Source organism: Neovison vison, chromosome 3 (assembly GCF_020171115.1).
Source record: "Neovison vison isolate M4711 chromosome 3, ASM_NN_V1, whole genome shotgun sequence".
Classification (NCBI taxonomy): Eukaryota; Metazoa; Chordata; class Mammalia; order Carnivora; family Mustelidae; genus Neogale; species Neogale vison.
The window spans coordinates 219,131,184-219,256,027 of NC_058093.1; the positions used below are offsets into that span (position 1 = coordinate 219,131,184).

The 124,844-nt window shown below is 47.1% G+C and overlaps 3 protein-coding genes across 5 annotated transcripts; 2 read left to right on the forward strand and 1 right to left on the reverse strand.

Annotated features, from left to right (window-relative positions):
* The first annotated feature begins 14,918 nt into the window (after positions 1-14,918).
* Positions 14,919-29,839, forward strand: NIPSNAP1 (nipsnap homolog 1). The gene is made up of 10 exons (XM_044243963.1): positions 14,919-15,034; positions 22,059-22,186; positions 22,373-22,418; positions 22,680-22,774; positions 24,878-24,948; positions 25,096-25,236; positions 25,533-25,564; positions 25,933-26,027; positions 27,372-27,455; positions 28,691-29,839. Exons 1-10 carry the CDS (start codon positions 14,943-14,945, stop codon positions 28,753-28,755), a joined length of 849 nt encoding a protein of 282 aa, XP_044099898.1. The 5' UTR covers positions 14,919-14,942; the 3' UTR covers positions 28,756-29,839.
* Positions 29,840-30,632: 793 nt separating this feature from the next.
* THOC5 (THO complex 5) lies at positions 30,633-65,934 on the forward strand. 2 transcript variants are annotated; one of them, XM_044243964.1, is made up of 21 exons: positions 30,633-30,840; positions 33,163-33,294; positions 35,938-36,081; positions 36,962-37,075; positions 37,216-37,313; positions 39,658-39,804; positions 41,171-41,285; positions 45,021-45,153; positions 45,871-45,903; positions 47,164-47,241; positions 47,901-47,941; positions 48,180-48,279; positions 49,655-49,763; positions 54,236-54,337; positions 55,056-55,152; positions 55,730-55,844; positions 57,115-57,218; positions 57,345-57,432; positions 61,678-61,793; positions 62,449-62,639; positions 65,732-65,934. In XM_044243964.1, the coding sequence occupies exons 2-21, from the start codon at positions 33,199-33,201 to the stop codon at positions 65,793-65,795; spliced, it is 2,085 nt and encodes a 694-aa protein (XP_044099899.1). In that variant the 5' UTR covers positions 30,633-30,840; positions 33,163-33,198; the 3' UTR covers positions 65,796-65,934. The 2 variants fall into 2 exon arrangements, with proteins under 2 accessions (XP_044099899.1, XP_044099900.1); XM_044243965.1 differs by lacking the exon at positions 45,871-45,903.
* A 15,429-nt stretch (positions 65,935-81,363) lies between these two features.
* NEFH (neurofilament heavy chain) lies at positions 81,364-89,930 on the reverse strand. 2 transcript variants are annotated; one of them, XM_044243967.1, is made up of 5 exons: positions 89,048-89,930; positions 87,001-87,200; positions 85,672-85,796; positions 83,439-84,054; positions 81,364-83,396 (listed from the first exon to the last, which is right to left on the reverse strand). In XM_044243967.1, exons 1-5 carry the CDS (start codon positions 89,928-89,930, stop codon positions 81,966-81,968), a joined length of 3,255 nt encoding a protein of 1,084 aa, XP_044099902.1. In that variant the 3' UTR covers positions 81,364-81,965. The 2 variants fall into 2 exon arrangements, with proteins under 2 accessions (XP_044099902.1, XP_044099901.1); XM_044243966.1 differs by having other exon boundaries at positions 81,364-84,054.
* Between the last annotated feature and the right edge of the window lie 34,914 nt (positions 89,931-124,844).

Consider the following 124,844-nt stretch of genomic DNA (forward strand, 5'->3'; position numbering starts at 1 on the left):
CTGAAGGCAGAGGCTTTAACCCACTGAGCCACCCAGGCGCCCCTTTTTATTTATTTATTTGACAGAGATCACAGGTGGGCGGAGAGGCAGGAAGAGAGAGAGGGGGGAAGCAGGTTCCCCGATGAGCAGCGTGCCCGATGTAGGGCTCAATCCCAGGACCCTGAGACCATGACCTGAGGTGAAGGCAGAGGCTCAACCCACTGAGCCACCCAGGTGCCCCTCCAGGACAGTTTTTATCTAGATTTCACCTTAGTTACATTTGGTTCCTCCATTCTTTTTTTTTTTTTTTAAAGATTTTATTTATTTATTTGAGAGAGAGACAGTGAGAGAGAGCATGAGCGAGGAGAAGGTCAGAGGGAGAAGCAGACTCCCCATGGAGCTGGGAGCCCGATGCGGGACTCGATTCCGGGACTCCGGGATCATGACCTGAGCCGAAGGCAGTTGTCCAACCAACTGAGCCACCCAGGTGTCCCTGGTTCCTCCATTCTTCCGGAAGATCAGTGGCTCTCAAAGTAAGGTCCATTCTCTCCAGGAGACATTTGGCAACATCTAAAAGTTTTTTTTTTTTTTCTTTTTGATTGTCACAAGTAGGGGATGTTCCTGCACTCCATGGTAAAGGCTGAGAATGCTATTAAACATTGAACAATGCACAAGACAACCTCCCACAACGAAGAATTAGGCAACCCAAAGTATCAATAGGGTCCAGCTAAACAAATCCTTCTCTAGAGCAATTACTCTTTTTTAATTTAAGATTTATTTATTTATTTGAGAAAGAGAGAGAGAGAGAGCACAAATGGAAATGGCAGAGGAAGAAGGAGAGAGAATCTCAAGCGGACTCCGTGCAGTGCAGAGCTGGACACTATCACGACCTGAGTTGGTGCTTAACTTAACATGCCACCCAAGCACCCCTAGGGCAATGGTTCTTTAACTGTTTTTGTGGGCTTTTTTTTTTTTTAATTCAAAAATCTATCAAAAATCTGATAAAACCATTGGACTTTCTCCACAAAGTACTACACATACACACACACACACACACACACACACATATATATGCACAAAACTTTAGAATGTTCATGAAAAGACTCCTCTAAAGCATATATTAAGCCCCATTGTAAATCAGCTCATCACCAAGATCGAATCAACTCTTACCAGATTCTGCATGTGAATGCAAGATTATAAGCTGTCTGCCAAAAATTGAACTTTGTTGCTTCTGGAATTACTTTTACTGTAACTTGGCATGATGCCATTGTCCCATGCCGTTGTTCCCATGAGGAACAGCCCTGTGGAGCTCTGTCTTCAGTAGATATTTAACTGACAGAGGTACACGCAGCATCTTTTCTAGGAAGACTTGCAAGAGAAATGTCTCTTAAACTCTGGCACTTATATTTCTCATGGGAGACTGGTTTTCTTTCTATTTTTTTAATAACATTCATGGTGTTTTCCTTATCTCGAAAGTAATCCATATGTGTTACAGAAAAGAAATAGAAAGTGCAGATAAGCAGTGTGGTAGACATAATTCTAAGATGTTCCCCACTGAGGCACCTGGCATGGTTCAGTTGGATAAGCGTCTGCCATCAGCTCAGGTCATGACCCTGGGATCCTGGGGTCCATCGAGCCTGGACTCCTTGCTTAGTGAGCATTCTGCCTCTTCCTCTCCCTCTGCCCCTCCTCTTGTTTGTGCTCTATCTCTCTCACTCAAATAAATTTTTAAAAATCTTGAAAAAAATAACTAAAAATTTTTTAAAAAGCAAAAAACAAAATGTCCCCCATTGATCTATAGACTTGCACAATCCTCCCCATTGGCCATGGGCAAGATCCAATAGATATGATGGAATATTATTCCTGTGATTATGTTGCTTTACACAGCAAAGGGAATTTTTGCAGATAAAATGCCCTAATCAGTTGTGTTTATCAAAAGGGAGATTATCCCAGGAGGATACCGAACTCATCAGGTGAACTCTTTTTTGCTTTTTAATTCCAGTATAGTTAGCATACAATGTTATGTTAGTTTTAGGGGTACAATATAGTATCAGGTGAATTCTTTTTTTTTTTTTTTTTTTTTTTTTAAGATTTTATGTATTTATTCAAGAGAGAGAAAACAGAGCCAGGGGCAGGGGCGGTGGGTGGTGAAGAGGGAGAGGGACAAACAGACTGTGCCCTGAGCACAGAGGCCTGAGCAGTGCTTGACGCAGGGCTCGATTCCATGACCCAGAAATCATGACCTGAGCTGAAATCAAGAGTTGGACACTTAACCAACTGAGTCACTCAGGCGCCCCTCCAGGTGGACTCTTAAAAGGAGATTTAAGGATCAAAGATAAAGGAAGTCCAAGAGGGGCGCCTGGGTGGCTCAGCGGGTTAAAGCCTCTGCCTTCAGCTCAGGTCATGATCCCAGGGTCCTGGGATCCAGCCATCCATTGGGCTCTTTGCTCAGCAGGGAGCCTGCTTCCTCCTCTCTCTCTGCCTGCCTCTCTGCCTACTTGTGATCTCTGTCAAATAAATAAATAAGTAAATAAATAAATACAGAAATAAAAATAATTAAAAAAAAAAAAAAAAAAAGGAAGTCTAAGAGATGAGCTCCTCTTGACCTGGAAGAAAACAGACAATATCTATGCTGTGACGCTGCTTATAGGGCCTCATAGCAAGGAACTCTGGGTGACTTCTGGGAGTGGAGAGTGCCAGCTGTTGGATTTGACAGCTAGCAAGAAAACAGGGAATTGAATCCCATAGCTGTAAGGAGCTTACTCCTGAGTGAGCTAGGGAGGAGGATCCTGAGCTTCAGGGCAGAACCACAGAATGGCTGACAGTTTGATTTTAGCTTTGTGAAACCCTGCATAGAAGATCATACAAAGCCATGCCTGCATTCAAGACCCATGATCACTGTCAGATAATAAATGTAATTACCACTAAGTGTGTGGTAATTTGTAAACACAGCCGTAGAAAATTGACACCAGCAGAGAGAAATAAACAAACAAAAACAACTAATGAAATGTTTTATTTTGAAGTAACCAGACCTCTCCCATCATGTCCTCTACCCAGTTTTCTTTTTTTTTTTTTTTAAAGATTTTATTTATTTATTTGACAGAGAGAGATGACAAGCAGGCAGAGAGGCAGGCAGAGAGAGAGGAGGAAGCAGGCTTCCTGCTGAGCAGAGAGCCCCATGCGGGGCTTGATCCCAGGACTCTGAGATCATAACCTGAGCCGAAGGCAGCAGCTTAACCCACTGAGCCACCCAGGCACCCCCCCCCTTTTTTTTTTTAAAGATTATTTATTTATTTGACAGAGAGAGGAACACAAGCAGGTGGAGTGGGAGAGGGAGAAGCAGGCTTCCCACCGAGCAGGAAGCTCCATGTGGGGCTCAATCCCAGGAACTCCAGATCAGGACCCAAGCCAAAGGCAGACACTTAATGACTGAGCCACCCAGGCGTCCTTCTACCTAGTTTCCTTGATGGCAAAACCACCAAGGAAGCTAGAACTAGAGCCAAGGCCACAACTGGGATCAACAGGCCTTTTCAATGATCAGAAACCCATAGCAACACCCAGCAGATTTAAGTTACAGCTAATGATATAAAATGTGCTGATACAAACCATTAAATCCTTTAAAGACTAATTTCCCCCCGAACTCCCTCTCACCAAATTGTTTGGCTAAACTAACACATGAGTGATAGTTGCTCCTTTGTACTGCACAAATGGGATAATTTCCCCCATTCATTGTTTGCAGTTAATTTATTAAAATAATTTCAGGGGCACCTGGGTGGCTTGGTTGGTTAAGCACCTACTCTTGATTTTGGCTCGGGCCCTGATCTCAGGGTTGTGATCTTGGATCAAGCTCCACACTGGGCATGAAGTCTGCTTAAAATTCTCTGGGGGCACCTGGGTGGCTCAGTGGGTTAAGCCTTTGCCTTTTGCTCAGCAGGGAGCCTGCTTCCTCCTCTCTCTCTCTGCCTGCCTCTCTGCCTGCTTGTGATCTGTCCGTCAAATAAATAAATAAAATCTTAAAAAGAAAAAAAAAAAAACACATCCCAGATCTCAACATAGCCATATGTGTGTGGTTGGCACAATGCCCTCCGGGGTCCTGGGCTGATGCTGAGAGGGGGCAGATGCAGAAAGAAACAAATTCTAACTTGCATCGTCCCCTGGCTAACCTTTCTTATAGTCCATATTGTTTTGTGATTTGCTAATTGTTACTCATCAATATGTTGTGAATATTTTCCATATCATTACATATTCTATAATAAAGTCTTCTAAGGGCTGCATAGGATCCTATGTATGGATATAATTTAGTTTTTCTCTCTTAATACATGTCATATATCGTGTAACCAATCCCGTTTCCTTTTTGGAGTTTGCTGTTAGGAAGCTCAGAGTCAGATTTACAGTCAGCCTCTGGCAATTGCACAGGCCTTGCCTTATCTGTGGCTTTCCTGCCATTATTCCTTACTTTGCAGTAACTTTTTCCCTACCCACTCACTGTTTATTTGTTGCACTATTTGTTGTATTTTTACTCAGTTATGGATCTCTTAACTAAAGCTTTTTTCGATTATTTTTCTTAAGTTAGTATATATATTATATAAAATTAATGTATTATATAAAAATTATAAATAGTTATAAACAAAGTATTGTTTATATGTATCTAATTTTTTAAAGTAAGCTTCATGCCTAACATGGGGTTCGAACTCACTACCCTGAGATCAAGAGTCATGTGACCAAGACAACCAGGCACCCCAGCATCTAATTTTTTAACTTTTATAATTAAAAAAAATTTTTTTAAAGATTTTGTTTATTTATCGGAGAAAGATATGCACAAAGATACACACACAAGCAGGGGGAGCAGCAGGCAAAGGCAGAGGGAGAAGCGAGCTCCCGGCTGAACAAGGAGCCCCACAAGGGACCTGATGCCAAGACCCCGAGACCATGACCCAAGCCGAAGGCAGATGCCCAACAAGCTGAGCCACTCAGGAGTCCCTACAAATTGTTTTATTTATTTATTTATTATTATTTTTTTTAAAGATTTTATTTATTTATTTGACAGAGAGAGATCACAAGCAGACAGAGAGGCAGGCAGAGAGGGAGATAGAGGGAAGCAGGCTCCCTGCTCAGCAGAGAGCCCGATGCGGGACTCGATCCCAGGACCCCGAGATCATGACCCGAGCTGAAGGCAGCGGCTTAACCCACTGAGCCACCCAGGCGCCCCCTTACAAATTGTTTTAAAAATTTATTTTACTTTTTAAAGATTTTATTTACTTATTTATTTTTTTATTTGACAGAGAGATACAGCGAGAGAGGGAACACAAAGCAGGGGTAGTGAGAGAGGGAGATGCAGGCTTCCTGTTGAGCAGGGACCGGAATGAGGGGCTCTATCCCAGGAGTCTGGGATCATGTCCTGAGCCTGTAAGGGCCTGTTTAGCCAGAGTGGCTCCATCTCGGTTGAACAGCCATTTTGTTCTTTATGCAGTAAAACTTAAACTGACCCTGCTCCCCCTACGCCCCCAGGGGACTTACTTAAAAGAAAGTCTGGGAAACTAGTAAAATATGGTCAACCAGTCCCAGGTAACAGAGCCCAAATACAAGGGCGGGTCAGGCCAGGTGGAGACATCCAATCAGTGGGGCGTGCATACTGTCATCCTAGCTACCAAGGAGTGTGGGCCCTGCCTTTTGGGCGCTTTTTGGGAGCCTTTTGGGCACCAATTCTGACCAAGGTGATAGGCTAGTTCAAATAGCTAGTATGGGGTGAATTGTAATTCAATTGGCCACCCATGTGTGACCTAGCATGACTATGCAGCTTTCTATGTGTGTTGCAATCTCATTGGCCACCTGTGTGTGGCCAGGCTCAACCACATGGCCCTTGCTCTATAAAAATTAGTCTGTGAAGCTGGGAGGGGTCACCCTCTCTGTAAGAGGTGGCCCCGACCCGTTGGTTTGATTCTCGATGCTTGGCGTGAAATAAAGCTTTGCTTGACCTTCGCTTTGTATCAGTCTCGCTCCTTTGATCATGGACCCGTCAAGCCTAAGGCAGACGCTTAATGACTGAGCCACCAAGGCACCCCTAAGATTTTATTTTTAAGTTACCTCTACAGTCAACCTGTGTGTCAAACTTGCAACCTCGAGACCAAGAGTCTCACACTCTACCAAATGAGCCAGCCAAACGTCCCTTAACCTTTTGAAAACTAATATCAGACTTAAGGTTTGCAAAAATAGTCGTTTCTCCATATCCCTCACTCAGCTTTCCCTAATGTTAATATGTTACTTAATCATAGTACAATGATCAGAATCAAGAAATTAACACTGATGTACCACTATTAACTACAGACCATGTTCTAGTTTCACCATTTGCCCACTAATGCCCTCTTCTGTTCCAAGATCCCAGCCAGGATTCCGGGTAACATTTGGTTATATCTCTTATTCTCCTGCAGCCTAGAACAGTTCCTCAGCCTTTCCTTGTTTTTCATGACCTCGACCCTTTTAAAGAGTATTGGGCAAGGATCTATCAAATGTCTCTCAAGTTAGGTTTGTCTTAAGTTTTCTCATTGTTGGACTGATGTTCCAGATGTATTTTTGTAAGCTGCACCACATTCTTTTTGGAGTGGGGTGGAAGTCAAAATCCAAACAAACTGGGGGGCCTCGGTGGCTCAGTTGGTTAAACATCTGACTCCTGGTTTCAGCTCAGGTCATGATCTCAGGGTAGTGAGATCAAGCCTCGCTCAGTGGGGGGTCTATTTGAGATTCTCTATCTCTCTTCTCCCTCCCCCTTTAACCCTCTCTCTGCTCATGCATGCTCTCTCTCAAATAATAAAATAAAATACAAAGAAAGAAACAGAACAAATGAACGGGTTCTGGCCTGTCTGCAGCCTGAGACTCAGGGAGGTGATCTGATTCATGAAAATCACCCTGCCAGGTGATCTGAGACCTAAGACTTCTGAGGCCATGGCCAGGAACCAGTGTTCCAAGGTGCCATCCTGAGGCACTGAGCCTAAAGACAGGCAGACTGCAGGGAACAATCCTATCTGAAATAATAACAGGGAAAGGAACCTGGAACAGCTTAGGAAATCACTAGCACTCATCCTGTTCCCTTTGGGCCCAGAATTGAAGATCTTCGGATTTTCCCAGGATGTCCCTTGCAGTGTTAGAGAGGCAGGCAAACCTGAGTCAGAATTTCTGATCTGTGATCTTGGACAGCGTAGCTTCTCTGAGCTGCAGTTACCTCATCTGTAAAAATGGGCATTGATAATAGATGATGTATTTAAGAGCCCTTTTAAAAATAAGAATTGATGGGCACCTGAGTGGCTCAATGGGTCTTGATCTCAGGGTCCTGGGATCAAGCCCCACATTGGGGGCTTTGCTCAGCAGGGAGCCTGCTTCCCCCACCACCCCTGCCTGTCTCTCTGCCTACTTGTGATCTCTGTCTGTCAAATAAATAAATAAAAATCTTTAAAAAAATAATAAGGGGTGCCTGGGTGGCTCAGTGTGTTGGGCCTCTGCCTTGGGTTCAGGTCATGATTTCAGGGTCCTGGGATAGAGCCCCGTGTCCGGCTCTCTGCTCAGAGGGGAGCTTGCTTCCCCATCTCTGCCTGCTTCTCTGCCTACCTGTGATCACTCTCTCTGTGTGTCAAATAAATAAAATCTTTATTTTAAAAAAGTAAATAAATAAAAATTTAAAAATAAGAATTGATAATTATTGAGTGCCCTCTATGTCTAAAGTGCTGTGTCACCTTGCAAAGGTGTTTTATCATCTCTGGAGCTCCATTTTACCATCACTTAAAATGGGAGAATAGAAAATGGGGTTGCAAGTAGCAAAACCTCAAAGCACACATTTATTGCACTTTTACTGAGTGATCATTTCTGTACCCATGCATTCTCATTAAATTCTCATGGTTAAATAGGTTATTAAGCCCATGAGACAGTTGAGACACCTGAAGAGCCCAAAGCTGGCCAAACATAACAGAGAGACTGGATCCTAAACCCAGGTTTCTAGCTCCCAGCCCATGGTCTTCCAAGGATAGCATACTGCCGGTAGCAAGCATCCCTTTGTCCATAGCAGGTACTGAAAAATGGCCGTTGTCTGGCTTAAAATTTATAACTTGCCTAACTGGCATTTGATGCTGTTTCTGTGTTCCTTCCTGCGGTAGATACTTTTGAATCTCAGTATGTATTAACAGTATGTATTAGCTTCACAGAGCTGCTATAACAAAGTAACACAAACCAGGCAGCTTGGAACAATAGAAATGTATGGCAGCATCCCTCCAGCCTGTACATGGCCTTTCTTTGTGTCTGCATATCATCTTTCTTCTGTGGATGCCTGGCCCATGTTCAGATCTCCCTTCTTAATGTAGATACTGGTCATGTTGGATGAGGACCCTCCCTAAAAACCTCATTTTAACCTGATTACCTCTATAAAGACCTTATTTTTAAATAAGGTCACATTCTGAGGGCCTGGGAGTGGGACTTCAATATCTCTTATTTAGGGGGCATGAATGGGTAAACACTCTTATGTTTCTCCTTTACTGTCACTCTCCCTATGCTTCTGACACTAAATCTGGGGCTTTTCCACACCAGGACACCAGCTGGATGTCCCACAACTCAATTCAATTCAATTCAATTCAATTCTGACACTAACTAGAATTAACGCAGACCCTATTGGGTAAGGACACAGACCTATGAGACTACTCCTCCTTCAGACACCAATCCCAAGTCCTGGTTGTCATCTGTACTTCTAACTTATTGGCTATAATTTGGGGTTCTTGTGACCTCCTCCTTGGACTTGGTAATTTGCTAGAGGCTTGCAGAATTCAGGGGGGAATACTTGGGTTGTTTTCTTATATAATAAAGTATACAGATGAACAGCAAAATGAAGAAGTATATAGGGAAAAGTTAAGAAGGATCCAGGGAGCAAGAATTTCTGTTTCCATAGAGTTGGGGATATATGGATATGTTCACCAAGCTGGAGGCTCTCCTAACCCCTAATTTTGGAGTTTTTATGGCAGTTTCATCTTGTAGTCATGTTTGGTCATTAACTCAACCTCCAGCCCCTCTCCCCTTCCAGGAAGGAGGGGGCTGGGGCTCAAAGATTCAAGTTTCTAATGATAGCTTCATCTTTCTGACAACCCACCCCCATCCAGGATCCCATAAGGCATTGTCTCATTAGAACAAAAGATGTTGCTATCACCCAGAAAGTTCCAAGGGAACCAGGGTCAAAGACTAAATATTTGAACAAAAGGCGCTGGTAGCACTCACTCTTATAACTTAAGAAATAACAAGGGAGCTTTGTGCCAGGAACTGAGGATACAGATGAAACATATTTTCTATAATCTCACAGGACACAATTCAACCCTTAAGACTCCTCTTCCAAGAGCAGGCCCAAGGAACTGCATTTAGGCCAGTATAGCCGGGAGATCCAGGAAAGTCACATTTTCCAGGAAGGATGCCTTCTGTAAACTTCTCATGATTCAAAACTTCATATTCCAAGACCCGTTTTCCCACCCTGGGAATGAATGTAAAGTCGGTGATGGAATGTGCTCCCACAGTTCATTAATCTAGGACCGTCTTACTAAATATTTGTTTTTGATGCTGCTTTGTATCTTTGCAGCATTCTCTCTACCAGTGGGGACTCTTCTAAATCAACAGCAACACCTGTCGAGGAGGTGATTAAGTCTTCTTTTGTACTGTTTTTACATATCAAGTGTCTACTCCAAAGGTATTGATCTCGTTGTGTTTTTCAGCACTAGTATCTCTACTTTGTAAATGCTTGGATGATGTTGTTACAGCTTTTTCAAGTGGTTTGTAGGGGCACGTGGGTGGCTTAGACATGAAGTGTCTGCCTTTGGCTCAGGTCATGATCTCAGCGTCCTCGGATCGAGCTCCGCAACGGGCTCCCTGATCAATGGGAAGCCTGCTTCTCCCTCTCCCACACCCCTGCTTGTGTTCCCGACCCCAGGTCTCTCTCTGTCAGATGAATAAGTAAAAAACTTAAAAGAAAATAAAGTGGTTTGTAATGACCGTTATGGCAAAAATAACAGTTTAATGGGCACAAAAACAGTTGCTAGAGTCCAAGACTTGTTAACAACAGTGTGATTTGCTCCATAAGGGCGCAGAAGGTGGTTATTTGTTTCACCACCACACCCCCGCCCCCTGCCCCCGCTGAAGTGGCGCCTCCTTGTGGCAGCAGCATAAACAGTTTTTCATTCATTCTATCCCCCGTGGCTTTGATGTTGTTCAATATCTAAGGAGTAAAAATGTTTTCTTTTTCTGGCATTTGTGTGATTTCCAATTTACACATGGAGTGGCATTTTGTTAACATTTTTGTGGCACTGTGTCAGAGTCACATAATTCCTATCTGCATATGATGGCTAGAAATTGGCAGTGTGGCTCGTGCCCTCGATGAAACATAAAAGCTTTCTTATACCTGTCCTTCCTGTTTGGGGTCCCATAGGGATGCAGTTCTCAGAGAGCAGCTGGGCCTGAGCAAAGAAGCCCATCAATAAGGAAGAGGTGACACTGCCACAGCTGGGTAATTTGTCTCTTTGCTCTTCTGCAGCCCATTTGGTGATGATGTATTTGTCCCAGAGAATAGATGATGGCAGGTTTGTTCATATTTTACACTTATGAACCTGCCTGTTCCTCTCCGCCCGCCTCTGCCCATTTGTCTTTGTCCCTTGCTCCTCTCATTTTATTTCACAGATTGGGCAGCAGGCCTTGGCCATGAGTTATGAAGGTGGATTCTGTGAGGGCAGCTTTGGGAAAGGAGGGAGGAGAAGAGATGGGTCAGCTCTCTGCAGAGAGGGGAAGGATGGACAGGTCTGGGAGACAGAGATGTCACAGACTCGATGGTGGGCAAGAAGGGAGCTCAGAGAGGAAGAGGAGGGAGAGATCCTAGGACAGAAGACAATGATACTGGGGTGGCCTGCTCACAGAGGACGGTTTGGAATGCTAGGTCCAGTCTCAATAATTAAGTTGGGCCTAGTACAAAACCTAATCATGGTAGCCATCCTCCCAGGTCGCCCCCATGACTCTTGCATCTTGATATTTACACCCTTGTAAAACTCCCTCCCACACTGAGCAGGACTGACATGCATAACCAATATGACAGGCAGAAATGAAAAGTGTGATTTCCAAGGTCACAAGAGTCCTTGAAGGTTCCACTTAACTCTCTCTTGGACCACTTGGTTTAGGGGAAGCCTGCTGCTATGTAGTAAAGATACCCAAGCAGTGTCTAGAGAAGTCCATGGTCAACACAAGCACTCACTTGTCAGGTGTGTGAGCAGCCTACTTGGAAGCAGATCCCATAGCCCCAGTCAAGCCTTCAGATGACCACAGTGTAAGCTGACACACATACATATTTAACAAATACATATTGGTTTATTTATTTATTTAAATAACCCCTATACCCAAGGTGGGGCCCAAACTCACAAATCCAAGGCCAAGAGGCCATGCTCTTCCAGCTGAGCCAGCCAGCTGCACCAACAAGCTGACATCTTGTGGGCTGACACTGCACCTTTGTGGGAGATGCTAAGCCAGAACCACCAGCTCAGCTAACTACTCAATTCTGAATTATTTCTGACCCATTTGGAACCATGTGTGATAATAATTGTTTATTGTTTCAAACTGCTAGATTTTGGGGGTGATTTATTCCACAGTAATTAGAAATGGTCTAATTCCTTATTTGTAGAATTGTTGTCCAACATCTACCTGGTTTGCTGCCCAGAATGCCCAGTCTGTGGGTCAGGGACCCACTCCTATCAACTGCTCAGTTAACCAGCACTTCATGTCACTGAATGTCACAAAGAGAAACCCTGTGCACCACTCCTTCAAGCAAGGTAAATGGAGTTAGTTAAGCAAGGAAAAGATTCTGGGATGAAGTGGGCATGTGTTATGAAGAGAGGGATGGGTGCCTAGGTGGCTCAGTGGGTTAAGACCTCTGCCTTCGGCTCGGGTCATGATCTCAGGGTCCTGGGATTGAGCCCCACATTGGGCCCTCTGCTCAGCAGGGAGCCTGCTTCTGTCTCTCTCTCTCTCTCTGCCTGCCTCTCGGCCTACTTGTGATCTCTGTCTGTCAAATAAATAAAATCTTCAAAAAAAAAAAAAAGAGAGAGAGAGAGAGGGATAGGGCCACAATTGGGATGACCAAATCTCCTGGTTTTTCTGGGATAGAGGGGTTTCCTAAATGGAGGTCTTCCAGTGCAAAAACTGGGAAAGTCTAGGGTAAACTGGAATCAGTTGGTAATCCTAGCTGGGGTTGGGGTTGGGGTTGGGGTCTCGAAGATGTACTTCCAGTCAGCTCCCACACTGTGGTTCATAGGATGTGGGGAAGAAGATCTATCTCCCATCTCTCCTGGTCTGGGGTGGGAGATGCTCCTGGAACCACCTACTGTTATCTTCTTGCCTCACTTAAGTGGATGGAGATGGGGAAACCCTCTTGGAAATGTCAGACCAGTGTGAGGAGGCTACAGGTCAGCCCTCCTTCCTTCTTGCCAGCAGATGTGGCCAGAAACATCTGGAATTTGGTGAAGACTCACCCTAGACCAGGAGGGCCAGCCCCTTCCTGTCCACGGGTTCTGGCTTCCCATGGTTTCATTACCAAATGCCCTCTACCGCTTGGCCAATGTATTGCTCTGTAGTTTCCCTTGGCATAATTCAGTCACAGGTCACCAAGGCTGCCCCCTCCATCATTTGAGAGCTATTCTTTGTACTCGGTGATAAGCTGGCTCCACATAACCTCTACCCTTTGATTATATATGATTGTGCTAAACATTTCTAACCTGTTTCAGCCTGGCACCCTTTTCACATACTATGCTCACATTGCTCTCTCTGCCCAAGAGAGAGCCCTGCTCCCTTCTCCTGCAAACTCTCTCCACTTATCCTTTCAACCATAGGTTCAAAGTCAGGGAGGCCCTGACCCCTGGGAGGCCTGATGGGACTGGCATTTCTGCCTCTCCAGGTCTACCACACTCAGAGCCTAAGGGAAGGAAAAGTTCTACCACATGACGCAAGTGACATCCCATTTGCTTCACCTCCATCTACCCATCTGGGCTTTTCCTGAGTGACTGGGACTGGGGAGCTTCTGATCACACCAGCTTCCAGAAGGGGGAGTTTATTTCCTCTTGGTCCTTTGGATAAACCCAAAGAGCCAAGGGGCACAGCTATGTCCGAGTTCTTCTTTGTTTTTGTTTTCGTTTTGTTTTTTTAATTCTTTTTTATTTTTTTTAAAGATTTTATTTATTTGACAGAGAGAGAGAGAGAGAAAGCACGTGCACAAGCCAGGGGAGCAGCAGGCAGAGGCAGAGGGAGAAACAGGCTCTCTGCTGAGCAAGATGCCCGATGGGGACACCATCCCAGGATCCTGGGATCATGACCTGAGTCTATGGCAGACACTTAACCGACTGAGCCACGCAGGTGCCCCTTGTGCTCTTCTTTGGTAACACAGAGAGAAGGCCTCAGGCTCACAGCCTTCTGCCCTAGCTATAAGGCAGTGGTCGCAGTGCTGTGTCCACAACATAATTTCGATGGTTCTGCCTGTTTATGACAGGTTTTCCATTTATCATGAGATTACAGTTTCCTTTTTAAATAAATCACAGATATATGTTCTTTTAGAAAGCAGAGGGGAAAAAATCACAGTGCAAGCCTCACTTCCTTACAGAAGTCATTACTGACCCTCAAGTGTATATAGGATGATCTCCCTTTTCCTCTTCCCCACCCATTGTTAAGTCCTCACAGCCTCCCATATTTCTCCCTAGACTGCACTGTAACTGACAAAATACTTTTGTATATATTTTTCACTTATTTAGTAAATATTTAATGTATATCAGGCAGGAGAAGTGAGGGGAGAGCAGCCTAAGGCATCTGTCCTGAAGGGGCTCAAAGTCAGTGATTTTGTCTCCCTTACCAGATCTCGAGTCCCAAAAAGGCTGGGGGCTTGTTTGTCCTGTCCATCTTTAGTGTCTCAGAGCCTAACACAGAGCCAGGCTGACTCAGTATTTGCTGAAGGAGTAACAAAATTAATGCCTGCCCTCCACCCCCCTTGCCGAGTGTACGAGAAGGGGGCCACCGGTCAGCGGTCAGTGGGTGGATATTCTTTCAGGGGTATGTATGCAAGTATCCATGCATGCACCCAGGAACCTGGGCCCCTCGTGGGGTCTGCAAACTCCCTGCTCTTGCTGACATCTGTGACCTGGGGGATTGTGGACTGAGAAAGGATTAGTTTGGAAGGCAGGCAAAAGAGCCAGGACAAGGCCAGGAGAAGGCATGGGGCCCAAGATGCCCAGGTAGAGATGGTAAAACGGGATGAAGATAGAAAAGGAAATGAAGAAAGTACTAGTGGCCCAGAGCCTAGTCCAACTGTATTCAATTGTTAAGGGTTTGTTCCTTTTTTTTTTTTTTTTTTAGATTTTTTAATCTATTTATGAGAGACAGAGACAGAGGGAGAAGCAGGCTCCCTCCCGAGCAGGGAATCCAATGCAGGACTCGACCCCAGAACCCCGGTATGAGGACCTGGGCCAAAGGCAGGTGCTTAACCATCTGCGCCATCCAGGCGCCCAAGGGTTTGTTCCTTTGATAATGTGCTAAATACTGCCCGTGGATCCTTCCTCCCCAGAAAAACGCACAACTTCAGGGGACCTACTGACTGACCCTCTGCTACTAATCTTGAGTGCCCAATTAAGAACCTGCAGTATCAATGTTCGACGCTTCAATTTTACCGAGGTGAACATTGGGGCCCAGAGTGGATAAAGGTCTTTGTCAAGGTGACAGAGCAAGTCAGTACCAGAGCTGCAGGGACTCTGAGGACAGGAAACTGTCTTCTGCCCAGCCGTTGTGGAGTTGGGGGATGTCCCGCGGCAACGCCCACCTGACTGCTCGCGGATGGAGGCGGGCTAGCTGGGTGGGGCGGGGATTAATCACGCCCCGCCCCACCGCCGGGTTCGGGGGCGGGACCTTTCTCCAACCTGCGCCGCTCCAACATGGCTCCGCGGCTGTGCAGCATCTCTGCGGCGGCGCGGCGGCTGCTGGAGGGCCCGAGGCCCGGCGCCGGGGACTTTGCGGCTGCTGCGCGGTGAGAGCCGGGCGGAGGGTGGGGGAACGGCGCGCGCGCGAGGTGGGTGCAGGGGCGGGGGCCAGGGTCTGGGTTTGGGGGATGGGCAGGCTCGGGCTTGGAATCTATGGGTTAGAGGCGGGGGCAAGATATAGGCCTGGGGAGGAGCTCTCGGCAGGGAATGGGAAGGATGGGTAAGATAAGCGCAGGGTCTTTGTCCTAGTGGGTACTTGGCTCTGGGTACAGAATGAAAGATGGGGTGAATGGGAGGGGCATTTCCTGGGCCCTGGAGAGTAGGAACCGGGCAGAGGGCAGGAGTGGCTCCTTCTTTAGGCCTTTGGGATGATTGTGAAATAGCATACACTGGGGACTTCTAGGAGAGGCAGCTCCAGCTTCGGGAAGTTCTCGGAGGAAGAGATATGGGGAGCAGTGGGGAACCCCCAAAGGCCATGGTTGCACAGACCCTTTGTTTCCCAATCCTGAACAGTACAAATGGGGCAAAGGAGGCCTGGAAAGGGATGAGAGTTGCCCAAGGTCACTCCCTCTGGTGTCTCGAGGTGGCACTGGGTCTGGACATAGGTCTCCTAACAACCAGTGCTCTTTGCACCACAACTGGTGGCCTCCTGGGAGGAGGAGGCTGGCTTGACCATGCCCTCAGCCTGGGCTTTTGTTGGGACCGAGGCAGGGCTTGACCTCCCTCACCGGGCCTGGGTGGCCCCTCCCTCCTCTGTCTCCAGGACCCTGTACTTTCCCCATCTCCTCATCACCCTGTAGACACACTTGCCTATCTCCCCGAGTGGCGTGTCACATCACATTTCTGTTAATCCAGCCCCTAGCACGGGGTTCAAGACAGTATGCTCAAGAACATATTGCTAATGAAGTGAAGACACCTGTCTCCCCACCTGTGGAAAGGAAGCAGGGGGCTCTCCTGTCCAGCAGCCCAGCCAGGCATGAAGCTGCAGAGTTCTGTTAGGCCTTGCCATGGGATCTCAGAGCATTGTGCAGTGTGGCTCTTGGGCTGTTGGGAAAGAGGAGCCAGACCTGCACCCCTACTCTGACTGCCCAATAACTGGGGAGAACCTTCCTAGCATGAAAAAAGCCTGGAGTTTGTCTGGCATGGGCAAATTTAACTCCGCCTGTTAGTGTGGTGACCTTGGGCAAGTCATTTGGCCTCTTGAAGTATCAGCTTCCTCATTTGTAAAACAGGAGTGATAAAATGGTATGTATGTCATAGAGCTGTTGAGGGCTAAAAAGCCACATCACATATGTGAGGCTTCTAGCTCCTGGTGAGCATGCAACAGATGTTGCCCTTGTTCAGACAATTTCTGCATGAACCCCTTATGACAGCAGGGCTGAAACGGGCTTGGGGAGATCATCTTCTATGAGGCTTTTGTTTTCCAGATGAGAAAATTGAGGCTGGGGACAGGACCTCACTTCCCCAGGGTAAAAGAATCAGTAGGTGGTAGAGCCATTTGTGTGGCAAGTGTCCAGAAGCTGCAAAAGGAGCATGGGACATAGAGGCCACCTGAAACTCCTCACTTAATTCACTTGGATGAAGCGCTGAACGGCTGTAAACCTTGGTTTCCTTTTCTGTAAAGGGGGGATGATAATCCGGGCTGGGAGTTTCTGCAGGATTGCTGTGAAGGCACTTGCATTGATACTTACAAAGTCACTCAAAAACCATCTGAGTTACTTATGCCCTGATCTCAGTTTGGGTACCTGGGAACATCCCCTCCTGCTGACCTTTAGCTGGTCCCATATCTCCCTGGAGTCACTAGAGGGTCAAGCAGCAGACTTTCAGGCTCTGAGGTTTGGGGGTTGCTGGGATGGAGACAGAGTGTGGGCTCTGAAGTCAGATGGATGTGGATTGGAATCCTCTTGGCCATTAATTAACTATCTTTGAATAAGGCATGGAAAACCTCATTATTCTCAAAAACATACTGTGGGGGGGGTGCCTGGGTAGCTCAGTGGGTTAAAGCCTCTGCCTTCGGCTCAGGTCATGATCTCGGGGTCCTGGGATCGAGCCCTGCATGGGGCTCTCTGCTTGGCGGGGAGCCTGCTTCCTCCTCTCTCTCTGCCTGCCTCTCTGCCTACTTGTGATCTCTGTCAAATAAATAAATAAATCCTAAACAAACAAACAAATATACTGTGAGGATTAGTTCTTAGCACATAGTAATTGTTCAATAAATAGAGTTGCTACTCTTTTTTTTTTTTTAAAGATTTATTTATTTATTTATTTATTTGTCAGAGAGAGAGAGAGAGGGAGAGAGAGCAAGCACAGGCAGACAGAATGGCAGGCAGAGGCAGAGGAAGAAGCAGGCTCCCTGCCGAGCAAGGAGCCCGATGTGGGACTCGATCCTAGGATGCTGGGATCATGACCTGAGCCCAAGGCAGCTGCTTAACCAACTGAGCCACCCAGGCATCCCAGAGTTGCTACGCTTGCACCAGTAATCCTGTTGATAGAACTATAGTTATTTTATTTTTATTATTATTAAGTAAGCTCTATGCCCAGCATGGGACTTGAACTCGGGGCCCTGAGATCAAAAGTCCCATGCTCCACTGACTGAGCCAGCAGGGCACTCCAGAACTTCAGTTCTTTTAGTTCTCCTGGTGTGTCTTCTCAATATACACTTCTGCAGCAGTAAGCAGAAACATGGTCCCTTCCTGCAGTCAGCCATCTCTAAACAGAAGTGTATTTCAGATTGTGCCTAGAGCTGAGTTTCCTAGCATATAAATCTAGAGAACTTTCTGGAGCAATTTCATGTTGAAGGGGGCAGGGCATCAGTCTGTTGACCCCTGTCGAGAGTGCAAATGTGACATCTACTGAAAAGTTCTCATCCGGGACAAACATTTGTTGAGCAATTCCCATGCCAAAAGCACTGTGCTTTGTACCATGGCAGGGGCCTGGGGGAAGATATTAACTAGTGACTTCTGGTGTGCCTGGGGAGATTGGACAGATGAAAACGATGAAAAGGCTGATGGGGGAAATGTGAGGGGTGTTTTGTGGAAGGGGCTAAACTGGTCCATGTGGGGCAGCTCCTTCCCATAGATTGGGCAAAGCTGCGTGGTGTTTTTCTAGGCCTAATGAGATACCAGAATCTTTGGCATTCCTGAGATGACATGGAAAAAAAAAGAGGAAAGAAATTGGGGACTGCTCGAGATCAGTGATTCTTAAACTCTTGGTGGGCTTGTTAAAACCCAGATTGCTAGGCCCGCCCCCAGAGTTTCTGTTGCCATAGGTCTAGGATGGGGCCTGAGAATTCTTCAGGTGACACTAATGCTGTGGGTTTCAGAACCACCGGGATAGTGAATCCTGGCTCTGTGGAAAGCTTGCCAAAGTACACAAGAGCTGGAATTCCAAGTGGAGGCATCCAGCCTTCGTTTTGTTTTGTTTTTTAATTTTATTTATTTATTTGACACAGAGAGAGAGATCATAAGTAGGCAGAGAGGCAGGCAGAGAGAGAGGGGGAAGCAGGCTCCCCACCGAGCAGAGAGCCCGATGCAGGGCTCTATCCCAGGACCTCGAGACCATGACCGGAGCCCAAGTTAGAGGCTTAACCCTCTGAGCTACCCAGGCGCCCCCAGCCTTCGTTTTGTACACAATGGGGAGCCACAGAAGACTTTTGAGCCAAGCAGTAATAACGTTACCAAATTGTGCTTTACAAAGACGGGTGGGCAGATTAGGAAAAGTGGGGAAAGAGTAGGAGCTTGGGGATCTGTGAGAAGTTTGGTAGGAACCGAGATACTAGCTGCACTGCCATGTCAGGCCGTTTCTCTAGAGGACCTATCCTAATGCCCCTATTTTACAGAGAAGGAATATGAAGCTCAAAGAGACGAAGCTGTGCTGAGATTAGAACCTGGATTCATCCAGAATTTGTTCTCTTAAGCACTAATTCTGCTCCTGATGGTGGGTTGGGGGGGCGTAAGGGGTCTTGAGCCCTGCATCCACACTCTGAGCCACCCTTTCTCTACTTACTTACCTTCCAGCTTTTATTGTCTTTAAGCAGCTTTCTGTCTTAGCTTCCCCGCTTCCCCCGCCCCGCCGCCTTCATTTATTTCCCACATGCAGACTGAGCATGCGCCAGCTGTCCGGCACTGTTCAGGCACTGGGTTACATGGGGCAGACAAGATCCCTGTCCCTGTGGGGCTGCTTCTAATGGGCAGATGATAAACCAGGCACATAATCAAAGGGAAAAAACAAGGTATAATGTGTTAGAAGGAACTATGGAAAAATAGAGCACAGGGTGAGAGGGGTTGGGGAGTTCAAGGGAAGGAGGATGTTGTGATTTCACTGAGAAAGTGAAATTTGGATTCTTGAGAATGTGAGCCTATGGACACTGCCTTAGAGTTCAGACCCTGACCTGGGATCCTGGACAGGTCCCATCTTGGGTTTTACCTGGAGAAAAGATCTTTAGAGATAGGCTACTCCAGTTTGCTCATTTGACACAAGGGGAAAGAGGCCTGTAAGGCATGACAGATTAGGGAGTGGGGAGAAGAGATGGGAGCCCATCAGAGCTCTGGGATTCCCCTGCCATTCCCCCGGAGTGGAGAACATTCTAACCCCCCACTCTTTCTCCAGGGGCTGGCCTCCTGGCTGTTTATCTTGGTCAGTACTGATGTTAATAAATTACTCAAAGCCCAGTCCTGGAGCAAAGGTCTTGGCTGACAGTAAGTAGGAGCCACTGTTTTCCCTGCCACCACCCCTTCCAAGGGAAGCATCCCCCCCTACTTTCAAACCAAAGGTCAGATCTCTCTGCTGGTGGCTTTGTTGAAACACCTGGTTCTTCCCAGTATGTGCCTGATGCCCCCCGAGGTCAGTGCTCAAACCCAAGGTGGGGGCTGACTTAGGAGGAAAGAACTCTGGGTGGGTTCTTGCCTCAGCTCTGCCGCTGATTTACTATGTGACCTTGGGCAAGTTCCTTAAACCTCCAATTTTCAAGAGAAAATATCAAAAATGGCAATACTAATAGTTATCAACACTGTGTCAACACTACATAGACAGAGCATGTCTGAAAAGCTCATCACGGATCCCTGACAGAGGATGTCCTCAGCTGAAGTACCGAGAGCAAAGCTCCCTTACTCTGGTAGCCAGATTTCACAGAACCACACTGATGATCAGAAGATAATCATCTTTTTGGTTTTTGTTCGTGAAACAAATACATGCACAGTGACAGAACACCTATGAATTCAGAAGCACTTAAAGTGGTTTTTTTTTTTTTTTTTTTAGCTTTACAAAAAACTATAGTGAATAAATAAAAATTTAACCATCTCCCTCTCCCCTTTCCAAAGTAAGCAATATTAGGTTTGGGACAAATCTTCACTCATTTTTCTCCATGTTCATACAACTGTTTTACTACTTTAAGATACTTTTTTAAATTTCATCAGTCTCAGTGGCTGCTCCATATTTTGGGGAAAAAAATAATACTTTGATTTGCAAGACAATTCTTTTTATTTTAGTCATAGAAAAGGATTGAAAAAGGAGAGGACTTGTGGGCCCTTAAGGCTCCCACTGCCAGGCTCCCTGGCTGGAAATCATCTAGCAGGAGACTGGTCTTCAGGCCTAAATACAAATTGTATCACTGCTGCTAAGCAAGAAGATTTATAGCCTCTGGCAGTCTAAAAATAAGCCCTGCCCCTGCTGGGCAAGAATTTTTTTTCTTTTGTTTTCTTTTCTTTCTCTTCTTTCTCTCTCTCTTTCCCTTCCTTCCTCCGCCCCTTCCCTCCCTCCCTCCCTCTCTCCCTCTCTTTCTTTCAAAGCACCTTAGCCAGGTTCACAGGGTAGACATTTGTCAATTAAGTGTGGCCTGGATGAATGAATGAATCTTGCCGTGGAATGCCTTTTTACCCCCTCTATCTGCTGTTATCTGCCAAATCAGCCCTGGAGATTCAGAGACTGGTCAGATCACCTCCTCTGGAGAGTTTGCCTAGATTGCCAAAGGCTTGCTGACCTAGGCTCTCCCAGATCCCTCTGGCTACAATTGAGTTTCAAAGCCTGCTTCTTGCAGTGGACTGTGACTTCCTCAAGGACAAAGCTTATTTTTCTTTGGCTTTCCATTTGTGGAGGCTGGGAAAGGGTCACAGGCCAAGTGGAGTGTGAGCCCTGGAGAGGACAGTGAGTATAGGCTTCTGCCAGAGGGAACAGAAATTACAAATAAAGCACTGAGAAAGAGAGTCTGGTATGTTCGGGGAGGAGCAGATCTGGATAGTAGAGTACACAGGTTGGGCGGAGGGGACAGCAAGGAAGGCTGGTAAGATCAGATGGGCTTTTAGGGATTTTGAAAATCAGGCAAGGTGGGTTTGGGGTTGAGCCTCTTGGCAGAGGGCTGCAAATATGTGCCCCAAGTGGAGCAGATGTGGCAGATAAATGGAGGCACATGGGAGACTGGAGAGAGGTGGGAGGTAGGGCTGCTTTTTCCGGCCTCCTGAGGCCCTTGCAAAGCTTTAAGAAGCAAACTGAACAACCATGATTTTGAAAAGGGACCACTCTGCTCAGCTGGCCCCAGTGATGTTTTTGTTTTGTTTTGTTTTTTAAAGTTTTTTTTAAAAAGATTTTTATTTATTTATTTGACAGACAGAGATTACAAGTAGGCAGAGAGGCAGGCAGAAAGAGAGGAGGAAGCAGGCTCCCCGTCGAGCAGAGAGCCTGATGTGGGGCTCGATCCCAGGACCCTGGGACCATGACCCAAGCCGAAGGCAAAGGCTTTAACCCACTGAGCCACCCAGGCACCCCTGTTTTTTAAAGATTTTATTTTATTTATTTGACAGAGAGAAAGACAGCAAGAGAGGGAACACAGCAGGGGGAGCAGGAGAGGAAGAAGCAGACTCCCCACTGAGCAGGGATGGGATCAGGGGGACCTGAGCCAAAGGCAGCCTCTTAACAGGCGCCCTCCAAATGATGTTTTATACCCTGGAGCCGCCACTGGATTCCATGACTCCATTCCTAGAGATGTGGGTCATCCGGCTATTTGAGGGATGGGGAGCAGGATATCTGAGCAGGTGGAAGAGCCAGGGCTATCCCCACCTCTTTTTGTCCTCTGCCCTGCAGCTTCTATTCCAAGGACAATGAAAGTAGCTGGTTCCGCTCCCTCTTTGTGCACAAGGTGGATCCCCGGAAGGATGCCCACTCCACCCTGCTATCCAAGAAGGAGACCAGCAACCTCTACAAGATCCAGTGTGAGTGGCTGCTGAGGCAGTCCGCCCTCCCAGAACCTCTGGGGGGCATGTGAGGCTTCCGCTGGGACACGAGAAGGGCTGAGCTCTCCTGGGAGTCCTGGCCCTTGGGGGACAACCTCCCATCGCACCTCCCCACAGGAACACAGGCCCCTTGCTTCACCTCCCACTCTCTTTCCTCTGTTGCAGTTCACAATGTGAAGCCTGAGTGTCTGGATGCCTACAACAGCCTGACGTGAGCACCCTCCTCCGTCTGCTGGTCCCACCCCCTGCTTGGGCGTGAGCCTCCATCCCAGCCCCGTTCTCCTTGCAAAAATCTAGGAGACATAGATTTCAGAGGCAAAAGTCCTAAGGATGAATTGTCCAGTCTCTGCATCTTAGAGATGGGGAGACTGAGGCCCAGCCCTGAGGGCCTGAGTTGGAACCCTTATCTCAGGGGCCCTAGTGGCTGGTGCGAGCCCTTCCCACCTTCTCTGTCACCCTCCCCCCACCCCAGGGAGGCTGTGCTGCCCAAGCTGCACCTGGATGAGGACTATCCCTGCTCGCTCGTGGGCAACTGGAACACATGGTACGGGGAGCAGGACCAGGCAGGTGAGATGCCCACCTTCCCAATGCCATTGCCACCCAGCCCAGGTCTCTGGCACCCCTCATGCCTGGCCACCCTCCTCTCCCTCTCCACAGCGCCCTCCAGAGGAATCTTTCTTTTTTTTCTTTTTTAAAAAGATTTTATTTATTTATTGACAGAGAGAGACACAGTGAGAGAGGGAACACAAGGAGGGGCAGTGGGAGAGGGAGAAGCAGGCTTTCCGCTGAGCAGGGAGCCCAATGTGGGGCTCGATCCCAGAACCCTAGGATCATGACCTGAGCCGAAGGCAGACACTTAACAACTGAGCCACCCAGGCACCCCCAGAGGAATCTTTCTAAATGCAGTCCTCATCAGCTCACTCCACTGCTCTTTCTTCTCAAGGGCCTAGGATGCCCTGCCTGTAACTGTTCCCTGTTGGTCCTCAGTATGAGGTTTATCCCTTTTCCACCGACCAGCCATTCATGGTCTTGGTAGACTTCCATCCATACAGTATTTTTGCTGTTTCCCTTGGGAAAGAGGTCTTTAAGCTCTAGGGTCAGACCATATTGCAGGTAGGAAAATCAAGGCACAGATGGAATCAGAAGGTAGGTAAGGGACAGGCCAGGGATGGGAAGGAAGAGAAGTCTGGGCTTCCAAACTGCTGGTGAGCCAGCTGCCCTCAACTCTAGCCTGCCTGACTCACCCTTTGGAGACCTTCCTCCCTCAGCCCCAGCCAGGCTCCCAGGGATGGCAAGATTGTTTCCTTTCTTCTCTTCCCCCTTGGTTATTGGAAGGAATAGTAGTTTATGGGACTGCCATAGCAAAGTTCCAACTGCTGGGTGGCTTAAAACAACAGAAATCAATTCTCTCAAGTTCTGGAGCCCAGGAGTCTGAAATCTAGGTGTTGGCAGGGCTTTGTTCTCTCCAAAGGCTCTAGGGGAGAATCTTTTCTTGCCTTTTCCAGCTTCTGGCAGTTACTGGAAATGTTTGGCTTTCCTGGGCTTGTCGAGGCATCCCTCCCATCTCTGACTGTTGTCACAGAGCGTTCTCCCTGTGTGCCTCTGTCTTTACATGGTGTCCTGGTGTCTGTGTCCAAATCACTGTCTTCATATGAGGACACCAGTCACTGAATTTCGGGCCCACCCAGTAGGATGGCATCTTAGCATGATTGCATCCATGAAGACTCTGTTTCCTATTCTGAGGTTCTGGGTAGGCATGAACTTCGGGCGAAGGGGCACCATTTGACCTAGCAGCACAGAGAATTCAAGCAACACAAAGAATTTTCAGTGAAAAACAGGCCTCCCTCCTTCCCATGAGCCCCCAGGCCTCAGTTGTCTTCCCCAGAGGCATCTCCTGTTACAGTCTTTTGGGTCTCCATTGAGAGATGGTGCATAGCTTAGCATCACTGATTATGTCCCCTTACCCCTAGACAGATGTGCTAGCGCACTGTGCGTCCTTTTGTGGTCCTTGTTTTGTTTTGAATTCACTGTTCTAGAATGTTCCATCTTAGCCTATCAGATCTACTGCCCCCCCCTTTTTAAGATTTTATTTATTTGACAGAGAGAGAGATCACAAGTAGGTGGAGAGGCAGGCAGAGAGAGAGGAGGAAGTAGGCTCCCTGCTGAGCAGAGAGCCTGATGCGGGGCTTGATCCTAGGACCTTGAGATCATGACCTGAGCCGAAGGCAGAGGCTTTAACCCACTGAGCCACCCAGGTGCCCCTCTACTCACCGTTTATCCAACCTATCCATCCTAAGACTCGTTCAGGTTCATGTGTGCTCTTGTACTTTGGGTACAAGGACACATCTGATCCTCTTGTGCTATTTAAGGAAGGTTGGGTGGAAATGTTATTCCCATTTTTAAGATGAGGACGTCGAGCCTGGAGGGGGTCAAAGGCCATCTGTCAGACCTGGAGCTCAAACTCAGGCCTCCTGGGTTTGTGTCTGGGGTTATCCCCTGCCGAGCGCCATCCCTCACCAGGGCAAAGGGAACTCAAGAGAGTCCTGGGGCTAAGGAGACCTAGCTGGAGACTGCCGCATTTCATATGCCCTTAGCTGGCCTTGGGGTATGCAGGGCAGAGTCCCGGCAGCCCTCTGACCTGTACCTCCTGTTTTTTCCCCCACATAACAGTACACCTGTGGCGATTCTCAGGCGGCTACCCAGCCCTCATGGACTGCATGAACAAGCTCAAAAGCAACAAGGTATGTTGGCCTCTGCTCCACAAACCTCTCTGAACACTGGCTCTGGCTCAGCCCTGTGCTGGGGGCTGCCAGCACTACCCCATAGGGACAGCCGCTTGGGAGGGGGTGCTCTTCATGGTCATCACGGCCAGACTGCCGTGCCCACAGGAGTACCTGGAGTTCCGAAAGGAGCGGAGCCAGATGCTGCTGTCCAGGAGAAACCAGATGCTCCTTGAGTTCAGCTTCTGGAACGAGCCACAGCCCAGAGCAGGCCCCAACATCTATGAGCTGAGGACATACAAGCTCAAGGTGCCTCCCCCCACCAGATCCCTGCCTGCCTCCCGCTTTCCCTGCTGTGGTAGCCTGACCTGGGGAGAGGTGGGTCCTGTGCCCCAGCACCTAGACTGGGGCTTCTGGCCTCTCCCTCCCTATGCACTCACACTTATGTGCACACATGCACACCCAGGTGTGAGCCAGGGCCCCTGAATGAGGGCAAGTGGCCCCTGGGGCTGGGGAGACAGGACAGTTTGCCATCTCCACCTAGCTTGACATTTGGAATCTGAGATGGGGGCTCATTTCCATTCTTTGCTCTGGTTCTCTTTCAGCCAGGAACCATGATTGAGTGGGGGAACAACTGGTGAGTGGGAGTGCCAGGGGTTGGGGGACCTTGCCTACCTGCCCTGCCCAGTTCCCTGGCATGCCGCCTTTCCCAGGGCCACATGTCAGGGAGCCTGGCATCCTTTGCCCCTCATGGATCCAGAAGAAGGATCCAGCCAGGAAGTGAGGACCTCCTAGAGGATTGTGAGGCCTCCCCTAGTGGCAGAATATCCAGCCCCTGGTTGTACCTTTGTCACCCCCTTCCCTGATCATCTCTGAGAGCTGAGGGTCCTAACTCTGGCTCCTCCTTTGGGGAGGAGTGTGGCTGAGAAATCAGCCTAGGGACACCTCAGAGGGCCTTTTGCACTGGCCCCAGCCTCTGTTTGACACTCTTCTTGCCATCCCTAGGGCTCGGGCCATCAAGTACCGGCAAGAGAACCAGGAGGCGGTGGGCGGCTTCTTCTCGCAAATAGGAGAGCTCTACGTTGTGCATCATCTCTGGGGTAGGCTAAGGACCCTTCAGGGGCCCTCTGCTAGCCCATTTCCCCACTGTCACTGTGTATAGACAATGCAAATACATTAGTGCCCTTCTGGAGTTTGTGTTCTAGTAGGGAGAGATACCACCTCAGGCATAAACTAACACAGAAACATAATTTCCAATTACTACAGATAATAAAAAGACGGGGAAAAATGATAAAGAAATACATGGGGATGGTTTGGATAGACAAAGACAGCCTCTCTGAGGAGGTAAAATGTTAACTAAGCTAAAGGATGAGAAGGAGCCAGCTTGTGAGTTGCCAGGAAAGGGCATTCTAAGTAGAGGGGACATGTGCAAAGGCCCTGAGGTGGGGAAAAGGCCTTTGAAGAGTACAGAGGAGGCCAGTGTGGAGAGAGTGAAGAGCGTGAGGATACAGGGACATACCAGATCAGGCTGGGCCTTGCAGGCTGTGGGGATGCGTTGGGATTTATCCTAAGTGCAACAGGAGACTGATGTAGCATTTTAAGCAGCATGACATGACCTGATTTGTCAAGCAGGATTCCTCTGCTTGCCATGTGCTTTGCCAAGAATGCTTTGTAGGGAGCAAGAGAGGAAGTGGGGCATCAGGAGATGGTTAAACTTTTTCAGGCAGATGAGTTTGGGAGGATGGTGGCCTGGCCTAATGTTGTGGCAGTGAGGATGCTGAAAAGGCCACAGATAGATTCATTAGTCTGGAGGTGGAACCAGTGGGCCTTGTGGATGAGTTGTCTATGTGGGGCGAGGCAGGGAGAAAACTCTAGATTCTTTTTTTTTTTTTTTTTTAATTTATTTGACAGAGAGAGAGATCACAAGTAGGCAGAGAGAGGAGAAGGCAGGCTCCCTGCTGAGGAGAGAACCCAATGCAGGGCTTGATCCCAGGACCCTGAACTGAGATCATGACCTGAGCCAAAGGCAGATGCTTAGCCATCGGAGCCACCCAGGTGCCCCAGAACTCCAGATTCTTGCTTGAGCAGCTGTGTGTCTTTTACTGAGACCCTAGGTGGAGCAGGTTGAAGGGGTCAAGAGTGTAATTTTGGCCCTCAGAAATGTTGCATTTGAGATGCTGACACATCCAAGTGGAGACTTCAAGTGGGCACTGGATACATGGGTACGGAGCAGAAGAAGAGTTCTGGGCTGGAAATAGAAAGTTGGGAGTTGTCAACAAATGTACTGATGGAATGAGATTGTCAAAGCAGACAGTGTTGGCTAACAGTTCGAGACTGGGAAGAGACAGAGGGACAGGGTTTGGGGGTAATGATAGGAGGGCCCTGTGCTAGGTATAAGATCAGATCCTCTATTTCCCCGGAATGAGCCAATGCGTTTCCCACAGCCTATAAAGACCTGCAGTCTCGGGAAGAGACTCGAAATGCTGCCTGGAGGAAGAGGGGCTGGGACGAAAATGTCTACTACACAGGTGAGTGCTTCCTCTGAGGGGTCAGCCTAGCCCTTGGAGGTCATCTGCCCAGAGCCTAATCTGAGGATAGAATCCCCTCTGCAAGGGGATCAAGCCTCACTTGATTACCTCCAGTGACGGGGAACTTACTCTGAAGACAATGAGTGGGTTTCTATCTGGTGGCACGCTCCACATGATCTAGGCAGTGGGTCTAGGAAGGTGCTCGCAGTGATGAAAACACAGGTAGCCCCCAGGCACTGTGACCTCAAGCGTGGTTCTTCACCATACCAAGGCTGTTTCTTCATCTGTAAGATGGTGACAGTGGTAGCGCCTCCCTCAGAGAGCTGAAGGGAAGATTCTAGGAGCTAAGTTAGGAAAAGTGCTTCACCCGGACCGGCACAGAGGAAGTACACAGCGCATTTTTTTGAGAAGATTTTTGTTGTCTTGTGTTTGCCACCTTGCTGGGAACCCTGAGAACCGCTTGGAGTCAGCGGGTGTTGACTGCAGTGGGTGGGTGGCTAGAGGACACAGAATGAACAGAAGCTCCTTGAGGAGCTTACAGTTAAGTGTCCGCACTTACCAGCTGGTGTGGGGGAGAATGCTTCCTGAAAGAGTTATGGGAGCCTCACTCTTGAAAGCGTGATGTTGAACGATCGTATCAGGATCTCCTGGAAGCTTGTTAGAAATGCCGACTCTCAACTCCCACCCCATTTGCTGAATCAGAATCTGCACTTTAACAAGAGCTATGGGTAATTTGTATGTGTGGTAATGTTTGAATAGCTCTGAGCAAGAGTAAAGAGTCTGACCTCCTGTGGGCTGTAGCCTCCTCATATGTAAAATGAAGAATTTGAACTAAATCAGTATTTTTCAAATGTTAGCCCCTTGAAGGACACCCTCATAGCTTTTGTCCTACCGGTATACTAGGGCTATAATTATTTTCTTGATATTTTTCTTTAAATTCTCGTACTTTCTTCTCTACCTAGCTTTGTCCTAAGCAATATTATCTGTGAAATCACTTTTTGCTATGCTACTTATTCTTTCATCATAGAAACATAAATATATAATAATGAATATTTAAAAATGTTGTATCTCAGCGACACACAAAGTCCCCTCTTATTCCACAGTTGGCTGCTCTCCATTCTAGGAAGGCAGAGGGGCTTTCCCCACCTTAGCATCCTAGGCCTACTCCTTCAATGTCCACTTTTGGGATTCGCTTGCTGCTGCACCCTCTGTGACCTCTGCCTCTCTTTCCACAGTCCCACTGGTGCGACACATGGAGTCTCGGATCATGATCCCATTGAAGATCTCGCCTCTCCAGTGATGCTGCCTCTGCCTCCTTCCCCTTCTCCCTCAGGACAGCCATGGACAGCAGAGCTCCCAGTCCTGCTGTCTTGGTTTTCTCTTGGATTTGGGAGGACTCTGGGGGTTTTTCCTCAGCTCAGACAAGGGGAAGCTAAAGGATGACAGGGTTCTGAGGACTTGCAGCTCTGCCCAGACCCTTCCCACCTTCCCTGTTCACCCTTTCCCCTGTGCTGGAAGCAGTGTTTAGTTTCTCTGAATGAAGAACAGCAACCTTTTATGTCTTCCTACATTCCCCCCTAAGATTCCTCATCTCAAAGCCACCAGTCCCCATTTATCACCATGGAAGCCCTCTGTTTAGCTTTAGTTGTGTAAAAGGTAGGATGTTGAGTGGTTAGGGAGGAGATGGGAAGGGAGGTCAGGTCAGGCCTGACTCTGGAATTCCCTGGTCTCCACTGGACCACTCACTTGCTGAGTAGTCTGAGCCAAGGCCCTCCCGTCAGGGAAAAGCCTAAAACTGCCTCAAAAAGAAAAGGAGAAAACTGTCAAGGTAGCACAGCTGGGGTGAGGTCCTACATATTCCACTCAGACTGGGAAAAGGGATGGGACCTGGAAAGGATCTGGGTCACGGAATGGGACATGAACTAGAAGGTAGAATTTAGAAGTTGATTTGAACTGCAGAATTTGGAATCTGGAATCAGGAATACAGAACAGAGGTTATAGAAGACCACCTGGGGAGGGGTTCCTAATACAAGACAGTTGGAAAGGCTCATCTGTTTCTCCCTATGTGAGACTGAGAGCTTGACTGTTTCAGCCCTTTTGTGTAGGGAGAATCTCTTGCACTTTCTTTTTCATTCCTGCAGGCAAAATATAAGGCCAGGGCCTGTATTCCCCTCACCCAGCATTCTTTTTCTCTCTTCATATTCTATCAGCTGAACCCCCATTCTACTGTGCCACTGGGTATCTGGAGTGGGATAGTGACTTTGGGAGGCTCCTCGGTGATCCTTACACCTCATGAACCTCTAGGTTGCTTGATTCTGTCTCCCTTTCAGGAAAACTTGTGCTGGAGTCACCGATGGAACCAATTAAATATTTACTATAAACTATGATGGTTTTTCTTCATCTGCAAGGAACTTAGGTGCTAGAAGCAGAGCCAGTTTCCTAGTTCCACCTGGCAGATTTACCTCCCCTGCCCTGTGTTGTGTTCCCTGAGCCACAATCATGGAGGGCCTCCCCCTAAGGCAGAAGGCATTCTGGACATCAGTGTTTCTACCTCCAGATAAGCAGAATTTACATCAAAAGTCCTGAACTCTGTAGAATTCGTGCCAGGGGTAGAAAACACTTGAGGCTGTCAAATGCTGCATTAGAATTGTGACTACCCTAGGCAAATGGGGAAAACACTGATGCATCCGTGGGAAAAAAACAAGTGTAATTGAATACCTTCCCTGACTTGCTACCCTCAGTAGTGTGGGATGTCTGGATGAATATGACAGTGGTTAAATATACAGATTATAAAGGCAAATCCACAGGGTTTCGAGTCTTGGCACTACTACGCCCTCGTGTTATCTTGGGCATACGACACTCATTCAACTAATAGTAGGCAGAGCGCCTACTAGCTGCTGGACGTTGCTTTAGGCGCTGAGAAAGGAGTAAACAAGGCAAAGAATCGGTCCCTGAAGCCTCAGTTGCCTGGTTTTAGAGGGCAGCGCGAGGATGCTGGCCGCTGATTCCCGCCCTGAAAACCTCAGATCTGCGACAGCCGGTCGCAGCATTCACCAAGCGCCAGCGGCGGTCCCGGACCTTTGTGCTCGCTTCCGGCCTCCGCGCCTCGCTTCCGGCCAGCCGCTCTTTCCTTCCGCTTCTCTATGGTGTGCGGGAAGACGTCTCTCAGCCGCCGGAAGTGGCTGTCTTGCGGCGGCGGGTTCGGGGCATGGATCGGTGAGGAGGGTGCTGCGCAGCGTGCTGGTCGGAGGAGCGGTGCTGGGCCCTCCGGGACTGAGGTGCAGACCTCCCGGAGGGCGTCTCCGGGCTGGGGACCGACCCGAGTTCTCCGTGCTCATTCTCCGGGGTTTCCAGCCGCTGAGCGCGGCGCGCTCAGTCTCTTCAGGTGAAAATACTCGCTGCTGCAGCAGCGTCGGGCCCCACAGGGTAGCCTTTAGGTGACGATGTCGATGTCGAAGGTGGTGGTGATGATAGCTCACATTTATTGTGTGCTTGCGTGTGCCAAGCTGTTTTTACTGGGTTTCCGAAGTCAGGATTTCCCACAATCCAGCTTTTCGCGTCCCAACGTTGTGGGTTTTGTCCAATTTACCGTTTAAGACTTTGCTAAAGGTTTTTAATCGAGTCACCTTTTACATTTTAAACGTGAGTTTCCTTTAGGAGAAAATGTTAAGTCTCTCCCCTAAATGGAGATTTGTCCTATATTGGAGATAATGATAAAAACGAATGTATTTAACATGAAAACATTTTAAATTCTGGCTAGATTTCATTGTCTAAGGCTCTCAGAGTCCTTTTGTTAACAAAGGAACATTGTTGTTCACGGGTGTTAAAGACAAGCTAGGGAAATGAGATGTTCTCCTTGAAGCAATCAGAAGTTTCTAAAAATAATTTGTAAGGGATGAACTTTCTCTTCGGTGTTCAGCATTATTTCAGATTACCCTTGTACCACCTAAAGCCCCAGTCATCTTCATCACCTTCCCTGGTGGAGTGCCTCCTGTGTCAATGACCACGGCAACCCCAGAGGTAGGGACTGTTATTCGCATTGGATCTGTGAGGAAGCCTGCCCAGAGAACAGTGAAGCAACTATGAGTCCCAGGACTCATAGCAGTAAAATAGAGTGGAGACTCCCAACTCTGGGCTTCTCTGACTCACTACTGTGAGCCATTGATTCCTTCAGTAAGCGTTTGTGACTGATTTTGGGGGGTTAGAGAGATTGTGCTGCCTACCTCGGGGCTGTGGTGACAACCAGGAGAGGTAGCAGAGGGAGGATGCTTTGTGACCCCAGTCCCATGAAGTGCAGGTTCTATTCTTTTGAGTTTTAGGGCCAACCAGAGAGTTGATGGCATTGCCCAGTGAGATGGCAGCAAGACACACTGGTGTCACAATAATGTAGTTGTCAAGAGCACTGATGTGGTGTCAGATGGACCCAAGCTTTAGCATACCAGTTGTGTGACCTTCAACACCTCGTTTGCCTTTTTTTTTTTTTTTAAGATTTTATTTATTTATTTGACAGAGATCACAAGTAGGCAGAGAGGCAGGCAGAGAGAGAGAGGAAGGGAAGCAGGCTCCCTGCTGAGCAGAGAGCCCGCTGCGGGGCTCGATCCCAGGACCCTGGGATCGTGACCTCAGCCGGAGGCAGAGGCTTTAACCCACTGAGCCACCCAGGCGCCCCTTCTCGTTCTTCTTTCTGAACCTCAGTGTTCTTATCCATAAAATGGTACTTGTTTTGTTTTTTTTTTTTAAATGTATTTATTTATTTGACAGAGATCACAAGTAGGCATAGAGGCAGGCAGAGAGAGAGGAGGAAGCAGGCTCCCCGCCAAGCAGGGAGCCCGATACGGGACTTGATCCCAGGACCCTGAGATCATGACCTGAGCCGAAGGCAGCGGCTTAACCCACTGAGCCACCCAGGCGCCCCTAAAATGGTACTTGTTTTTATCTGAAAAGTTTCATGTAAGGATCAAGTAAGAACATACCCTTAAGGTGCTTAGATCAGATCCAGCGTGCAGTGATCAGTCAGTAGTACTGAGAATGGGTATATATGCTAGGCAGAGGAGTTTAGTAAGAGATGTGGTTGTGGTACCTTTAAAGAAGGTAGAGCTGGAAAAGATGAGTTCATTTTGGACAGGCTGAAGGATGATTTCCCCCTTTACTTTGAGATACAGTGTGCCCATGGGACGCCGGGGGCCGGGGCAAGGGGCAGAGGGAGAGAGAATCTTGAATAGGCTCCACACCTAACGCACAACCCGATGCAGCGCTTGAACTCACAACCCTGAGATCAAGACCTGAGCTGAGATCAGGAGTCAGCCACTTAACCAACTGAGCCATACAGATGCCTCATTCCCCCTTTTTATTTTTTAAAAGATTCTGTTCATTCATTTGAGAGAGAGGGAGAGATTACAAGCAGTGGGGAGAGGGAGAAGTGGTCTCTTCACTGAGCAGGGAGCCCAATAAGGGACTCAATCCTAGGACCCTGGGATCATGACCTGAGGTGAAGGCATTGTCTTAACTGACTGAACCATCCAGGCATCCCTCCCCCCTTTTATAGAGGATTAAACTGAGGCTTTGGAGGGTTAAGTGACCTTTTTTTTTTTTGAGCTAACAAGGGCATATGTGGCCAGAACTACTAGTTAGACTTCAGTATTCTGACTCCAGGAAAATCTCCCAATTCCAGCTCTGAAAAATCTTTAAAGTTTCCTCCTTTTAACAGGTCTCTGCTGTTTCCTCCTGACGTGATCAAACAACCATGTCATCAGAATCAAGCAAAAAACGGAAGCCCAAAGTGATCCGAAGTGATGGAGCACCAGCTGAAGGGAAGCGTAACCGTTCTGATACAGAGCAGGTGAGGTCAGCCAGGGCTGCCACACTGCTGAGAAATTATAGCTGGTGGCCAAAGCACCAGGCTGTGAGTTTGCAGCAGCTGAGGGTCACAGGGACTACCGCCCAGATGGCCTCTGCTTGACCAGGTGCTGGGACTTCCCTTGGTTCTACAGACCTTAGTTTTTACATCTGATTTAGCTGCAGCATCCCAAGAACCTACCAGCCTGTATTAGACATAAGTAGTGTGTGAACAGAGACCTCATTCTAGTATGGTGTATGTCTCCATTTTCCCGGAAGGTCAGAAGAAGCCAGTATCCGCAGCACACCACTGGTGACTGCAGATGTGGCATCCCTGGTCTGCTGCTGAGTTAGTATCAGAACAGCATCCCCACAGAATCTCTTCTGTGGCCTGAAAGCTCATGTGGTCAGCAGGTTCTTCCTTTTACTGTTTCTTTCTCCTTGACTCTGTCAAGCTGATTTATGAATTAATAGTTTTGGTTGGTTGGTTGGTTACTTTATTATTTAATTTTAAGATGTTATTTATTTATTTGAGAGAGAGTTCAGGAGAGAGAGAGCAAGCACAAGTGGAGATGGAGAAGCAGGTTCCCTGATGCGGGGCTCTGTCCCAGGACCTTGGGATCATGACCTAAGCTGAAGGCTGATGCTTAACTGACTCAGCCACCCCAACACCCTACTTTTTTTTTTTTTTTAACTAGAATATAGAGAAACATAAGAATTTGAATTTAAGTGAAAATGATGTTTTCCTCAGATTTAGGAACTCTAGACTAACAAAAATACCTTATCCACTGCAGGCACTGGTTCTTTTTTTATTGAGATATAATTGATACATAACGTTGTATTAATTTAAGATGTACAACATTCAATATATATTGTGAAATGATCACCACAAAAGTCTAGTTAACATCTATCCCCATGTATAGTTAAAATTTTTATTTCTTCTGATGCGAACTTTTTTTTTTAAAGATTTTATTTATTTATTTGACAGAGATCACAAGTAGGCAGAGAAGCAGGCAGAGAGAGGGGAGGAAGCAGGGTCTCCGCTGAGAGAGAACCCTATGCTGGGCTTGATTCCAGGACCCGGGACCATGACCTGAGCCAAAGGCAGAGGCCCTAACCCACTAAGCCACCCAGGCGCCCCGAGAACTTTTTTTTTTTTTAATTAAGTAGGCTCCACGCCTAGTGTCAAGCCTGACATGGGGGTTGAACTCACAACCCTGAGATCAAGACCTGAGCTGAAGTCAAGAATTGGGACAATTAACTCACTGAGCTACTCAGGCACCCCTGTGATGAGACCTTTTAAGACCTACTCTCTTAGCCACTTGTAAATATACAGTGCGGTATTATTAACTATAGTGGACTCTCTCTTTAAGAAATGCATTCTGGGGGCGCCTGGGTGGCTCAGTGGGTTAAAGCCTCTGCCTTCGGCTCAGGTCATGATCCCAGGGTCCTGGGATCAAGCCCCGCATCGGACTCTCTGCTCAGCGGGGAGCCTGCTTCCTCCTCTCTCTCTGCCTGCCTCTCTGCCTCCTTGTGATTTCTGTCTGTCAAATAAATAAATAAATCTTTAAAAAAAAAAAAAAAGAAAGAAAGAAATGCATTCTGGGGCGCCTGGGTGGCTCAGTGGGTTAAGCCGCTGCCTTCGGCTCAGGTCATGATCTCAGGGTCCTGGGATCGAGTCCCGCATCAGGCTCTCTGCTCAGCAGGGAGCCTGCTTCCTCCTCTCTCTCTCTGCCTGCCTCTCTGCCTACTTATGATCTCTCTCTGTCAAATAAATAAATAAAATCTTTAAAAAAAAATGCATTCTGTTCACTTTTTTTTTTTTTTTTTAAGATTTTATTTATTTGACAGAGAGAAATCACAAGCAGGCAGAGAGGCAGGCAGAGAGAGAGGAGAAAGCAGGTTCCCTGCGGAGCAGAGAGCCCGACGCGGGGCTCGATCCCAGGACCCCGGGATCATGACCTGAGCCAAAGGCAGAGGCTTTAACCCACTGAGCCACCCAGGCGCCCCCATTCTGTTCACTTTTAAGGCTGAGTGACCAATTTTGATTGGCCCACATCAGGTTGAAGAAAGGAAGAGATCAGACCCATGAGGTAGAAACTGAAAGGTTTAATCCTCCTCCTCTCTCTTCCCCACATTCCCTTCTTAATTTTAACCTCTGCTAAAGCTTTATTTGATCATCTACACACTCATCAGTAGGAACTTAGATAAATGAGTTCTAGTTCATCTATATAGTGGATTATAATGCAGCCATTTTAATGGATATTTAAATTTATTGGGATGAGAAATTGCATGAACAGTATGATCCCATTTTGTTTAAAAATAAAATTTGTGTTTATCTGCAGTATTAAAAATAGTTATTTCAGGCTGAGAGGTGAGAGTACAGGCAACTTTTCATTTTGCTTTTGATACTTCTCACTGTGTTCTGAGTCTCTGACACCAAGCACGCATTACTTTATGGTTAGAAATAAGAAAAGAGAAATGAATTCTTTTTCATTTTGAAAAGAACAAAAACCTTTGATTTGAGGACCAGATTTTTTAGACACCTGATTTGGGGTTTCATTGTTACTGATTTCAGCCCAGTGTCCCTGGTCCCAGCAGGGAGACTTTTATTCCCCACCTAAGGCCTGTTTCCTTGCCTCCACAGGAAGGTAAATACTACAGTGAGGAGGCTGAAGTGGACCTGCGGGACCCTGGCAGAGACTATGAGCTGTACAAGTACACATGCCAGGAGTTGCAGAGGCTCATGGCTGAGATCCAGGACCTGAAGAGCAGAGGAGGCAAGGATGTGGTAAGGAGTGGGACTGGGATTGGGCAGACAAGAACCTGGTGGGTTTGAATGGGTGGCCTTGTTTTGCACCCATCAAAGCCTTTCCTCATCATGGTCTTCTGTCCTAACCGTGATCAGGGGGTTGAAGTCTGGGGGCTCCAGAGATGTGCCTGTTAACTTATGGGAACATGTCATCACGACCCAACTGAACTACCAGTTACAGTAACAAAAGTACAGGACAACTGATTTTTCTCATAGCTGTAATTTGATAATTCATCTAACTGATATTACATGTTGGGCATTTTGCTAGGTTTTAAGAAATGATATGTGTAAATTCCTTTGCTTTTTAAGGATGAATATGTGCAAGTATGTCATTTCACAGTAATTTCAGAAATGAAATTATTTAACATTAAATGAATGGAACAGACTTTGGGTCAAAGAAACCAAACAGTGGCTAAAAACAAAACCCATATTTTTCCCACAATCTCACTTATTTGTGCTTATACTAGCCAGTATTGTTATGATAATTACATCATATTTTAATGTAGCCAAACTTTTCATTTATGGTATTCTGTAATGTTATTCTCAGAGACCGATAATATGCAGGGTGTTGCTATTGTTAGGATCTCTGTATACAATACATAGGTACAGATTAATTGTGCATCGGCTGTACTTGCTCCGTCTTCAATTCCTGTTACTTCAGTCCAAGCAGAAATTGTTTTTTGGCCCAGATTTCCCTTCTACAGTCATTCTTCCATTTCCCACTTACATTTCTCTTGGTTCTGAGTTCCTTCCAGTATTTGTTTTTGGTCCTGGATGGGGATGGGTCAGAAGTGAGGTGCTGAAGGAAGCTAAACCAGCACCTGTTGACAGGATCTTTACCAGTTTTCTTTGCCTACAGGCGGTTGAGATAGAAGATCGGAGGATCCAGAGCTGTGTGCATTTCATGACCCTGAAGAAGCTTAATCGATTAGCCCACATCAGGTTGAAGAAAGGAAGAGATCAGACCCATGAGGTAGAAATTGAGAGGTTTAATCCTCCTCCTCTCTTTTCCCCACATTCCCTTCTTAATCCCCTTTACCTCTTCCCTGAGTTTGCTTCTGCTCTGTCTGACCTGACTTGACCCACTCACCTCTGACCTTGTCCTCCTTTCAGGCCAAGCAGAAAGTAGACGCCTATCACCTGCAGCTGCAGAACCTGTTATATGAGGTGATGCACCTGCAGAAAGAGATCACCAAGTGTCTGGAGTTCAAGTGAGTTTCAGAGAACAGCCTTTGGCAAAATAGTCTGTTAGTAACTGCTTTTCTTACATAGCTCAGTGTGAGCTACTCTCCTTAAAAAAAATCAGATGGGCTTGGAGACTGCAGGATCTGGGACAAGGGTGAGTAGATCACTTTGATTGGGAGAATTGGAGGCAGTGTTTTCAGGCTGCACAAAGAACCTCGGAAGCCTTTCTGACTTTTCAAAGTTTTGAGCTCTGCACCTGGTCAAAAGCAGTTGTCTTTCTCCAGCAGGGGCCTTTACATTACCAGTCTGATTCCTGGGCACCTTGCATAGGAGCAGCTGCCTTCCAGCCAAATCCTTTTAACCTTTGGCCCATTTTTTCCTCTCTAAAGTTCCAGCCATTCTTTTTGCAACTGGATTTTATTCTTCAGACGCTGAACTTCTTGCCACTTAGCTGCTTTCAGGTGAACAAACTATAATCTGTCAGTGTCTGTCTTAAAATGTAATGCCTCTTGGCAAATTCAAGCTGAGAGAGAGAAGGAAGGAGGAGTAGACAGAGGAAGAGAAGGGAATATATTCTTGCTTGGTCAGACCTACTTGTGCAGATCGAGAAGAGGCAGGTGTTTTGGGGTTTGTTTTTGTTTTTTGCTTAGGGGGGCACCTGGGTGGCTCAGTAGGTTTAGTGGCTGCCTTTGGCTAGGTGACGTCATGGTTCCAGGTCCTGGGACTGAGCCCTGAGTTGGGCTCCCTGCTCAGCAGAGAGCCTGCTTTAACCTCTCCCTGCCACTCTGCCTACTTCTGCTCTCTATCTCTTTCTCAAATAAATAAATAAAATCTTTAAAAAAGAGAGAGAACAAGCACAAGTGGGAGTGAGGAGCAGAGGAAGAGGGAGAAACAGACTCCCTGTTGAGTGGGAAGCCCAATGCAGAACTTGGTTCCAGGGCCTTGAGATCCTGACCTGATCTGAAAGCAGATGCTTAGTCACCTGAGCCACCCAGACCCCCGAGGTAGGTTTTATTTATAATAAACTTGGGATAAGAGGGGCATATCAGTCATTGAGTCTGGTGTATTTTTGACAATGCTGATTTGGGGGAGGTACCTTTATCTGCTGTACAAATTCATGTAATAATAGTTAAATATTAATAGAGGTGAGATCTGTATCAGGTTTGTATCTCAGTTAATAATATTGTGTCATTGTCAGTTTCCTGGTTTTCATAATGTGCTGTGTGTAGATGTTATCATTGGAGGAACCCAGGGGAAGGGTACACAGAGGAAATAAATTCTCAGTACTATTTTTGAAATTTCCTGTGTATCTTAAACTGTTTAAAAATAAAAGGGTATTAAATACAAAAGAATGTGATGCACCAGGCTGTAACCATCACTCAGATGAAAGCTCACAAATGCAGAATGCAGTAGAACCCTGGCCTATGGAGAGGCGGGTGACTACCCTTGGCCCCCGTCAGACAGCCTGGATTCACATCCCAGATCTGCCACTCACTAGCTGTGTGACGTTGAGCAAGCTGCTCAGTTGTAGAAGTCTTCATCTCATTTCAGGTATGGAGATAGAAATCCCCATTTGATAAGAGTTATCATGAGAAATAAGTGAGATGAGGCTGGCATACAGTGGGTGCTTACTACCTGGTAACTGCTATTACTATCATCTTTTGTCCACAGCCTGTGCACTACTGTGTTAATGCAGGAAAAAGCATTAGGTTTCTTTTCTTGTGAGTCACTGTATATGAAACAGTTGAAGCCTCTAAATCATTATACCCTGCTGGATCTTCCCCATCCCATGCTTAATGCAGTCCCTTATATTTTTTTTCCTGTCTCTAATTCCTGGTTTCAACCTGGCAGTCTGGTGTAGACTGTAGTGTTTTTTGTTTGTTGGTTGGTTGGTTGAAGATTTTATTTATTCATGAGCAACAGAGAGAGAAACAGGCTCCCCACTGATCAGGGAGCCTGATATGGGACTTGATCACAGGACCCGGGATCATGACCTGAGCTGAAGGCATATGCTCAACCAATTGAACCACCCAGGTGCCCTATAGTATTTTTATTCACCCTTCAGTTCTTAACCTCTTTTGCTAAGCTTGGACATCTGTAAGTTTTATAAGCATCCCTTCCAGGTCTTCAGCTAATTCATGGATAAAAACGTTAGACACGATGGATAAGGATCCTATTGTATGTCACCAACTATATCTCTTCAAAATGAAACATTTACTAATGAGCATTTGCTGAGAAGACTGGGTTCTAGGTTCCTGGGTAGTTGTAAAACAGGGTTGAGTAAGCATATGTGGAGGGAACTGTGGGCCCACTTAATCCATGGTTTGGGATCCTGAGAAGAGCAACCTGACATGTAGTTCTTCCCTGCAGGTCGAAGCATGAAGAAATTGATCTGGTCAGTTTAGAGGAGTTTTATAAGGAGGCTCCTCCAGATATTAGCAAGGCTGAAGTCACCATGGGAGACCCTCACCAGCAAACCCTTGCACGACTGGACTGGGAGCTAGAACAGCGAAAAAGGTTGTGTATCCTTCCTGACCTTGTTAATCTGTGCCGACACAGACCTTTATGGGGACGGTGCTTTGTGATGCATGACCCACAATCATACAGCAGAGTTCCTTGGAACCAGTGGACTGGTTTAAGACCAAATTAATTTGCACCTGATAATTCAAACTCGACCAACAATATAATGGGTGGGGCTGGAATTGGTTAAGGCTGTTAATAGAAGATTGGAGTAACTTTTCCTTTAAAATTTTAACATTTGAGACGTAACCTTTTGTACTGTAAATTTAATTTTTTTCTTTCTTTTTCTTCTGCCTCTGTGGTACTTTAGACATTATTTTAGAAGGTTATATACAGCATTCCTGTGCATAGACAAATTATAATTTACATAATCTTTCCTCTGTTGATCGGACTTTCAGTTATTTTTTTGCTATCATAAATTATGCTTCAAGGCACACCTTTACATGAAAAATCCTGTATTAATAAAGATCTTTTATTTATTAATTGTAAATAGAACACATATACTGTGTAATCTAATCGAGTTCTTTTTAAGGGGATAGTGAATTTTTCATATCAGATCTTTCATGGTTGTATTCCTTCATTAATAGTGACTTTCTTCCCCATATTTGTATGAGAATTCTAGGGCTTTTATTGACACATTTGCTCTGTTTTCCATTGAAGAAGCAGGTGTTTTTATTTCTTTTTCTTTTTCTTTTTCCTGTTATAAAATGTATTTTGTGCTTTTGGTCCATGTTATGAATTTAATAAGCACTAAGTGTGGTTCTTATGGAATTAGTGTCAGGTGTTGAGCAGATGGGGCTGGCCCATCACTCCCCTGTCCAGTACATGGCTTGCCTTGGCACAGGCTAAATCATGAGTGTTCTATTCCTGTGGTCCAGAGTCCATCACCACTCTGCCCCACTCAGGCCAGTTTAAGTGCTTCATTTGGGTTCTGTAGTTGCTAGGTCCACATGTTTGTGAAAGTTTTGGCTGTAGACCCTAGAGGCAAGAAAGGGAATAGAAAATGACACAGGCATATTCCCTAGTGGTTAATGGGCAGAGCCTCTGGAGCCAGACAGGCATGGATTCAGAGCCCAGCTTTGTACTTGCTTTTAGCTGAATGACCTTGGGCAAGTTGTCTACTTGAGCCTTTGTTTCTTCCTTTGGGGAAAAGAAGAGTCCCTACCTATCTTCCAGGATTTTTATAAGGATTAAATGCAATAATGCTTATAAAGAGTTCTCAAAGTGCCTGACACAGAGTAAGTACCAGGTAAACATTAGTTGATCATGACTAACTGTCATTAGGTGGGTTGTAACAGTCAGTAGGTGTGTTGGGATATCTCTGAGGAGCTTCGAGTGACAGTGGTCTGTCCTTTCCCAATAGGCTGGCGGAGAAGTACCGAGAGTGCCTGTCCAACAAGGAGAAGATCCTTAAGGAGATTGAGGTCAAAAAGGAGTACCTAAGCAGCCTCCAGCCTCGCCTCAATAGCATCATGCAGGTAGGACTCTCCCCCATCCTCCCCAACATTGGCCTTTTGCTTTGCCCTCAGCACCCAGTGAGACCTTGCTGACCCGAGTCCTCCAGCAGCCTTGTCTCCCTTTGGGTTTTGCCAGGTATGTTACTCTAGTGGGTGTCAGAGCCCAGTGCAAGGATGGTCCTGTTTGGAGTTTCTGCCCAGCTAGTACGGTAAGGTTGTGTCCTGGGTGGAAGAGATGCTGGGTGGGTTCAGGAACATACACACACGTTTGTCTGGAATTTTTTCTTTTCACCCAGAGCTGCTTCCAGGTAAAATACTTTTGCAAACTCTGGGGTGTTTTTGTTTTTAAGATTTTATTTATTTATTTGTCAGAGAGAGAGAGGGAGAGAGAGCGAGCACAGGCAGACAGAATGGCAGGCAGAGGCAGAGGGAGAAGCAGGCTCCCTGCCGAGCAAGGAGCCCGATGCGGGACTCAATTCCAGGACGCTGGGATCCTGACCTGAGCCGAAGGCAGCTGCTTAACCAACTGAGCCACCCAGGCGTCCTGCAAACTCTGGGTTTAATTTACCCAGAATGGTTTCCACCAGCCCCACAACCTCCAGGCCTCTAAGCCTGCTTCTGTGGATGTCTGTTAGACTCCTGACTGCACCTTGGGGGCAGATGTTCAGTAGAGGTACTCTCTCTAAAAAGAACTTTACTCATATTTGAAAGCTAGGTGCTTTAGGTGCCTTTGGGAGGAAAAGCCCCCACTTTAGAATATAATGTAAAATGTCATGTCTTTCTGTATAGGTGACCTGATTTTTATTTGCTCCGTGAGGCCAGATTTGCTCTAAATCCTTAAAGTTTTTGTTTTGTTTTGTTTTTGTTTTTTAAAGTAAACACTATACCCAATGTGGGGCATGCATTCAAGACACCAAGATTAAGAGTCACAAACTGGCTCTACTGACTGAGCCAGCCAGGCACCCCTCTAAATCCTCATCGTTTTATGTAGCAGAGTAAATGGTTAATAAGGAGGAACTTTGCAAAAGGACCCTAGAGAAATCAGAGATTCCCTTTTCTAGGGTTTGGCAAGATCTGCATTTCCTCCCTTCAACTCTCAGCATAGAGTTAGAATTGTTAACAAATATTCTGAGTAGCACTTCATAATAGGACGAAAAGAAAATGCAAAGTTTGGGTTGTACTTAATTTTTCCTGGTCGGTTTTTGTTTTTGTTTAAGATTTTGTTTGTTTATTTATTTATTTGAGAGAAAGAGTGGGAGGAGGAGCAGAGGGAAAGGGACTACCAGGCTCTACCCCCATTGCAGAGTCCAGTGCAGGGCTTGATCTCTTGACCCTGAGATCATGACCTGAGCCCAGATCAAGAGTTAGATGCTTTATGGACTGAGCCACATGGGCACCCCTTAATTTTTCCTGTTAATTGGAGTTTCTCTAAACGTGCCTAAATAGGATACAGTTTAAATTAAAATTTTTTTAAAGGATTTTATTTATTTGACAGAGAGAGTAGGCAGAGAGAGAGGAGGAAGTAGGCTCCCTGCTGAGCAGAGAGCCGGATGTGGGGCTAAATCCCAGAACTCTGGGATCATGACCTGAGCTGAAGGCAGAGGCTTTAACCCACTGAGCCACCCAGGCGCCCCAGGTTAAATAAATTTTTGTATGGTACAGTCTTATAGCTGTGATGGAAATAGAGGACATCATACCACTGATCAAATAATTGGACAGAACAAAGATTTATCATCTAATTAAAACAATGCCTATTGTAGGACATAAAGTACTATTTGATTGTATACCTTTGTTAAAAAAGTTTCCATATGCATATATATGATATATACATATATACATATGCATATATATGCATAGTGAGTCCAATGTATGCTTAGAAGAGTCATTATTTATACCAAACTACTAACAATTACTTTGGAGTTTGGGAACTGGGATGTTTGTTTGTTTTGTTTTTAAAGTACTTTACGCCCAATGTGGGGCATTGACCCTGAGATCAAGAGTCACATGTTCTACCAATTGAGCCAGTCAGGTGCCTCTGGAGAGTTTCTGCTTTATAAACTTGAATACAACCTTTTTTTTTTTTTTTTAAGTAGACTTCACACAGGTCTTGAACTTACAACCCTGAGATCAAGACCTGAGCTGAGATCAAGAGTTGAATACTTAACTGACTGAGCCATCCATGTGCCCCAGATAAAACTTTTTAAAACCGTGCACGTATATTACATTAAAAAAAATAATTTTGTGTATAGAAAAGCATATCGTTCATAAATGTATAGCTCAGTGAATATTCACTAGTGAACACATCTCTGTAACTGGCACCCAGATTGAGAAAAAGAACATTGATTTTTCAGAAGCAATTTTATTTCCCCTTCCAGTCACTGTCTCCTCTCACCCACACAACCCCACCCACCAGGAACCATTATCTTGACTTCTAATGTCATAGGTTAGTTGGGCCCATTTTTGATCTTAAACAAATGGAATCGTATAATATATATTCTTTTTTTTTTTTTAAGACTTTATTTATTTATTAGAGAGATGGAGAGAGGACACAAGTAGGCAAAGCAGCAGGCAGAGGGAGGGAGAAGCAGGCTCCCTGCTGAGCAGAGAGCCCAATGCGGGGGCTCGATTCCAGGACCCTGAGATCATGACCTGAGCTGAAGGCAGAGGCTTTAACCCACTGAGCCACCCAGGCACCCCATAATGGTATCTTTTAATGAGCATATGTTCTTAATTTTTATATGATCTGATTATCAGTGTTTTCCTTTATGGTTAGTGTGTCCTATTTAAGAAATTTATCTCTGTCCCAAGGTCATGGAGATACTGTCTTGTTTTCTTATAGACACTTTATTGTCTTTCACATTTAGATCTCTAGGCTTCCTGGAAGGAAATGTTGTACGTAGTGTGAGTTAAGGGTCAGATTCATTTTTTTCCCCCCATGTTGGTATTCAGCAGGGTCATTTATTGAAAAGACCATTCTTTCCCCACTCTGCTGTGCCACTTCTGTCTTAAATCAAATGTCCCTGTAGGTTTGTTATGGTCTATTTGTCTATCCAGGCACCAGTACCACACTGGCTTATTTACCATAGCTTTTTTTTTTTTTTTAAGATTTTATTTATTTGACTGAGAGCGCAAGTGTGAGAGAGAAAAAGCACGGGTGGGAGAAGAGACAGAGGGAAAGGGAGAAGCAGGCTCCCCACTGACCATGGAGCCCAATGTGGGGTTCAATCCCAGGACCCCGGGATATGATCTGAGCCAAGGGCAGACACTTAAACAACTGAACCACCCAGGCACCTTGGCCCTTTGCATTTAACATAATCAATTTTAGAATCAGTGAGTCAATTTTCACGTGCTGGGATTTAGACTGGGATTGCATTGAATCGGTAGATCACTTTGGGGGGAATTGATTTCAAGAAAATATTGAGTCTTACAGACCATTAACATGGCGTGTATCTCCGTTCATTTAGACCTTTCATTCTCAGACCTTTGTGTGGATGCTTACATACCTTTCACTTACTTATTCATAGGTAGTTGATGTTTTCTTGATGCTATTGGAAATGGCTCTTTATCTAAGTTCATTTTCTTACTGTTTGCTGCTTGTATAAATTGGGTTTTTTTTGTATTGACTTTTTGTCTACCTATTTTAGTTTATCATATATTTTTAGTAAGTGAAAAGCTATTTATTAAATAAAAAGCTACCTCTTCACATGTGGACTGCCTAAGAAGAGAAAACAAAAACCCTTCTTTTATTGCATGCAGGCTTCCCTCCCCGTGCAAGAGTACCTGTTCATGCCGTTCGACCAAGCTCACAAGCAATATGAGACAGCTAGACACCTGCCACCTCCCCTTTATGTCCTCTTTGTCCAAGCCACTGCATATGGGCAGGCCTGTGGTGAGTATGGGGGTTGTGTAAGGAAGAGGGGCTGTGGGAGCAGCAGCCTTGGCCGTTTGAGTCATTTGGAAGCCCTGCCTGCTGAGGAAGGCTCCCTGGTCCTGCTCAGAAGCCCACAGGTGACAGATGCTACTTCCCCGCCACACCACCCAGCATGGCTGCTTTGACCAGCTGGCCTGAGGCTAGACTAACCTGGTGGGCATTTCAGAGTGGATGGCTTTGAATCTTTGATGAGCCTGGCTGGGCAGCTGTTGGGTGCAGTGCCCCGGCAGCTTGTCTGGGCTCCCAGACACTCACTCCATCAAGGCACGCTTGGCAGGGGGATCAGCACCTCTTGCTCTGCTTCAGAGAGAGGACTTGGTGAACACAGGTACCAGGCAGCTTTCCCAGACTTTCACCAAGCCCAAACATGCTGCATGCCATTACAGTGATTACTAAGTGGGAAGATGTCTCCGCTTTAAGCTTAAGGGCAGCCCTTTACTTCACTAGGATTTTGAAAAGTTTTTGGAGACCCTAACTTTTGCCTTACTGCAGCTTTTACCCAGCACCTAAACTTTTCTTCTTCACCCCATCGCATCAGACAGATATGTATCGCACCAGTGCATGCCTCTCCTCCCAGCCATGGGCACCAACACATTACTGTCTCTCTTCTTGTGTTTTCCTGGTCCTTCTGGTCCGCTCCCTCCCTTTTGTTCTCCTCCTTGTTTCCATCATCAGCTCATATGAAATCCTCCCAGCCCCCTAGACAGGGTGAGTAATTTTCTTTTCTTTTGTGTTTTAACCCATCCTGTTTCCTTTCCCATTTTACTGTAGAATTTCAGGATTAAGTTACCCAAAAGAACAGTTAGGCATTTGCCAGTGGTTTGTGGGGGCAACCACCTTATTTGGGGTGAGGTATGTTAGTTAATGAAGGGCTGTCAGCAGTAGCCAGCCACCTGGGAGGATTATCTCAGTGGCTTGCCAGGTAGAAGTTTGCCATCCCTCCTTAGTACAGTTGGGCAAACCATTTCAGGCTCCTGTGACTATCTGTAATCTGTATACCCTTTTGAATGGAGCAAGAGGGGTGGGGGGCTGTCTTGACCTCACAGCACTAGACCTCTGGAGTTCCACAAAGGCAGGCCAGGTGTGACCCAGGGAATTGTCAGTCCGGGTGTGCAGAACAGCCCACTTACATTTGTGCTTGAGACACTGGGCTCAAGTTGAGTAGACCTGGTCTTGAATCCTAGCTTAGCGACTTCCACCCATTATATCCTGCAACTCTGAGCCTTAATTTTCTCATCTCATAGCTATAATAACTGTATGGCTTTAATAGGGTTGTTGTGAAAGTTAAATGTTAATTTGAAAAAAATAATTTTATAATTATAAGGATGAGCTCATTTGGTCCTCACCACCCAACTGGGCAGCTGCTGTTTGTCAAGACAGAACTTCATTATTGCAGAAAGTGGGGCTCAGAGCAGTGACGTAACTTCCCAGATGTTTAGAAATTGGGGCAGAGACTCAGATTTGGGACTAGACTACAGGGTCCAAGTTCCTATCCACTGTCCCGCCTCCCAGTTAAATGTGACGGTACCAGCGAGATGCTTGGTGTAGTACAGGTTGGAAACTAAGCACTTAGATGAGAGCTGTCATTTCCAGGATGTGGACAGTGGATAGGTTCTGGATGAGAATCCTTAAGACAGTTGTCAGCAAAGTATTCTGTAGCTTTAGGCCCTGGGTTGGTATTGTGCATTGGTATAAGCCTGAAAAGAGAGGAGTTCACTGTAGTCTCAGGTGGTGCTGGTCCAGAAGTTTGCACTTTGGGTTCCTTGTTCTCAGTCAACACTGGAAAAAAGACTTAAGTATCTTCTCAGGTCCCTCTTCATTTGGAGAAAGGGCTTTTGCCCTTCCACCCCCCAGTCAGTAAGGACCTGTGACAAATGCAGAAGAAATGCATTCCCAGAGCTAGCCTTTTTGTATAGCTTAGCTCCTTCCCTCAGCAGCTGTCATATGAAGCCTTTTTCTTGCTCACAGATAAGACATTGTCTGTGGCAATAGAAGGCAGTGTGGACGAAGCCAAGGCTCTGTTTAAGCCTCCTGAAGACTCCCAAGGTAATGTAGTCAGATTCTTCCCCATGTTTTCCGTAGCTGGTTCCCGGGACACAGGGTCGCCACTCACAGGCAGTGCTGGGTCTTTGGAAATTAGCTGTACTAGTTTTGAGTATCACGGAGCTTAACTTTAACGTCCTAATGCTCCAGATAGACAAGAAAAAGCAGTGCTTGTGGATTTCAACCCTGCTATTCACTAGCTCACTGATCCTGGGAAAGCTCTTTATCATTTCTGAGCCTCAGTTTACTCACCTGTCAAAACAGGATAATAATTACTTGTGTAGGATTAAGTGGATTAAGTGAACTCATGTGTGCAAAGTCCTTAAGCATCAATCTAGGCACATAGCAGCCCCTCAAATTGTATGAGCTGCCGCTATTGTTGTTATTTATACTACTGTTACTGCTACCACCACCACTACCAGTGGAGGGCCTTGTGGTCCACAGGATGACAATAAAAAGCACTTTCAGAAATGGGAGGAAGGGGGTAGTGGGATTATGAGGCATTCCTCTTTTTTTTTCTTGGGTCACCATGTTTTCTGTACCACATAAACAGCAGCAAATCAGTTCATCGGGTATTCTAATGAAACGTATTTACAAGTGACACAGAGTCTTGGTGCCTTTATGCCCCCTCACCTCTAGATGCCTTCTCTTTGTGGTTGCAGATGATGAGAGTGACTCAGACGCTGAGGAGGAGCAGACCACGGTGAGAGCTGTTGCCCCACATGAGTGTGCCATGCAGCCACGCCTGGGGTCTGCTAGTTGACAGGTGCTATTATCCCTAGAAGCAGAAGAAAGAGGTTGAAAAGAATGGGCTCCTGGGGGCCTGGCAGCCAGATAGTTGAAGCAGCAGGTCCCAGGCAGAAGTCCCTGGCCTATAGGGAGAAGGAAGGGGGAAATTTGTAGGACTAGTGCTTATCTGCTTTGATCTTTCCTTTATCCAGAAACGCCGGCGACCCACACTGGGAGTTCAGTTGGATGACAAACGCAAGGAGATGCTGAAGAGGCACCCGCTGTCTGTCATGCTGGACCTGAAGTGCAAAGGTCTGGCTTCCCTTGTTCTGGGCAGTCCCATGGCTGCAGATGCCCAAGGTCCAGCAAGCCAAGTCCTGTTTGACTGAGAAAAGATTTTGGTTTCGTATTTCTCTATTTTTCCTCATTGTTTGGCATGAAGTTTGATTTTTTCCCCCCTAAGTCATAACTGTAACAATTCAGTACAAAACTAGACACATAATGGATGCTCAGTAAAATTACACCAATTTCTGAATTTGTTAAATCAGATACACAGAACAAGTTGCAAGAGTATGCTGGTTTTGAGTAATATGACCAATGTGCTTATTATAACAAATGTAGGTAGAGGTTTGTATTCTGTAGAGAATGTATGTTTTGAATCTAGTTTTGTTTGGATAAAGAAGCATATGATAAAGCATTCTAGCAGGGTGAGAGTTAACCATTACATGTAAGTTTCCCTCTTGACCTGAGACTCCCAGACTGTGGTCCTCGGTCTTACCTCCAGTGACAACCATTGTGGTAGATTTCTATGTGTTTTCTAGAACTATTCTATGCATTTGAAAGCTCTTATACTAGTGTTTGTATATCCCCTTCTATTTTTAGTTTTTACAAAGGTGGAAACATATTCTACTCACTGGTCCTCTCTTTACTTTTTTTTTTTTTTTTAAACTTGTTATTTTGAGATAATTTTAGACTCAGTAGAGTTGCAGTAGTAGAGTTCTCATGCTCTTCATCCAGCTTGCCCTGATGTCAGCATATTACTTAACTGCCATGTAACCAATGTTAATTTTACTGGTATAATATTATTAATTAAGCTACAGATTTTATGCAGGTTTCCCTGGTTTTTCCGCTAATGCTCTTTGTTCCAGGATCCAGTGCAGGATCTCACATTGCATTTGGTTTTCTTGCCCCTTCCAGGCAGTGATAGTTCCTCAGTCTTTGCTTATCTTTCATGACCTTTGCAGACAAGGTCTATTATGTAGAAGGACTCAGTTTGGGTTTATCTGGTCCTTTCTCCTGATTAGACTGAGGTTATGGGTTTGGGGAGGAATACCATAGACATGGTGTTCATTATGACATCATATCAGGATTAAATGGTGTCACTCTGTCTTATTATTGATCATATGAACCTGGATTCGTTTGATCACTTCCTTTCATATTGTTTTTGTTAGAAGCAACTAAGTCCAGCCCACACTAAAGAGGTAGGAAATGAAGCTCCCCGTCATGGAGAGAGGAGTTGTAAAGAATTTGTAGACGTTCTTCTTTTTCAGCCCAGTATGAAATTAACATTGAGTTTTTGTTCAGTAAAAGTTCTTAAAACCCTTGCTGACTTTCTGTTCCCTAATACTATAAACTCTGCTCTCATGTTCAGATTGTACATGTTCTTCTTTTCCTCCTCTCGCTCCAGATGACAGCGTGCTTCACCTGACTTTCTACTACCTCATGAACCTCAACATCATGACAGTGAAAGCCAAAGTGATGACTGCCACGGAGCTGATCACCCCCATCAGTGCAGGGTATTGGGCGGGCGTGGTGGAGAGTGGCGCATGGGGTGGTTGTAAGAAGAGCCTCAATGTGGGCTGGTCTTGGTTCCTCACACTCGGAGGAGGTACACGGCTGTGTTGATTTCTGTTGTCGTGTCCACATGGCCTAGGAGTCCTGGCACATCACTGGTATTTAGGAAGCTCTAACTGACTTTAGTTGGTCCTTTAGCTACACAGCAGATGATGAAATGACTACAATGTATGGCAAATTGAGTAGGTGGGGCAGAGCTCCGCTTTTTATGAACAGTGGAAAAGCATGAATGGAGAAGTGGAGTTTGGCAGACATTATTAGATTGACAAATTTAGGCCGCCCTCTCCCTTTACTTTTTCTGTCCCAGGGTGCTGGGATTGTTGCTTGACAGCTTAGCTCGGTCCCAGATTATTCTTACCTGGAGATGAGAGAAGATTTTGAGGAGGGTGAGAGGAAGCAGAGTAATCAAGGACACAGGTCGGGGATCCCCAGGAAGCCCCTGACTGCGGCAGTCTTGTTTCACAGCTAGGAGTGGGAAGAAGGGAGGAGGACCCAAGAGATCCTGGGATTCAAATAGCCTCACTTACAAAAGCACTAGCCTGGCCTGGCACTCCAGCATACTGAGTCCTCGTGCTGGCTGTACAGAGACCACTGAGGGAGGAAGCACAGGTCTGGTGCCTGGTGGGCTAGGGCTTTTCCCATGGCTGTCTGGTGGTGCCTTGTCCCTGGGTTCTCTACCCTGCACTTACAGTCCACACCCCCTTCAGGCTACAGCCCTGGTTCCCTAAGGCACTCTGGATAAAATTGACCCTATTCTCACCAGACCCCAGCAGAGGGGGCCCAGAGCATTTAGTTACACTGCCCAGCTAGAGCTCTCAGTCTGGCAGTTTGAGGCCATGGTGGAGCTCCTTGTCACCAGCATTCTGCCTGCTCGCCTCTCAGACACCGTACCTACTAAGAACAGGGCTGCCGGCTGGCCTCGGTGCACACTTCCAGCTCCTCATAAAGCTCCACATGTGCCACAATGGGGGCAGTGCTGCTGACTGGTTACCAGCTGGGCTCCAAACTCCAGCCTGTCCTGTCTGCCACTTAGAGCTGTGTGTGCACCTTGAGCCAAGTGTCCTGGCCTCTGAGTCAGCTTCCTCACTCTGGTTGTTTAACTGTAATATCTCCTTCAAGGGTGTTTGTGAAGGACCAGGTCCAGTGCTCAGCATAGGTGAAGCACTTGATAAATGACAGCTGTGTTTATCATGAATTTGCTTAGCTCTTCACAGTAACTTTACAAGGGGAGGAAACTGAGGCCTGTGTGACTGACCGTGAAAGATGGGCTATGGCCCCAGAAGAGGGAGGAGATAAGAAAGAAAGCACTACCCTGAAACCAGGATTATATCTTTATGGGCCTCCAGGTGTAGTTTAGCTCATCCCCAAGTTTTCTGGATTGAGAACCTGAGGTTCAAAGAGTATGTGACCAGTTATGGATGCCCCAAGCCTCATGCTCTGGACTTCTAGCCTACAGGCCTTTGCTCAAGTACAGGCTGCTTTGGCCCTTGGGGAAACTAGGCTGGTGTATGGTTCTATTTATTTATCTACTAAAACTTAAGGATACTTCTTTTTCCCCCAATATAATCACAGTCTCACACTAATTCCTTAGTATCACCCAATATCCAGTCAGAGTTCAAATTACCTTGATTGTCTCGTACATGTTTTTGTTGTTTTTTGTTGTTGTTGTTGGGTTTTGTTTTGTTTTTTTCCGTTTTGTTTTTATATTGAGTTTTGAATCCGGATCTCTATAAAGTCCAAGTGTTGCAGTTGGGTGAGGCTTCTCTCAAGCTTCTTTTCAACCGAATGTCCCTGCCATCTGTTCATTTGTTGAAGGAAATGGGTTGTTTATAGGTTTCCCTGGTCTGGATTTTTATGCTTGCATCCCTGCAGCACAGTTTAATGAGTTACTTCCTCCCTGTGTATTTCATGCAAATTAGATTTAGAGGCTTGATCAGATTTTATTTTGATTGTTTTGGCTGGTGAGACAGGGAAGCCAGAAGATATCATAGATGTCGAGTATTTCCATCAGGAGGCATAGGTGGTTCTTTGTTTTTGTGGCATTAGCATCATTGACAACCATTGCCAGAATCTATTTCATTAGGGAATTGATGTTCTTAATACAAACAATTTAACATTTAACCAACCTTGCTGAATATTCTTTAAGAAATTATTTTCCAGAATGATTTCTTTTAGGGCATTTGACTAATCAGTTTTTCATTAAGCCATTAAACCATTCTTAATTATTTTGCAATTTTACCAAATTTTTAACCCTTTATTATTATTTTATAACAAAGATTTGAGTAATTGAGGATTTTTTGTTTCAGTGTTGTGGGGGGGGTTGTTTTTTGTTTTATGTTTTGTTTGGTTTTGGTTTTGGTTTTTGGTCAGAGAGCCCAAAAGCAGGGGAAGCAGCAGGCAGAGGAAGAAACAAGCTCCCTGCTGAGCAAGGAGCCGGATATGGGACTAGAACCCCCGGGGCCCTGTGTTCTTGACCTGAGAGCAGATGGTTAATCAACTGAGCCACCCAGGTATCCCAGTGGTTTTGGTTTTGCTTTTTTTTTTTTTTTTTTAAGTAGACCCCATGCCCTGCATGGAGCCCTGGCATGAAGTCACTACCCAGAAATCAAGACCTGGTTGAGATCAAGAGTCAGATCCCCAACTGAATGAGCCACCCAGGAGCCCCTTGGTGTTGTAGTTTTATGACTATATATAACCTCCCCTTTTATGTCCATTATTTTGTTGTCCTGAACCACATATTACAGAAGTAATTTTGTCAAGAATTTGATTCTTCCATCAGGTTTTGTTAATTAGAAACCTTTATCGTGCAGCTTTAGCTGTTTCATTCTATTAGTAGTAGTTGTTAAATATAGGCCAAAAGACTGACAATTTTTTTTTAAAAGATATATTTATTTATTGGAGGTGGGGAGGGGGCATAGGGAGACTGAGAGGGAGAATGTCAAGCAGACGCCCTGCTGAGTATGGAGCCCAATGCAGGGCTCAGTCTCATGACCTGAGACCACAACTTGAGCTGAAGCCAAGAGTCAGAGGCTCAACTGAGTCGGGTGCCCCAACAAAAAAAATTTTTTAAGATACTTATTTTTTTGAGAGGGGAGATCATAGAGGGAGAGTGAGAGAGAGAAGGATGGGGCTCGATCCCAAGACCCTGAAGTAATGACCTGAGCCAAAGGCAGGCGCTTAACCCGACTGAGCCACCCAGTTACCCCAACAAATTTCTTTTTAAGATTTTATTTATTTGAGAGAGAGAGCATAAGTAGGGGGAGGGACAGAGAGAGAGGGAGAAGCAGACTCCCCACTGAGCAGGAAGCCTGATGCAGGGCTCAATCCCAGAACCCCAAGATCATGACCTGAGCCAAAGTCAGATACTTAACCAACTGAGCCACCAAGTTGCCCCAAAAGACTGACAATTCTTATTTATTTTCTAGTCAGTTCTACATGAAAGGCAGTGAAGGGGCAGAGATCTAGAGGAGGGCAGAGAGTCAGTAGGAGAGACAGGGAACTGGGAAGAGTCAGAAGCTGCCACTGTCCCATTGCTAAGTTCTTGAAGGTGTGCTGGGGCTCTGAGCAGCAGAATTAGCCCATTCTGCTAATTGAGTTGCTCCTGAGTTGCTCCTGTTACGATACCTGGAAAGGTAAAGAAGAAGGAGAATCCCCCCTGCCCCCCACACTGGCTGAGGGAAAGAATGAGCCTTGTCCTTTGCGATTAGATTACTCCATTATCCTCCTCTTCTCCCCTCCCATTCCTTCTCCACTTGTCATGTTTAATTACAGGCTGTGCCCTAACCATTCCAGGTGGGTGGCAATGGCGCTGTCTCTCTGCTTATAGCCCTGGGTCACCTTGTCTCCAGCACATGTGACAATGTCTTTCTCTGGCAACATAAAAGGGGACCTTTTTCTTTAAATAGTATAAAATTTGGCCAAAGTAAGATAGACACACCATCAAAACTGCACACTTGTTCTTTTGGGGTAGAAAGGATTCTCTTCTGCTCTTAAGAAAATTGTGATTAATTTATCTCCAGTGTCACAGGGCTTTGCTGCCTTTGAGGTAAGGCCCTGGTCATCATATTACCTCGAAGGGATAGGGTTTTCAAAAAAATTCGGTGCTTAGAACAACTACTGTCTTTGATCGGATAGTGCAAATCCCGGCTCCAGCACTTACGAGTAGTATGATCTTAGATGAACCATATTGTTCAAAGCTTTGAGTTTCTCCTCTGTAAAATGAAAATGGTTATACTCCCTCCCTCATAGGGCTGTGGGGGTCTGGTGACCTCAAGTATAAAGGTCCATAGGAAGCATTCTGGAAATGGTAGCATGACCCTCAGTGATAGGTGGCATTACCATCCCCAGATCACCAAGTCTGCCTTGAGGCAAGGCATTGGCCAGGGTTCTCACTGCGGTCTTTTCCCTTTGCCAGTGACTTGCTGTCTCCTGACTCAGTCTTGAGCTGTTTGTATCCAGGAGATCACGGAAAGAAAACTCCAAATCCAGCCAATCAGTATCAGTTTGATAAAGTCGGGTGAGTCAGCAGTGTCTCCTCTCCCAGCCTCTCTGCTTTGGAGTGCCTCTGGCAGCTCACCATTTAGGGCCAGAGGCCTCTCAGTGGGGAGGGGAGACCATGGGGTGGAATGGTAGTGTGGTTTTAAGAGAAGGGAATGCAGGGGCAAATGAAGGTCATGGAAGGGTGAGGAGGGGTGGAAGCATCAAACTTGGAAGATATAACATATGATATAATAACATGGTTTATCATTTTAATTCTCTGAGGATTAAAAACTTTAAAAACATTTTAAAAATTGGTAGACTGGTGAAAAGCTCAAGGGCACTGCTTTATTGAGATTTGCCTATGAGTAAGGGTAGGAAGAGAAAAGCAAACATGGGAGAGGTGAAATTCACAGTAGGGAGGTGATGCAGTTTAGATCCTGGCTGTGAGTGGCTGAGCCTGCAGGACTAGCCCATTTTGAGGGGGTGAGGGGATAGGAAAGGCTGTGTCCTGGGACCACTGCAGAAAGGACTTATAACTTTTATTTATTTATTTATTTATTTGACAGATCACAAATAGGCAGAGAGACAGGCAGAGAGAGAGGGGGAAGCAGGCTCCCAGCTGAGCAGAGAGCCTGATGCAGGGCTCTATCCCAGGACCCTGAGATCATGACCTGAGCTGAAGGCAGAGGCTTTAATCCAGCTGAGCCACCCAGGTACCCCTATAACATCTTTTTATGCTGTGTTCTTTTCTGCAGCATCCTGACTTTGAGAGACTACGTACTTGACCTAGGTCACCCCTATTTGTGGGTACAGAAGCTGGGTGGCCTCCACTTCCCCAAAGAGCAGCCCCAGGTGTGTTCACTGATCCTTTCTCCTTGGCTGAAGATCTCTACTTCCTCATATCCTGTGCAGACTCCAGAAAGGCTTCTGATGTCCTCTGGGGGTTTTGAATGATCAGAATGCTATCCCTCCAGGCTATGATCTGTCCTCCCTCCACTCAGGATACTAAAATGTCTGAGGCCTACCAGTGTTTTTGTACCTTTTGCCTTCTCCCTGAGCATAGCAGCTCTCTTGATTATAACTTTGGTCCTTGCCTTGGGTACAGCAGGGCTCCAGGCTCTGCTACCCCTCAGTTTTATGTACAGAGATGCCAAAAATTAGGTGTCAACAGAACCCCAGGGGATGTGGCATCTTCGCAGAAGTCTTTCTTAAGAGGTGACCAAGCCTCTCAAGAACCTAGTAGTTTATATTGTTCCTACAGGAACTCAGCATCAGGCCTGTCACAGCAGGCAATTCCTGCAATTTCCACAAAATAATCTATCTCGGTGTGGGTGGTCCCGGCTGCCATAGGCATGCAGGGCCTAGGAGAGAGGCAGTGCCTGGAGGAAGGGACAGAGCACCCAGGTGTGCTGCTCTCTGTTGTCCACAGCACACGGTGATTGCTGACCACTCGCTGAGCGCCAGCCACATGGAGACCACCATGAAACTGCTGAAGACCAGGGTGCAGTCCCGTCTGGCCCTTCACAAACAGTTTGCATCCCTGGGTAAGTTGGTGTTAGGTCTGTGGCTTAAGAGCCACTTGGACAACGCAGAGACAACTTATCCTTCATTCAGATTTCTCCAGTTCTGATGACACATCAGAGAGGGCTTGGTTCCTGGCTCTTGCTGAGCAGAGCTGGTGGCAGGGCCACTAGGGAGAGCTACAGGCCCATCCATGCAGAGGTCTGAGCTCCCCTCAGGGCCATCATGGTTGTCCTAGCTCACAGAAGAGGCCCAGAGCTGTCTGGGTGGTCCAGGATAGTGGACTGGTCAGGAACAACTTACTTTAGGTTAGCATATGTCAGCCTTTGGTGTCCATTCTACTGATACTTAGTAGAAGCCCAATTCATGCTTTGTAGACTTTACATTTAGCTTATTTGAGTACAGCTGTTCAGGAATCCACACCCTCCACCCTCCCCTGAGACCTACTGAGCTAACGTCTTCCATGGTGAGGCTGAACCCCAGTGTTTTTCATAAGCTCTCAGGTGATTCTGATGAGCCATTGACCACAGTGGTGCCCTGTTGGATGTTTCTCCTCATTCACAAAATACTTGTCAGGGCTTACCATGCATAAGGCAATTGTGGGGTAGTGAGAGTTAAGGTCTTTCTGATCTGAAATAGTAACTCTCAGGAAAGTCCTTGGGTTTCTGGGACCCATCTAGAGATTGTTCCCCTGTCAGGGAGCTCTTGCAATATACGTGGACCCAGGGGTCCCCAGGGCAGCATTGCTTGTGGCAGGCTTGCTCCCCATCAGCATTGCCCCATTTGTTTTGTCCCGAGGTTGGATGATTTTCATCCTGGACAGCATTTACTGTGTTGACATATTTGCAGATTGAAGTGCCAGCAGGAATTTGCCCTGGAGCAGTTCTCTAGCTCTCCTCCCTTAGAGGAACTGACACAGAACACTTCAGTCGTTTCCTCCATCAAGGTCAGCTATGAAAACAGCCCTCTTGGCTATTTGATCTAATTAACAGTCCCTGCTGCAGAGACACTGTCACTGGTTCTGGCTGCCAGCGGGGGGTTTTGTTTTGCTGACAATCATTTGCATTAAAGATAAAGTACCGTGAAAGCTAGTGCTAGGTCTGGCCACAAGCACTTAGCACCGGGGAAGGTCAAGTGGTGCACCTGCAATCCTAGCACGTGTTGACCAGGGTATCTGCAGAATGCCTCCTGTACCTGCACAGCTGGCAGGGCAATCTGAGCCCTCCAGATACTAGTTACCTTGTGTGGCACCTGATTGCTACCTGTGATACCACATATCTTGCTCTCTTTTAGAACATGGCATCGTACCAGTTACTAGTGATTGCCAGTACCTCTTCCCTGCAAAGGTTGTCTCCCGCCTGGTGAAGTGGGTGATGATTGCCCATGAGGATTACATGGTAAGTGGAGGAGGGCCAGATCACCCTTGCTATCCCAAAGACTCCTGTCACTTTTTAGCTCCTGCCTTTCCAGCGGGGGACTTGACTGGAGGATCTAGGAGTTCACTCCGCTGTGGTAACTTCTAGGAGCTGCATTTCACCAAGGACATTGTGGAGGCAGGACTGGCTGAGGACACGAATCTCTACTACATGGCACTCGTGGAAAGGGGCACAGGTAATTTCTTTTCTGATCATGGTAGTAGACAAGGGGAGCTAGTAAGAATAAAACATTCCTGGGACACCTGGGTGGCTCAGTCAATTAAACTGTCTGCCTTTGGCTCAGATCATGATCCCAGAGCCCTGGAATCAAGTCCTGTATCAGGCTTCTTGTTCAGTGTGGAGCCTGCTTCTCTCCCTCTGCCTGTCTCTGTCCCTCTGACAAAATCTTAAAAAAAAAAAAAAAAAAAGGAATAAAGCATTCCTGAGGGCTGCCCAAAGAAAGCAAAAGATCCTAGGATCCTGCCAGGGTGACTTAGCAAATAGTAATGATTGGAAGATTCCCCCGTTCAGTGAAGATTTGCTCTGTAACACAGCCATATCTTATCTCATTTAATTCTCATGACAGTACTGAGAGTGGTAATAAAGGTAGCCCCCGTTTTCCTTATGTTTGCATGCCACCACTTTGCTTTTACAAAAAACCTACATGAATACCTGTTTCCATTAAATGAAAGAAAGGAGGATTTTCACTTTTACCAAAAAAGTCATTACTGTGCTAATGTAGGTCTTTTGTAAAAGTAAAGTGGCATTAATGCTCAGAATGTGGAGGATGCCCCTTTATTTATGCCCTTTGGGCTTAGGAAAGGGTTCGTAGGAACATTTTGCTTTTGGATAATAGGAGAAACCTGTATTCCCATTTTATAGGCAGGCACACTGAGGCTCAGTCCCAAGTGCAGTCTGACCTCTGAGCCTGAGCTCTTGGCCCTTTTCTTTACCATTCTCTAAAAGCAGGTACCTGTTCTTCCTCCTCTTCACAGAAGGGCTGACATGTTATTCTCAGGTTGTGAAGTGCAGGGTGGCAGGACCTTCCTCCCTGTCGGTGGTTCCTATACTCACTTTGGAGGCATCACAAGCTATTAGTTCTCACAGCTGTCCTGGCATCTAATTTGCCAAGGCTTCCCATGGAGCCAACCAGGTACTGCCTCTGGAGCTGTTTTCTGGCTCCTGCCCTGGCGAGCCTGGCACTGCCCATAGGATGTGACCCCCATGTTTCTGTGGCTGCAGAGCTGGGGGATTTTCTATGATTCTAAGCTAGTGGGAGAAACATAAGGAAAGGTTGCACTCTCTGATGTTAGAGTTTCTCTACTCTGTGGTTTCTTATCTTCATTTTTCCTTTGTATGGTTTTAAAATATTCTGAGGAAATTAAATATTTTAGATATAGTTGTGGTCCCCTTACTTTATACTTCTTTCTCTCCCTCAGGATAGGTGACTACTATTTGGAATAGGGATTTGGAATTTGGAATTTGACTACTTTTTTGTACATTTGGAATTTGTACATTTGCTTCTCATTCTTCTCCCTTTAAGAAAATACTTCTACCTTGTCCCTAAATAACATAGAATACTGTTTTTAAAGGGTACAAAAAGGCACCTGAGTGGCTAAGTGGGTTAAGTCTCTGCCTTCAGCTCAGGTCATGATCTCAGGGTCCTGGGATGGGCTCTCTGCTCAGCAGGGAGCCTGCTTCTCCCTTTGTCTCTGCCTGCCTCTCTGTCTACTTGTGATCTCTCTCTCTGTCAAATAAAATCTTAAAAAAATTTTTTTTAAATAAAAGGACACAAGATATGTAGTCCAAGATGTTTAATTTTTTTTTTAAGATTTTATTTATTTATTTGACAGAGATCACAAGTAGGCAGAGAGGCAGGCAAAGAAGGGTGAGGGCAAGCAGGCTCCCCTCTGAGCAGAGAGCCCAATGTGGGGCTTGATCCCAAAACCCTGAGATCATGACCTGAGCCAAAGGCAGAGGCTTAACCCACTGAGGTGCCCCGAGTCCAAGAAATTTATAAAGCCCCAAGTGGGAAAAGTCACAGTAGACATCACTCTGTTGGTTGAGCAGATGAAAGCTTGAAAGATAGTAAGTGTTCTAGATCCATCAGTGAATATGGTAAATAAAATTTTCCTAAGATGCACTGAAGAATTTGAAAATTTAAGAGTGAAATTTAAATGACTAAGTGGGCAGCCAGTTCCAAAAAATTTAAATCACTTTACAACAGATCAGTTTGAAAACTGATGAATTAAAAACAAAAAAATTGAATAGAGATCAATCTAGGAATATATGCTGTTAGGACACAATATGGCAGCAGAGAAAGGACTTACTTTTTATTTTTAATTTTTTCATTTATTTTATTTAAATTCTATTAATTATAGTGTATTATTAGTCTCAGAGGTAGAGTTCAGTGATTCATCAGTTTTATATATAATACTCAGTGCTTATTACACCATGTGCCATCCTTAATGTCCATCACCCAGTTACCCTATCCCCCTACCCACCTTCCCTCCAGCAACCCTCAATTTATTTCCTATACTTAAGAGTCTCTTACTCTTTGTCTCCCTCTCTGATTTCATTTTCTTTTTCTCCCATTCCCCATGATCCTGTTTTGTTTCTTAAATTCCAAATATATGTGAAATCATACAATTTTCTTTATCTGATTGTCTTATTTCACTTAGCCTAATACCCTCTAGTTCCATTCACATCATTGCCAATGGTAAGATTTCATCTTTATGATGAGTAATATTCCATTGTATATATATATACCATGTCTTCTTTTTCCATTCATCTGTCAATTGACATCTGGGCTCTTTCCATAGTTTGGCTATTGCAGACATTGCTGCTAAACACTGGGGTGCAGGTGCCTCTTTGGATCACTGTGTTTTTATCCTTTGGGTAGGACTCACTTTCTAATAAATGTGGTTGCAACTGTCAGGGAAGAATTGTCTTAATTTATATTCTCTTGTTCTCTGTTGTTTGAATTACTGGTGTGTCACAGTTCTTTTTCTTTCCCCCATAAATAATGAAAAAAGAATGGCATACTTCACCCATTGGTAGAAAGGGTAAATGTCCTGTGGAGAAACGCAAAGGCTGTCACCAGAGAAGAAAATGAACACATTAAAAAATAAAACTTTTGGGACGCCTGGGTGGCTCAGTTGGTTAAGCAGCTGCCTTCGGCTCAGGTCATGATCCCAGCGTCCTGGGATCGAGTCCCACATCGGGCTCCTTGCTCAGCAGGGAGCCTGCTTCTCCCTCTGCCTCTGCCTGCCTGTGCTCGCTTTCTCGCTCTCCCTCTCTCTGACAAATAAATAAATAAAATCTTTAAAAAAAAAAAAAACTTTTCAGGGGCACATGGTGGCCCAGTCAGTTAAGCGTCTGCCTTCACTTCAAGTCATGATGTCAGGGTCCTAGGATCAAGCCCCGTGTCGAGCTCCCTGCTCAGCAAGGAGTCTGCTTCTCCCTCTTCCTCTACCCCTCCTCACTGCTCATGCTTGCCCTCCTTCTTTCTCTCAAAGTCTATAAAAAAGAAATACAACTGTTTCCTATAAGGAGTATGAACCTAGCTTTGATATCCGACAGTTCTAGTTAAGCTCAGCACTGCTGCTTTGTAACAGTTTGATCCTAAGGAAGATTCTGCCAGAGCTTCGTTTTCTTTGTGTATAAAACGGGCATGTAATAATGGTACCCATCTCAGAATCATTGGTAGGATGAAATAAAATGTGTGTAAAGAGTACAATACAGTGCTTGGAATACAGTAAATTGGCTATTAAAAAGTTTCACATAACAAAATACCTAAAAAGAAAAGGATAGAGTAGAGAAAATATATTTGATGTAATAGCTAGTACACAATATTGCTGGAAAGAAAAAACAGATAGCCTTCACATGGGAAAATCCTTAACTTGCTGGCAAAGAAAGAAATGCCAGTTAAAACAAACTTCTGTCAAAGGAGCAAATAAAACTCTTGGGCAGACCCAGTGTGGACCAGATTCTGGGGAGTCCACACACCTCTGCATCCTTGGAGGGACCAGAGTCACAGGACCTCACATTCTGCAACCTGACAGTTCTACTTAGGAGATTCTTTTTTTTTTTTTTTTAAAGATTTTATTTATTTATTTGACAGAGAGAGATCACAAGTAGGCAGAGAGGCAGGCAGAGAGAGAGGGGAGGAAGCAGGCTCCCTGCTGAGCAGAGAGCCAGACACGGGACTCGATCCCAGGACCCTGAGATCACGACCCGAGCCGAAGGCAGCTGCTCAACCCACTGAGCCACCCAGGCACCCTACTTAGGAGATTCTAAAACAAAAATAAAAGTACCAGAATGTGCTGTGCAACACTTGGATTAATACAAGGCAGAGCTAGCCTCAGGGGCCCAGTGGGGAGGGTCCATGACTGGCATACCCAGTCTCAGAACTGGTTTTTCCTCCTTACTCCCTTCCCAGCCAAACTCCAGGCTGCTGTGGTGCTAAACCCTGGCTACTCCTCCATCCCACCTGTTTTCCAGCTCTGTCTGAACTGGAAAGGGGAGAAAACCAATAGCAACGATGACAACATTCGGGTAAGACCCTGCTGGAGGTGATGGAAAGAGCATGGAGAGCCTCTTTGGGGAAGGGAGGGCGGTGGCAGGACGTGCTGCAACTGAGAGTTTAGCCACTGGTCTAATTCCAGTGGACCGTGGGGCCTGCCAGGATTTGTAGAATTTGCTGGAGGCTTATAGTAGAAGAAAAAGCCTAGCGCCATATTAACCGGTTGCCTAGCTTGGGGTCACCCCATTTTAAAATGGGGATACTATAAATCCTTGCCTTGAAAGGTTGCTGTCTTGGGCTTCGGTGGAAATGTGAATAAACTGGGAAGCATGGAAGTGTTGGAATGAGGTGGTGTGTGAGATTATTGTAGCTAGTAAATATCATTGTACTTGTTGATTGATTCTGTAGTGGCCTGCTGGCTGTGGATCATGTTTTTAGTACCTTCTGACTTAGGTCTTGAGATTTCTTTTCCACACACCTCCATCTTCTTGGCTGTGAGAATGTTGGCTAGGGAAAGTTACAGGTCAGAATCAGGAAGACGCTGGTGTCCTGAGCCTGGGGATAAACCCATCCGGTTTGATCTGGTGTGACCTAACTCCTATAGAGGCCTGGCTACTGTTCCTGTGGAGCTGTCAGACCCAGTTAGTCTGAAGGTAGCGCTGAGTTTCTGGCTTTCCCACTCCTTAGGCTATGGAGAGTGAGGTCAACGTTTGCTACAAGGAGCTGTGCGGCCCCCGGCCCAGCCATCAGCTCCTGACCAACCAGCTGCAGCGCCTGTGTGTGCTGCTGGATGTCTACCTGGAGACTGACAGCCACGATGACAGTGTGGAGGGGCCCAAGGAGTTTCCCCAGGAGAAGATGTGTCTGCGGCTTTTCAGGTGAGGGGACGGGTGGGAACACTGAGGCTCTGGAGGTGTCCAGCCTTGCCTCTCTCAGGGACTCAGGGCAGAGATCAGAACCTGGCATGGAGGGCGTGCTCGTACTCACGTGTGCTTGTCTCTGTTCACAGTGGAAATAAAAATTCTGTAGCCAGATTTTCTGAGGAGGGCTTGCTCCCTCTTTTCTGAAACCCACTTCCTACAGCTGGTCCAGCTGTTCTTCTCGAGCACCCCTGAAGGTGGGCCACCCACTGAGTGAGCCCCACCAGAACCAAAAGGATTTAGCTAAACTTCCTGTGCTTCTTTTGGAAAACAACATGGTTTGCTTTTTATTGTCCAAATAAGCTTTTAAAACTACATAAAGCCCCACCAGTCCCAGAGTCTGCCATATTCTTCCTGGGATGCTCCCGAGTCTATGAGAATGGCAGCTCTAGGCAGTTGGGCATCATGGAAGGAACCAGTTCTGAAGTAAGACAGATACTAAGTACAGATCATTGCTTTGCTGCTCACCAGCTGTGTGATCTTGTTAGAATCACTTTTTAGCTCTGGACCTATTGCCTAAAGGCTGACATGGAAGTATATTGTCTGGCTCGTGGTGAATTAGAGATAATTCATATAAGCTATGAGAACGGTTCCTGGCATAGACAGGGCTCACAAAATGCTATTAGGTCCTGATGACTTGGTGTTCAGTGTGTCTGTGCTCATGGCACTTTTAGCTACTTTTCTTTTCACTTTGGTGAGGTCCTTTCTCTTCCTTTTATCCCTTAACACATGTTCTTGTTTTTTTGTTTTGTTTTTTCTTTTGTTTGTTTATTTATTTATTTGACAGCACAAGCAGAAGGAGAGGGAGAAACAGGCTCCCCACTGAGCAGGGAGCCCAATATGGGGCTCTATCTCAGGACCCTGGGATTACAACCAGAGCCAAAGGCAGATGCTTAATTGACTGAGCCACCCAGGCACCCCACATGTTCTTGTTCTTAAAGATCAGTTTCAAAATTCCAGAGTCCATGCTGTTAGGCTTCCCTTCCCTTTTGAGCAAGCAGCTAGGGAGGAATGGTATCCGGGAGAGAGGAAGGGCTATAATCTGTTTCTAATTGGGGCATCCCTGTATTCCCTGTCAGTCTAAAGGTCCCTTACCTGCCCCTTACCTCAGATAGCCAGTCCCAGCACCTGGAAGCTGTGCCAGCATCCTTCCGCCTCCATCTGACACCTCCACCTGGCCTGGTTCTTCATGTTATCTGATAATAACCAGTTCCAGCCCCCAGGTGGCTGCTGGAAGGTGGAGCTGGCGGCTAGATGTTGGTAGCTTCTAGGACTTGCTCTCCCTAGTGAGTCTGTGTGAGAACTCTGTTCTTCCCACCCTCCCTACCTGCTGTAACACATTTCGAGGGCGGGAGCTCTCACACGGCCAGTGTTTATTTTCTGTTACCTAATGGTTCCCCAAGGATCCATTTCCTGTAGTGCTTTTTGTCACCCAGGCAGAGGTCCTCCATCAGGGCATTCTGGGTTGGTGCTCCTTTGGCTTCTCAGATCCGGTTAACCCCATGACTGGAGAGATGCAAGTTTCTCAGCCTAGAGTCCAGCTAACCACTGGTATCAGGCCAAGAAGCTGGGCTGCAAAGTGCTGGCCTGGCAGCAGGAGGTAGGAGGTCTAGTTCTGCCTGCGGCTGGCTACCTTCAGACTGTGGGTTCTCCATTAGCCATATGCCTAGACTTGCCCGGGTGATTCTGTGCCCTTGTGATGTTGAGAGTATCTGTCATTATGGTTTTGAGAAAGGACTTTGGGCCCAAAAAGATGTGGGTTCACATTGCAGTTCCAACCTATGTGATGAGGGTCTACACTTAGCTGCCTGAGCTTCAGATTCCTCATTGGTTAAAAACAAAACAAAACAGCATCCACTTCAGGTATAGTAGGGAAGATGAAATTAAACGAGATATAGTGTGTAAAGTGCCAAATACGATGGCACGCAGAGTAAGCCCTCACTTAAGTAAGTAGTTGCATTGGTATTGGAATAAAAACCTTTTCTCTCATCTCTGTGTACACACACACACACACACACACACACACACACTCTTCAGACTGATATCCATGGTGTCACCTTTCAAGTTACCACTGATTGTCAACCATAGCAGACAAAAGTGGCCCTTTAGATGGTCATTGTTCACTGTGGAGTTGGGTAGAAGAGGCTCATTTGTGAAGTTTTGCCTGGGATCCCCAAATCCCTACCATTATAGCTGAAGCACCTTAGCTTCAGAGCATTGAGGTTTTGGCCATGATTGTCAGCTTGCCTGTGGCCAGTAGGATTTAGTGTTAGTCCTGGTTTTGAAGTTGAGCCCGTTGCTTTCTGACAATTACATTCAGGCAGACAGTTTACCTCCCCGAGACTATTTCTTCATCTGTAAAATCTATAAAATGGTAGAAATAGTATCTCAGAGGTAGTAGTATAAAGCACGTGGCTCTGGGCAGACACTTAGTGCTGATTCTTTTCATTCTTGTTTACACAGGAATCTCCCTGCAAAGGAGGATTTTAAGGTTTTTTCTTTATTTTTCTTATTATAAAAATTAAATAGGGGCACCTGGGTGGCTCAGTTGGTTAAGCATCTCATCTGTCTTTTGCTCAGGTCATGATCCTGAGCTCCTAGGATTGAGCCCCGCATCGGGCTCCTTGCTCAGCAGGGAGCCTGCTGCTCCCTCTGCTTCACCCCCTGCTCCTGTGTGCTCACTCACTCTCTTTCTCCTCTTTCTTTCTCAAATAAACAAAATCTTTTAAAAAAGAGAGAAAGAGAAAGAAATATGTTTGTTGTTAAACATAAAAACATCAATGAGCAGTTTTGTAAAAACACTAAAAAGTGAGGGTCTCTGAAGTGCCTGTTTTTGGTGAGGGCCTTTCCAGGTTTATGTTCATGCCTTTGCAAGCATGCATTTTCGCCAAAACAGTATGACACCTTACATATTGTTTTACAGTCTGCTTTTCGTTCATTTTTCACCTCCCAACAGCTGCATAGTTTTCCCTTGTGCAGATGAATTGTAATTTCTTTTGTCAGCCCAAAGGGCATGGTATTAACTGATCTCCCTTCTCCTGTTTCTTTAGGGGCCCCAGCAGGATGAAGCCGTTTAAATATAACCATCCTCAAGGATTCTTCAGCCATCGCTGACCTTCCACTCAGCCTGTTGTTTCTCCCCATGACCAAAGTGCTATGCCTCTACCTTCTGCTTTGGCCCACATGTGGCTCTTGATAGTCTCCAAAGACAGGATTTTTTATTTCTAGCTTATTAAAGTGTCACTTGACCAAGTGACCTTTGTCTTGTGGCTTCCTGTAGACAACGGGGTGGATTTGCAGTCTGGAAGGGCAGCTGGGGACCACAGCATATTATGAGTTTTTGTGGACTGGCTTTCTCTAGGTGGCCAAGAAAAGCAGAGTACAGAATATTTTGAGTCTGTAGAAAGATGCTGCCCTCTTATCCCCACTCATCTTTCTTTTCTTTTTTTTTTTTTTTAAGATTTTATTTATTTATTTGACAGAGAGAGATCACAAGTAGGCAGAGAGGCAGGCAGAGAGAGAGAGGAGGAAGCAGGCTCCCTGCTGAGCAGAGAGCCCAATGCGGGACTCGATCCCAGGACCCTGAGATCATGACCTGAGCCGAAGGCAGCGGCTTAACCCACTGAGCCACCCAGGCGCCCCCCACTCATCTTTCTTGTTCTTGCTTTGGGAAGGTTTCATTATTTTGGTGTTTATTACCCTGTCCCTGCCATTAGGAGGTGGCAGGGAAAGCCCAAGTGAGCATAGCCCAAAAAAACAAAAGTTCTTTCCCTTCCCCTCTCTCCCTCCACTAACTTCAGTACCTTCATTGGGCAGATTCTCTCTGCTTGTTGGATTTTATAAACATCTGACTGTGCAGCACAAAGAGAAGACAGGTACAAGGAGTAATTGTAAATATTGCAGCATTTTGTGAAGTCAGTGAGAATGGTGTTGGAGAATGACATGTAGAGCCACCATCTAATGAGGCTCTGGCAGAGTGAGACCAGGAGCCATTTGAAGAGAATCTTCATGGTGAGGACATGATAAGTGCCTCAAAAATAATGGTTCGACTCTCAGGGAATTAGGAGAAGTCCTAGGAAAATCGATAAAGCCCTCTAAAATATTTTCAAAATAACCTCCTTTTATAATTCTGCAAAAGTCAAAGTGAAGGATGGCATAAAGTGTTCTTGGACAGTTTTGTCAAAAAAATTATTCCCCATCTCCTCAAAAAAAAAGTCAGTTTTCAATTCATTATTTGTTTAAGAAATAAGATATAAAGCTGGAAAATATTTAAGAATTATTACAGGGGTACCTGGGTGGCTCAGTCAGTTACGCATCTGTCTTCAGCTTGGGTCGTTATTGAGATTGGGCCCAATGTCCAGCTTCCTGTTCAGCAGGGAGCCTGCTTCTCCTTTCCTTGCCCGCCGCCCCACTGCCACTCTCACTATCTCGTTCCCTCTCTCTCCCTTTCTGTCTCAGTTAAAATATTTAAAAAAGAGAGAATTATTATATACTTGGGGCACCTGGCTGACTCAGAACAGCAAGCAACTCCTGATCTCGGGGTCATGAATTAGAGCCCCAAGTTGGGTGTAGAGATTACCATAATAATAATAATAATAATAAACCTAAAAAAAGAATTACTATAGGGGCATGTGGGTGGCTCATTGGGTTAAGCCCCTGCCTTTGGCTCAGGTCATGATCTCAGGGTCCTGGGATTGAGTCCCACATGGGGCTCTGCTCAGTGGGCAGCCTGCTTCCTCTTCCCCCCTGCCTGCCTCTCTGCCTACTTGGGATCTGTCAAATAGATAAATAAAATCTTTAAAAAAAAAAAAAAAAAAGAATTATTTCCTGAGAAAGAACTAGGAGACTCCTGGGACTCCCAGGCCCTTCATTTTTTTTTTTTTTAATTTTTAATTTTTTATAAACATATATTTTTATCCCCAGGGGTACAGGTCCGTGAATCGCCATGTCCACACACTCCACAGCACTCACCAAAGCACCCCCCCCACAATGTCCATAACCCCACCCCCCTTCTCCCAAGCCCCCTCCCCCCAACAACCCTCAGTTTGTTTTGTGAGATTAAGAGTCACGGTTTGTCTCCCTCCCAATCCCATCTTGTTTCATTTATTCTTCTCCTACCCACTTAAGCCCCCATGTTGCATCACCACTTCCTCATATCAGGGAGATCATATGATAGTTGTCTTTGTCCACTTGACTTATTTCACTAAGCATGATACGCTCTAGTTCCATCCATGTTGTCGCAAATGGCAAGATTTGATTTCTTTTGATGGCTGCATAGTATTCCGTTGTGTATATATACCACATCTTCTTTATCCATTCATCTGTTGATGGACATCTAGGTTCTTTCCATAGTTTGGCTATTGTGGACATTGCTGCTATGAACATTCGGGTGCACGTGCCCCTTCGGATCACTACGTTTTTATCTTTAGGGTAAATACCCAGTAGTGCAATTGCTGAGTCATAGGGCAGTTATATTTTCAACATTTTGAGGAACCTCCATGCTGTTTTTCCTTCATTTTCTAGATGGAAGCCTGAGCCCTTGAAAAAAGGAAAATGTCACCTCTGTTGGCTGTTTTAATGACTGCCACTACCTCTGCCTGTCCTCAGCCTACATCATTCTTTTGAATTCAGAGGTAGAGACTTTTCTGCCCAGTGATCCTCGAATTTCAATATGTGTGAATCCCCCATCCCAGGAAGAAATTAACAGATTCCCATGCCTCACTGTAATATTCGGTCTCCATTGAACTAAGATGGGCACAGGAAGTGAAGTATATTTTTAACGAGCTCCCCAGGTGCACGTTGCCCTAGTCTCTTTTTGGAAGTGGTTGTACTTTCTTCCCTTCTCTCATTTTTCTTGGTGAGTCCTCATAGAACGCAGAGGGCCCAATTCTTTGCAAGCAGCTCCACATCTTCTGTCTTGGGTACCTTGGGCAGCAGTGTGAACCTCCCTCTGTGTGCTTCTTTCTTTCCACATAGTGTGATCTCTTTGTCTTTTTCCTGACCTACTTGCCTGGACTCTGTCCCTGCTAGCATCCCCTTGGTCTGGCTACCTTCAGGCCCTGTGTCTCACTGCCTGTGCTGAATAAGATTGAAATAGGGTCTAAAAATAGTTCCTTTAATGGCCCTGCATTGCAGCCTCCACTGTTCTTGGCTGGAAGACAGCCAAACTGACTCAGCACAAAAGCTTGTCTCCGACAGCTGGGACAAGGTTGCAAAGATGGCTTGTGAGCAGCGGGGAAAGGCTCTGCTTTCTGGGCAGGGGATGTCAGAGTCTGTCACCCTCCAGAAGAAATTTTCCCTCTTCAAAGGAGCTGGCTGAACAAAGGAATCCTTTGGCTGTAAGGAGAAGTGTTTTCAAACTAGTGAGAAGCCCAGGACAGTCCAGCCCATTTGAGCTACTTAAAAGGCCTTGTGCTTCCAGTAGGCAGATTAGGGAGAAGAGTCTGGCTTGGGAAGACCTTGAAGCTTCCTCAACCAAAATTGGCCTTGGCCTTCCCTGGGGCACATCCCAGAGAGCAGTCCCTTTCTGTCATCCTTCCACACCTGGGACCCAGTCTATGTTTCATATCTTTCTTACCTTTTTATTATTTTTTTAATTGAATTGAAATCTTTTAAAGTAATTTTTATGCCCAACCATGAGGTTTGAACTCACCATCCCAAGTTTGAGTCACATGCTCTACTGATTAAACCAGCCAGGTCCTTCTACTAGCTTCTTTTTTTTTTTAAATATATATTTTTTTTATTTGACAGAGATCACAAGTAGGCAGAGAGAGATGGGGAAGCAGGCTCCCCGCTGAGCAGAGAGCCTGATATGGGGCTCCATCCCAGGACCCCGGGATCATGACCTGATCCAAAGGCAGAGGCTTTAACCCACTGAGCCACCCAGGTGCCCCTCTGTTAGCCTTTTTAAAGCTACCATTCATGTTCTTGGTTTCTTAATATATGCTAGTCTCTCCTTTATTTTCTTCCCAACTTGCTCTCTCTTTTTTTCTCTACAAATAAATCTAAAAGCCTCTTTTTATTTTAAGGGTGTTCCTGCTGATCAGTGTGGGGAAAATGGCTAAAAGTCCTATCCATGGGAAGAAGCAGAGCTGCCAGACTGCCACAGGAACTTTCTCCCTGTCTGTAGCCCCACCTCTGTCCTTTCCATGGTGTTCAGCAGACTCTGTTGAGAACAGGTGTGAAGCATCTATTTTGGGTCAGGCTTGGTGCTAGTCAGAATTTTCCATTCACTGTCCTATTTAATTACAACAGACTACCAAGAATACACAGTCCCTTCATTTTTACAGATGAGAAAACTGAGGCTCAGAGGGTTAAATGACATGTCCATGCCCACCGGCTTTCTTGAGCTGCACACCCAAGATGAGCTCTCAACAGGTCTATCTGCCTCCAAGACTTTCGTTTTTCAAAGAACAGCTCTGGGCTCAGCATAGTTTCAGGCTGGCACTCTTGCTGGGCCATTTGTCCATTTCAGCAACACAAGTACACCAAGAGCACTGTGGTGGTCAGGAGTTTTGGCTTAGGGGCACTTGGGTGGCTCAGTCAGGTAGGTGTCTGCCTTGAACTTAAGTTATGACCTCAGGGTCCTGGGATTGAGCCTGCTTCTCGCTCTCCCTCTGCTATTCACCCTGCTCATGCTCTCTCTCAAATAAATAAATAAAATCTTTAAAAAAAAGGTACAACTTAGTGTCAGGCTAACCTATCAGGTCCTTGTTCCACACTTGAGCAACTTGGACAGGTTGCTTGACTCTAAGCTTTGGGGGGTCCCTGCCTGCAGCTGGGAGTGGTTGTAGGGATTAAACATCAATTTAGCATCATGCCTAGCACCTAGCATTGCTCACCAAAGGGGAGGGAGTCTTTTTTTCTTTTTTTTTTTTTTAAAGATTATTTATTTATTTATTTGGCAGAGATCACAAGTCAGCAGAGAGGCAGGCAGAGAGAAAGGGGGATGCAGGCTTCCTGCTGAGCAGAGAGCTTGATCCCAGGACCCTGGGATCATGACCTGAGCCGAAGGCAGAGGCTTTAACCCACTGAGCCACCCAGGCACCCCAAGGGGAGGGATTCTTATCCTTGCCCTCCCAGTTTAGCCTGGAGAAAAGGCCTCTTAAATGAGGAAGGCCTTTGCTACCTGGTGTGCCATTCCCTGGCCAGAGGGTTCCCAGACTGTGGAAGCCCACTCTCTCTGGTCGTCCCTCCTTGCCGGCAGCACATCAGTTGTGGCTAAGAATGGAGGTTAGAGAAGTAGAGGCCAATGGAGACCTGCTCCTCAACTGGAGCCATGCTCTCATTACCTGTTAATAGGCCAACCACAGCCTGTTAACCACACATCTGTTCCCTGCTGTCTATGGGCCTATGTCCTGGTTCCCACCAGACAGTCACCTCAACTTCCTGGGCTCTTGCCACACCCTCTTCTAACTTGGCTTTCTCACTACCTTCATGGATGACCTAAACGGAAGGAAACAGCAACACTACCTGGTGGTAGTGTTCCACCTGCCTTGGAGGCTGGTGGAAGACCCACAGAGTATATTTGTGCAATAAAAATATTTTAAAGATGGGCCCAATCTAGGGTGCCTGGGTGGCTCAGCTGGTTAAGCAACTGCCATTGGCTCAGGTCATGATCCTGGAGCCTCAGGATCCAGTCCTGCATCCTGCTCTCTGCTCAGCAGGTAGTCTGGTTCTCCCTCTGACCCTACCCCCTCCTGCTTTCTCTCAAATAAATAAATAAAATCTTAAAAAAAAAGGGGGGGGGCACCTGGGTGGCTCAGTGGGTTAAGCCGCTGCCTTCGGCTCGGGTCATGATCTCAGGGTCCTGGGATCGAGTCCCGCATGGGTCTCTCTGCTCAGCAGGGAGCCTGCTTCCCTCTCTCTCTCTCTGCCTGCCTCTCTGCCTACTTGTGATCACTCTCTGTCAAATAAATAAATAAAATCTTAAAAAAAAAAAAAAAAGGCTAGACCCAATCTAACAAGTAGAGATATGAAGTCCTGCATGAAGGACCCAAAACCAATCACAGGACCAGTGCAGTATTTATTTCCTACTGTATACACTGTTTCCTACTGTAAACACTCCTGGGCTGGGTGTTTTGTATTTTCCAATCTCATAAGTATTTATTTGTTATCTCACAAAAATTAGACATTATCACAACATTATCAATGTACTAAATATCACTAGTGGTGAATTTTCTGTGTATTTTGCCACAGTTTTTTAAATCTATTGAGGTGTGATTCACATGGCATAAAATTAACCATTTTAATGGTTCTGCAGTCTAATCTGCAGTCTAGTCTGCAGTTTAATCCTTCTGCAGTCTCAAGGACAGAATATTTCCTTGCTTTTTCCAGCTTCTAGAGTTAGCTTATGGTTCATTCCTCTATCTTGAAAGTGCATCACTCCAGTCTCTGCTTCTGTCATCATCACTTCCTCCTCCAACTCTGACACCTGCTCCATCTAGTAAGGAGCCTTGTGATGACAGTGGGTCCAACTGGATAATCCAGAATAATCTCCAATCTCAAAATCCTTGATTTAATCACATCTACAAAGTCTTTTATGCCATACTTGGTAACATTCACAGGTTCCAGGGATTAGGACATAGATATCTTTGGAGGACTATTATTCACCCTATTGCATGGTCTCAGTGAGGAAGATGTGGTTTCTCTTTTCATCAGAAAAAGAATGGAGGCTAGAGAAGTAAAAGCTAATGGAGACCCACTAAGATAGAACATGTAACATACTTCATTATGCAACCACAACTTCATTGTGTTTTACTCTTCAATGCTTGTTTTCTCACTAGACTCATGGTCCAGAAAAGGCAGAAACACACTTCTATTTTGCTCACCTCTACATCTCTCGGGCCTTGCACAAGGTTGATACACAACAGGAGATCAATAAATATTTCTTGAATGAATTAATACATGATTTTTTAAAAAGATTTTATTTATTTATTTGACAGAGATCACAAGTAGGCAGAGAGGCAGGCGGGGTGGGGGCGGGGGCAAGAAGGCTCCTTGCTGAGCAGAAAGCCCCATGTGGGGCTTGATCCCAGGACCCTGAAATCATGACCTGAACCAAAGGCAGAGGCCTAACCCAATGAGTCCCCCAGGTGCCCAATACATAAAGTCTGTTAAGAGAAGATTAAAGTGAAAAGTTAAATTTCGTAAGTAAACTCAGGTTTGGGACAGCAAGAAAAGCAGAAAGCTTTTTTATAATCATTATTAATGTACTTTATAAGGCTGACACATATGATTGTTAAAGAATCTTCAGGCTTTAGGGGCACCTGGGTGGCTCAGTGGGTTAAAGCCTCTGCCTTGGGCTCAGGTCATGATCCCAGCCCGGATCGGGCTCTCTGCTCAGCAGGAAGTCTGCTTCCTCCTCTCTCTCTGCCTGCCTCTCTGCCTACTTGTAATCTCTGTCTGTCAAATAAATAAAATCTTAAAAAAAAAAAAAAAAAAAAAAAAAGAATTTCAGGCTTTAGTGAAAACCAAGGAGCAAAAACACCTCCTTCCCCCTATCTTCCTTGTGTTTGGTATTACAACCTTCAGGATAGACTATTCCCAGAAAGAAGCTAGGCACAAAAGGTCATGTATTGTATGATTCCATTTATATAAATGTCCGGAATACATAAATCCATAGAGACAGAAAGCAGAGTAGTTGTTATCAGAAAGCAGGGGTGGGAGGAATGGGAAAGACTGCTTAATGGGTAAGGGGTATCCTTCTGGAACTAGATAGTGGTAATTGGTTGCACAACATTATCAATGTACTAAATATCACTAGTGGTGAATTTTCTGTGTATTTTGCCACAGTTTTTTAAATCTATTGAGGTGTGATTCACATGGCATAAAATTAACCATTTTAGGGGCGCTTGGGTGGCTCAGTGGGTTAAGCCGCTGCCTTCGGCTCAGGTCATGACCTCAGAGTCCTGGGATCGAGTCCCGCATCGGGCTCTCTGCTCGGCAGGGAGCCTGCTTCCCTCTCTCTCTCTCTGCCTGCTTCTCTGTCTACTTGTGATTTCTCTCTGTCAAATAAATAAATAAAATCTTTAAAAAAAATTAACCATTTTAAAGTGAATCACTCAGTGATTTATTACTTTCCTTATATTACCATCATTTCCGGGATAAATCCTACTTGATGATAGTGTATAATCTTGTTAATATATTGCTCAATCGAATTTGCATAGTATTTTGTTGAGGATTTTTGCATCTGCATTCGTAAGGGATATTATTCTGTGGTTTTGTTGTTCTTTGTCTGGTTTTGGTATAGGGTAATAGAGACCTCTGAGAATTAATTTTGAATTATTATCTCTTCTATTTTTTTTTAATTTGAGAAGGATTGGCATTAATTCTTTAAATGTTCATTAGAGAATAAATGAAACAAGATGGGATCAGGAGGGAGACAAACCATAAGAGACTCTTAATCTCACAAAACAAACTGAGGGGTGGAGGGGTAGGGAGAGGGTGATGGGGTTATGGACATTGGGGAAGGTATGTGCTAAGATGAGTGCTGTGAAGTGTAAACCTGGCAATTCACAGACCTGTACCCCTGGGGCTAATAATACATTATATGTTAATTTAATTTTTTTTTAAAGATTTGATTTATTTATTTGACAGAGCGATCACAAGTAGGCAGAGAGGCAGGCAGAGCTAGGCAGAAAGAGGCAGAGAGAGAGGAGGAAGCAGGCTCCCTGCTGAGCAGAGAGCCTGATGGCAGGGCTTGATTCCAGGACCCTGGGATCATGACCTGAGCCGAAGGCAGAGGCTTTAACCCACTGAGCCACTCAGGCGCTCCTGTTAATTTAAATTTTTAAAAATTAAAAAAACAATAACAATAAAAACAAACAAACAAACAAAAATGTTTAGTAGAAGTCACTTTGGAAGCCATCTAGGCCTGAACTTTTCTTTGTGGGTAGTTTTGAAATTACTATTTTAATCTCTATTTGTGGCAGATCTATTCAGATGTGCTGTTTTTTTCTTGAGTCAATTTCAGTAGTTTGTGTCTTTTGGGGAATTTGTCCATTTAATCCAAATTATCTAATTATTAGGCATGCAGTTGTTCACAGTATTTCCTTATAATCCTTCTTATTTCTCTAAGTTTGGTAACATGTCCTCTCTTTCATTCCTGATTTTAACAATTTGAGTGCTCTCTTTTTTCCTTCGTCAGTCTAACTAAAGTTTTGTCAATTTGGTTGATCTTTCAAAGAACCAACTTTTAGTTTCACTGATTTTTCTCTTGTTTTTTTTATTTTTACATTATTAAGTTTCACTCTAATCCTGCTTTGAGTTTAGTTTTCTGTTTCCATCCTTCAAGTGGAAAATTGGGTTATCATTTTGAAACTTTCTTCCTTTTAAATGTAGGCATTTGCAACTGTAAATTTGCCTCTAAGGAATTAGTTGCATCCCATAAGTTTCCATATGTTGTGTCTTTATATGCATTCATCTGAAAGTTTTTTTTCCCCAATTTCCCCCATGGTTTCTTCTTTGATCTTTTTGTTATTAAGAAGTATATTGTTTAATTTCCATATATTTGTGAATTTTCTAAATTTCTTTAAATAAATTTTTGTTATTTCTAATTTTATTCCATTGTGGTCAAGAATAGACTTTGTCCTATTTCAATCTTTTTAAATTTTCGAGGCTTGTCTTTGGCCTAATATATGGTCTGTCCTGGAGAACAGTTCATGTGCATTTGCATGGAATTTTCTATAGATGTCTACCAGGTCCCATTGATACAAATTATTTTTAACATTAAAAACTAGTTTTCGGGGGCACCTGGGTGGCTCAGTTGGTTAAGTGACTGCCTTCAGCTCAGGTCATGATCCCAGAGTCCTGGGATCGAGTACCACATCAGGCTTCTAGCTCCATGGGGAGTCTGCTGTTCCCTCTGACCTCCCCTCTCATACTCTCTCACTCTGTCTCTCTTTCTCTCAAATAAATAAATAAATGATCTTAAAAAAAAAAAACCAAAACACTAGTTTTCGGGGTACTTGGGTGGCTCAGTCAGTTGAGCATCTGCCTTCGGCTTATGTCATGGTCTCGGGGTCCTGGGACTGAGCCACGCTTTGGGCTCCCTGCTCAGCAGTGGGTCTGCTTCTCCCTCTCTCACTGTGATCTCTCTCATTCTCACTCTTTCTCAAATACATTTAAAAAAATTTTTTTTTTATTTTAAAGATTTTTATCTATTTATTTGACAGGCAGAGATCACAAGTAGGCAGAGTCAGGCAGAGAGAGAGGAGGAAGCAGGCTCCCTGCTGCACAGAGAGTCGGATGTGGACTCGATCCCAGGACACTTAAGACCATGACCTGAACCGAAGGCAGAGGCTTTAAACCACTGAGCCACCCAGGCGCCCCTTAAAAAAATTTTTTTTTAAGATTTTTATTTATTTGACAGACAGAGATTATAAGTAGGCAGAGAGGCAGACCCCCTGCTGAGCAGAGAGCCCGATGCGGGGCTCCATCTTAGGACCCTGAGATCATGACCTGAGTGGAAGGCAGAGGCTTTAACCCACTGAGCCACCCAGGTGCCCCCAAAATTTTTTAATTGAAAAAAAAAAACAAAAAACCCTAGTTGCTTCTTGGCCTTTTGGCTTAGATCAAGTGTGGAAAAAAAAAAAAAACTAGTTTTCTTTTTTGCTGCAGAATGTTTACTAATAAAAATGTAATTTTATTTAGCCATTTTCCTATTATTGTATATTCAGGGTACTTTCCATTTTTCAAAAATATAAAGAAAGCTGAAGTGAATATATTTTGTATTTAAATATTTCTATAATAGATCTGGTTATTAATTTAGGATACATTCCCCAAAGTGGCAAACTTTGGTTAGAGTATCTGAGCTTTTTAAGCTTCTGATGCATCTCATTAGATTGCCTTCCAGGAAGGTTTTGTCCACTTTCATTCCAACCATTATTTCCAGAAAATTCAGGTTTCTCTGCATACCCTCTAACACTGGGTATTACTGCTCGTTTGGATCTTCTGCTACAGGTACTGTGGACATTTATCATTGTTACTGCCCAGCATCAATTCCTTTTTCTTCTGATAACAGTACCCTTAATTGCCTTTGGGAACTCCACCTCCCAAACTCTCTGTTTCAGTTTGAGGAGCCTGACGTATTTCCCCAGCTTGGCATGGGCAAGTGACCACAGCTTAGCTCATCAATGTCCTGTGCATGCCCAGAGAGGAACACATGACCTTACTGGCCCAATGAGAACCAACCCCTGGACTTTTCCTGAAATATTGAACAAGGATTCTCTTCCCACTGCCCTCCCATTCCGAGTTGACTCAACTGTTGGTACATAAACCACAGGGAGAGCTCGGTCCTGCCTGAGAATGAAGCCTACACAAAAGAAAACAGCCAAGAGGGGAGAAAGGACTGGCAGCATCTTGAGGAACATCATTTAAGAATTCCCCTGGATCTAGCTTTATCTGAAGCCAGTCAATGTTCTTAAACTCCTTGGTTGTAAGGCTGATATATTTATCATTATTAATAATCAGTAGCAATAGTATCTTGCTTAAACTCGTTTGATTCTGTTTTGACTACTTGCAGCAGAAGTAATGCTGATGAGTATGGGAACCTCCAAGGCCTTGCCTCAGGAGCTGCTGGTCAGAATTCTCTGGAATGTTGCTGTAGAGTTATCAGTGCTCCCCCTAAAAAAGATCCCCCCTCTTCTCCCTCTAGCACTTCAGTAAGACTGCTCTGCCTGTCTCCTCTGACGTTAGATATCTAACTGTGTGAATTACTTTGGCTGGTGCCATGTTGCCAGAAGAGACCTGCCTCACTTCCAGGTGGGGCTTTTAAGAGCCTGTGCATGGTTTGTCTCGTTCTCTCTCCCCTGCCTCCATGAGCCTGGAAACCTGGATCCAGATGGATCACCTATTTACTTGGTTCTTGAGTGACCACTATGAACAGAGACCCATGCCAATGCAGACTGGGTGTATAGCGTGCATGAGAAAGATGCTTTCTTTGGACTAAACCGCTGAGATATGGTTGTTTATTATCATAGACAGAGCCTAACCTAGCCTTTCTGAAACAGTTTCCCTGGGGAAAAAAAATGAAGGGTATTTTTCATCAACCCAACTATGTTTGCTGAGCCAAGAGCTAGTTCACAGGAAAGGCACATCCCAAAGCAGTCAGCTCCTTTCCATGTATTGTCTGTATCCCCCAGGCCCTTGACATCTGACAAGCAATTTCGTAGTAAATTGACTCTATTCGTTTTTCCTAAGGTTTGTTATCCTCCCAGAGGGAGAATTATTTTGTTTGGCAGATAGTTAAAGTTAGTCCTAGTTGGTATCTGGCCGGCTAATCCTGCCTACAGCCCTGGGAGCATGCCCACTTAGGGCAAAGAGGAGAAATGGCTGGGTCAGATCCTCCTGCCCTCCCTGTGCCACATGGGGTCACCATGAGAATGATATCACTGTGGAAGGCTGGGGCTTTTCACATTCCAAATACCTACAGCGTCTGGTCTGGGGTGGCCATGGAATATGTCAGGAGGCAGAATGACAAAGAAAGGGAGCCCGGGCTTCCCTGTTCAGACAGATTCAAATTTAAATCCAGACTCCAAATCTTCCTGGCTCTGGGACTTCAGGCAAAGTCACTCTCCGAACCTCAGTTTTCTCGATGGAGAAATGCAGGTTCAGTAGTGTTCATTTCATCGGGCTGTTGTTAGACTATAGATATAAAATGTGCAGCCAAGCATCTAGTCCTTGGAAAGTGCTGATATGATGGTACCAAAGCTGATGGCTTGGGTTCTAATATAGACAAGCCCCTTCTTTTCTCCTGTGGACATTGGTTGAATCAGAGATATTTAAGAGCCCTTGTATTTCTACTGCCTATCATGTCTTCCCTGTGATTTCAAAACTGAGAAAGTATAAAATTTCTTTTTTTTTTTAAAGATTTTATTTATTTATTTGAGAGAGAGAGACAGTGAGAGAGAGAATGAGCGAGGAGAAGGTCAGAGAGCGAAGCGGACTCCCCATGGAGCTGGGAGCCTGATGTGGGACTCCATCCCGGGACTCCAGGATCACGCCCTGAGCCGGAGGCAGTCGTCCAACCAACTGAGCCACCCAGGCGTCCCGAAAGTATAAAATTTCTAAATAAGGGTCACTGAGAGCAATTTTTTAAAAATCAGACTCTAAAAAATTAATATCCAGGTTATTCATATTTTCTGTATAGAACAAATAGGAAAGTAAACTCTGCAACCAATAGGCTTTAGGCAGGCTCCTGCCCCTCTGGCCTCAGTTTCCTCATTTATATAAGGAGATTGGGCTGGAAGCTGTTTGGGGCCTGTTGGCTTTGACTGGTTATGATCTGCTTATAATGACACATAGGGGCCTTTGCCTTTCCCTGACCTTCGTCTACTTTACCTTCAACTCCAGGTCTTAGGTTCTGATATCCTATTTACTTTGTTTTTAGTCCTGTGCAATTTCTTGACATACCAATTTTTTAAAAAGATTTTATTTATTTGAGAGAGTGTGATCAGAGGGTGAGGGAGAAGGAGATAATCTCCAGCAGATTCCATGCTGAGCGCAGAGCCCAATACCCACTCCATCCCAGGACCCTGAGACCATGTCTGACCTAAGCCAAAACCAAGAGTCAGACACTTAAACCAGCTGAGCCACCCAGGCATACACTGATTGATACAACATTTTTTAAAAGAATTTATTTTGAAGTAATTTTATTTATATTTTCTTAAGATTTTTTTTAAATAATTTCTACACCCAACATTAGCCTTGAACTCACAACCCCAAGATCAAGAGTCACACATGCTCCATTGACTGAGCTAGTCAGGTGCTCCCACTCCCTTATTTTTTTTTAAGATTTTATATTTTGAAGTAATTTTAAATTTACTGAAAAGTTGCAAAGACAGCATAGTAAGTTCCTGAATACCCTCTCCCAATTCCTTATAATCACACCTGTGTGATCATGTATTTGTCAGAACAAAGAGATTAATACTGGTACATTGCTCTTAACTGAATGACAGATTGCATTTGTAGTTCACTGCTTTTTCCACTGATGTTCTAGAAGTCAGTGCAGGATACCACACTGCACTGAGTCATCATGTCTCCTTAGTCTCCTCTAGTCTGGTAGTTTCTCAGTCCTTTCTTTTATTGATTTTAAGCATTTTCTCCAGACTGGTATGAGAGATGAGTGTTTTTGATCAATTACACACTCCATTTCATTTCCCCATCTTCCCCTTATATTTATCTTACTTTTTGGTATAATCCGTATTCATTGCTTGTTATTTTTTAGATTTATTTATTTATTTGAGACAGAGAGAGAATGAGGGAGGGATGGAGAGGGCCAGAGAGTGTCCCAAGTAGACCATTTGGTTTCCAGCATAGTTACCAACCCCCCTCAGTCACTTCATTATTTTTTTTAAAGACTTGATTTATTTATTTGGCAGAGAAAAACACAGTGAAAGAGGGAACACAAGCAAGGAGAGTGGGAGAGGGAGAAGCAGGCTCCCTGCCCAGCAGGGAGCCCGATGGGGGGGTTCCATCCCAGGAGCCCAGGATCATGACCTGAGCCAAAGGCAGACGCTTAACGACTGAGCCACCCAGATGCCCCCAGTCACTACATTATTCAGAACCCTTCCAGTTGCATATGACAGAGCCATATCCTGCCAATGAGCTTTGGCAAAACTTTTATCAGCTCAAAGAATGGCCAATAAGCCATGGAAAGGAACATCATGACCAAGGACCTGAAATCTACAATAATTCTCTAGGTATCTTGTCTCGGTCCATCTCACTTTCTCACAGACTAACTTTTCCACAAGGATGGAAAAATGGTGGCCCATAGCTACTGATTCCCTTATTCACCTACTCCCAACAAGGAGAAAATGGACAGTCAATCTGGTCTAAGTTTGAAATCCCAAGAGTTCTCATTGGCTCATCTGGAATCGAGTGGCCATTCTTGGATCAATCACCAGTGACTAGTGGTACAGGGCAATTAGAAAACACGGTGACTCTGAGAACCACCTGGTTGGAGCAGGGAAAGAAGCAATTCCCAGGAAAAGTGCTAAAATCAAACACAAAGTTGGAAACCACCCAAGAATTTTAGAGCAAATTCACATAAACTCACAAAAATACAGCTTTAAAAATCATCTCTGAAGTATATTAGAATCCAATTAAGGGACTACTGACATTGTTCCCAATGGCGAGGACTGTAGTAGTCTTCACAACAGGTGAATTAGCCTCCTATGGCCCCTCATTCAGAAGGCTCACCCCTCCTTACAAAAGAGGACATAGTAGAGCTCTATAAATAGACTATTTAATATCCACAGGAACTCACCCATTCCCAGGCTTCAGTGTGCATCAGAATCAAGCGGGAGTTGGTAAAAGCATGTACTTTCCCAGACCTACGCCTCAGATTTTGATTCAATTGTCTAGGGTGGAATCAAGGAATCTGCATTTCTTATGGCTCCAGACGATGTTAATATAGGTGATCCACAAACCACACTAAGAAACCATGTGCCAGGCCACCTAGCTACAAAATCATAAAGATAAAGCACCTAGCACGTTGCCTGGCACATGATTTGTGTCCGGGAAACAGCCCGAGAGAGGCCACGTTAACTGGTCCCATACCTGCATGGGACCTCTGATGCTCACTCAGTCCTCTGCGACCTTGAGTAGGACATCTAGACTTCCCTTTGGCTTGTCCCCCAGCCTGCCGGGGAGCAGAGAATAAATAACAGCAGAAACATACTCATTTTATAAGCACTTGGTTTTATTGCACAGAAGCAATTGAAAGTGGACTTCAGTGGAAAAGTGCGCCCTGGCATGATTCAGTGGCCAGTGCCCAGCCCCACCTGCTCCAGCTCTTCCAGGATAGAGAGCTCTGGGCAAGGGCTCAGCCACTCCTTTGGAAAACAGAAGGCATTCAGGATTAGGTTAAGACATCTCAAGCATAATGTGTTTCTAACTGCTCATTCATTATTGCGATCATCTGTCAATTGCACATACAGGTAATAAATGCACTTATTTGGAAAGGAGGGGGTCAGTTTTTATAGTCAAGTGTTTACATATGGCATTCGGCATATATCACATTCGGCTACGTAAGCTATCATAACATAACTGTCCATCGTCTGCGGAGAGTTTGGGGTATAGGGCTGGGGACTGGGAATACCCTCTCTTGCTAACCTATTGCTAATAGAAATTCCTGTTTGGTAAAGAAGGGCCCCATCACCTAAGCAAAGTTTCTTCTTATATAAAGAAAGGGAGAAAAAAATGAAAATTTGTTATGTTGACCCTTGAGCTTCTGGGCCCTCCTGAGTTTCTTTGGCTGTTCTGGAGTCCTTTCTCCCTGCCTTATTTCTCCGCCTTGGAAGCCTTATCTTCCGTGGCCTTCTCTGCAGGCCTGCTGTCTTTCTGGTCTGTGCTAGAGGATTTCTCAGCCTTTTCGGTCTTGGCTTTGCCAGGTGTGGGGGCCTCTTTGCTGGGCTCTTCTTTGGCTTGGGCCTCTGCTTTGGGTTTCTCCTCAGGCTTCTTGGCCTCCTTGACATCTTTTTTCTCAGGTGCTGCCGGCGTCTCTTCCTTCTTTGGCTTTTCTGGCTCCTTCTCTGCCACTTTGCTAGGTTCTTTGGCCTTGGCATCATCTTGCTCCTTCTTAGCCACCTCAGCCTTCTCTTTGGGTTTGGCCTCTTCCTTTACCTTGGCAGGAGCCTCCTTCTCTGGGGTCACTGCTTTTTTCTTATCTTCAGCCTCTTTCTTGGCTTCACCTTTGGATTCTTTGGGTTTCTCCATAGCTGGTTCCTTCTTGTCCTGGACCTCAGGTTTTGGAGCCTCCTTTGGCACCTCATCTTTTTTGCTGTCCTTCTTCTCCTCAGCTTTTGGTGTGGCTTTCTCTTCCTCTACCTTCTTTGGTGGCTCTTTGACTTTCACTTCTTGGGGTTTCTCTTCCTCCTTTATGGGGGACTTTGCCTCTTCCTTCTTTGTGACCTCTTTCTCAGGAGTCTTGGTCTCTTCTTTCACAGGAGATTTGACCTTCTCTGGGGACTTGACCTCCTCCTTGACAGGGCTTTTTGCCTTTTCGGGAGATTTGATGTCTGCAGGGGACCTTACTTCTTCCTTTGCTGGAGTCTTGGCTTCTGGGGACTTAACATCAAGAGTCTTAGCCTTCTCAGGGGACTTAGCCTCTTCTTTCACTGGAGACTTGGCCTTTTCTGGGGACTTGGCCTTCTCTGGGGATTTGGTCTCCTCCTTCACTGGGGACTTGGCCTTCTCTGGGGATTTGGCCTCCTCCTTCACTGGGGACTTGGCCTTCTCAGGTGACTTGGCCTTCTCTGGTGACTTGGCCTCCTCCTTCACTGGGGACTTGGCCTTCTCAGGTGACTTGGCCTCCTCCTTCACTGGGGACTTGGCCTTCTCTGGGGACTTGGCCTCCTCCTTCACTGGGGACTTGGCCTTCTCTGGGGACTTGGCCTCCTCCTTCACTGGGGACTTGGCCTTCTCTGGGGACTTGGCCTCCTCCTTCACTGGGGACTTGGCCTTCTCTGGGGACTTGGCCTCCTCCTTCACTGGGGACTTGGCCTTCTCAGGTGACTTGGCCTCCTCCTTCACTGGGGACTTGGCCTTCTCTGGAGACTTGGCCTCTTCCTTCACTGGGGACTTGGCCTTCTCTGGGGACTTGGCCTCTTCCTTCACTGGGGACTTAGCCTTCTCAGGTGACTTGGCCTCCTCCTTCACTGGGGACTTGGCCTTCTCTGGGGACTTGGCCTCCTCCTTCACTGGGGACTTGGCCTTCTCTGGGGACTTGGCCTCCTCCTTCACTGGGGACTTGGCCTTCTCAGGTGACTTGGCCTCCACAGGGGACTTTGCCTCTTCCTTAGCTGGGGACTTGGCCTTCTCTGGGGACTTGACCTCAGTTGGAGATTTTGCTTCTTCTTTCATGGGAGATTTAGCTTTCTCAGGGGACTTCACCTCAGCTGGAGATTTAGCCTCTTCCTTAGCTGGGGACTTGGCCTCAGCTGGTGATTTTCCTTCTTCTTTCATGGGGGACTTAGCCTTTTCTGGGGACTTGGCCTCAGTTGGGGACTTAGCTTCCTCCTTCTCTGGGGACTTGGCTCCAACTGGTGACTTGGCCTCTTCCTTTTCTGGAGATGCAGCCTCTTCTGCTGGGGGAGATTTTGCTTCTTCTTCTCCCCCTTCTGCTTCCTCCTCCTCCTCGCCTTTCTCCTCTTTTTCTTCTTCTTCAGTCACTTCTTCAGTCACTTGGATCTCTTCTGTCTGTTCCTCCAAAATCACAGTTTCCTTCTCTGATTTTTCTACCGCCTTGATCTTCTCTTCACTTTTGACCTTTATGTGAGTGGATGTAGAGGGGATTTTGGGAAGTCCTTCTGGAAGGGAGAAAGGACTGGGGCCAAAGCCAATCCGACATTCTTCACCCTCCAGGAGTTTTCTGCAGAATGGATAACAGAACACATTACTATTATTAACTCTGAGCAGACTGATGAGTTGGGGGTCTTCTTGAGTTACTCTGAAGATCCACAGAATCCAATGATTTGGACTTTGGTAGAGGAAGGAATGTGAATGTTGGACAGTTTGAGTCTGGAAATAGTCACTTAGCAAATCATCCCAGGGACAACCCAGAATCTGTACCCTAATGGCACTGCTCTTGTTTTATGTGGCTAAGGCTGCAACTTCTAAAACAATGCCCCCACCCCAAAATGGCCCTCGAGAGAGAACACCTGTATTAGCAAAAATTACAGTAACTCTCCCTCAACTAAAATATTCAAGAGGAAGGTGGGAGCCTGAGCAAACAATTTCACATTTATAAATTTGGACTTCTGGGGACTTAACATCAACATAAGAGGTCTTAGAATTCCCACTGGAATTTCAAGAGTCCCAGTCACTTATATTCTCATCCTTTGAGTTTTAGGAATAGGGTGGGGATGGCAGTGTCTGCTCTTTCCTACTCAGTAAGTATGTGACCTCAACCAAGCCATTCTGACTCTTAAAGTCTCAGTTTCTTCATTGGCAAAAAAAAGGGTCATAAGAGCCCCTCCCTCAGAGGGTTGTTTCGATGAGATAATAAATAAAAAGGACCTGGCAGTGCCTGACTCACAATAGGTGTAGGGATTACCCTACACCTGCGCTTTGCAAACTTAACAGCATACAAATCCCCCAGGAATCTGGTTAAAATGCAGATTCTGATTCAGTAGGTCTGGGTGGGGCCTGAGAATCTGCCTTTGTGAAGATGCTGATTGTGCTGGTTCATCCACTGCATTCTGAGCAGCAGGATTACAGACTAGACCCAAGAGGTGGGACATGAAGGGTCACCTGCCAGCAACTGGGAGAGATCACTGGGTCAGCCTGCCCCGCAGCAACAAACTGCTCCGCTGGGAGGTCTCAGGGCCATCTCCTGGCTACCATTTACTGAAGGCTTTCTCTACGGCCATCCTAGTTCCTCCTCCCCATGGCCCTGTGACAGGAGTACTGTTACCATCTCCATTTTACTTCCCCAGGAAACAAAAGCCCAGGGAGCTTAAAACAAAACAAAACCAAACAAAACCAAAAAAGCGCTAAGTGAGTTGTCCCTCTGACAACTCAGGTACCTCCTTTCCCTCCAAAGCAGGCCTCTACCTGGCCAGATTTGGTGAGGGGTGAGGAACATTAATTCTCTAAGTCACTGGCAGAATGAAAAGAAGCCACCCTCCAGACTTCTTTCAGAAAGTAGAATGATGGCTGCTAGGACCAGAGGAAAGGAGGAAAAAGGGGAGGGGAGTAATTCTTTAGTAAGCACAGGATTTCAGTTTGGGAAGATGGAAAAAGTTCTAGAGATAGATGGTGGTGACGGTTGCACAAGGTAAATGTACTTAGTGCCACTGAATGGTATACTTAAAAATGGTAAATAGCAAATTCCATATCCTATATATTTTACCACCAAAAAAAAAAAATTCTTTTTTGTCTCTAAGATAGGCAGGTCACCTTGCTGGGAACCTGAAACTCAGTGCAAAGCTTCTCATAAGAACACAAGAGCTCCCCACCATCCCAAAGGCCCCCCAGCCCACCTCACCTGTAAGCGGCAATCTCAATATCCAGAGCCATCTTGACATTGAGCAGGTCCTGGTACTCTCGGAGCTGGGCTGCCATCTCCCACTTGGTGTTCCTCAGCTCAGCATCCAGCTGCTGGATGGCTTCCTGGGGAGGTGAGGTCACACACACATCACGCACCAGCCAGCACCCGGCCCTCAGCACTGGAGAAACTGGAGCACACCATGCAAACCCAAAGCAGTCCCATCTAGCCAGACTCACTGGGGCCAACACCCACACTGCCAAAGCTATGGGAGCCTCATTTGTGGACGTGGAAACCACCTGGAGCAAAAATCCTGCTGCATGTCTGTACAACCTCAGCCTGGGGAGTGGTTTAGAATGAAACACACCAGCCACCAACAATGGTTATCGATGGTCAGTAGGATGACAGGTGAAGTTTTACAGATCTTTTGAACTTAGAAAACGCTCTGAAGGAACAGAGCCTTGTCTGCTTTGGCTCCCAGTGCTCCTAAGTGCCTACTGAACAGTCAGGGCTGAGAAAACACCTGTGGCTGAGGGCTGAAGCCATACACAGAAAACCGCTAAATAGCAATGGAAACTTCTCCCCTGTCCCCAGGCTCACTTAGCCACTGCTGAAAGTGAACCATTAGGGCTGATTTTTATTGCCTCTTTTTTGCTTTCTCCATTTCCTAATTTATCCACAGTCCCCATATACTAACTCACATGATGAGGCTTTTAGAAATGTCATCTTTGGGGTGTCTGGGTGGCTACCTTTAGCTGGGGTCATGATCCCAGGGTGCTGGGATTGAGCCTCACATCAGGCTCCCTGTTTGGTGGGGAGTGTGTTTTCCCCTCTGCCTCTGCCTCTCTCCCTATTCATGCTCTCCCTCTCTCAAGTGAATAAATAAATTCTTTTAAAAAAAAATAAAAGAGTCATTTTCTTTTGCCAGCTATCTTTAATGGAAGGAATCTGCCAAGGCCTTCCCTAGGCTACCCACGTTTGCAGATGCTGGTTATAGTTTACCAAATGCCCACCATGACCCACACCCCGCTGAGCAGGCTCACACTCATCTCATGGAAAGTCTATCCATCTCTTTAACCTTCACAGCTCTGCAAAGTGGACATGCTTTTTCTTTTCCCCCATTGCACTGGAGGAATTCAGATTCAGAGAGGCAGATAACTTTCCTGGGTGCACTCAGCTAGAAAGACATACCGGTACCCCTTGCATGTCTGACTCCAAGGCCCACCCACGGTCTTCGCCACTACAACACTGCTGAGAGAGGGACAGTGACTTGTCCAGGATCACCTGAGCAGGGAAGGTAGTCTGGCTCTCTGCCTCATCCCTGCCCACCTGGTAGGATGCGATGTCAGCCTGATGACGGTCCTCCAGCTCAGAGCGCTGCCTCTCTAGTGACTCCTTGGTGCCTTTGAGAGCCTCTAGCTCTGTGGTCCTGGCCTGTAGCTGGCGGCGATACTCTGTTATCTCCTCCTGTGCTGAGCGCATGGCATCTGTATTGACCTTGGCTGCCTCTGATAGTCGGTCCAGTCTCACTGTGGGAGAAGGAGACAGGGCACAGAGTTAAACACACCCAGATTTGGATTCTAGAGCCCAGATCCCAAAGGTGACACGTATGGCTTGAAGACCCACTGAGCGCCCGGTGCCATCTTGGATTCTTAACCTACCCTCTCCTTTGTGATAGGCAAATTACTACCGTTCAAAGCCAGCTAGTAATAAGCAGTCGATTCAAATCTAGTGTCTGTCTGGTTCCAACAGCCAGACTGTCTCCCCAAATTCAAGATCTGAAACCCCATAGGACAGCGGACGCTCCATTTCTGGTCCTAATACCTGGTTCAGCTGGGTTGAACCCAGCTGTCAATGCTGGGAATTCAGATGTGAAACTTGGCTGACAGGGCTTAACTCTGAGCTTGTGGTGGAACAAGGTAAAGAGCCTGTGACCTCTAGAGGCGTGAAGGTGCTGTGAGCCACTAGAAGCCACAGCCCCTTCCTTGCAGGTTTTGGTTCTGCAGAGCCCAAGGTCACTGCGGAGCCTGGGGGGCCCACATGCCAGCTTCTCTGTCCCATCCCCCACCTGGCTGCGCATTCTCTAGCACAGGAATCCTTGTGTCAATGGCAGCCACACCCTGGCCCCTGTGAACAATGGGCTGCTGGTTCCCAGAAGACCTTCTAGAACCAGAGGAGGTCTGGAGACTAGTCTACATCTCCCAAAAGTGAATATCGTGAATCCCAAGATAATAAAAGCCAGGGCATGAGTCTTGGGAAGGTGAAGAGGGGAGAAAGGAAGCCAGCTGGGTGAGCCAGAAGTCCTAGGATGGTTTGTCTGTGTAAAGGGCAAAACCCAAGAGAGCAGAGAGGTTTGCTTTGGGAGGTATCTTGCTGCAGAGATGGGGGAAGGGAAGATACTGCCACTGCAAAGGAGAGGAAAATGGGGAAAACCAGGCATCCGAGTCCCAGCTTTCCTGGCTTTCCCTGCTAACATTGGCAAAGACTTAGAAACCATCAAGGTGGGTGAGGCTTCTGAGCTCTGTTGACACAGACCTATTTGAAAATCACTGGAGCCTGTGCACCCTCTCCCAAGGAAAATGCAAAAGTTTTACACAGTTTCAGGAAGGATCATGTAGCTTCCCCTGAGTAAGAGACTCAGCGGGTCAACACCCTCCCCTTTCAACCCCCAAAGAAATGAAAACCAGAGAAGGCAAGCATTGCCCAAGGTCACCCTGCAGCTGCTGGGCACAGCTTCAGAGCTGCTGCAGCTGCAATCTAGCTGACTCAGAGCAGCATGGAGTTGGAGGAAGGGGGAGCTTGAGAAGCTTCCAGCTTCTCAAGGGGAGAGAGGACATTAAGGCACCACCTCAGCGTCATGCACCCATTGGCTGAGGTGATGGTATCTCCCGGGAGAAAGGATGTGAGAATGCCCCACTGGGGAGGAGCCTGATAGGGGTCTGGAGAATGAGGTCCCCTGCAGAGTGCAGGCAAGAGGGATGAGCAGTGCTGGGCAGGGAAGGCAAGTTACTTTAAAGGGCAAAGGCTCCCCAGTACCTGTAACTGGAAGCTGGCACTGCTTTGGAACTGTAGAAGGAACCTGATGGAAAGGGACCCCAGAGTGGGGCTCTCTAATCTTGGGCTTGGGCAACAGAGGGGACCCATAGTCTCAGGACAGATATAAGGACCCTGGAGGAGGGCAGCCAAAGGACAACCCAGAATTTCAAGGAAGGGAGAGGGGTGTCTCCAGAGACCAGGGGGAAACTGTTATTTAACAAAGGGGAATGCACTTTGCAGGGGGAAGCTGAGCGGCACACCCTCCAGCCCAGCCACCTTTACACAGACTAGACCCGTTCCGGCCAGGAGGGGGCGCCCCCTCCCCCACGCGCCCACGAACCTCGGAACCACTCCTCCGACTGCAGGGTGCTCTGCACCGCGTGGCCTTCAAGTTGCGCGCGGATCTCGCGCAGCGCCGACGTCACGTCGCACTTCAGGGCGTCGCGCGCCTCGGCCTGCGCCTGCGCCTGCGCGGCGCCGCAGCCCTGGATCTGGCCGAGCAGCTCGCCCACTTCCTCCTGATGGTGACGCCGCAGGTAGCCGCACTCTTCCTGCAGCGCTTGCGCCTTCTTCTGCAGCTCGACGCGGGCCGCCTCGGCCTCCTGCGCAAAGCGCGCAAGTGCGCGCGCCGCCGCCTCGGCCTCCTCCCGCTGCCGGGCCTCGTCGTCTAGGCGCTGGCGCACGTGCGCGATGTCTTCCAGCAGGTGCTCCTGCTCCAGGCGCAGCTGGCCGCGCGCCGCGCCCAGGCGCAGCACTGCGCCGCGCATCTCGCGCACCTCTCGCTCGTATAGCTCGCCCATGGCGGCGCGGCCAGCGTGCTGCTGCCGCAGAGCCGCCGCCTCGCCTTCCAGGCTGCGATTGTGAGCCTCAAGCTGCCTCACCTTGTCGATGTAGCCCGCGAAGCGGTCGTTCAGCGCCTGCAGCTGCTCCTTCTCGCTGCGGGCCGCTGCTGCTGCCACCACGCAGCCCTCCGGTCCGTTGCTCAACGTGTCTAGCGAGTCGGTACTTGAGGTGGCTGCTGCGCCTCGGAAGCGGCCCGGGGAGGCCGACACGGAGCTCACGGATGTCCGCGCCCAGGAGTGGAAGCCACTGGATGAACCCGCAGCAGAGCGCGCTCCGCCCGCGCCGCCCTTGCGGGCCAGCGCGTAGTGCAGGCTGCCGCCTCCATGTAGCGGCGCGAACGGGGCGCCCAGCAGCGCGTCCGCGCCGCTGAAGCTCATCATGGCGGGAGCAGGTGCGGCCGCCGGCGGAGGGGGATACCCAAGGCCAGGACGGGGCGGGAGGCACTGCGGCAGCACGGGGGATGCCGGCCTTTTTATAGCAGCCGGGTCGGGTCCAGCCCCTTGGCAGTGGGGGGAGGGGGCAGGAGAGGAGGGCCCCGCCCTCTCTGCCTCCTCCCCGGCTGCCCGAGCCGGGCCGCTCCTCTCCGCTCCGCCGCAGTGAGAGGGGCGGGGCAGGGGGGACTCAGGAGTGAAGGGGAATCAACGCAGCGTCAGTGGAGCATTCCGAGGTCGGAATAGGAGGTACAGGACTCCTGGAGTGGAACGGTGGGGACCCCTGGATGCGAGTCAGAAGACCCTGCTACTGTGCTTGGAAATAGAGAAGAGACCCAAAATAGGAAGAGGACAAGGAGTCCTGGTGGGAATAGGAACAGGGTGCCTTTGGGATGGAGCGATGGATGACTCTGTAGTCAGTAGGATGAAGAGACCCCTGAATTGGGGGGGCACAAAATTTTCCTGAAAGTTAGGATTCAGGATAGGGTGTGCAGCGTGTCTGGAGCCAGTCCGGAAGAGGGGAGGGAGCAAAGTAATCCTAAATGGACTCATGGTGGATGCTACAGAAGGTAGAGATAGAAGACTCCTGAATAGAAATACTCTTTCCCTAATACCTAGGAAGCCGCCAGGAAGAAATGCAGCCCGCTAAGGAATAGGGGAGGGGTACTTGGAGTTGGGAAGGGCGGCAAGGGCACTCTGAATTGGGGGATGGGAGACATCTCAGAACATGGAGAGAGGGAAGCCACGATGGGAGACCCAGTTGTCCCTGCAGTATAGGAAGGAGACCCTGAAGCTGGCCCCAGCAAGGAGGGCCCTCAGTGAAGGAGGCAGAGGGTCCTCTGAATAGGCCAGAGGAACGTGGGTTGTGGAAGGGTCAGAGAACCCAGAGTGGGGCTTCTGTGGGGGCTGGGCATGAAGTTGGGGGGACTAGAGCCTGTGTGGGGTGGGGGGAAGTGACAGGTGTCCTAGGAGTCATTCAGGTCTGGATCTGTGGTCTGAGGTCAGCTTCACAGTTTGCTGGCTCAATGACCTTGGAGAAGTTGTGCCTCCCCCACCCCATTTTTCCCACCTGTACCTTGCCCTGGGATAAGCTGCAACTAGAGACCTACCAGCGGCATCTACTTTGGGGGAGTCTCTGGCTGAACTAGGGAAAGGGAACCCATATACTGCCTGTGGACACGGCAGCCCCTTTCCCACAATTAGGAGTCCTTTCTCCCTCTTTCCTTCTCATTTCCTGCACTTTGACTTGTCATCTGTCATCCCTCCCCTGGCACCTCCACAACAGAGAAGTGAGTGCAGTGATAGGCATTCCTTATAGCCCCCAATGAAGTGGTGGGATGCTTCCAGGGCACCAAAATCCCTTACTTCCATAATCTCGAGTGGGAGGTCAGATAGATAAAGGGGCTCCTGGGATTTGGGGTGCTATGCTGGTGTTATACCACTTTTCCTTGGGCTTTCATTCTCATGTGAAATGCCTTGGGAGTGGGGGAGGGCTGTGTCTGGTGCTTCAGCACCGAGGACAGGGCCTGCTCCTTGGGTGATAAAGACGTTAATCTCTCCCTTTACCTAGGAGCAGGAGAGGAGGGATGTATGTATATGTGCCAGGCAGATGGGAACTGAGGAGTGTGCTGAACGATCCTGCAGGACTACTCTGGGAGCTGGAGACCCAGCCCCTCGACCTTCTGCTAGGGGGTCCATTCCCCTGTTTTCTATGAAGTTCTCCCACATACACATCTGGGCTTTCGTGCTCCTCCTTTGGGACTCCCACCATCTTTTTCTGGGAAGGAGCCTTGAGACTCCCCTCCCAGATCTGAGCCTCCCCTCAGGCAGTTACTCAATCCCCACTACACTTCCAGTTTATACTGGTTTTCTTTCTGTGGGCTTCCCAGGATGGGGACAGACAGATTTCCCCCAGAAGAGACCTCTGCCAGTTTGTTTCTCCTTGCTCTCTGCCTCATTTCCGGGCCCCTGGTCCTAAAGAGACCCTCAGAGATGAGGAAGTGATGGTACTGTCCCTTTAACCACATTTTACTGGAAGGAGAGTGCGCTGGGAGAAGGAAGGAGGGGAAGGGAGTTTCTGGTTCTGAATGGAGAAGCAGAACATGATGAAGCATTTTTCCTCTCTATTTAAAGATCCAGTCATGAGCCAGTTTGCAGGGGGCAGAGGGGCTGGTTTGCAGTCCATGCTGGGAGGAAGGAGGTGAGTGTCTGACGCTTCTGAGAATGGCTTCTAGGGGGGCTTGAGCAGAGCCTCTGTGCTCTCATGTGGCTTCCCATTTACTTGTCATTCTGCTTGGCATTTTGCCAGCAGAGCTTTGTTCCTTTGGGTCTTTTCAGTCATTTGCATAACGCAGATACCTCCTCAGCGTGTGGGATGGATTGATAAGCAGCTGACAGTGAGGGCGAGTGGTGAGGGGAGCTCCTTAAGTGTTGGGGGTCAGGAGTCCAAGGTGAATTCTTTCAAGGTCAGGGGATCACAACCATGGGATCACAGCTCCCTGAGAATTCCAGGCAAGAAATCCCAAGCATGATTTGTGTGACTGGAAAAATAGGATGAGGGTGGGAGCCCTGAGTTCATTCTCCCAAAGGACCCTTCTGACTCACTTCCAGGAAGCCATTTCTAGCCTCCTTTCCTCCACATTTCGTTAATTATCCCCTCCAAGTTCTCTAGTGCTAATCCACTACACTGCCCTTAACCACTCTCATTGGCTGAATGAATGAATGGGTGAATAAATTACATCAGTTCTCTAGCCAAACTTGTGATCTAAAAGAAATTAAAAATTGTTCTGTCCTGAGTCCTTGGGTCTCAAATTGCTTTCACCTTCCTCCCCTCAATTATTACCATTTGGAAATGAGAAGAATAACAGAGTCATTCATTCATTCATAGAATAACATATTCATTCATTCTTCCATCCACCCATCCATCCATCCATCCATCCATTACCTGTTTACTGAGCACCTGCTTTATGATAGGCACATACAAAACACTGAGGTTACAGAATCCCATAAACCTCTTAAATTGTCTCCCCGGGATGAGGATTCTCAAATCCTTCCCAAATCCTAGTCCAGTATTTCCCAAGGTACCTGCTTGAGGATAATAAGTGTTCCTCCAAAGAAGGAGAGGAAGACAGGAGTTTCATGGGTGAAGAAGTTAAATAGGGCTCGTGAAGCAGCTCTTGGACCCTGGACTTGGCAATGGACATTGAAAATCCTCCAAAGGCGATTGGAGTGTGCTGTGTTGTCCAAACTTACTTGATCATAGGACTTTCTTGCTCTCAAGTGTCTCCCATAGTGGCCCACACTGAAGGATCCTTTTAGAATTGGGCTCCACCCTGTGTTCTCCCTGGGCTGCTATCTGGGCTCCTGTGGATCATGTCTTTTTTTCTTATAAGAGACAAAATCATGAAAAATGAAAGAAAGATGTTCATTGAAAAGGACATAATGAAACATGAATAACAATTTTCTTGAGTAAGTTCTACATGCAGTGTGGGGCTTGAGCTCATGATCTTGAGACCTAAGTTGCACAGTCTCCTGACTGAGCCAGCCAGGCACCCCTGAATAACAAAATTTTAAAGACTGTTGCAAAATACAAAATATTTGAATACATTTTAACTATATGTAGATTCACAACAGTACTGTGCAAATAACTCACTTTATTTTGTGGATTGTACTTGTACTTGTCTCAAAAATAATTGTTCATAGTTACACATTTCCTTGGCTTCCTGATTCTCTCATTTAACGTCATACTTTCTTGTTTTTATGGTAAAAATTCTTCCTTCATTAAGACAGGTATCCATTTCCAAACACTAGGATATATATTTATTACTGGGTTTTGTATTGCATTGTGAAAAGCTTCTCTACACAGTTGCTTGTTCTTGGCATAATGTCACATGTTGTTGATAAACATTCCAATGTTCTGTGGGAGGTCTGGGTTCAAAATTCTGCACCACTGTATAGACCACCATAATGGCTACTGTTTATATTATATATAAATGGGAGCACTATGTCAATGGAGAAAGTAAGCCAAACCGTCAGACAGTTGATGAGACCAAAAAACTATCAAACCAAACTATCAACCAGTTGGTTTTTTTTTTAATCTTTTAAGGGAAAATTACCTCACAGCCAATTAGTAATGTGGTAAAAAAAACAAAAAACAACATTTGCAACAAAGAAGCTTATGGCAAAACTATCTAGAACCCCTGTGAGCCCCAATGTCAGTGCTCTTTGGGAACAGGGCTGCAGTGTGAAGGATAAAGCAGTATACAGCTCTCCATGAACATCAACCAAACGTTGCTGTCACTCACTTCATTCACTCAATGCTATAGGACTAGACCCTGTGTTGAGCACTGAGGACTCTAAAGAATGCGACCTCAATGAGGGGAAATCCTTCCCCCACCCAGCCACATGTGTACAGTAGAGAGAACTCAGCCACCACTTTCCCCTTGGTACCTCCTTAAACCATGTTTACTAGATAAGGATGATAGTTGCTATTTCATAGATGAGTAAACTGAGGAAATAAAGTGAGGAAGTGGGTTGCCTGAGTTGACCCTCTGATAAAACAGAAGTGAGCCCAGTGTCTCAAATTTTCCAGGACTAAAGTGATATTGGACACCCAGAGTGGGAACCCACTTCTCTGGCACAGTAGACGCAGATGGCCTGAGAGTGAAGGAATGAGATGCACCCAGAGGGAGAAGAGGTGAGGGTTGGAGTCTGGCCTCTAATGGATCCTCCTTTAAAAAAAAAAAAAAAAGAAAGAAAAAGAAAAAAATTTATTTATTTAAGAGAGAGAGGAGGAGGGACAGAGGAAAGGGAGAAGCAGACTCCCCACTGAGCATGGAGCCCGACACAGGCTCAGTCCCAGGACCCTGAGATCATGACCTGGGCTGAAGGCAGGCACCTAACCAACTGAGCCACCAGGGTGCCCCAATGGGTCATCCGACTAAGAGTCCCTGGGACCTGTGACCCAATGTCAACATATTCTTTATGTAAGGACTCACTCCCAGCCTTGGTATCCTGCACCACTGTGTCTCCTCTCTGGGGAACGACATGTGACCATGGTTTCAGGGTGCATTTGATGAACTCCTCATTCTCTTCCTCCTTTATTTTTCTTCATAAAATGTGACCTTTTCTCACATTAAATATTGTACGAAAATTGTGGCTGATGTAGCATTTTGTTAAAAGTGAAATGACAAATCACATAGAACATTCTGTGTCTTCAGCATATATATATACACATTTATATATATATAAGTGTTATTTTTATATATTTATACATATTTATATATACATATATTTATACACATATATACATACACACATATATAAATATACATATAAGTCCAGAACAAGCTATTATTTAACTAAGGATACATTTTGTTAAACAACACTTGCTTGAAAATAAAGTTTATAACATTGAAACTTTCAAGAAAAAAGAAGTGACTTTTTTTTCTTATTTTAGAAGTGACCCTCTCTGTCAAATAAATAGAAGTGACCTTTTTCTAACATGGATAGTTCTTATCTCTCTTGTGTTCTCTTCTCCCAAGGGTTGTAAGCTTCATAAGGGCTCAGATATTTTTCTGTTTTATTCACTGTTGTCTTCCTTGGCACTTGGAACAATAGGTGGCATATGGTAGGTGCCTAACAAGTAGTTGTCCAATGGCTGAGCAGTCTGGACATTTCAGCACCAGGTATCTGGACAGCTCCCAGTCCTGTGGGCCCCTGGAGGGAGGCCACTGCAGAAAGACTGGGAAAGGCTTGAAAGTGAGCCACCTTAACCCGCCCCCACCCCACCACCACCTAAGCTTGGAGGCTCCCAATCCCTGCTGGCTGGTCAGTTTTGCTGGGTCTACATACCTGTTCACTCTGTTGTCTGCAGACTTCCCTAGTATTCCTTTTCCTCTTGGATTTCGCAATTATTTGTATATATATATGAAGATTGCTTCTCAGCCTTTTGGCTAAGATCAAGTGTATCTATCTATGAAGAACTGAGCATTTCTCTTTGTCCTTTTCTCTCTTCCCTTAAATTGTGCCCCACATTCTTGGTCTCCCTTGCCCTGTCCTTTCTCCATTTCTTTCCCCATCCTCTCTCCTTTCCTTTTCCCTGTATCACATCCCTCCTCCTTTCCCCACAAATTCTCTGTCCTCTTTATCTTTCCCCTCCTTCTCTCCCTCCTTAGAGATGTCCTATTTTTGCAGGGCTTGATTTATAGTAAAAGGAGGCAGACTCCCTTCTCCTGCTCCCTTAATGAAGGAAACAGCAAAATCTGAACTATGTGCAGTTTTGCATAAGCCTCCTCCTCCTAGTATCCACCCACAGGTTAACCCCAGGAGACTGGCCTACAGCTGATGAAAGACTACAGCAGGCCTGTCTGCCTGCCCACTTATCTGTGCCCTGGGGTGGCACCAGGTGGGAAGCTGAATTCTGCAGCAAAGGTCATGGACTTGTGGGTGGATTTACTGATCCCCCAATTACCCTCGCTCCAACTCCCTTTGTGGGTAATCATGAATGAATGATTTGGGGCTGTGGTTCCTGAGAGTAGGAGTGAAATGATTCTTTGGTCTTTCCTAAGGGACCAGTTCTAGCAACTAGGTGAGGTTTGCTGTGTTACACATGCTCTAGAGCTGTCATATTCTTGTTACATAGAGCAGAGGGCTAAGCAACAATAGGAATGAGTCCTCTCAGCTAAGGAGGGGAGGAGGTATCTTTGATTTTAACCCTGGCCGTGCTTATCCCTGTAACCCTATGATGTATTTGCACTTCGTGGTCTGGGAATTGGAGGCTCAGAGAGGTTGAGTGACTTGCCCTAGGATGCACAGCTAGAAAGTGGTGGAGCTGGGATTGGAATTCAGCTCCAATGGATTCCATTGCAGCAGGTATACTGAACTATAGGATTGTCCTACCACCTTTCATATTTATGGGAAGTCCCAGCTAGGTTTCCATAGGATCACTGCCTTAGAAATGGACCCAACACTTTCCCAATTTCTCAAGCTGGTTGGTGCTTTGCTCAGGGGGACTGTTTCATCACCTTGGTGGAAGAAAGAGTTGTTGGGAACCAGCATTGTGTCTGGGGGAGGAGGCTTTCCAGGCAATACAGTCAGGATGTTAAAATGACAGCCAACTCAGCTTTCTGGATGACCTGACCTGAGGAGAGACTGCTAAGTAGAAAGTGGTCATGGAGCCATAATTGATCTGGAATCATCCAGAAAACAATTTTGGCAACCTCCACATGGTGATCACCTGCCTGCCGCATGCTGGCCATCTACCTATGTGGTATCTGCAACAATTCCACTAGATCTGCAGGGTATCTTCTAGTAAAGAGTAGATCATCTAGGTCAGAGAAAGAAAGTGACCTGCCAAGGTCACAGAGCAATGTATGGAGGGGCTGTCACTCACACCTAGGCCTCCTATACTTCCCAGTTTCCACAATGGCTTGGGGGGGGGTAGTTTCAGTGATGTTCTATCTCTTTGTTCCAGAGCAGAAGGCAGTAGATAGATAATTTTAGGAAGTTACATGTCAATGAGTTTAAATTGGGTGTGTTGGGGCTTGAGGGAAGAACTATCAGTTCGATAAAGGGTCATTCCTGGGATGGCTAGGTGGCTCAGTCAGTTAAGCGTCTGCCTCTGGCTCAGGTGATGACCCCATGGTCCTGGGATTGAGCCCCACATCAGGCCCCCTGCTTGGTGGAGAGTCTGCTTCTCCCTCTCCCTCCCCCTGCTTGCGTGCACTCTCTCTCTCTGTCAAATAAATTTTAAAAAAAATTTTAAGTCATTCCTGATGGTCAGTGTTGGCAGGTAAATGAGGTATTACTGGGCTTTAAAAGAGGCTCCTGCAAGTGGGCATGTCCTTGGGCTTGGTGGACATGAAGCTTGCTTTACTCAGCCTGTCGCTCTGCAGTCAGGCTGTGTGAAGACACAAGGGTCCATCCAAGAGCAGCAAATGCCAGCAGGGAGGAGACATGCCAGGAAAGTTTCTGAAACCTCTTCCTCAACCCTGAGCCAGGCACCTGCAATAGATAGAACATTGCAGGACCCCAAACTGGACCTGGACTGGGGATCCAGTCACGCATGCCAGAAAAATCTCTGCTAGGTACCTGACTGCTTTCTGGCTTCTAGGGAAGTTAGTGGTGGAGGAAGGAAGAGACAGAGCTGACCTTGTGGTCTTTGCTTTCTTAGGGGGAGTTAGTGGAAATAATATGCTTTTTATTAAAATTTTAAAAATAATTCTGCCTCAGTGCTGGTCACCAATGCATATTCCCAGGTCCACCCATATCCTCAAATCAGGATCTCTGGTGAAGGGGTTTGGAGAGATGCATTCTGAGCCAGTATTGCTAGAGCAGAACTGCTTCCAAATCTGTTCTCAGCCAATCTTCCAAGTTCACTGATTGAGCTTCTGCTCTTGCTTTTTTTTTTTTTTAATTTATTTATTTGACAGAGGAAGAGAGATCACAAGTAGGCAGAGAGGCAGGCAGAGAGTGGAGGGGAAGCAGGCTCCCTGCTGAGCAGAGAGCCCGATGCAGGGCTTGATCCCAGGACCCTGGGATCACTACCTGAGCCGAAGGCAGAGGCTTAACCCACTGAGCCACCCAGGTGCCCCCGACGCTTGCTTTTTAAACACATTCTCTCATTTAGGTGTCACAGCCACTTTAATAAGCTCTGATAAGAAAATTAAGGCCTGGAGAGGTTAAATCACCCACCAAGCACAAAACTTCACAGCCTGGTTCTAGAAAGCCAACCTATCCCACCTTCCTGTCTTTGCTCATGACTGGATCTCTCCCAGGAATGCCTTCATCCTTCTCCATGTGCCTCTGGCTCATTACTTAAGTGTATGTTCTGGGTCCTAGATAATGGACCTGGGTCCCTGGTGCCCATGCCTCTGACCTGTGGGTGCAGGTAATGGTCTTTGCACCTGGGGCTCAGGATGTGTGCAGTGGGCAAACCAACTGTAGGGACATAAACACGTGAGGCACAGATAGGAGTGCACAAGAATGTGCCCTGCTGGTGGCTTTGGTGGAGGTAGGACTGGATGGAATGGACAGAGAGAAATCATATGCCCTCCCCCGCCCGCATTCCTCCCCACCCAAATTTCTTCTGCCCTCCAGGGTCTCCTCCATGGTGGTCTTGATTCTGCCATATTCTCTTTCACCCTGAGCTTCTTGTCTGAAACCCTTTCCCTCACTCCAGTATTCACTTTCTACCCCTCCTTCCTATCCTTCAGCTACTTCATGTTATCTACTCCTTCAGGAACTTTCCCTAACCCCCAAAGTTTTGATAGCTGATTCCTTTTAGGCTCCCACAACCTCTCTGTCTTTCTGACATTCTAGCCCTAATAAAAGGGCTATTTATTTGCTCTTAATGGAACTATGAGCTCCAACAAGGGCAAGAACCATCTCTTATTCAATGTTGCTTCCCTAAGATCTGGTACCAGAAAGCTGGCTCAGTGAAGTTTGTTGTATGAATAAATGCTAATTGATGGTGACTTCCTATGAGCTCTACTCCACCTTACGCATCTAATTATAATCCATCTTAGGGCACCTGGGTGGCTCAGTCGGTTGAGCATCTGCCTTCGGCTCAGGTCATGATCTCAGGGGGTCCTGGGATCAAGCGTACTTCTCCCTCTTCTTCTATGTGCTCGTTCACACACTCTCTCAAATAAATAAATAAATAAATAAATAAATACTTAAAATCCATCTTGGACTGCATTTCACAAGCTGGAATCCAAGGAAGCCAAGCTAAAGCCCTCAGCGAAAGGAGAAAACTGAGGCTCAGTGGCCGGTGACAGGTCTGACTCCCAGCCAATCGATATACTGTAGCTCCCAGCTGCCTTGTTTCTGGCTCTGTGGCTGGAGCTCGTTGAGGGCAGGAACCAAGACTGGGACATTATTTCCTGGCTTGGCAGGGCGCTTTGCCTATTATCACAAACATTGCCATTTACCAGGTGCTTACAAGGTGCCGAGCCCTTTATATGCATTTTTCCCACAGTTTACACAGGAAAGTGTACACAGGAAAGGAAGGTGCAATTATCCCCATTTAGAGATGAACAAACTGAGGCAAGGTAAGTAACTGCGTATTTATCCATGTGTCTTCTAGTTCCTTTCATACATTTATCCAGGTTCCACTAAAGCCTCATCAAACTTGTCATCAAACCCATTTTCCGGATCAAGAACCCGAGGCCCCAGGACTACTGAGCTGATTCCTGTGCCTCGAGAATGCCGGGCCGGCGATCCGACTTGAACGAATCGCGCCGGGAACAGCGCCTCCTGCAGGCGCTGCGCCACTTTCAGCCCCGCCCCTCCGGCGCCGGAAACGCCCGAATTCTCCCCAGCCTCCGAAGATTATCGAGCGCTCCTCCAAAGGTCCCGGCGCGGAGAAACCCGGCGCAGAGCGTTCAGCCGGGACCCGACTTCCCGGCAGCCTTAGTCGCTGCGGCTTCGGGTCAGAGCCGTCCCCGGGGACCGCGGGAAGGTGGAGGCGGCCTTCGCTGCCGTCATCTCCTTCGTCGTGAGTAACGCCCAGATAGACGCCGCGGGTGTTCCGGGAGGGCCCGACGCCCACCCTGCCGAGCAGGAGGCGGGGCTCTGGGAGGGGCTCCTACGGCAGAGGCTCTCCCCTGGGGGACAGTGCCACAAGCGAGGACACCGTGCGTCAAGCTCTGGGCTTGTGTCCGTGCGTCTTTGAGCAGCAGCCTCCCCCTCCTTAGACCTCAGTTTCTGCACCTGTAAAATGGGGCTTGCGACACTTCCATAACTGCAAAAGCCGGGATTTCGTCCAGCCTTTTCAGAATTCCCCTCCCCCAGGCAGGCACTGAGAAATCAGAGCTGGGTCAGGCTCTCCCGTGTGGACGTGCGGAGCTCTGGGATCGCCTTCTCTTGCTGCGTTAGTACTCCTGAGACTGGAGAGTCCTAGCGGTTGGGAACTAGCCCCTTCCATATGGAACATGTGCCCCGCAGCCTAGGATGTGACAGACATGAGACATGGCCATGCCAGCAACAAGTATCAGTGCCAGCTCAGATTTATTGAGCACTTACTGTGTGCTGGCTTTACATGAAGCCCAACACACATGTTATTTCCACCTCACCACAGCCCTTTCTGGTAGGTACTGTTCTTGCCACCCCCAGTTGACTGAGGAGGTGTTTGAGGCCCAGAATCACAGAATAGTAACCAGTTCAAGGTTTCCCAGCTAAAAAGTGGCTAAAGCAGCAGTCCACAGCCTTACCCCCTATACTGTTCTGAGAAATGTTTGACCTGGAAGGCAGAATGGCGGACTGGGAAAAATGACAAGGGCCTACCAATATTAATAATATCTACTGGGTCATCAGTGGAGCATTCTGCCTACCTGTATATTGTTCTTAGGAAGATCCCACTCTTTATTTTTTTTTTAAGATTTTATTTATTTATTTGACAGAGAGAGATCACAAATAGGCAGAGAGGCAGGCAGAGAGAGGGGGAAGCAGTTTCCCTGCTGAGCAGAGAGTCCGAACTGGGACTCAGTCCCAGGACCCTGAGATCATGACCTGAGCTGAAGGCAGAGGCTTTAACCCACTGAGCCACCCAGGTGCCCAAGAACCCACTCTTTAAAAATAATAATAATAGAAGACCTGACTCTTCTCTCAGTCTCAGTTTTCCCCCTCTGTAAAATGGGAGGCTTGGGTAGAAGGACCCTGGACATTGTTTCCGGAGCTCATATAATTTGATTTTTAGGTAGCATTGACATGATGTCTGGAGTCCTGGGTTTGTTCCCAGTTATCTGCGATTTGGGAATGCCTTGGCCTAGTCCCATGTATTTCTGAGCCTCAATTTCCCCCTTCATAAAATGTAGAGACTAGACCGTCCTAATTGCAATGGCACCTTCTGGCTTTAATATTTTATGACTGCGGGGGAAGAGACAAGTTGAGGTTCAGCAAACCTTGCATCCCCTGAGAACTTATAATGAAGTGAGTCTGCCACCTCCCTCAGAACATCCCTGGCGGTAGGCTTCCAAGGACAGATCCTCTACATGGGTGAAGAGGAACAGCGACCTCCAGTGGATCAGCAGTGACTGCTGGGGGAGGCTCACTACAGTGATTCAGAGCTCTCTGCTCAGGTCAGACCAACCCAAGGCTGAATGCCAGCCCCCCCACCTCCCAGCGGGGCACTTCAAGCAAGTCACCTATTCTGTTTGTGCCTCAGTTTCTACATCTTTAAAATGGAGGTGCTAATAATACCAGCTTCGTTGGAGATTGGGTGGAAAATGTATGCAGATAAACCCGACCCCATTTCTGGCCTAGAAACCCCTCCATAAACAACTGTTATTGCTTGTGTCTACAGCGCCGTCCCAGGGACTAGGAGAGTTCCTGAGTCTGGACCCTGCCACTCTCGGCCCCCCTGGGACCAAGGTGGTGTTGGGAGTAAGGGAGGAGGAGTAGAGTCCCACTGAGTCAGCAGGGTACCCAGATAAGAGAAACATCCCCCACCCCTGAGGTGGCTGGTATAGGCTGCCAGCCCTGATGGTGGCCAAAGGAGCATGAACGGGCATTCCTGCACGTCCCTGGCTGGCAGCAGCCCCCGGGGTGGGGCAGAGGCCATCTGAGGACAGAAGAGGCAGAGGAATTGGGTCAGGACGGCTGCACTGCGTGCCAGGGGCTGCGGCTAGGTGCAGGCTCATGGTTCCAGAAGAGACGGCTGAAGTGTGTGCTGTGTGTCAGGCTTTAATGAAGCACATTCACATCTGTCCTATGTCCCCCGGACAGGGCTGGGTGACACAGGACAGGATTTTCCACCTGCGGTATGGAGACGCTACTCTTGGGTGCCTGTGGGTGAGCTGCAAGGGGTCAGGAGCCCCCAAAACTGTGTGCACGATTGTGTGAGTGATTCTCCAAGGCGTGCAAGACCCCGCCCCCCCCCACCAAAGTTTTAGGTTTAGAAGTCAGAAGAATTGGTCTAAGACACCCTCATGCTAGTAAATGGCATTGTGTGACTGGGCAGTGCCGAACCGCCCACCCTTGCCCCTCAAACTCCCTCCCTTCCTTCTCTTCTTTCATCATCCAGTCACCACACATTTATTTATTTATTTATTTGACACGAAGAGACACAGCGAGAGGGAACACAAGCATGGGGAGTGGGAGAGGGAGAAGCAGGCTTTCCACTGAGCAGGGAACCCAATGTGGGGCTCGATCCCAGGACCCTGGGATCATGACCTGAGCTGAGGGCAGATGCTTAAGGACTGAGCCACCCAGACGCCCCCACACATTTCTTGAGACCTGTTCAAGGCCCAGGCCTGCACTCGGGAATCCCAGCTCCTCTTACCAGGAGCAAATAAGGAGCCAGTTTTATAAGGGCAGATAGAAGGTCAAGTCCAGAGGCTGTGGGAGACTGGAGGGGAGTGCTGGTTCACTGTAGCCTTGGGCAGATCACTAGACTTTCTAAGCTTCAGTCTCCCCCTTTCCCATAGTTCCAGTGGTGCCACTTTCAGGATGGGGTGAGGATGGAGGAGATAAAGGATTCCCCTTGGGAACAGGCCAGAGGGAAGAGAATTGGTATGGGAGTCAGGGATCTGGCCCCAGTTTCCTCTCTGCCTGGTCTCACTGGGTCACCCCAGACACCTCCCCAGGGCCTCAGGGTCCTACCCACACAGAGAGGGAGCCTAGCGGCCCAGTTTTCCATGGGCAAATGCACTCAGGCAGTGAGAGCTCCAAGAAAGGTGAGCAATCAGGGAGAGCTTCCCAAAGGAGGTGGCATACCCGAGGCCCAAGGAGAACAGGGATCATGAGAGAGCTGAGAGGGGTTCCTGGCAGAACCCCTGCATGTGATGGAGGAATTTGGGGCTGAGGCCCTGGGTGAGGGTAGAAGGGAAGAGAAGAGTGGGGTAGTCCTCGAGCTCCAGCACTCACTAACTGGTAGAGTTAATGGTGAAGAGCACAGCTTCCGCGTCAGAGGGGCTGGGGTTTCAAGGCTACCCATCATTGCTTCATTAAAGACCCCCGGGGGCACCTGAGGCTCAGTCCCTTCAAGTCTGCCTTCGACTTTGACTCAGATCATGATCTTAGGGTCCTGGGATCAAGCCCCACATAGGGCTCCTTGCTCAGCACTTGCGTGAGCTCCCCACTCCCCACCTCAAATAAATAAAATTGTAAAAAAAAAAAAAAAAATTTTTTTAAATAAGGCCCTCCATAAGTTTTTACTCTATCTAAGCCTCAGTTACTGCCATCTGGGAAATGGGGGTAAAATAACAACTCATTCAAAAGGATGTGGGATATTATATGATGCCAGTTATAGAAAATATCCAGGAATAGGGAAATCTACGGAGAAGAAAGTAGGTTAGCTGTTGCCTTCGGGCCGAGAGGATGAGGAGATAGAGGGATGGTGGTTGAAGAGCACAAGGCATCTTTCCGTGGGGATGAAAATGTCCTAAAAATGACTGAGCTGGTGGATGCACAACTCTGAATATACTAAAAAATGTTGAATCATACACTTAAAATGTTGAATCATACACTTTAAGTGGTTGAATTGTACGGCTGATTTGTGAATTACATCTCAATAGACTGTCACCAAAAAACAAAGGCTGTTGGGAGGCTCAGCTGAGCGGCTACAAGGCAGGACATGTTGGAAGTGCTGCCTCAGCCCTAGCTCTCACTTGCATCGTTTATTCCCTCCCAGAGAGAGCTGACAGGCTCCTGGAGGAGAGGAGGGAGGCTTGCCCACCCCTGGCTGGCTGGGGGGCTCCAAGTAAGGTACAGTGACTCTCTGAGCCTCAGTCTTCTCATCTGTGAAATGGGCGTGCTTTTCCAAGCCTTGGCCACCTCTTGAGACACTGCGTGATCAGACCCTGGATATTGCTGGGTACAGACATGAGGTTGGATGTGTCCCACTTATACGGAGAAAGGCCAGAAGTTTGGATGTTTCCTCTCTCTACCCTGGGGTGGGACTGGCTTCATGCATCCACTGATCTTAAGTACTCAGTGTAGAATGCACTTAAGGCACAGGGCAGAGGACAGAGCAGGGCCCATAACAGAGTCCTGCCTGCCTGGACCTCAGAGCCTGGGAGGAGGGGCACAGTAATGGTCTCCAGGGCTGGGATGGAGCAAGTCATCATGTTGTCATTCTGGGCCTCAGTTATCTGTGAAATCGGGGGAAATAGTGTCCCCCAGGTGGGGCTGGACTGAGGCTCACAGTGACTCGCCCTACATCTACATGTAACATGTGGGAACTATTAGTATTATTGTTGCTTTCATTAGTATCAGGATCATCCAGTGCCTTTTGTCACCCCATCTCAGCTATCTTGTCACACAGTGAATGGTGTCAGGGCTCCATTTTCCTGTCCCCTTCCCAGACCATCAACTACCCCCAGGGCCGGGCCTGGCTGCCCCTTCCCAGCACTGCCCTTTTCAGACCCAGCCCTGGGGCCTGAAGAAGCTTCTCTTCTGCCAATTTTTTGTTTCTTTTTTGCGGGGGGAGGGGGATTGGAGGGAGATGAAGGGAGTCAGGCTTTCAAAACCACCAGATTAGATGACCTCATTTCCTTCCCACTATGATTCTATGGTTGGGTTGAGGACTAGCTCACACCATTCTTACTCCAAGGCTGAACAGAACTTAAAACAAGATTGCTGGACACCATTGTGCAGGTTGTTGACTGCATAAGAGAGCCTTTCTTGATTTGTCAAGATTCCCCCACAAGCTTAGAATGATCTGTGCATAGCATTTATTCAATTTGAAAGCACTTGCCTATAATCTAGATATTAATAAAGTAAGAGCCCATGGTTTCCTGAGGCCACCTGAGAATCTGGAAGGAAGGTATATAGGGTGAGGAATAAATTCAGACAAGGTGGGAGCCCCAAGTCCCCCTTTTTGCCCCTCTTTCTCTAGGACCCTTTCTCTGGGCCTGCGGGTTTGGCCTCTCCTTCTGCCCAGCTGCTGGGTAAAGTCATGGGACCACCCCCAGCAGGCCTTTCTGGGCATTCTGCTCTCACTGCGGCAGGAGCTGGAGCTAGAGCAGGCTAAGTCCGACTCAGCAACTCCTCCCCCATTTCTCCCCCTGCGGAGCTGTGAGCCGGCCTGGGGACTCAGCCAGGGCCGCAGCAGCGTCCGCAGTATCCCTGTCCCTGTGGTGGGCAGAGCGCACAGAGAGAGGGGTGTTTTTTCCCTCAATGGGTGTTAGTCCCTGCTCCGGACCCGCTCCAGACCCGCTGGGCCTGCTTCGCAGCTCCCTCTGCGCGCTTTTTGCCAAAAGTGTCTGCCAGCCACCCCTTCTCCCTTTTTTCCTGGTTCCCATTTGAAGACAGTGTGCCCAGCCTGCTGGGCTTCCCTGGGCACTTGGGGTACTGGGGCATGTTGTGCATTGAGAGGAAGAACAAGGTACCACCACAGCCGCCATGAATGGGCTGGGCAGCTCAGAGAAGCTTACAGAATCTCTTCTGGGTCTCAGTTTCCCCATTTGTACAGTGCGAATGATCTTGACAATGTCAGCACTGCCATCCGTCCTTCTGATTTCTCTTATTCGCTCCCTGACCTTGAATCTTTCACCTTGGAACTGGGTCTCCTGTGCATCTGGACCTCAGCAACCAGGCCAGGCAAACAAGAGAGAGCTAAGATAGGCTGGGTGATGGGGGAAATAGAGAAGTGGAGAAACCCAGCTCTGGAACCTGGGACCTTGGTCACGACTCCCCTTTCCCCCCAGGCCAGTCCTCACCTCCCTGAACCTCGATCTCTTCATTGTAAAATTGGGAGTCAGTCCTGAGTTATTGGACGTGGACCCCTGTGTCAGACACAGCACTAGCTGGTGACCATCAATAGGGTTCTCCTTCCCTTTCGAGGTCCAGCCTAGCCCCCCAAGCCTGGGGCTCTCAAGTTGTGGCCCCTGCAGACAGTGTCAGAGATGGGGGATGAACTTGTGATGGGCATTTTGTGGTGGAGAGGGTTCCCAGTGGGGGCAGAGGGGCGGGAGCATTGCTGCCTCCAGGACGTGTGTGATCCCAGCTCAGTGGTGAGCAGATGGGGAGGTTAGAGAAGGCTCCAACCCTGGGGGTCGGCATGAAGTGGGGCATGGGGCTGTCTGAGAGCTTGGCGCCCTGTTTGCTCACTTGTTCATCCACTCAGCGCATGTCAGCATCATCTCCCTAAAAGCCACAGCGCACCTGGGCCTGTGGAGGACAGAACAGAACAGGGCTGTGTGCCAGACCCTCTTCTAAGCAACTTATGTGAATTAACTCCCTTTTACCCTCACAACAGTGGGATAAACACTTTTCTTCTCATTTGGCACAGAGAAGTTAAGGAACTTGCCTAAGTTGCACAGCAGAAGAGTGGTCAACCTGGTGTCTGAAACCAGGCAGTCCTCTCAGGTCAGTGACAAAAGCCTTTCCTCCCCTTCCCACTGGCTTCACTTCCTGCTGGTTCTGGAACAACCTGCTGGGTCTTCACAGCTCTTGTTCTTACTGCTACCCCTGCCTGCAGGCATTTTCTGACCTTCTTTCTCATCTGACTGACCAACACCTAGTCATCTCTCAGTGCTTAGCTATGGCAACACCTCTTCCAGGAAGGCTTCCTTGGTGCTCTTTTTACCCCAGGCTGGGTTAGGCTCCTCGGCTGGCCTCTCTTAGCTCCCTCTCCCCCACCTACCACTTCTCTTCCTTTTTGCAAGCATCTGTTAACTTAGCTGCCTCCCCGCCGACTGTGAGCCCCTTGGCCTCACCTTGGCACCGCCCCCCACCCTCCCCACCCCACCATGCCTGCCATCATATGTGGTACAGAGATCAAGATCACTGGGAAATGTTGAATGACTAAGTCTTGATTGTTTTATTTATCTTGTGAATAGTGGGCAAGTTCTAGTATCTCTGTTTCACAAAGGAGGAAACTGAGGCACAGAGAGATGACATGATCTACCCAAGTCACAGACCTAATAGTAAGAGCTGGAATTTGCCAGAATGGCCTCAGTCTTCAGGAAGAGATCCTGGGAGGTGTCAGAGGACTGTGATAGTAGCCATTGGTTGGGATCTGACAGACAGATGGCCAATAATAATAATAACGGCATTAATAATAATAATAAGCCTGTGTGGCTCAGTCGGTTGGACCACTGCCCCCGGGTCCTGGGATCGAGCCCTGCATTGGGCTCTCTGCTCAGTGCAGAGACTGCTTCCTCCTCTCTCTCTTTCTCTCTCTCTCTCTCTCTCTGCCTGCCTCTCCGCCTACTTGAGATCTCTATCTGTTAAATAAATAAATAAAATCTTTAAAAATAATAATAATAATAATAGTAACCCCATTTTAAGAGCTTTTACTGTGTCTCAGACCCCATGCTAGGCACTTTGTGTGAATACTTTCATATATCTCTTATTCTTTCCCTGTGAAGTAAGCGCTACTTAATATCTGAGATATAGAAGCTCAAAGAGGTTACATGACTTGCTCAAGGTCACACAGCAATGATTTACCAAACCAGAGTTTAAACTTTTTTTTTTTTTTAAGATTTTATTTATTTGACAGACAGAGATCACAAGTAGGCAGAGAGGCAGAGAGAAAGGGGGGGAAGCAGGCTCCCTGCTGAGCAGAGAGCCCAATGCGGGGCTTCTATCCCAGGACCCTGAGATCATGACCTGAGCCGAAGGCAGAGGCTTTAAACCACTGAGCCACCCAGGTGCCCCAAGTTCACACTTTTTAAATGATTTTTTAATGGTTTAAAAGTCCAAAGGCATAAAGGGTAGACAATGAAAAGTCTCCCTTCCCCTCTCTGTCCCCAGCCACCCAGGCCCTCCCTTGGGGGCAACTAGGATGATTCTCAAGTGTCCTTCAGAGCAGGTTTGTATGTTCCCAGACAAACCTGGGTTTGTGTTATTCAGAGCCAGGTTTAAACCCATGCCTGTGAGATGCCCTGTTACCCACTGAGGCCCAGGGCTTGACACAGAATACTCACCATGCCCTGGCAGAGATTTGGAGCCACCAGAAGCCTCTGTCCTCTGCCCCAGGCCCCTCTCCCCGCTGCCATTGTGCCTCTTCAGCGGTTGGCTGAGGGCCTGCCTGGCTCTCCTCAGGCTGCAGCAGAGTCTGGGCACCGGTCCAGGGCCCTGCCCAGAGATGGCAGAAGGACTGCGGCAGGCCCTGGGGGACCCCTTCAGCCCAGTCTGACATGCATTTTATGATCCCTCGCAGAGGCAGCCCTGCATGGAGGAACAGCCCAGGCAAAAGCAGGGAGGCAGAGTAAGCACGTAATACACGGGTGCATAAGGGCTGTGGTCTTTGTACGCAAGGAGACCTGGGTCTGAGTCCTGGCTCCGCCCCTTCCTGTTGTGGAACCTTGTGGACCTCCTTATGGAGCCTCCGTTTTCTCAGGATCCTTGAGGATCAAGAGACAAAGAACCTGAAGTTGCTTGGGGAATGTAGTAGGCCCCTGCTCGTTTGGTCATTGGCTTGCTTTAATTTTGAAGGCCTCTGCTCTGAGCTTTTCCACTCTTCTATCTGACCCCTGGAAGGCAAGGATGCAAGACCATTGGCTCTTCCTTCTTTCCCATGTGCAGAAGGAACTGAATGTGAATAAACATTAGTTCGCCTTGTTGTTGTTGTTGGCATTATTATTACTCTTAGTTGGTGCCCAGTTCTATGGTGTCCTCGGGTATGAAAACCCCAAGGACCTTCCCACCCCTTCCCCACTCCCCAGGTGACACTGAGGGGGAGCCACTGGCAGGAGTTCACCTTGTGGGGGGGGGCAGAGCAGCAGGGGACACATGCGCAGGTTTGAAAACTGGGAGGAAGGCAGCTAACAGGAAGCTAGCTGGGAATCAGGTGTCTTGGTCAGTAGCCATGCCTGCCTGAGCTCCAGTCTCCTCTGGGGAATGGGGTGGTCTGTCCTCTCCTATTAATATCGTGGGATTTGGGATGCTCAGGCATGAGCATGAGAGAATATTTGCCACCTGCAAAGTGAAGGTCACAAGCAGGCAGCCCTCAGCTGATGTGGCCTGTGGACTGCCTTGGCTTGGACCCTCCCCGACCCAAGGGTATTAAAAAAAAATCTTATTTAGAAACAATGGTCACCATTGCACGGCATTATGAATGTAATTAATACTGCTGAATTGTACACTTAGAAATGGTTAAAATGGCAAATTTTATGTTATATGTATTTTACTATGATAAAAAAAAATGTGCAAAAAAAAGAGGATTTGGGGGTTGCCTGGGAGGCTCAGTCAGTTAAGCACCTTCAGCTTAACTTCAGTTAAGCACCTTCAGGCTCATGACTTGAGCCTTCAGCTCTGGTCATGATCCTGGAATCCTGGGGTTGAGTTCCGAATCAAGTTCCCTTCTCAGAGGGGAGTCTCCTTCTCCCTCTCCCTCTGCCACTCCCCCAGGTGTGCTCTCTCTCTGCCCCCCCCCCGCCAAATAAGTAAATAAAATTTAAAAAAGAAAAAAAGGATTTGAATTAATTGTCGTATCAGAAAAACAGAGCCCGCCTTAGAGGAGTCATTAAGGACAATTTTGAAAGACCAAACAGGAGGCAGTAGAGGGGTGGTTACCCAAATTCGTAGCCAGGACCCATGGAGGTTAGGCTGTTTGAAGGGCACTGAAGCTTTGGAGGAGACCCTGGCATGCACAGAGAGATGGGGAATAGCCTGACCTCTTCCCACCTGCCAGTCTTTCTTCCATGCCTCCCATTGGCTGAACCTAACTAGAGTCAGTTGGCAGAGGAGCTTGGGAAACGTATTTCACAGGGTCGAGCACCTGGGAGGCCAAGCAAATCAGCGGAAGGGCAGGGAATGGGTCTGAGATCACAGAGCAAATGACTAGTACACTTGTCGACACTTAACAGCTGGGTGATTTAACGTAAAAATCTGGATTCATAGCTTTTCCTGTAACACTTTGGGCCTCTGTTCTGGCAATGGCCCTTGAAGACTGGGAAAGGAAAGGAAGACAGGGCATGCGGGTCAGTGAGGCCCACCTCTGCTTAGTTGTGCTGGGGCACTGGCCTTGGGCAGCCTGCTGAGGGTCTCCAGTGTTCTGACCGGCACTTGATGTGGCATGAATGGACCCCAGGTCCCCTAGAGCAGGGACAGAGGAGAAGCCATGAGGACCCTGAGCCACGGGGACAGAGCAGGCAGGGCCAGGGAGAGGGCGGGGCTAGATCTGCCTCTAGAAAGAACACATTGGGTATTTAGGGCCATGCGAACCTTCCTGTCCTAGCTCTTGGAGACTTTCTGGTCCTGTGGTGGTTTTGTTCGTGACTTTTTTTTTTTTTAAGATTTTGTTTATTTATTTGACAGAGATCACAAGTAGGCAGAGAGGCAGAGAGAGAGAGAGGAGGGGAAGCAGGCTCCCCGCTGAGCAGAGAGCCCAATGTGGGGCTGGATCCCAGAACCCTGGGATCATGACCTGAGCCGAAGGCAGAGGCTTTAACCCACTGAGCCACCCAGGTGCCCCGAATTTTTGTTTTATTTTTCTTTCTGAGGCCTTCAGGCCCTGTGTTCAGACCGAATCTTCCAGGAAAGCTCAACATGTAAACTCCTGGCAGAACTATCCTGGAGAAGGTGGTTGGTTGACCTGGAGTTTTCCTCTGAAAATCCCTAAGGGAATACTCAGGAAGGGTCTCAGACCTGTCCAAGGTCACCCATGCATCTGAAGAGAGCTGTGCTTCTGCCACAGGCCTCTTGGCTCCCAGGAAGCTGAGAGCACTGGCTCTGGAGTCAGTTGGATTGGGGGGCAAATCCTGGCTGTAGCTCAGTGACCTCAGACAAGTCCCCTCACCCCCTTTAGAAGGGGATCCAGTACCTCCCTCAGAGGGTGGGGAAGGGAGAGGAGCTTATGCTTGTCAGGGGCCCACGGAGTACCTGGGAGTGGGATGGTCATGGTTACCAAGGAGCCAGCCCCAGGCCTATGATGACAAACCAGGCTGCCCTGTGACCCCCAAGATGGGGAGAACTCCCCAGCTTCCTCTTCCTCTCTTCCTGCTCCCTCCCAGGCCACACAGCCAGCAAGAATTTGTCCTCTGCAGGGATGGGCTGGGAGAAAGTCTCCTTTTTTGATGAAACAGCAATGAGGTGATGTCTGGGTTTTTTATATCCCCATTGCTGAACTGGAGCCAGACACAAGAGTCCAGGCCAGGTTCCATTAGCCACATTTGTCCTATGGGCTCCTGGCCCTGTGGGGACCTTCCAGGGGTCCAGGGTAAGACCCAGCATCTGGGAAGACATTGACAGGGCCAGTGGAAGCAGTTGCAAGGCACAGCACCTCCACTGGGGACCCCGGGCAGGGTCTTAAGAGTCTCCCTCACTCAGGATTCTTTCCTTTGGAAGGAAGGAAGAAAGGAAGGAAAAAGACATTCTACATTTTCCTCCTTGCCCATGTAAGAAAACCCTCCAAGGTGCAGGAGTTACTACTAACCCCATTTTTGAGAATAAAGTGAGCCTGAGATAGGTTAATTACCTCGTGAGCAGAGGAACCCAGTGGTTAAGTGTCAAGTCATGGTGTTAATCCTGTTGCTCTCTTGTCACTCAGAACTTCAAAACCCTGAGCCCTCATTATCATTCCGCTCAACAAAAAGATCAAGGGTCTGGAGAATTGGAGATTGTTGGCAATAATATTACAGGATTATATTTTATTTTTTTTTAACATTTTATTTATTTATTTGACAGAGATCACAAGTAGGCAGAGAGGCAGGCAGAGAGAGAGAGGAGGAGGAAGGCTCCCCGCTGAGCAGAGAGCCCGACGCAGGGCTCGATCCCAGGACCCTGAGATCATGACCTGAGCTGAAGGCAGAGGCTTTAACCCACTGAGCCACCCAGGCGCCCCTATATTTTATTTTTTTAAGGTTATTTATTTATTTATTTGATAGAGAAATAGAGCACAAGTAGGCAGAGCTGCAGGCAGAGGAAGGAGGAGAAGCAGGCTCCCCGCCTAGCAGAGAGCCTGACACGGGGCTCGATCCCAGGACCCTGGGACCACCACCCAAGCCGAAAGCAGACACCCAACTAACTGAGTCACCCAGGCGCCCCTATAGGATTATGTTGTTGTTGTTGTTGTTTTTAAGATTTTGTTTATTTATTTGACAGAAACAGCGAGAGAGGGAGCACAAGCAGGGGGAGTGGGAGAGAAAGAAGTAGGCTTCCTGCCAAGCAGGGAGCCTGATACAGGGCTTGATCCCAGGACACTGGGATCATAACCTGAGCCAAAGGCAGATGCTTAACGACTGAGCCACCCATTTGCCCCAGGGAGAGGGAATCGAGCAGGCTCCACACGCCTAGCGCAGAACCCTATGTAGGACTTGAACTCACACCCCTGAGATCAAGACCTGAGCTGAGATCAAGAGTCAGCTGCTTAACCAGCCGAGCCACCCAGGTGCCCCATCCCCCCTTTTTATTGTTTTATTTTCTTTTTTAATTTTTGAAAAGATTTTATTCATTTGAGAGAGAGGGAGAGATTACGATCAGGGGGTGGAGGGAGAAGCAGTCTCCCCACTGAGCAGGGAGCCCAACAAGGGGCTGGATCCCAGGACCCTGCAATCATGACCTGAGCCGAAGGCAGATGCTTAACGACTGAGCCACCCAGGCGCCCCAGAATTATATTTTAGATGGAGGGAAAGATCCCTCGAAGTAGCATGCGCTTGTTAAAAAAATATTCAGTTACAAAAAGGTCTGAAGTAGACAGTGAAAGCTCCCATAACCATACTCTCCAGAGATAAGCTCTGGAATATTCTTTATTCTCTATATATTCTATATAGAGAGGATATATATGTTTTATATATATTCTATATATTTTCCCAGATCCTTTTATGTTTTTACCATAAATGTTTATGTTTTTTTTTAAGATTTTTTTTTTTAAAGATTTTATTTATTTATTTGACAGAGAGAGATTACAAGTAGGCAGAGAGGCAGGCAGAGAGAGAGAGGAGGAAGCAGGCTCCCTGCTGAGCAGAGAGCCCGATGCGGGACTCGATCCCAGGACCCTGAGATCATGACCTGAGCCGAAGGCAGCGGCTTAACCCACTGAGCCACCCAGGCGCCCCTTTAAGATTTTATTTTTAAGTTATATCTACACCAGCGTGGCACTCAAAACTCACAACCCTGAGACCAAGAGTCGCACACTCACGGACTGAGCCAGCTGGCTGCCCCTGACATTTATGTTTAAAGAAGATGATACATTCTGTTTTGCAAGTTGCTTTTTGCAAATGACAGTAGCTCTTGAAATGTGGAGGTTCCCAACCAGGCAGATGTGGGGCCAGTCTGGTGGGGGGACTGATTGGTAGGTAAAGGTCTGTGCAAAATTGTGTGTTGCTGGGGAGGGGGGTTAGTGAGCACTGTGGAGGGATAGTGGCTATGCGTGTCATCAGAATTTTTAAAAAGACTCAGACGCAAGCCCCTTGTTTTTCTGATGGATGAAGGGAGGCTGAGAGAGGAAGGGCAGGGGAGTGGGGAGCCCAGACCCTCAGGATGGCCTTGAAGGGGGACAGCGAGGACGCTGCAGTTGCTTGGTCCTGGGCATCCTGCCTAGCCCAGAGAGGAACTGCACTCTGCGTGCAGAGCTAGAAGGAGGGTGAGGGAGTCAGCCTTGCCCGAGCTACCAGGCGTGGCTTCTGCAGTCCCTGCCGGCAGATTTACAGCCACCAGGAGCTCGAGGTTACAGAGAAAGAACTTGGTGCAGAACTTGGGGAGGACGCTGCCCGCGGTGCCTGCAGTGGGCCAGGCTCAGAAAAGCTCTCCAGGACATAGGCCTAGAATGTGGAGATAGGGTGGGGTTGCAGGGCGCTGTTGGGATCAGAACCACCGCCCCCCCAGCGACCCTTCCCCAGCTGGTGTTGGACCCCCATGCTGGAGAGAAGATGCTGAGCACAGGACCTGGCCAGGTTCTTGTGACAAGAAGACTAGAGAAGGGGCAAGGGACAGAGAGACTAGCACCAGCAGAATGACACGAGGCAGGGGCTTGACCATGTCTCAGATGCAATATTTGAAGGCTCCTTCTGATGGGAGGCTGGAGTGGGGGAAGCTGGGGATGGGAGGGTGGTGGGGAGGCCACCACCAGCGACACGTGCCACACTAGGTGGAGTGTAAACAGGGCTGGACCTCCGGCCGGCCAGGGGGCTCACACCTTTAGCTTCCTGCCCCACGTCCTGCCCCAGCTGGGCCAACAGAAGCTCAGCACCCAGGTTACACGCCAGGACCCTCCAACAAGCTGAGCATCACTCAATCTCCAAACCTAGCTCTAGCTCCCAGGTGGCTCAGGACGTGGCCATTCATAGGGTGGGTGATCTTAACAGGCTGTGCTCACTTCTCTCCATGGTGTCGCCACATTGACTCCAGGAGCCTGGGACCGGCACTATCCCTGGTTTACAGAACAGGAAACAGTCTGGAACAGGTTGAGAACTTTGCTCAAGGTCCCAGAGCTGCAGAATGGTGGCAGCAGAGCCTAGATCCAGATCCAGGGCTCCCAGTGCCCCCTGAGAGCCCCTGAGTCCCCCACATCCAAAGACCAAACCTGGACCTGCATCATTTTTTCTTTCTTCATTCATTCCCATTTTCACGGCCCCACTGTGTGCCTGGCTCTGTCAGGCACTGAGAGGCAGCAGCCCCTCCACTCCCAGGGCACTATCCTGTATGCAAAGAACAGCAACTTCAGTAGAAACCAGATGGTAGGGACCAGGGAGACCAGGAACACTGCCAGCGCTATCCCTTAATGGCATCTACCAAACACAGATACAGAATGTCCTCTTCGAGAACAGCATCTGCTTGGCGCCCAGGCAGGTGAGTTAGATGGGAGCAAGGGAATCAGCCAGCTTGGGACTTAACTAGGTAAGGGATCAGGTAGGAAACCCATTTGGGGGGACAGTGAAGCAATTGCTTCCAAGGAGCAGCCCGTGGGAGGTTAGGAGGTGTTACATTTTCTAGTGGGTGAGCCTTGCAGAGGAGGCTTGGAGAGTTTAGTGGGGAGCAAATGGGAAGCTCCTGGGGGTGGAGGCTGGCTGTGGGCCTGCCAGGATGGGGTGGCAGAAGGCTACTGGCCAGGTGAGCAAGAATACTTGTGTAGCCCCCCACAGATGGGGCAGCCCCATCGGGCTCGGGAGTGGTGCCAGGCATTTGGCATTGCTGCTTGTGGTCCTCGTGGCAGCCCCATGGATCTGAGGAGACAGAAGCACAGAGAGGGTGAGTGACTGGTCCAGGGTCACACAGCTAGAAACAGCAGAACCTGGGCTGGGCTCTTCCCAGTTGTATTATTTCTCTCCTAGCCCAACTCTTTTTCAGCCATAAGAGCCTCTGTGTTTTCACCTATGAAATGGGGGTGACAGTTGTGTCTACACCACGCATATTAAGGGAGACAGTCGAATTAAATGAGTTTTGTGTGGAGTGTGGCACATAACGAGTTCTTGGCAAATGGCACCGTTCTCATCATTGCCACCATCATCACCAGTATTACTGGTGGGCTGGAAGCCACCTGAATGACCATCTGATCCAGCCTCATTGTACAGATGGGGAAACTGAGGTCTCGGTAGCTCAGTCAGTTAAGTGTCTGCCTTTAGTTCAGGTCATGCTCCTGAGGTCCTGGGATCCGGGACCGAGCCTCTTGTTGGGCTCCCTGCTCTGTGAGGAGTCTGCTTCTCCCTCTCTGCCCCCTCCCTGCCCCACTCTGCTCTTTTTCCAATAAATAAATAAAATCTTAAAAAAGAAAAGAAAATAGGGACGCCTGGGTGGCTCAGTGGGTTAAAGCCTCTGCCGTCGGCTCAGATCATGATCCCAGGGTCCTGGGATCGAGCCCCGCATCGGGCTCTCTGCTTCCTCTTCTCTCTCTGCCTACTTGTGATCTTTGTCAAAAAAAAAAAAAAAAAAAAATCTTAGAAAAGAAAAGAAATCCTCATGAGTCTGAGGTTTGTCACCTTCCAGCCTTCCTACCCTGCATAATGATAGCCTCAGGCCTTTCCAGAGTTTAACCCCAATGGGGGTCCCAAAGGGGCACTAACTCAGCTTTGTACCCCTAGCTACCCAAGGTGGATCAGATGAGCTACAGCACCAAGATTTCCTACACATGGGGCTGGCAGCCTTGTGCATGGAACATGACCTGCGTAACCTTGGAGAACCCCACTCCTCTACTCTGAATTCTTCCTCTGCCTCACAGCCTAGGGACATCACTGCCTCACTGGACATGGCTTGAGAGCCCCTCCTGGTGGCCATCTAGGGCTTGAGCTGCAGAGTCGTCCTGATGGGAAGGCCAGCTCAGCCCCAGCTGGGAGCACGGCTCACATGTGCCTCTTTAGCCAACTGAATTCTAAAGCAGTGTCCCAACCTGGACCCTGAGGTCCAAACTGTCCTGGGGAGCACAGGACTCCTTCCTGGTGGAGGTTGTTAATACCCATCCACAGACTCCCATCACCCATTTTGTCCCCCGGGTGTCCCAGTTCTGAGATGCCTACTTACCCTGGTACCCCATGTGACTCAGGGGATCTGGTTTTTATGTAGGATTCTGGGTTTCCTTTTGTTTTGCTTGGCCTGTGGGATGGCAGGTGACCTCAGCTTTCTGTTGTCAGTGCCAGCTTGGCAAAAGTCTCTCCTTCTCCTGCCACACATAGCTACGGGGAAGTTAGGAAAGTTGTACTCTGTTTGAGTGGGTCTATTAGGAGGACCTCACACTGACAGCCTTTGGAGGCCCTGAGCCTTAAGAACCTGCCTGCTCTGAACCAGTATCCCTCCTCTGATTCAGTCAGGGTTCAAGCAGAAACACCGGACCATAGAGAGTAAGAGATTTGTCTCAGGGATTTGAACTTGGGCTGTTATGGGAGCTGCTTAAACAGGAGGTCTCTGGAAGGATGTTGTCATTGAGTCTGATGCTGGAGCTCACAGACGCAGGGCAGGCTGCCGGGAAGGGCAGGGGGAGGATAATGGAGGAGAGGACCAGAACATTCCAGGATCCACAGGAACGAGCTGGAGCCCATGTGGGCAGACTGGAACCCTGGTTGGTTCTTGCTGCTGCCAACCTTGATGGTGTACATGAGGGCTCTGGAGAAGCTGGGACCCTTCTCACATGTGTAAACACATGCACCTGGCTTAGCAGGATCCCAGGGGAGGTGGGGCAGTTGCACACCTGCCATTGCCTTGGGACAGAGAAACTGAGGGGACCCCACAAACAACTGCTTTTGCTCTCTTCCCTGCTTCTGTTCTTGCTAGGACCTTCTCCCCCACCCTACACATGCCTCTTGAACAGGTAATGTATGTCCTTCTTGGAAAGGTCAAGGAGTTGATCTCTATGGAATCTTCCAGCACCACAGATAACATCTAAGGAGTGACTGGGCAGGGTTGTCAGGAACATTTTCCAAGACCACTGACTCCCCAAGACCCCTGGCTCCAGGGCAGAAGTGATGGAGGACACCTAAACACTTGTCTTTGTTCCTGAATTCCTGAGAAGACACAGGTACCAGACCACAATCCTCCATAAAAACCCATGGCCCCCAGCAAAGGTGAGACTCACTCTTCTTTCCCTCCCGAGTCTCGTGGACATCTTGTATGTATCTACCCTCTTTCTCTCTTCTCTTCTCTTCTCTTCTCTTCTCTCTCTCTCCATATATATATATATATATATATTAGATTTTATTTATTTATTTGACAGATAAAGATCACAAGTAGGCAGAGAAACAGGCAGAGAGAGAGGAGGAAGCAAGCTGCCCGCTGAGCAGAGAGCCCGATCCCAGGACTCTGGCATCATGACCTGAGCTGAAGGCAGAGGCTTTAACCCACTGAGCCCCCCAGACACCCCGCCTCTCTATATATCTTTAATAAACTCTGTTCTCACTTCTCCTTGGCTCACATTTGATTTCTATCCTTCGCGAAGAAAAGGACCCTTTCAGCTGGTCCTGTGGGATGCCCCTTACCCTCACCCCCAGCAAAGTGAGCCAGCCAGCCCATCAGCAACTTGCAGTGCTGGTATTATTAATGAGAGTATGGACAAATTCACCTCCTGCCTCCTTCCAGAAAGGATCGGAGGTAACTTTTAGTAATTTCTAGGGTAAAAATGATAAAAACAGCCAGCAAACAGAAATTTCCGTGGAGGAAGGCTTACTGGGCTCAGACCTAGTTTGCGGCGACATGGCTGAATGCACCAAGAAGGTCGGAATCATGGGCAAATAGAGGACCCATTATGGTGCCTCCTTCGGGAAAATGGTGAAGAAGATGAAGATAAGACAGCATGCCAAGTACACTTGCTCCTTCTGTGGCAAAACCAAGATGAAAAGACAAGCTGTGGGGATCTGGCATTGTGGCTCCTGCACGGAAACTGTCACTGGTGGCGCCTGGACCCTACAACACTTCTGTGTTAACGATTACATAGGAAGGGAAGGGTGGCTGTTAGTGTCACTTGGGGGCCCTCTAGTGGTCATAGGTGGAAATAACATTTAATTTGTGCAACATCTGTTTATTATGCACCACTGTGGTGGGAGGGTGGGGAAGGACCGGCTGGGAGATTCTGTGCACCAGAAGGAGGCAAGGACTTGTTGAAGAGCACACAGCACCAGCAGCAGGTCCCGGGTCACTTCATGAGACTACAAGAACTCCTGGCCTTCCTCTGATTGGATGAAGTCCTGTGAGGCAGGTATGGGTGGGGAAGGGGAAACATGGGCCCTGCTGTCACCAGCCTTGACTCCCAGCTCAGTCCATCGTTGCCTTGTCAAAGGAGGAAAGCTCTCAGCTTCTCCAGGCCTCAGTATGCTCACCTGTAAAGTGAGGGTTGTTGTAAATTCTTTTTTTTTAAGATTTTATTTATTTATTTGACAGACAGAGATCACAAGTAGGCAGGCAGAGAGAGAGAGAGAGGAGTTAGCAGGCTCCCCGCAGAGCAGAGAGCCCCATGCGGGGCTCAATCCCAAGACTCTGAGATCATGACCTGAGCTGAAGGCAGAGGCTTTAACCCAGTGAGCCACCCAGGCGCCCCGTGAGGGTTGTTGTAGCCTGCACCTCTTGAGAACGGTGAAGTTTACATGAAGAGGTGGATGTCAAGGGCACGCAGTGGCACTTGGCCCATAACTGAGTGCAGAGTTCTCCAGGAGGAGAAACTGAGGCTTAAAGAGGTAGACAGGCAGTTCCACACCAGCCAGCCCAATAGGACAGGGTGGAAAGTGGATAGGACTTGAAGAAAAGTTTTAAAACGCCCTCTTCCAACCAGGAGATGATGTTAGTGTTGGCGATAGTGTATGTTTTAGGAGTTGTCAGTTTTCTATCCAGGTGGGCCTGGCTCTGAGACCCCCTCCTGAGGCAAGGGTCCCCTCTTGGGCCTGGGGTCTCAGAGGACCAGGTGAGGTGTACAAGACCCAGGTGTGACTGTTCTAGCCACAGCTGTCAGGATTTGATGGTGAGTGGGATTCAGGCAGAGTGGCAGCTGGGTTTGGTGTTGGGGGTGGAGCTGGGCTCCACCTCGGCAAGCCGTAAGTATCCAGACTTTGACATTAAGCTGGCCCTTAATAGAGTAGTACTGTATTTTCAGCTCTCCTGCCAGGCTGAACTGTGGGAGAGGAGGCCCGGGCCCACAAGAAGTGTGCCTGCTGGCCTGTTTTCTCAGTTTTCCCCGGGACGGTCATGGAACCTCAAATCGTTGGGAAGGTTCTAGTGACTTCATACATGGAAGAGCCTAGTGCTGTGCCTTGTTAATGGCAACTATACACAGTAGCAATATCATCCTTCGTAGGTTGGACTGGAGGTCACCACCTCCAGGAAGCCTTCCCTGACTTTCCCAGGGCGAGTTTCCTGCCTGAGTCTCCTGTGCATCCGTGGTCCTTCTGGGATGTATTATAATTGTCCCTTTGTTTGTCTCTGTCTCCCACACTCAACAGTAGCCCAAGGAGAGCTTGTGCCACCTCTTTTTCGTGTCTCTTTTTCTAGCTCTTTTTCGTGTCTCTCCATTATGGCTGACTCAGGTAGGAGTGATGAACAGATTGTAGGTGAATGACTGGGACTTATAAGAGCACATATCCTGGGGCTCTAGGACCATGCCCGTAGCTCTGACACTCGCACTCTGTTTGACTTAAGCTCTTGGAGTTACATGCCCCCTCCCCCAGATAAAGTGGGGTTGTTGTAAGGGGCAAATGAGACCCTCTACATACCACTGGGCACACCACAGTGCTCCATAAACATTCATTGTTTTCTGTACTTCCAGATTACATGCCCTCCACTTGTCCGGGCCTCCCCTGGTCCTTCCAACTCCAGGGAGCTTCAGCTCCTATTCTAGACCCCCACAGCCTCTCAGGCATCCCGTAACACAGCACCAATCATATGAGGTCTGCTGTTCTGTCCCCCTCCCCAGAGAGACTGTAGGTTCAGCAAAGGCAGGGTCTTTGCTTCTCCCATGTGACTATCCAACACTCAACCCAGGGCCTGGTTTGGAGGAGGGACTCGTGAAATGCTTTCTGAAGGACCCAGATGCCGGGCTCTCTTGCCTTCCTGGCTTGGCTCTGTTGTCCCTGGGTTGCTTTGTCCTTCCATCTCAGCCTGTGAGGCTCTCTGTTCTCCCTGGGCAAAGTCTAGCACCAGTGCCACCTTCCCTAGGATGTCCTTCCTGAACAAACGAACACTGTCACTTCTGTCTTCATGGAAATCTTTTTCTTTTCTTCATCTTTTTTTTAACATTTTATTTACTTATTTGTCAGAGAGAGAGAGAGAGCACAGGCAGACAGAGTGGCAGGCAGAGGCAGGGGAGAAGCAGGCTCCCTGCTGAGCAAGGAGCCCGATGCTGGACTTGATCCCAGGACGCTGGGATCATGACCTGAGCAGAAGGCACCCGCTCAACCGAGCCAACCAGCCATCCCGAAATCTTTTTCTTTTTAATATTTATTTATTTTTGGAGAGAGAGAGAGAGGGTGAGTGAGCAGGGGACGGACAAAGAGAGAGGGAAAGAGAATCTCAAGCAAGTTCCACCCCTATGGCAGAGCCCAGCTTGGGGCCAAATCTCACAATCCTGATATCATGACTGGGGCTGAAATCAAGAGTCAGACGCCTAACTGACTGAGCCACCCATGCACCCTTGTCTTCTTAAAAATCTTAAAGTTCTTTTTTTTTTAAATTTTATTTATTTATTTGACAGAGAGAGAGAGAGAGACAGTGAGAGAGGGAACACAAGGAGGGTGAGTGGGAGAGGGAGAAGCAGGCTTCCCGCTGAACGGGGAGCCCAATGTGGGGTTGATCCCAGAACCCTGGGATCATGACCTGAGCTGAAGGCAGACATTTAATGACTGAGCCACCCAGGTGACCCTGGTGACCTAAAGGTTTGTTGGTTTGTTTTGTTGGATATTCTTTTCTTTTCTTTTTAAAGATTTTATTTATTTATTTGACAGAGATCACAAGCAGGCAGAGAGGCAGGCAGAGAGAGAGGGAAGCAGGCTTCTTGCTGAGCAGAGAGCCTGACTCAGGGCTCGATCCCAGGACCCTGAGATCACAACCTGAGTCAAAGGCAGAGGCTTAACCCACTGAGCCACGCAGGTGCCCCATGGATATTCTTTTCTTTCCATTTTACATCCCCAGTGAGGCTGATAGCATTTGCCATCATTTATCATTAGGGAAAGATATTTCTTTTTTTTTTTTATGCTTAATTTTTTTTTCCAATTTATTTATTTTCAGAAAAACAGTATTCATTATTTTTTCACCACACCCAGTGCTCCATGCGGGAAAGATATTTCTCCAGACAGCTGTGTATAGCGTGTGGGTACATATAAAATTATTCTGTTTTTATCCTTTTGGTAAATAACTAGTAGTGAAATTGCTGGTTCATAGGATAGCTCTATTTTTAACTTTTTTTTTAAGATTTTATTTTTATTTGACAGAGATCACAAGAGGCAGAGAGGCAGACAGAGAGAGAAGAAGGGAAGGAGGCTCCCCGCCTAGCAGAGAGCCAGACCTGGGGCTCGATCCCAGGATGCTGAGATCATGACCCGAGCCAAAGGCAGAGGCTTTAACCCAATGAGCCACCCAGGCACCCCTATTTTTAACTTTTTGAGGAACCTCCATACTGTTTTCCAGAGTGGCTGCACCAGCTTGCATTCCCATCAACAGTGTAGGAAGAGGGTTCCCCTTTCTCCATATCCTCGCCAAAATCTGTTGTTTCCTGACTTGTTAATTTTAGCCATTCTGACTGGTGTGAGGTGGTATCTCATTGTGGTTTTGATTTGTATTTTCCCCATGCTGAGTGATGTGGAGCATTTTTTCATGTGTTTGTTAGCCATCCAGATGTCTTGTTTGCAGAAATGTCTGTTCATGTCCTCTGCCCATTTCTTGACTGGATTGTTTGCTTTTTGGGTGTTGAGTTTGTTAAGTTCTTTATAGCTCTTGGATATTAGCCCTATATCCAATATGTCGTTTGCAAATATCTTCTCCCATTCTGTTGGTTGTCTGTTGGTGTTGTCGACTGTTTCCTTTGCTCCGCAAAAGCTTTTTATCTTGATGAAGTCCCAAATGTTTATTTTTGTTTTTGTTTTCCTTGCCTTTGAAGACATGTCTACCAAGAAGTTGCTATGGCCCAGGTCAAAGAGGTTGCTGCCTGTGTTCTCCTCTAGGATTTTGATGGATTCATGTCTCACATTTAGGTCTTTCATCCATTTTGAGTTTATATTTGAGAAAACACAAATTCTTTTTTTTTTTTTGAGAAAACACAAATTCTTAATTATTATCCACTCCTGTCATTTAGTAAGTGGTCTCATTACCAATCTTTGCATTTCCCAGTACATTAAAAATACGTATATACTGATTTTGTCACTGACCAAAATAAGAGGGGAAAGGGGCATGGAGCTCAAATTTTATTTGCAATGGAAGTATGAGGTAAATACAAGGTTATTAAGTACAACCACAGGTCTACTAATAGTTCCTGAGGTAAGAAAAATACTAGTTTCCAAAAAAAAAAAAAAAAGAAAAATACTAGTTTCCAAAAAAATCAGACAAGTATCTATACCTATAGCTTTGTTGCTTCTAGCCAACGGACAAGTTAAAAGCAGGTCATCAGTGAATGAGCAGCATATAACACAAACTTTTTTTTTTTAAGTTTATTTATTTATTTATTTAAGAGAGAGCACAGTGGGGGAGGAGGGTCAGAGGGAGAGAGAGAAACAGACTCCCTGCTGACCAGGGAGCCGTACAAAGGCAATCCCAGGACCGGAGATCATGACCTGAGCTGAAGACAGATGCTTAACTGACTGAGCCACCCAAGTGTCCCCCAAACATCTTTGTTGTTGTTGTTGTTTTTATAATTTTTTAAAAGATTTTATTTATTTGAGAGAGAGAGAGAGACAGAGTGAGAGAGCATGAGGGGGAGGTCAGAGGGAGAAGCAGACTCCCCATGGAGCTGGGAGCCCGATGTGGGACTCTATCCCAGGAATCCAGGATCATGACCTGAGCCGAAGGCAGTTGCTTAACCAACTGAGCCACCCAGGTGCCCCCGTTGTTTTATTTATTTGAGTAATCTATACTTGAACTCATGACCCAGAAATTAAGACTCACATGCTCTTCTGACTGAGCCAGCTAGGAACCCTTAACCCAAGCATTTTTTTTTAATAAAGTTTTTCTTTGTTTTTTTTTTTTTTACTTTATTTGACAGACAGCGATCACAAGTAGATGGAGAGGCAGGCAGAGAGAGAGAGAGGAGGAAGCAGGCTCCCTGTCGAGCAGAGAGCCAGATGTGGGGCTCGATCCTAGGACACCGGGATAACGACCTGAGTCGAACGCAGAGGACTTAACCCAAACATTTTTTATTCTTTGAGAATGAAACTCTCCACTGTCAAGATGAAAAAGAAAGTGAATGAAAATACACATTAAAAAAAACAGAACACACATTCCATAAATGCAAGTAGGTATTTTGACGATGGCAAATATGCACTGCCTTCTCGAGTTTCCTAGAAACTTCTGTGATCTATTTGGCCTTCAAAAAAAAAAAAAATAGCTCCTATTCTGTTTCTCAGCTGAGCCTAAGAGAGC

Excerpts from the sequence above, each read along its gene's own strand:
- NIPSNAP1 (XM_044243963.1), top strand. The coding sequence starts at position 14,943 with ATGGCTCCGCGGCTGTGCAGCATCTCTGCGGCGGCGCGGCGGCTGCTG. Across the intron at positions 15,035-22,058 it reads GACTTTGCGGCTGCTGCGCG|CTTCTATTCCAAGGACAATG; the intron begins GTGAGAGCCGGG and ends TCTGCCCTGCAG. Across the intron at positions 25,565-25,932 it reads ATTGAGTGGGGGAACAACTG|GGCTCGGGCCATCAAGTACC; the intron begins GTGAGTGGGAGT and ends TGCCATCCCTAG.
- THOC5 (XM_044243964.1), top strand. The coding sequence starts at position 33,199 with ATGTCATCAGAATCAAGCAAAAAACGGAAGCCCAAAGTGATCCGAAGT. Across the intron at positions 37,076-37,215 it reads GAAGAGATCAGACCCATGAG|GCCAAGCAGAAAGTAGACGC; the intron begins GTAGAAATTGAG and ends TCCTCCTTTCAG. Across the intron at positions 39,805-41,170 it reads GAGCTAGAACAGCGAAAAAG|GCTGGCGGAGAAGTACCGAG; the intron begins GTTGTGTATCCT and ends CTTTCCCAATAG.
- NEFH (XM_044243966.1), bottom strand. The coding sequence starts at position 89,930 with ATGATGAGCTTCAGCGGCGCGGACGCGCTGCTGGGCGCCCCGTTCGCG. Across the intron at positions 87,201-89,047 it reads GTCGGAGGAGTGGTTCCGAG|TGAGACTGGACCGACTATCA; the intron begins GTTCGTGGGCGC and ends CTTCTCCCACAG. Across the intron at positions 84,055-85,671 it reads ATTGAGATTGCCGCTTACAG|AAAACTCCTGGAGGGTGAAG; the intron begins GTGAGGTGGGCT and ends TCCATTCTGCAG.